General features: G+C 45.0%; 2 protein-coding genes and 1 pseudogene across 4 annotated transcripts; all 3 read left to right on the forward strand.

Annotated features, from left to right (window-relative positions):
- Nucleotides 1–2918: 2918 nt before the first annotated feature.
- Nucleotides 2919–28928, forward strand: LOC146349760 (uncharacterized; annotated as a pseudogene).
- A 3922-nt stretch (nt 28929–32850) lies between these two features.
- LOC146349761 (uncharacterized) lies at nt 32851–49963 on the forward strand. 3 transcript variants are annotated; one of them, XM_084843456.1, is made up of 7 exons: nt 32851–32920; nt 36210–36509; nt 40697–40942; nt 45542–45679; nt 46549–46668; nt 47163–49440; nt 49603–49963. In XM_084843456.1, exons 2-6 carry the CDS (start codon nt 36305–36307, stop codon nt 47339–47341), a joined length of 888 nt encoding a protein of 295 aa, XP_084699582.1. In that variant the 5' UTR covers nt 32851–32920; nt 36210–36304; the 3' UTR covers nt 47342–49440; nt 49603–49963. The 3 variants fall into 3 exon arrangements, with proteins under 3 accessions (XP_084699582.1, XP_084699583.1, XP_084699580.1); XM_084843457.1 differs by lacking the exon at nt 32851–32920 and adding an exon at nt 34591–34693 and having other exon boundaries at nt 45515–45679; XM_084843454.1 differs by lacking the exon at nt 32851–32920 and adding an exon at nt 34612–34693.
- Nucleotides 49964–81403: 31440 nt separating this feature from the next.
- CD2 (CD2 molecule) lies at nt 81404–110717 on the forward strand. Its single transcript, XM_084843458.1, has 5 exons — nt 81404–81592; nt 89027–89335; nt 96924–97172; nt 100264–100395; nt 104566–110717. The coding sequence occupies exons 1-5, from the start codon at nt 81544–81546 to the stop codon at nt 104775–104777; spliced, it is 951 nt and encodes a 316-aa protein (XP_084699584.1). The 5' UTR covers nt 81404–81543; the 3' UTR covers nt 104778–110717.
- The last annotated feature ends 33462 nt before the right edge of the window (nt 110718–144179 follow it).

The raw sequence follows: 144179 nt of genomic DNA on the forward strand, positions 1-144179 counted from the left end.
TAATGAATATTGTGTTGTTAAGACTTACATGTGGTGCTTTGTTTAATGAAATAACTCTTATCAGTTGTTCTACTTTTAAAGATTACTGTTTCTCTAAGGTGAGTTCAGGTGATGTAGCAAGTCGATACATAATGATGTAACCAGAATCGTTGATGGTGGCTTTATTTGAACTCTCCCTTGTAACTTTTGTAGATGAAGGCTGGCTGAATGAAAGGAGACTTGTTGATGGCTTTTGCAAGTTGTTGTGAGTTGGCTACTGATGGGGAGTTCTCCTTAATAGCCAGGAATAGGACTCCATTGCATTGAGACATAGAAATCTGGCAAATATTCAGATTCTTGTTGGTCTTCCTGCAATGCACCGGAACCTTATTAACACATATATTATGGAGCTGTATTATTGTAATACCATTTTGGCAAGATGTATTCAGATACTCCAACTTTCCCTTGAGTACCATATGGTCTTTTTATCTTTTGCTAGGCTTCTTTAGGTTTTCCCTATATGTTGGAAAGTATCATATGAATGCAATTATGGTTATACCAGCATTTCCTTTTGGTTAAGGAGCCCATTTTAAGAACTTGAAAAGCTAGAAACCCACCTTGTATTCATTACTGGATGACTAAAACATCAGCTCCAACCTCACAAGATAAATGTTTGTTATGTAAATGTGGCAGTTCAGAGTTAGTGTGTGTGTGTGTGTGTGTGTGTGTGAAAAGATCTGTGGAGCTTTAGGAAGCAATCCTATGGCTGCTAGACATTGTCTAGAGGGCCATAGGTTATGCTCTTTTCTGGGAACCGACCTTGGACTCCGAGATTGGGTCCCGGAAATCTGACCTCCGCCCTTGTCCATGCTGCCTCGGAGGCAGTGTGGAAAAGCCCTGTCCTCCGTGCTTGGAAGATGAGCACGGAGCGACTGAAAAGGGGCGTGGCTGGGGGGGTGTTCTGAGGCGGGGAGAGCGGAGCTGTGTGTACGACACATTTTATGTGTCCACGGCAGCTTCTCTCCCAGTCAGCCCCCCTGCTGCTAGACAGCTGAAAATGGCTGTCTAGCGAAAAAGAGCAAGGCAGGAGAGGCACCGAAGGAACGATCCTGCCATGCCTCTCCTGCCTTGCTTTGGATAGGCAGTCGCCTCCGAGGCCAGAGGCGGCCACCTGTCTACTTAGGATTGCGCCCTAAATACAGTATTTCTCAATGGGAGTACCAGACCTTCTTGTTAGTAATAATGTCTTAAGTATTAGCTGTTAGTATTTATAGAATTTCTTGAATATATATTTGTAACAGAGATGTAGTGTATGCATGTGAGGTAGGGGTGTGTGTATATATATTTCTAAATAATTCAGATTGAATTGATTATGATAAACCATTGGTAAAACCCAACATGTCTACTTAAAGTAGACCATTGAAATGAACCGGGCTTAAGTAAGTCCCATTCACTTCAGTCGGTCTGCTCTAAGTAGGAAACGTTGGATTTTATTCCATTATTGAACATATATAGATAAAATGGAATTAAAGAGAATAACAGTGCTTTAAATCTCTTCAGTTGACTTTAAAATGTTAAGGTTTGGCTGGATATAATATTAATATTGTATTATTAAGAATTATACCGCAAAACTGCATCTGCATTTGGACCTTGCCGCTGTATCATGAACTGGCTGCCCACATCCTCCTTTTAGCCCTTATCTATGAACTCTGTTTTTGCTCTAGCATACTTTTGCCTTAAAAGACCTTATTTCTATAACTTTCTTTTTGTCAAATTCAGTCACTATAACTGCAGGGGTGAGATGGACACATTTACCAACAGCTTGCTTCATGAGTCCTTGTTACAGTGATTAACAGCACAATCCTATAAAGGTTTACTCAGAATTAAGTCCCATTGAGTTCAATGGGGCTTACTCCCAGGTACGTATGTATAGGATTGCATACGGGATCTTATTTCAGTTGTGTCTATTCTCCCAGTCATCCTTATTTTGACAAATTATTCTGAATCTGGAAAGAAGAGTTTAAAATCAAAACAGAACAGTCTTTTATCAGTTCTAGGCAATGTAATGGAAGCTCTGTTAATGTAAGGGGGTCCTGAAGGATATTATGTTCTAGTGTAACTCTAACATCATAGCAAAATGAAGTCTGAAGCAATTTCTGATTTTACTATCCTGTCAGTGGTGTCTGTACTCATTCTTCAAGGTAAGTTTCTTTTTGGCTTGGATGTTAATGAATTTCATCCAGGTAAATATATCTCATGGAAATCAGTGGCAGTTATGCTATGTAAATCTGTAGGATTAGACTGATGGTGGCTGTCATACAAAAACCTGAAATACTAGGATTTAGGCCATAAGCGTTGCATCAAAATCAGCGTAGATCCAAACAAGCCACAGCTTTTTGGAAAATGGAAGTCCTATCATAGTAGGAAACTGAAGACATGATTTGTGTGAGATTGTAAATATTTATCCTACTATTCTTTTCACAAACCTTTTGTTAAATTATACATTGCATATTTTTGTCAGTTAAAGTTCATACGTTTGTAGATCCTAAAAGTATTTGCCCCAAAGATGGATGAAAATCTAGATTTGGTTGTAAGGTTGATTTGGTTGTAAGGAGTATCAACCTACATTTATGGCTTGGAAACTGATGAATTGATTAAAGGCCCAATCCTATGCATGTTTAGACAGACAGAAGTCCTATAACTTCCAGCATTCCCCAGCCAGCAAGTTGGAGGACTTTTTTCTGTGTAAACATGCATAGGATTGTGTCCTAAATTGTCCAAGGCCTTGTGGCAAGTCCAAAGCAGGGAGGCAATTAGAAAACATTCATACTGGCTTCCAGGTTCTTCTTCTAAAGTAAGTGCATTTCAGCCTTGGAATTTAGAAGGGTGGTTGTTGTTGTTGTTGTTGTTGTTGTTGTCTTTCCCCGTGTGGCGATGGCATGCTAACAAAAAAGACTCTGGGTGATTCTGTTGCTTTCCCCCACTAGAGTCAATATTCTGCTGATATTGCCTGGAAAAGGGAAAGCATTGTTACGGGTTTCTGGACAGACTAACTCATTTCATGGCACATTTGGATATTTATCTCTGTCCTACATGAGTCTGCTTTCTACTTTGGGCAGACTCGGATTTGGATTGATCTTCTGTGGGAGGCTAATATGTGGAGGAGACTCCTGACCTGTGGCAAGGAGTTTGACTCAATGGCATTTGGCCATTTCCATACCTTTGATTCTTTGAAACCTTTTCCATCATAGAATTTTGCAGTTTTACTTGGATGTAAAATGATAATTGAGTGCACTGCAGGAATAGTGGGTTGGCTATGGGCAACCATTTTATTTCCCACACTGCACATGTAATCATGTGAACAACTGGTCATCTGTAGTATCCAGCTATGCAGTGAAGAGAATTTGACCATGCTCTTGTTTCTACACATCTTTTATTGAGAAGAGGTGATTGTTGTCAGTTTTCTTCATGTGACCAAAATCATCAGAAAACCAGCTTCTCATTTGGTTTCATATTACCATGGTATGCAGCCACAGGCAAAGAGTTTTCTAACCATCCAGTATGAGGGTCTTTTCATGAGAACAATCAGTCTCATTTAGGGGCTGAGAGCGTAGATGTGTAGTGGTGCCTCACCCATGTCAGCTGCAGCCCACACAGGGCAGCACCAGGTGCCTGCCAGAAGGATTTCAGTATGTTCTAAGGGTGATGACATCATAAAGGAACATCCAAGGAGCTTGGAAGAACCTGAGAGCAGTTTCAGTATTCAACAGCATATACTGGCTATCTGGGGGCTAAACTACATACTACATTAAATACATAGTGTGCAGTGAATCCTCACCATTTTGTTTACTGTAGGGTAAGCGTGTGGGGATCTGGATCGGGTAGAAGTTAAAATTTTCCTCCCAAAATTCATCTTCCTCTTTTTTTAGTCCCCACAGTGTGTGTGTGTGTGTGGGGGGGGAAGTACCTAGGTGGAAAGATTTAAACCTCCCCTACCTGCGCATTGTGGTCCCAATCCAGATCGCCACATGCTTACACTAAGGTAAACAAAATGGTAAGGATCTTTTGTATGGTATGTATTTAATGTATTTACCAAAGCATGTAGTTTAGCCCTGGAAGAAGCAACCAGTGCACAGTTGCTGGACCCTTTGTATACCACCCTCTCAATTTCTTTGAATCCCCTTGGACACAACCTGGTAATGATGCAACCACCTATACTAAGGGGTGAAGATTTATTGTTTTGTTATTGTATAGCAAAATTGTTGTGAAACCTCCTGGAAATATTTCACTGAAGGCTGATATAAAATGATTTAAATATGCAAACAAATAAAAACCGTTATATTGATTTACTATTTGAGATGACAGTGCTGAAAAGAAGTATTCTACATTTGAAATAGACACATTGAGTTTCTGAAAAGCTTTGACTCAAGTTGATTTCAGAGGGGAAATAAATTTCATCGCTCAGGTTTGAATACTGTGACTTGAATTTGCTACCATGAGTTCAGTTTCATGGCTGAAACTTGAGAGGCACCCCTCACTCTTGAAACCCAAATATTTCAGTTTCATAAAATATCAATGTTTATGAATTGATATGCTTCAAACTCATTTCATACTTTTTGAGATTTAAATTAATTGTCCAATACATTTTTGAAAATATATTTAGAATCCATATTACAGGGTAGTCTCATCAGAGGAGCTCTTTGTGATTGTATGCTCCTTGATCTGGAGATCAGAACACCAGCAGTCCGAAATCATTATGTGATTTGGAAGAAAGGCAATCTTGTAATCCCCTTCATGGATCACTGCCTTGTTGTGGCGAAGGGGCTTGCGTAACTCAGTGAAGCCATAAGCTATGCCGTGCAGGGCTACCCAAGACGGACAGGTCATGGCAGAGAGTTCTGACAAAATGTGGTCCACTGGAGAAGGAAATGGCAACCCACTCCAGTATTCTTGCCAAGAAAACCCCATGGAACGTATCACAAGGCTAAAAGAGATGACGCCGGAAGATGAGCCCCTCAGGTCGGAAGGTGTCCAATATGCTACTGGGGAAGAGCAGAGGGTATTTCCAAGTAGCGCCAGAAAGAGTGAAGCGGCTGGGCCAAACCCGAAAGGACACTCAGCTGTGGATGTGTCTGGCGGTGAAAAGAAAATCCGATGCTGTAAAGAACAATATTGTTTAGGAACCTGGAATGTCAGATCAATGAATCAAGGTAAGCTGGAGGTGGTCAAACATGAGATGGCAAGATTGAACATCGACATCTTGGGAATCAGCGAACTAAAATGGACAGGCATGGGCGAATTTAATTCAGGTGACCATCATATCTACTATTGTGGGCAAGAATCCCTTAGAAGAAATGGAGTAGCACTCATAGTCAACAAAAGGGTGGGAAAAGCAGTACTGGGGTACAATCTTAAAAATGATAGAATGATCTCAGTACGAATCCAAGGCAAACCATTCAACATCACAGTAATTCAAGTCTATGCCCCAACCACTGAGGCCGAAGAAGCTGAGGTTGATCGGTTCTATGAAGACCTACAACACCTTCTAGAACTAACACCAAAAAAAGATGTCCTCTTCATCATAGGGGATTGGAATGCTAAAGTAGGAAGTCAAGAAATCACCGGGATAACAGGCAGGCATGGCCTTGGTGTACAAAATGAAGCAGGACAAAAGCTAATAGAGTTTTGCCAAGAGAACACGCTGATCATAGCAAACACTCTTTTCCAACAGCACAAGAGGCGACTCTACACATGGACGTCACCAGATGGTCAATATCGAAATCAGATTGATTATGTCCTTTGCAGCCAAAGATGGAGAAGCTCCATACAGTCAGTCAAAACAAGACCTGGAGCTGACTGTGGCTCAGATCATGAGCTGCTTCTTACAAAATTTCGGCTTAAATTGAAGAACGTAGGGAAAACCACTAAACCGTTCAGGTATGACCTAAATCATATCCCTGATGAATATACAGTGGAGGTGAGGAATAGATTTCAGGGATTAGACCTGATAGACAGAGTGCCTGAGGAACTATGGACGGAGGTCCGTAACATTGTTCAGGAGGCAGCAACGAAATCCGTCCCAAAGAAAAAGAAATGCAAGAAAGCCAAGTGGCTGTCTGATGAGGCTTTACAAGTAGCTCACGAAAGAAGGGAAGTGAAAAGCAAAGGAGAAAGGGGAAGATATACCCAACTGAATGCAGAGTTCCAGAGAATAGCAAGGAGAGACAAGAAGGCCTTCTTAAATGAACAATGCAAAGAAATCGAGGAAAACAACAGAATGGGAAAGACTAGAGATCTCTTCAAGAAAATTGGAGATCTCAAGGGAACGTTTTGTGCAAAGACGGGCATGATAAAGGACAAAGAAGGCAGGGACCTAACAGAAGCAGATGAGATTAAGAAGAGGTGGCAAGAATACACAGAAGAACTATACAGGAAAGATCTGAATGTCCCTGATAGCCATGATAGTGCGGTCACTGAACTTGAGCCAGACATCCTAGAGAGTGAAGTCAAGTGGGCCTTAGGAAGCATTAGTAACAACAAAGCTAGCGGAGATGACAGTATTCCAGCCGAGCTATTTAAAATCCTAAAAGATGATGCTGTTAAAGTGCTGCATTCAATATGCCAACAAATCTGGAACACTCAACAGTGGCCACAAGACTGGAAAAGGTCAGTTTACATTCCAATTCCAAAGAAGGGCAACACCAAAGAGTGTTCAAACTACCGCACAATTGCGCTCATTTCACATGCCAGCAAGGTTATGCTCAAAATCCTACAAGCTAGGCTTCAGCAGTATGCGAACCGAGAACTACCGGAAGTACAAGCTGGGTTTCGAAGAGGCAGAGGAACTAGAGATCAAATCGCCAACATTCGCTGCATCATGGAGAAAGCAAGAGAATTCCAGAAAAACGTCTATTTCTGCTTCATTGACTACGCTAAAGCCTTTGATTGTGTGGATCACAACAAACTGTGGCAAATTCTTAAAGTGATGGGAGTACCAGACCACCTTACCTGTCTCCTGAGAAACCTGTACGAGGGTCAAGAAGCAACAGTAAGAACCAGAGATGGAACAACCGATTGGTTCAAAATTGGGAAAGGAGTACGACAAGGCTGCATATTGTCACCCTGCTTATTTAACTTATATGCAGAGTACATCATGAGAAATGCCGGGTTGGATGAATCAGAGGTCGGAATTAAGATTGCCGGGAGAATTATCAACAACCTCCGATATGCAGACGATACCACCCTAATGGCAGAAAGCGAAGAGGATCTCAAGAGCCTCTTGTTGAGGGTGAAAGAGGAGAGTGCAAAAGCTGGTTTGAAACTCAACATTAAAAAAACTAAGATCATGTCATCTGGCCCTATCACTTCCTGGCATATAGAAGGGGAAGAAATGGAAGCAGTGACAGATTTTACTTTCTTGGGCTCCAAGATCACCGCAGACGGTGACTGTAGCCATGAAATTAAAAGACGCTTGCTCCTTGGGAGGAAAGCTATGGCCAACCTAGACAGCATAGTAAGAAGCAGAGACATCACCTTGCCGACAAAGGTCCGTCTAATCAAAGCTATGGTTTTCCCAGTAGTAATGTATGGCTGTGAGAGCTGGACTATAAGGAAGGCTGAGCGCCGAAGAATTGATGCTTTCGAACTGTGGTGCTGGAGAAGACTCTTACGAGTCCCCTGGACTGCAAGGAGGTCAAATCAGTCCATCCTAAAGGAAATCAACCCTGACTGCTCATTGGAAGGACAGATAATGAAGCTGAAGCTCCAATATTTTGGCCACCTAATGCGAAGAGAAAACTCCCTGGAAAAGACCCTGATGCTGGGAAAGACTGAAGGCAAAAGGAGAAGGGGACGGCAGAGGATGAGATGGCTAGATAGCATCACGGATGCAATGAATATGAACTTGAGCATGCTCCGGGAGAGAGCGCAGGACAGGAAGGCCTGGCGTGCTATGGTCCATGGGGTCACGAAGAGTCGGACACGACTGAACGACTGAACAACAACAACAACAATCTTGTAATGGGGAATATGAAAGGGCAGAACATAACCTGTAAAAACGACAGTAAAAGATGCCTTGTCTAACAATGGAAACTTGAGCGTGTGCCCCACAAGGGTGGAAGATACTGGGCAGTACACAGTAGAAACATTTTCTGAAGATGGGAAACATCTCCACAGTCACCAATTTCAGTTGGCACTGACTCGTAAGTATCATATTGTCCTTCTCTGTGGGTTATTCCCATAAGATAAGCATCAAGTATTTGCAGTGTTTATCTGTGTAAGAGGCAGAATGATGGCACTGGAACTTTTAGATTGCATGTTAATTTTAAAAAACATATCCCATTTGGGCTGGTGATGTGGGACCAATGTTTTATAAATAAATAAGTAAATAAATGCTTTTGTTACTGACAGTAACAAAGCTTTTACAAACATAGTACCTATGGAACGTTCAGCCTCCTTTCAATTTATTTGAAGCCCTTTGGGCAAAATCTAGTGATGATGTAGCTATCCATAGGAACGGAGGAGGGAACTATTCCTATGTTGAATAATTGCGTGTAAATACACTGGGGATTTACTAAGGCCTGGGATATGAGATCGCAAAGCTGAAATTGACTTCCTAACATCTGAATCTGTGGTATTCAGTTTCTAAAAAGCTTTGCAATTATGTTGCTTTTAAGAGGGTAAAATCAATTTGATCACTCAGGTTTGAATCCCGAGACTTGAGATTTGAATCCTGAGACTTGATCCTGAGACTTAAATGTGAGATGTACCCTTGGAACCCAAATATTTTAATTTCATAAAACATCAGGGTTTATGTATTAGCGCCTTTCAAAATCATTTCAAGTCTACTTAATACAAAGGATTGGATCCAGGCATAGTCATGACATAGAATAGACCCTTTGAAATCAATGGGACTGAAGTTAGTTATAATGACTAATTTATTCATTTCAATGGGTCTACTCTAACTAAGTATGGTCATTTCTACATGAGGAATTTATTGTGCACACTCATGGAAGTTCACATGTCCTATACACGATGTTGTCATCCTCCATGGCACTTCCCACTCTTTGCAACCTTTATAGCAGTGTTTTTCATGATGACGAAAGTCCAGCATTTTCCCTCCTCCTGCTATGAACTGCTGTAAATCTATGGTGTACTGATGAAATGGGCATGGCACTTTATCCAGCACTACCACAGCGCCCTCCAGTGGCTGTGTAATGAAACATATAGAACTTGTGGATAAAGGGGAAAAAAGGGGGGACGGCCACATGTAAAGGGCCAATCGTAATCCTGCAAAGAATCCGGAAGCAGAAGCCCCAGTAAAATTGCAGGATAAAAAGCCTCTGTGAAGAATCCTTATGACTAAGTCTGGATCCAACCCATACATTTTAGACTCTTGAATTAAATGTCTTCCCACCATTTTTATATGTTTAGAATTTGAACAAGAGGCCAGTCTTATCAGTGGAATTCCTGGTGACTGTATGCTGTTTAATCTGGAGATGGGAAAACCAGGAATCATCATTTGTTACGTGATTTGGAAGAAGGGTAATACCTTAATTGGGAAGCTAGAAGATCAGAATGTAACAGCCTGTAAACTCTACAGCCAAAGGTGCCTTATCTTTAAAAATGGCAGTTTGAGCCTGTGTCCCACAAGGCTGGAGGATACTGGGCAGTACACAGTGGAAGCATTCAGTGAGAATGGAATGTATTGATACAATCAAACAGTTCAACTGGTACTTAGTCGTAAGTATTGTAGGTCTTCTCAGGGATTGTGTGTTATTCCCATAAGATAAAGCATCAAGCATTTGCCACGTTCATCTGTGTAATAGCCAGTACCATTGCACTGGAACTTTTATATTGTGATTTTAGTCTACAAGGATGTTTTTTTATATTCCTATTTGGTCTGGTAATGTTGGATAATCATTTTAGAAATAAATAAATAATGTTATTGTTATTGGCAATAATATGTTTTTTACAAACATATTAAGGCTGCAATCCTGTCCTATACTCACTTATCTGGGAGTAAATCCCATTGAACTCGCATTGCACGGGATGATTCAGCTAGTCATAAAATAAAAAATAGCTTATTTATGGTCAGCAGTCATTATCCTCAGGTCTATTAGCAATGCAATCCTATGCATGTTTACTCAGAAGTAAGATCCACAGCATTCAATGGGGCTTATTCCCAGGTAAGGGTGCCTAGGACTGTGGTTTTAAAATTTTGGAGGAAATATAACAGAAATAAGTAGAAAACGTATAAGAGACCAAGTTGGGAGTTCTTGGACTGTTCTCATTGGGGAAGTTATGATGGTGGTGGCGGCCAGAAGTGCTTTTCACCAGTTTAGGCTGGTGCATCAGCTGTGGCCCTTTCTGGAGAGGTTTGCCTCAGTTAGCCATGCACTAGTGATGCCCAGGCTAGACTACTGTAATGAGCTCTATGGGGCTGCCTTTAATGATGGTTGAGAGGCCTCAGTTGGTGCCGAACTGTTGATGGGGGACAGGCAGATCATGTAATGCTTATACTGCACTAGCTGCACTGGTTGCCAATTTGTTTCCAACCCCAATGTAAAGTGCTGATTTTAACCTTTAAAGCAGGAGGTGGAGAACCTCTTTCAGCCTGTGGGCAAAATTCAGTTTCAGAGAAGCTGGGGGGTGGGGGTGATTTCAGTGGTGTGTGGGGCCAAAATGCAAAAAATACCAGCCTATTGTATTTTAAAGCACTGCCTGTAACTAAGCCTTAGGAGATACTTTTTAGCCTTTCAGAAGGAGACTGCAGAAATGCTAGGAAACAACCCAGCGATCAGGGGTTGGCAGAAGGGGGTTGGGGCCATTTGGATAATCCCCAAGGGCTGGATTGGGAACCCAGGAGGGCCGGATTTAGCCTCTGGACATGAGGTTCCCCATTCCTCCTCTAAAGCCTTAAATGATTTGGGACTAAGTTCCCTTAAGGACTGCCTTCACCCATATTAGTCTGCCTGAACTTTAAGATCAGCAACAGAGGCCTTTCTTGCTTGGCTGCTAGAAAGATCACTTAGGTTGGTAGACATGAGGGAGGGGCTTCCTCAGCAGTGGTCCTGTGCTTATGGAATGAATTATGAACTGCGGTTCACCAGACCTCATGATTCGAAGCTTTTAGAAAAGACTTAAAGATCTGCTTATTTTCTATGGCCTTTTCATAAGACAGGTTTTACTGTACTGCTGTTTATTGATTTTAGCTGCATTTGTTGATGTTTAGGATTTTTCTGGCTTGGGAGGTTTTTTTTAAACATTTTTTGTGATTATTATTAGTCACTTATTTGTTTTTATTAATGTGTGACACTTTTTATGGGTTGTTGTATCCAGTAAACCCCTTCTGCTGATGGAATGGCTTCTGTCAGCAAAGCAGAGAGGAGACTATTCCCTCTTCCCTCCTGCGAGAGGCTGCCCTCAAAATCTGCTCTGCAGGGTTGAAGGACCCTCTGGAACAGACTTTGGTGCAGGGGGAGGAGAGGGGGAAGTCCTGCTGTGTGAGTGGAAGTCAGGGCTGCCTGAGGCAGCAGAGCACATGTGTGGTGCCATGACATCTTCCCCACATTGTTGCGGCCGCCACCACTGCATCTCCCCAATTGCTGCCCCATGTCTTCCCCACTCCATTGCTGCCGTGTCTCCCCCACCCCGTGCACGCCCATTGCCACCACTGCCACCCGCCCTCTGGCTCACTTTGAGGATTCTCTCAGAGCAAGCTGGTAGGCATGCAGGCTCTCTGAAGAGCCAGGTTGGCTGGAAAAAGCACCCGATTCTCCAGAGAGACAGTCGGACTCAAATGCCTGAAGAGGTCCTTCCCAGGGGTGCAGAGAGACAATTTTCCTTGGGTGGGCAGAGGAATGGGGGGGGACAAAAGGGTTGGGGCAGCGGTCACTATAAAAGAGGTTTCTGGAGAAAAAAACGTTTCCCTAGGTAATGACAAAAATAAACCCCCATTTTATGCATTTTAATTAGGAACGATGGCTTGTGAAGTTTACAAAAAGGCAAATAATTTAAAATACAATACTTCCACGTCCAAAACAGTAGTGTAAAATAAATAACAGTGACTAGGAAGTAAATGTATATTGTGAAAGTCATCCTACCATAATGATCTGAACTGGTAATGAAGTCTAATGTGAGTGATTTCTCTGCAAACTTGCGGAGGAACTGTTCACTCGGAATTCCTTCAAAAATGTTACTTTCAAAAGCCAAGATTACGAAGTTGGCTTTTCTCTGATGAAGCACTGAATGCCTGTATGGTGTCAGCACACGTGTCAAAGTTGAGAATGAATTTTCACACACAGCTGTCGATGCACCAAAGGTGAGTTCTGCAGCATATAAAGTGTACATGCGTGGAAAGGCTTCCTTGTATAGGTACAATGTTTTAGTAAACTCGTGAAGAAGTGTTAGGGTTTTGCAGGATTCTGCCATATCCTTGTATTTCCTGAGTAGATATGTTTGAAGTTCCTCAGTTTCTGGAGTGCATCTGGAAAGTTTGTACAGTGGTGTAAGCTTGCTTGGGCCAGGAAAGTTATCTGTTTCTATATTCTTTAGAGTTTGTATGGCAGCTGAAATGTGCATATTCCTTTCACAAAATTGAGCTGCCATTTCATCTTTTACTGTATCAGTTTCACTGAAATATGTTCTCTTAAAAGTCTCATCATCTGTGGAACGGTTCTCGTTCACAGCCTGGACAATGTTGCCTTCGCACTTCAGCATATTTTGTAAGCAAGAGCTAGTTTTACAAATTCTCTTTGGCATTGGTCTTCTTTCATTTGCATGATCTGATTGGTCTCCATCTATAATCTTCAGTCTTGCCTCTTCAAGAATGCTTTGAAAACTGCCATCATTTTGCAGTGATGTAATTTCTTCTGAAACTACTGCTGTGATATCAAGGGCTTGGGAAATATCCACTGAAAATGGCTACAGAATAGCATTTGCTGGCTGAATCAATTTTAATAGTTTAACCATTGTAATTTAATTTAATGTTTAGTTTTAAAAAGGAACAGCCCGCAGGATCATTCCATATAGTCCTATATTCTTTTGCCACCAGTGCAAGAGCAACACATGCAGCAATCTGTCTCTGTGGAAAGACTCTGTAAGTTGGAATTTGTGAGCAATGCACGTTCTGGCTGTTTTCTGCTAGGCCTCAACTGCCCCACAGCTGTGCGTTCAGTTCTCCTGTGGCAGCTTCTTCCCAGAACTAACTACCCTGGTCTCCGTTGCCATGCCAGGAAAGCAGGTAAGAAGTTTCACTTTAAAAACTAATTTAATACCTATAAACATCAGTTTTCATAAGGAAATGCTTGACAGTATGTCACATAGGAACTATACATCTCTCTGAACTACAGGTGCTAGAATTAACTTTACAAGCACGCAATCTCTGTTCAACAGAAAGGCCTTGGGCCAGCTAGCTAACACTACTTCTGATGGCTCAACCAGCAAATCTCGCGCACCCTATTTTGGTAGTACATAAATAAGTTTGCATGAGAAAATTTAAATCTGGGGAATTATAATTACCATTTCCACAGTTAGGTGGAGGTCTAAAATTGTTGCAACTAAGGCTCTAGCCATGTTATACTCTTCAAAACCATTTTGAATTGGAACCAGCTTGAAAGGATATATTTTTTGACTTTTTTTTTTTAACAAACTAGGGAAGAAATGCCACACACACACACACACACACACTATTCCAGCTGCCCATTGCCTGGTCTTAAGTTAGTAAGGTTCCCATTAGGCTTCCTGGGCCTCGGAGAGCCAGCTTACGCACCTCTGTGCTTCTTCTCAGGTCCTGCCCTGGACTAGGCTAGGCTGCTGAACACTGTAGGCCAAAAGCCTCAGCTCACCCACCAGATGCACTAATAACACCCACCACCTACCGAGGCTGGCTGAGTACGACAGGGGAGGGGGAGATGCTTTGTAGTGCATAACAATACCATCCTTCCCACCTTTCCTTCCTTCAAATGCGAACTCCCATCCATCAGGACTTGTGTTCACTTTACATCTATTCATCTGAATGGGCCAAATTAATTCCAATCTCATCTCTTCATTTCCTGCTGTCTTTCTGTAGTAATGCTCCAGTTTGTTTTTCTGCTCCAAATTTGGGTGCATGGATTAATCTTATTTCTCTGAACACACATACCCGTACTTCATTTTACATTTACTTATATGTAATTCTCATTGTACTGTGCTGTAACTAAAGACCATCTGATACTGATAAGACATAAAATATTTGCTGTGTTTGCATTCCCTTGGTAACTTTGCCCTGCCACCTCTCTTTGGGCTCCTTCACACTGGGCTTTTATCCTTTGATTGAAATTGCTCCTTCACAGAAGTTTGCGGGCTCTTTACATGACATTGTGACCCTGCAGTGACCCTCTTGCACTAAATGCCCTTCTTCAGTTTTTAAATAGATCTGCAGATAATGAGCTATCAAATTACCCTGTTGTGTTCTGCTTCAGTTTCCTCGTGAAAAGACAAAGTGGCAAGAAGAAGAGTGAGATCAATGAAAGATAATGGAAGACTCAGCTACAGGGGAGAAGGAGGGGGGAAGGGGAGGGCGTGTAAACGAAGTCAGCTGTGATCCTGCATTTAAAACGGGGCTTTCTGCTTCTGTTTTAGGCTGATGTAGAAATGCCCTCTGGATGCCTAAACTGTAAAAGCCCTACTGAAGTTTTAAGTTACTATGATGCTAGAAATTTGGGAACTGAAGGAAATTTTTATTTGGGGGAGCAGAATTATCACTTTGTGGGGCAATGCCCTCATCCCCCCCCCCCAGTCACTACAGGTCCTTCCTCTGAGCCAGGCATTGTGGGAGAGGTGTCCCTAGAGATCACCAACTCTGTTGGGGCCCACCAGGCTCCCTGCCCCTCCTGATTTTTAATTTTATTTCTTAAGACTATTTTTTTTAAATTAAATCATTTTTTTTAACTTGGGAGGCTGGCATGTTGCAAAATGAAGGGCTGCCATCCAGCATCATCTTCATTTCAATTCATAACAGTGGTTTTGTGTTTGGCAGCTCAGACCAACCCTGTCTCTGCTTTGTACTTATATTCAGCAAATCTGAATCTATATGCTTAGGTAAGTTGCTTTTATTTTACTCTCAGTGGTTTGCCTTCTGGGAAATTAGTGTTTTGTGACTAGCTATGCCCAGTGTGGCAGCCATTTTATGAACATGCAAGCCCCACCCCATGGCAGCCATTTTATGAAAGTGCCCATGAGCCATTTTCAAAATTCCAAATCTGCTCACCAATCCCCAAAGGACAACTCAGTAGGCAGTGCTGAACAAGATGGGCTAATGGCCTGATTTGGCTTTATATGAATTATTCTCAGACTGACTATTATAGGCAATTCACTTTGTGGGTTTTAATGAGAGCTCTTCCTTATGAAAAGGTCTGTAGTACTGGTGGAATTCTTGCAGAAACCTCAGCACGTGTGTCTCCAGGTCAGGTATGTATTGAAGTTCATTTTTCAGGCAATATTCTGTGGGTTAAGATATCCTCACATTATCAGCTCTGTTGAGTTAATGTAACAGTCTTTTTATTTAGTTAATTGATGAAAATGTTAGAACCAAGGTAGTTAATTGAAATTGTTTAATCAGTTGACAGGTTTATATTAATATTTTATACAGTGCCGTGTGCCATTGAAAGCACAACCAGGGCTTTTTGTAAAACTATCTGTCAGGAGTTATTTTAAATAGGTAATTATTTTCACAATTGCATTCTAATTTTAGAGCCAGAGCCAGAACCAAAGTCAAAGAAGACAATAAATTGGCCCCATTTATACTTTTACATCTTAACAGGAGTTCATGTTGCACTGTTTCTCGTAATGGGCTCATCCATATATGAATTTGGAAAACGGAAAGGCAAGACAGGTAATTTTTCTTTTCTTTCTTAGCTATAATGGGGAAAACTTACTTAAAACACAAATGGTTGTTAACACAACTACTACAACTTCTTTTACCTTTGCAAAATAACTTTTTGCATTTATCTCATGGTGGAAATCCACATGCAACCTGATCTTGTTCAACACATGGGCAGATTGCAAGCCAATGCAATATGCTTGGCTGATTCGATTTCTTTAAAAATGCCAATCATATGTCAAACTCTGACCCTTACCTCTGTTGAATCTTTCACAAGACCTCAGGATGACATCAGATATTGACCTTGAAGACAGTGGACAAGAGACCTGTACAGCTGCATCCAAAAGCATTGTGTTTTCTGTACATTATTATTCTACATCTCAGTTCTGTTTTTCTTAATGATTATCAACCATTTACTGGTTATGAGCTTCCATGTGTAAAGCAAGGGTGGGGAACCTCTTTCCACCTGAGGACCGCAGTTGTGGAGAAGCTCTTGGGGGCTGCATTCCAGTGGTGGGTGGGGTTAAAGGCCAAAAGGGTGGGGTCAAAAATATTAACCAACAGCATATGGTAACTTAAAGCAATTGCTAACTCAGTCTTCGGAGAGGCATTTCAGCCTTTCAGAATGGGGACCGAACCGCACAAAAGCTGGGAAACCATCAAGCCATCCGTAGTTGGGGGAAAGGGATGTGGCTATCTGGAAACCCCTGGATTTGGCCCCTGAACTTGAGGTTCTCCATCCCTGGTGTAAGGAATGTTCTGTTTCTCTGTTTATCTATTAGGGTATTCTATCCCACTTCTCCCTCCAAGATGGAAGTGCCCATAGCAGCTAACAAAACGAGCATAAAAATAAGAAAAAAGCGAGCAGTAACCATTATTGCTGTTTTGCTTTCTAATTGTTTTATGTTTTTTCAATTTGCTTTATAAACAAGGTTTCCCTAGCATAAATAGCTCCTGAAAACAATAAGCTGAGAGAGTAGGGCCCTCTAGTAATTCCACTGCAGGCCAGATTGCTCTTTCCCCCCTGCTAATAGCTGCTAATACTTCTGGCACTGCTAATAGCATGGGGAAAACCAATCTTGATAAGGTAAAGAAGCTGTCTGTTGGTATGAATAGGTGTGCATGTGCAGTGTGTCTGTGTGTGTGTCTGTGGAAGTGTGTGTGTATGTAAGGTGTCTGTGAGTGTATGAGAGAGGGGGAAGGGTGTGTGTGTGTGTCCTTCCCTGTCCTGGTCTCACCCAGCACCAGCCCTGCCCACCCATGTGGCCTCTGAAGGATTCTCCAGCCCCCCATCTGAAAAAGGTTGCTCACCCCTGGTTTAAACAATGGTTTATTGAAACTATGTTTTCTGATCTTCGCTTTTTTTAATAAACCATCATTTAAACTAACCACAGTTCCTAGTTCAGTTGTAATGAAAAACTGCATATACTTTAAACCAGGAAGTGGATGCTTCTAGTCTCCTCCGGCACATGCTGGAGCAGGAGGAAAGGGCCACTGACTCAAGGCGGCTCGCTACCATAATAAACTATGGTTTAGCCTAGCTTTGCATCCAAACAGGGCCAAAGTAAGATAGCTTCATATGAGAACCCCTTTGGGAATTCTGGTAGCTAGATAGTAAGCTGCATGCTTGGCAGTGCAACACACAATATTATTCAAGTCACACAGCTCAGCTTTTAGTTAAAAATGCTGGGCTGGATTTTTAATTATTTATGCTCCTGCTGCCTCTGTTTTAAATTAAGAACATGAGAATAGCCCTGCTGGATCACACCAAAGCCTGTCTAGTCCAGCATTCTGTTCCCACAATGGTCAAAGAGATGACAGTGGGAAGCTGACAAGCAGGACATGAGTGCAACAGCACCCTCCCACTTGTGTTCCCCAGAAACTGGTACTAAGATGCCTATTGCCTCTGATACGGAGGGTGATACTCAGCCACGATGGCTAGTAGCCCTTTAAAAATGGTTTTAGTGGATTTGCTATACTGAATTGAAAAGTGTTTCAGTTTTGTAATCTTAACATTAATTTATTCATAATTGTATTTACTGTTTTGTTTTTTTGTGTGAGCTGCCTTAGGAGGGCTTTTTGTCCTGAAAAGTAGCACAGAAATACTGGAAATCAACCAACCAACCAACCAACCAATCCCTGTTAGTGAGAAAAGCAAAGCATCATTACTCTTACAGAAAGCGGGATATACTTTATCTTTGGACTAACCTGTAAATCATTTACCCATTGTTTTTGTTTCATTGGGCTTTTCTACATGAGGAATTCATTGTGCACTCATCATTCCCTACTCCACACCTACAAAAAGATATTGTAGAGCTGGAAAAATGCAGAAAAGGACAACTAAAATGATCAAGGGGCTGGAGCATCTCCCCTATGAGAGAAGGTTACAATAGCTGCATTGTTTACCTTGGGAAAAAAGAGGGGAAGGGGAGAAATGATAGAGGTGTACAAAATTATGCACTGTGTGGAGGATGTGGATAGGGAGACATTTTTCTCTCTCTTTCAAAATACTAGAACCCAGGGTCATCCATCCCATGAAGCTGATTGGTGGGAGATTCAGGACAGATAAAAGGAAGTGCTTCTTCACACAGTGCGTAGTTAAACTATGGAATTTGCTACCACAGGATATAGTGATGGCCACCAATTTGGATGGCTTTAAAAGGGGGTTGGACAAATTCCTGGAGGAAAAGGCTATCAATGGCTACTAGTCTTGATGGCTATGTGCTACGTCCAGTACCAGAGGCAGTGAGCCTGTGTACACCAGTCGCTGGGGAACATGGGTGGGAGGGTGCTGTTGCCCTCATGCCCTGCTTGTGGATTCCCGGTCGACAGCTGGTTGGCCACTGTGTGAACAGAATGGTGGACAAGATGGACCCTTGGTCTGATCCAGCATGGCTCTTCTTATATTTTTATGTTCTTATGGTTGTTTATGGGTCTTTTAGACAACGTTGTGACCCTTCAGTTTCATTTCCATGTCTAACCAGCACTTTTGGCGAGTTTTTTTAGAGCAGGGAAAATGCAGCATCTAATTGTGAAAATGAAAGAAAGCACAATTTCCTCTTGTATAATTATGCTATTCTGCTATACCCTAGTGCCATCTAGAGGTTATGTCGCAGAAAAACAGGAAAGGAAACACTCTTCGTGTAGTGCTCAGATCTCAGTTCTGCAATGAAACTGAAAGTAGATAAAGCGGATTAATAGCCAGTTAACAGCCTCATGTAGGAAACCTCTTAGTGGCTATGCCCACATATCTCCGAAAGAAGAATAACATGTGGTGGGCAGGCACAGATATCTTGATTATCCCCTTTGCTCCTGTCAGCAGAAATAGGCTCTGTGTGTGCTGGGATGTAGTCAGACAAACTCGTACCTTTCTTCCCACACACGTGGCTCTCATCCTCTTAGCTTTCATAGTGTCTCCAGTAGGAAGAAGCCATGGACGTTGCAGGCCATGAGTAAAATCCAACATGTCCTACCTAGAGTAGATCCACTGAAATGAATGCAACTTATTTATGGCAGCATTTCTCAAACTATGGGCCAGGGGCCACCAGTGGGCCTTAGACCACTTTCAATACCCACCCAATACCTCCACCAGGAGAGAAGGATGAAAGAATCTGGCTATATTTATATATATATATATATATATATATATATATATATATACACACACACACACATACACACACATATATATATATATATATATATATATATAGTGTGTGTGTGTGTGTGTACACGTGTGCGGGGGTGGGGACAAGTTACATGTTGAGGGTGAAAGGAGATGGAAGAAGAAATGGCAGGAGATGCATAGGAATATGTTGAGAGGTAGGGGGGAAACTATATAAAATAACAGTCTGGATCAGCAAATTCTCCCTGGAATGGGGAAATTTGAGTCATCATGATACTTCCAGATCCAATGTCTGTTTTTAACTTGAGGAAAGCTGAACTATGGAACTCCCTGCTGCAAGGAAATTGCTGTGGCAAAGCATTTAGCAATTTCTAAAGAAACATTAGATATCAATATAAAATGAGATCAGTAATTGGCAGCTGAGTATGCGCAACTTTCCTCCACCTGCTGCCATTTTGTGACTGGCTCCATCCCTGTATTACCACGTGGGGGATGGGCCTTAGTCATTTTCAGCTCTCTCAAGGAAGCCCTGAGGGACATACAATTTGTGAGCCCCTGTTTTATGGAATAATTTCTTTCTGCAATAAAAGTGGGAAGTACTGGGGAATATCAGAAGTGGCTAACTCAACAGTAAAGTGTACTCTCACCTCTCAATGAGAAGCTTTTGCATACTTTTTATTTTATATGGGTTATGCTCCCTGGGAAAAGTGAGACTGTGCCATGGAAATTTCAGATGGGACCGGGTGGAATATGCAACAGTAAATACAAGAAAACAAGACCAACATAAGTATTCCAACTGCAGCTATGTAAGTGGCTAGTTAGTTTGAATCATTATTTGAAATTTAGCTGCCCACTGTTTTCGGGTGTCATGTCATTGCCACCTTGGGGTTCTAGGACATAATGCTGCAGTGGCAGTAGGAAGTCTGACAAAATTCCCCTGTCTTCCTGGTCTAGATTCCAAATGTAACAATTCTGTGCCCACAGGTCCTGGCTTCCCTCCCATGCCCACATCTTTTATGCCAATAAGGCACAAAGCTGCCCTACTTCCAGCTTTTCTCTAGCGAGTCCTACTTCGTTCTTGGCGTCTCCTTCTTTAAACTTGTTTCTGCCACCTATTGTTTACTGGAGTTCCTGCTTTTTATCTCACTTCCTTTAGCTGCCCCATCTCTTGGCTAGCCTTCCTAGCCCTCCTCAATTTTGCCCCCATAATGCACATCCCTTTTTCACCTTTAGTGCTGTGAACTTTTCTTAGAATCCCTTCTTTTGTTTAGCCAGTTCTTGACGCAATTCGCTGCCTCTTCTGCCATTTTGCTTAAGCCTTAGTCTCTCCACCTATCCTTCCTTCAGATGCCTCTTTTTCAAACAATTCCCTACTGTGCACACTTTCTTGTCCTTCAGACTTCTTGCCTCAAGGCTCCCTGTCCCTTAGCGTCCCTACTTTTGGGGGAACCTCTTCTTAGAGAACTCCTTAGCATGCCTTCATGTGAAGTTTTAATCCTTGTCAAACTGACTACATTCTCTTCCCTCATAGAAGCAGGCCTGCGAACTGCTTTGTTCCCTAAGCACTAGAACATTCCATGCTACCATAACCAGCCCAGCCTATCAGTGCCAGAGGCTTCACTACCATAGGCACAATTTAGTAGAGATAATTTGATGCCTCTGTTCAAAGTCTAATGACCTGGGATCTTCCAATACTATTCTTTTACTGTTTGTTGGTGACTCCTTTTGCCTTTCAAGGGGACATTTGTTTTGCCTTATTCTGTTCCCTCTCATTCTTTGCCTGTTGTTGTTTATTCGGTCAGTTGCTTCCGACTCTAAATGACTTCATGGACCAGCCCATGCCAGAGCTTCCTGTCGGCCCTCGCTACCCCCAGCTCCCCCAAGGTCAAGTCTGTCACCTCCAAAATATCATCCATCATTCTTTGCCTAGGCCACCTTTTTCATCTCCTGTTTGCAAGGCCATGGCCTTTCTTTCCCACATTAGGAAAAAAAGTGTTTGGAAGGCCCTTTTGCTATTTTAATAATTCCTCTTCATGTTCAATCACAACTTTGTCTCTGCAGGATGCATAGCTATTATAATTAGCACTCGCGTCACCCATGCTCTGGCTCTTGCAGTTCTCACACTACAGTCAGCTGCAGGTCCCATTATACTGAAAGACGGTTGCAAAGAAACAGTTTGAAAAAAAAGTTGGTGAAACAACCACTGGATATTTTTAATAGTCAGTCCCCTCAGAGACATATATGCGGCTTCTGCTGCAGACATACAGCAGTTCTAGCAGCTGTAAGCTGAACAAAAGCACAGCTCCACCCTGCCCCAGGATACTTTTTATGTTGCTTTTGCTCACGTTCCTTTGCACGCATTTCTGTGCTCCTGGGTTTGGGGTGTCAGAATGGATGATGGGGGACAAAGCATAGTAGGCAAAAACTGTGCCAGTAAAAGACAAAAAGCTATCAGTTTTGTTTACTGTGCTTGCTTATCTGTATCTCTGCCAAGTTTAGTTTGTTTTTTCATTATGGGATGGTTCATATATTACCTTCCACTGCCACTAAATGTGCAATCCTATGCATATTTAGATAGAAAAAGGCCTACAACTCCTAGCATGCTCCAAACAGCTACGCTGGGAGTTGTCGAACTTTTTTCTGCCTAAATGGAGAGCCATTGTGGTGTAGTGGTTAGAGTGTTGAACTGGGACTCAGGAGATCCAGTTTCTAGTCCTCACTTGGTGATGAAGCTCACTGGGTGACTTTGGGCCAGTCACTGACTCTCAACCTAATCTACCTAATCTACCTAATCACAGGGTTGTTGTGAGGTTAAAATGGGGAGGAGGAGGAGGAGTATGTAAGCTGCCTTGGGCTCCTTGGAGGAAAGGTGGGATATAAATGTAATAATACACAATACATAAATAGACATGCATAGTGTTGCACCCGAAGTGGATTTAATATATCAGTGAGCCCTGCTGTAGGCAGACAACTCTTACAAGGTGTTAATTGTGCATATCAAGAGCAGAAGGTCATGTAATAATCTCTGAGAATTAAACTTAACAGTAAGCAAGATATCTACCATTTTCATGGGGCAGTACTATCACCTATCTGATCTATTACGACGTATTAGTAGTAGTATTGCAACTGGATTAATCGTTTGTCATTTAGACTGCAATCCTCTACACACTTTTGTGAGTGTAAGCCTTATTGACTGAATTTGCATATGGATAAGACAATATTGCTGAAGGAAGAGGTGTACTGTTTTATATTTAAATAATGCACCCACCTGTTATAGCAGGTGTCATTTTATAAAAAGGGGTATGAAAACTGGGAATGCCACTTCTAAGATGATGCTTGCCATCCACAGTTTTGTGCTTTAAAAATAATATTTTTAAAGAAATCCGCTTCCCAATTAATTGGAGATACCCTTTTAGTTGATGGAAACATTTCAAAATCTATTAATCTTACTGATCAATCGCTTAAACATGGCAATAGTTATATAATATAATATAATATAATATAATATAATCAAAGACAATATTTTAAACTCACCTTTCCTTCAAGGAGCTTGGGGCAGCTCCTGCCAGGCAGGTAAGGCTGGGCAGTAGCAACCAGCTGAAGGTGATCTTAGGGTGGAATCCTATGTATGTTTAGACAGGAAAAAGTCCTACAACTCCCAGCATTCCCCAGCCAGCCATTCTGGCTGGGGAATACTCAGAATTGTAGGCCTTTTTCTTGTCTAAACATACATAGGATTGTGCCTTAATGGCTGAGCAGAAACTGAGATCTCCCCAGTCCAAATCCAACGCTAGAAACCACACTGGCTCTCCAAATCCTTTGGACATCTGCTGCACACATTTAAGGAGTTTGAACTGTATTTAATGTTTCTCCCAAGAAATCATAATGGAAGATGATAGAATAGAGATTCCCACAAAGGCAATTTTTCGAAGAATGTATTTATCTCCAGAAAAGTTTAAAACTTAAAAACCAGTCAGAAAGAGAAAGAGATGTTAACAGGCACTAGATAGACAGTGAAAAGTGTTTCAGTGTTTCTTGACTGACAGTGACTATTATTTTAAATGACAGGTGCATGCAGTGATGCTTAACACTGGTATTGCTTGGGATGTGTGTGTGAATAGAATACACACAAAGAGAAAGAAATTAAGAGAGCATGTCTGTTATCTCTAGAGAATTAGACACAGTTGGTAGTGGTCTGGCATGCTTTCTAGACTAGTATGAGCATACACTTAGGGCCACACTAGACTTGAGCTGAAGACACATCAACTATCTCCCAATGTTTTCTTTTAGTGCAACCTTTTTGTCTTCAGATCTGTTTGAAGCAGTGGCAAGAGGAGAGGGTGCTTAACCTTTTCCCTGCAGGACATTTTTTCCAATCAAGAGCTGTCCCATGAAGGAAAAGATACTGGTCCACCTATATTTTTCCCTGTGGGGGAAAGAGCAGGTAGGAGAGTGTGATTTTTAGCAGATAAATGACCTGTGGGGAAAGAGCTTAATCACTCCCTCCCGCTGCTGCGGCTCTGATCAAATTTGGAACCCCCCTTGCATTAAACTAAAACAAGTGTGGGGAACACTTCTCATGTCTCTCAGGTCATATCTGTCTTGTCCCTCTTTTAGCCCTGGTTTAGACTGAGTTACAGCCTCACAAAAACTTGTTGCAGTGGTTCTGTACTTATCAGGAAGTCCCCTAAGTTACATTTCCTAAGCGTTGGGTTGTTTTTGCTGCTGTTGCAGTTGCTGTTGTTATTTCTAATCTGGCTTTCTCCAATAAGGACCCAAGGCAGGTCTTAGATCCACTAGCAAGTCTATTCATTCCTCAGAGCTCTTAACTCTCTTCCCCAACCCTCTGCTTCATGTTCTGGATATAATGGCTGTCAGTGGCTGCTAGTCAGTATGGCTCTATTCTCCTTCCAGAATCAGAAGCAGCATGACTCCGAATGCCAACTACTGGGGAATCATGGCTGGGAGAGAGCTCTTGCCCTTGTGTCCTCCTTGTCGTGTTTCCATAGGCATCTGCTTGGCTGCTGTGGGAAACAGGATGCTGGATTAGAAGGGCCTTTGGTCTGACCCAGCAGGGCTCTTCTTATGTTCTTAATTCTCTTATGTAGAAACAGACAAGTGTGGTGTTGCTGCTTAAGCCAAATTAGCTCTCCCAGCTCTTCTCAGGCTCTAGGGAAGGGTACTTACCTGGGAGTAAGCCCCACTGAACACAGTGGGACTTACTTTTGAGTAAACATGCCTAGGATTGTGCTGGCATAGTACTTTTGGAGCAATGGTTGCTTGTATCCACTGTTAGTCTAAGTCCCATTCATTTCAATGCATCTCCTCTACGTAGGACTAACATTGGATGCAAACCAACTCAGGCAACCAAGGCATTGGCAGGGCCAGATATTCATGGCTTCAAAAAATCTTGCACAGTCCTGTAAACATCTGTATACCTGGATCTATATTGTATAATTTCTTCAGTCTTTCCTAGAACATTCATGTGTAATGAGAATGTCATGAGCTGGCCCAGCATTTACTTTATGCGTATTTTGTTGGCTTGTTGCACAGAGAATAAAACTCCAACATCGCACAAACCTCAGGCTGTAGAAACCACTGAGGAAGGCCAGTGGTCTTTAATTAGGATTCAAGAAGACACCACAGCAGCAGCAGCTCCTTGTACTAACAACCCTGTACTGTTAAATATCTCCAGCTTTCAAGGTATGCAAAGAACCAAAATAAAGCTAAGAACAAAATTGAACCACACTGCAGACAGCAAAGACATATTTTGAATTTAACTTAGCTGTGACAAAAGCTGGTGAATACTGAGCTCTTTTCTATGCTTCTGGTTATGGCAATAGGCAGATGAGGTTGTGCTGCTAGGCTAATATTGTAAGAACCTATCCACATTTCAAACAAATTGGCTTTATATTGGTTTAACTGTCAAGGCTTCCCTCAGTTCATCCTCCTAAAGCATTATGGGAATTGTAGTTTGGTAAAAGTGCTAAGATGTCTCTGACAGAGATCCCTAGCCTACCTTCACAGAACTTGCAGGTCCCTGGGAATGGCTGTTAATCTACCCAGTTTAAGTATGAGGTATAAAAACACTACAAGTGCTGTTATGTGGCAAATGCTCATGAAGTTAGAGGAAAAGGTCCCTCCCAACCCAAAAATTCCTCTGGGGTTTGAGCCTCCTGGGATTTTGACACCTTTATTGCTGAGATCTGGCTTCCTGCAATAACTCCATCTTGTAGTGCTACAATACTTGTACAACTATAGCTACACCTTAAACTACAGAGCAAGACAGTGGCTAACAGCACCTTTCACCAACTCTGGTGCGAAGGCTGCAAATGTCTCTATAGAGCAGGGGTGCAGAGACTCAGACCCGGGGGCCAAATCTAATCCTCTGGAGTTCCCAAGCCAGTGCTCTGGGGTTCCCCAGGAGGCCACACACCTTTTCCTCCAACCACTGATCGTTTGGTGGTTTCCCAGCTGTTGTGAAGTTTTTCCCCGTTCTAAAAGTTTGAAACGCCTCTCATAATGCCTAGTTACTGACAGTAACAGCCTTAAGCTAAAATATGCGGGTATTTTTGGCCCCACCCTTTTTGCCAACCCACCACTGGAATGTGGACCCACAGAGCTCCAAAATGGAGTTTAGCCCTTGGGTGGAAAGAAAGAGGCTCTGCACCCTTTCTGTAGAGAATGGAGGGGGTAGACGTGGGATTCCCCCTTAGCTCTATGATGACTCTAGCTCCCATGTGGATTAATAATATGATCACTGTGCATGTGTAACTGCGGTGGTGGTGAGCTGGGAGAATAGGGAAGCCCTGTAATGGGAGGTAGGGAACTTATTCACTACTTTATTTATACATGGGGAGATGTGCACTTTAGTGTGTAAAGGGAAGAGTTATTACCTCTTTCTTATTAAGTATGTATGTATGCATGTATGTATTACATTTCTATACCTCCCAGTAGCCAAAGCTCTCTGGATGGTTCACAACAATTAAAACCGGGATATACAAGAAAATAAAACACAATATAAAAATTTAAAAGTTTAAAACGACTGTATAAAAAATAAAAATAATAACCAAACAGAGCCTAGCAGCGGTGAAAAGATTCACAGTGCAGTGCCAAGTTTAAAACAGAAACTGAAAAACTAAAATGTCTGGGAAAATAAAAAGGTCTTCACCTTGCACTAAAAAGAGCACAGTGTAGGTAGGTGCCAGGTGAACCTCTCTGGGAAGCTCATTCTCACATATATAAAGGGTGGTGCACTATAATTTTGTGCTGCCTTTTCTTCTGTTTGAACTATTTATTGTAAGATTTTCAAATGAATGAATTATATACAAACTTTCTGATACAGAAAGGTAGTGTCTAAATTAGGCATTATGGAGTGCTCAAGTCATCACTGAATGTGGTCCCTAATGTATAGTATATTAGTACTTCAGTTAAAATGTCCTTACAGGTTAGAGCTATCTTGTAGATGTAGTCATATTATTTTTCTATGCGGGGGGGGGGGGGAATACCTCAAGTATGGATGTCAGGAGTTGTAGTTCATCTGCTGTTCTACTGAAGAATGAGAACTGTGCCCCCTTCCCTTGGACGGTGGTGATGACTGTAGCCTTCTACCTCCAGCGTACGCTGTTCTGTGAGACCTTTTGACAGTGACATGGAATTAAGGGACTGATGCATTCCTGCTCTGTACCCAGCATATGTGCAAAAGGAGACGATGAACGTCTGAGATCATCTGAGACCAAATTACATTTATCATGCTACTTCAAGCCACAAATGGTGCGGTCTACTCAGCAGCTAGGCACAGGCTTTCTAAGTATGCTTGTATAAAAATCTTTTTCTTAAAGGCATACTTGATAAAGAAAGGGCATTTTACCTCTTCACCATGGTCATTACAGTGCTGATACATGGGCTGAAGACCAAGCTACACCTTACTTACTTACTTATTCTAAAGTAAGCTCGGCACACTCATGCGTGCACCCCCCCCCGATCTGGATCGGGACCCTAGTATGGGGGGAGGGGGATTTAACCCTTTGCCCTCGTCTGTGGTCCTGTTCCGGATTGAGCCCCCTACACTTGTAATTTTCACTGCCAAAAAACCATCTGTTGAAACAAATGGGACCTTTGGCAATGAAAGTTATAGGCAGGGTACCCCCGATCCAGCTCAGAACTACAGCGGGGACAAAAGGTTTGAAGTCCCCCTATCCCCTCTACTAGGGTCCTGATCTGGATTGGGCTGCCCTGTGCTTACTCTGGCTATTTGCTAGTAATGTAATGATAATTAGTTGAAATAACAGGGTCCTAATCCAGATCAAGGCCACTGCACTTACTTTAGAGCAAGTAAATAAGTAATGTGTAGTTTAGGTCTTGATTTTAAGAATAGATATAATGTGTCATAATTTGTTATGTTAAGATCCCAGTGTGCTATATTTCCCTGAATTTTCAAAGAACAACCAATGTGCTCTGTATTGCATATGCTCCAGCTGTCTGTATTTTCTGCTCCCTGTCCCTGATGATACATTTTGTCCCTATTTTGTTCTCTTGCAGATGCCTTATTAAAACTGTTGTTAGTGGGAGTTGTTGACTTGCCATTCTTTGGGTTTCAAGCCCCCTTAACCCAAGTCTACCGAAGTTAAATCTCTGCATTTGCCATGGGGACAAGCATATCTTGTCTTTAATGCACTACATATAAGGTCCCAAATAGTTCACTGCCTCCCACTTTACGTGCCGATAATGCTCATCTTTAATAGTCAATAACAGACTGTAGGCTGGTAACAGATTGTGTTTTTCTAGCACGCCTGTCAGCCAAAAGAACAAGCAGCTTCTTGGTCTTCAGAAGAGTTCAGGAAAGGCTACTCCAGAGTCAACACTTATAGCAGACAGCACTGAGTCTTCAGCAAGTGTGTTAAGTGCTCAGGCTCAGGCAATGTTCCTGGGCATGAGAAAAAGGAATGTTACATGCATGCCCCTGTTTTCTTCTGTGAAACATTGGAGGGTATGGCATTGTCTGAGGATTGTTTTATCTCTAGTGAGTTGTTAGGAAATGCCCTATTGAGTTGTGTGCTGAAATGACATGAACCTAGTTTTCTGCCCCCTAACTGGAACTAAAATTGGCACTGCATCTTGCATCCCCAAGCAGATGAGTTACTTTAGAACAGGGGTGCATGATGTTTTTGGCCCCAAGAGCCGCATTGGGTGGCACATGCACTTGTCTGCACACAGACACGCTCATACCCACAGACAAACAAGACTGGGGAGTCCCTTGCTAGCGCTAATGAGAGAATTCCTGGGTTTTCTCTTGCTAGCGCTAGTGCTAGTAAGGGAATCCCTTCAGAGATCGGAGATAAGGAAGGGATTCCCTCGCTAGTGCAGGAAATCCCAGGCAGTGCTGCCATGGTGGCAGATGCAGGGGGCCTGGCAGGCGTCCAGAAATGGCTTGGGCCACACTTTTTGCATCCACTGTCCTAGTCAATGCCAAATGAAAAGCAAGAAAACCATGCAATTTCACAATGATCACTTGAGATTCCTTTTAAAAGTGGGTGTGCCCCCCAAAAGGATCATGGCAACCAGAAACAATAGCTAGTCATCACTGGGAACAGTCCTCTTGTCCTATAGCAGCCTCCCCCAATGTGATGCCCCCCAGATGTTTTAGATGGCAACTCTCATAATCTCTGACCATTGGCCATGCTAGCTGGAGCTGATGGGAGCTGTGGTCCAAAACATCTCAGTGCAGCAAGTTTCAGGAAGTTGTTCTAAAGCAGGGGTGCAAAAGTGTAGCCTGCAGGCCACATACAGACCACCAAGCCATTTCTGGGCCTGCCAAACTCCCTTGTATCTGCCCCTGTGCTGGCACTTCCCACCCCTTGCTTATCGCCCATCTCTGATAAGTGTGCTTGTGTGTGGGGGAGTTTAGGGAGCTCAAGTAGTGGTGCCAAAGCAGCTATCTGGGCTGCTTCTGGATAGCTGAGAAGCCTTCTCGCTTCACCAGCAACCTGGAAGCAGCTCGGGTAGCTGCTTTAGCATCACTAATGGTTGCACCAAAGCAGTGATCTGGGCTGCTCACCCGAGGGTGTGTGTGTGTGTGTGTCCGTCCATCCGTGTCCAACCCACCTCAGTGTGTGTCCATGCACGTGTGTGTGTGTGCCTGTGTGCCCCCCAGGCATCCTGATAAAAACAGATTTGACCATCAGGGCCAAAAATGTTGTGCACCCCTGCCTTAGTGCCTTACAGAACCTCGGGAACATATTTATTTTTGTTTTAAACAAACAAATTGAGCAGTTACTACTTGTGATGTGTTCTTATCCTTTGTATTTCTCAGCTAACATGCACAAATCCTTATTTTAATCAACTGCTACCATTTAAGAAAGAGCAACCCACTGTCCATTCACCTCTTCTGCTATTTGCATATCTCCTAAGGATCCTTATGAAATTATCTCCCTCCACACTGATTTCCTGGATTCTGTGATCCTGAATTACATGTTAAGGTCACAGAGGGGCCTCCCCATCTGGCTCCATCCGATGTCACACTCAAATTAAGGGCACAATCCTATGCATGTTTAGACAGAGAAAAGGCCTACAACTCTCAGGTGGCAGTTTGTAGGCCTTTTCTCTGTCTAAACAGCTGTTTTGATATGCATGATTACTTGGAGAAATAATAATGTGAATGAATGTGGGCAAACTCTGCATGTGCTAATTTGAAAAAAATCAGAAATTTCCTGTACAAAATTAGAAAAAGGAGTGGGATGCAAGGCAGAGCCAATCGGCAAAAGAATTACAAAATGCAGCTGGGGAGATCTGCTCATCCCTCACTTCTCCCTTTCTCTGACTTTCAGTCTTGAAGGAAGTGACAGTATTGTCGCTTCACTTCTCTTGTTGGAATCCACCCAAATAAGACTTCTGTCATCTGGCTAGGCAAGGATGAAAAGTTAGGTAGATGCAGACTCATGCAGATTTTCAAGCACTCCACTAGCCAGATATTCCAGCTATCTGGGACAGAATCAGAAATAACATGAACAAGAGTTACAGAAAGGAATTTATGTCATAAATGTGAATTGCAGTTGCTGAGGCATATTTTCGCTGCTTGTCCTGACCTACATGCACATACAACTGATGTAAGCCTTGTGGGTCTATAGGGATCTTTAACCAATGGTGTGGTGCGCACAGAGTGGACCTATGTACTGCGTTCTTATTCAAATGGGGAATAGCTATTTCTGAGTTAGCTCAAATACATTTTAAAACTTAATTCTAATTTGAGGAAATTACCTCACACACTAGTTAGATTCAAAACAAAAGAGGATTGTTTTTACAAGGATAGTTCTCAAACACACACATGTGTAAACACTATAGTGGCTTGGTTAGTATAACCCCTAGCACATGGATGGTATACTGGCTATAACAGACCTAACTAGTAGATAGAAAAGATAAGGATTGGGGAAATTAGCATTGCCAGAGAAGCCAAAGCGGCCCAAAATTAGGGGTGAGGAGGGCAGTGACCCGCTTCCCCCAGTCTGCCCAGACTTAATCTGATTCATAAATTAGAATGTTTTAAGATGTGGTGGCAGAGCAGCGCACTACACTTTCTTCCTCCCCTTCCTCTCTTCTGTCTCATCCTCCATTGCCAGCTGGGGGAATACTGGAGATGTGTGGTGGCTGAACCTACTCAGAAGAAGGACTAGCTAGAAGACAGCAGAGCACCCAGGGCCAGAGGTCTGTGGTAAAGAAAGTTTGTGTGCTGCACTTACCTCCCATAAACAGATATGTTTGGGTCTCCTGTGCAGCACACAAAATTGCCTTTGAAAGGAGAGCGGTCGTTGAGGCACCCTTAGCCAGTCCAGAAGACTCATTCACCAGCAGTGCTCCTGTCAGTGCCTGTCGAGAGAGCAGCAGCAGAAGGCAGCACTGCAGCACAGAAAGGAGAAGGAGAGAAGAAAGGAGAAGGAAAGGAGAAGCTGCAGGGTGGGGAGCAATGAGGAAAATCATTTGGACCCCAGGTTTATTCTAAATGCTGGAACACCCCAGTGTGAGGTCTGCCCAAGAAAAACGAATGAACAGGGACTGCCCAAAATTCAAAATAGTTACAGGTTTTCAAGCAAGGGCTACAAAGGATTTGATTTCTCAGAGGCTGGATTTAGGATAGTCGAAACAAAGGGAACAAATGTTTGCTTGCAATTACTGAATAGAAGGTGCAGGGAGGTTTACTGGCTCTTGATTGCAGTTATATCCAGCTAGCTCTTCAAGGTATCATAGCACAATACCCTAGACAAAAGGAATAATCAAGGGCACTTCGAGTAGCTGCTCTCATGCTTTATTCATTCATTTATTTATTACATGTATATCCCACCTTTTCCATCAAGGAGCCCAAGGCGGCATACGTGACCCTCCTCCTCCTCCTTCCCCCACATTTTATTCTCACAGCAACCCTGTGAGGTAGGTTAGGCTGAGAGTCTGTGACTGGCCCAAAGTCATCCAGTGAGCTTCATGGCTGAGTGGGGACTTGAACCCAGATCTCCCCAGTCCCAGTCCGACACTCTAACTGCTACATCACGTGGGCTCACTCACTAGTAGGTAGGTGAGGATGCTTTGGGATGGGATTGTTTTGCCTACGAGGCCATTTAATTGGCCACTTCAAAGGTACCCTAGTGGGTTAGCTGGCTGCGTGGTGCCATGGCAATTAGATAGGCAGTTGCCTCTGTCCTTCAGTTTCTGGGAAACGCTGCTTTTAATTAAATCCAGGCAAGGTTTGTGCGCACTGCCTTGCTCCTAATTATGCAACTTTCTGAAGTCTTATTCTCATTCCTAGCAGCTATTCAAGCCATGCCTTCTGGAACAAAATGGGTTCCTGAGCCAAGGTGTCAGGGGAACGTTCAATAAACCTACAACCCATACTACGTGGGAACAGAGAGCCAGCATGACTGAAGCTCCTTTGGAGTGTTGTTAACATGCAGAGGGAAGGAAGAAGGGAAGAGGAAGGCTGTGGCTGATGGGGAGTGAACAGAACCACGATATAGAAAGGGAGAGTTTGGAAAGAGGAGGTACCTACTTCTGGAAGATCAGAAGGAAAACCGGTACAATTATAAGCTTGCAGCACAAATAAAAAGGGTACGTAACATACTGGTTGACCATCTGGAAATAGTAGCCTAAAAACTTGGTAGCCTAAAATTTGACATTTTGGAAAAAGAGAGAGTGCCTCTTCTTCTATTTTCTTCCAGGATAATTCTTGGATGCAGCATAGTCTCAGGTACCCTATGCTTTTGCTTAGGATGGGAGGAAATAGTCCATTAACATGTAGGCTTCAGTTGCTTGGTACTAGTCTAAAACATAAAGTACAAGTGCACCCATGGATGACTTTCTAATTGCAAATGTCTTTTTCTCTCTCCCCGCTGGCCTGCAGATGTCTGGAGATTCAGATCACTGACTTTCTCACAGAAGGCTATTTTTGTTACATCTTACATCAAAGTGAGGTGTGTGTTTTTTTACTCTCTCCCCCCCACCCCCGTGTGTGTGTGTGTGTATGTGTGTTAGAGACAAAATAGAGTTGTCCTGACCTTCAGCCAGTCCTATAAGTTTTAGAGACAGAGTCCGATAGCTTTTGAAGGATGGGGAAAATCCACTAGAATGCCGTTAGTGAAGCTGCCTCTGCAAATTCTTTCAGGGGAGGCTGCTGGCTCCGATATCAGTGGGACGATGGATCCACTTTGAGTTTCATTCAGAACCAGTCAGTCAGAACTCTAAACAAGCTATTCAAGGTGCGGAACACCTTGGATAGCTCCTTTACAGTTCTGACTGAAACCCAGAGCGGATTCACCGCCCCACTGACATTGCAGCCACCAGCTTCCACTGAACTCTTGTAAGATAGCATGTGCGTGCGTGCGTGTGTGTGTGTGTGAGCTGCTGTATTACAATTATACATTACCTAGACCCACTAAACTGAGGTTATGTGCCTTCTGTGACGCATCAGCAAAATATTTGCAGGGATAACTGCAACCAATATAAATGTTAATATTTCTTTTTATATTCATCTAAATTACATCCTAAATACGAAGAAGGAACAGACTTGTTTTTTCTAATGTTGGGATAATCATGCACAATGACATATATGCTACAACTACCTCAACTATATTAAATTTATTTACATAGTAGTAGAATAATAGCAGTGAGCCATATTTTCATTGACTGTAAATTGACCAAAGACTTGTTTCATTGGAATGTGAAAACATTACTGCTGCTGCTGCTAATTCACTAGTTTATTGGGCATACTATAAGTAACACCAAAGGAATACAAGCCCTGCTAAGAGGACCTGCAACATAAGTAGGAGAGGAGAAAATGTGACGAGAGAGAGAGAGAGAGAGAGAGAGAGAGAGTACACAAGGCTGGATAATGGAGCTGTAAGAACTGGAAAGGAAAGGATTGCTTGTAGCTAAAAGCATAAGAAAGATGAGATGCATGGAGGCTCAGGAAGAAGTAGCAAAGAGTTTTGAGGAAAGGACTGAAGGAGAAGAAGGGGTTGCAGATGAGGGAGCAGCATGGCAAAAGACAGAGATGGGTAGGGCTAACAAAAGAAAGAAATCAACAGCAGAGTACAGAGGATTCAGGAGCAAGAATAAAGAAAGCCCTTTGTAATAACATGCAGAGATGTTTTACAGATTTTGGTCCTAATCCACTTCACTTGCAACTAATTTGTTCCATTGTTTTCAGTGGTATTATGTTACAGCTATCTTTAGCTGGATCAGAGCTTTTGTATTTCTTTGTATTTTGCACTCCATGTCATATCAGCAAATGGCCCCCCAAAGAAGGGTTTAAAAGAATAAAGGAAACGGGCATAATATCAGGATTTGCTTTGGATTCTTCCTCGCTCTGACCTGTTGTCTAGAATGGCCTTGCTTGGACCAGTATTTCATCTCTCCTTCTGAATCTTATTTTTGCACACCCCAGTTCCTGCATACAGGGCCATAGAAATAGATCATCAAGGTGATGTGGCTACAGCATGAAGTCAGTCAACCAAACACCTTTCCACTCTATTTTAAATCTACATTAGTCTTGTATCCTTCCAGTATACGTTCTTCTTCTTTTCTTTTTTTGTTCCTGCTTCTGACATCATTTCCTGAGTAGTACATTGGTTTAACAGCAAAGCCACATCTTCTTCTCAGCACACAATGCAAGAAGATGTTTAAAATGGATATCAGTTTTTCTTTTCCCTTGCCATGCGTGCTGATGATTCTGACTGTTATTGATGGTAAGTGGGAATTTTCTTTATACAATTGGCACTGCTTTGCCTAGGTGAGCAGAAATGGTCCTTTCGTTCAGATTTTTTCTCCTCCTTTTTCAAGGAGTCTACAAAACTCAGGGGAATACTGGTGTCATAACCGCCAAAGCATGAAAAGGGACAGTCGGTCCAAAGTAAGACAGGTTTTCTCATAAACTAATTGTAACCATGTTCCCTTGATTTACTGCATCTGAAAATGCAAGAGAAATAAAAGAGGTTGAGAGGTTTTGCATGCAGTATAGCAGTCAGAAAGGGAGGCTGGACAACATAATTCTGGGGTTCTGTTCTTGTCTCTTGATGTGACCTTGAGCAAATCAGTTAGAGCGCTCGACAAAAACATCCCAAAATCATTTAGGTTCCTATGTCCCATGTACATAGGTTTCAAATGGTTCTCACGGTCCTATCCTATTTTAAGTTGTTTTGACTCATGGTCCTTTTGTATATCCAATCATGATTTTGGAGGCAGTGATCATGAATTATAGCAAGGGGATCTTACTAGTCTGAATTAATCCAGGTTTGCAAACACCACTCAGATGCCCCTTTTTATACTAAGTAGGTAAAAAATTGTTTCTATTATTGCTTTTATTATATGCAGTGTTATCAATACAAGTCTGTGAACCATATAAAGTAATCGAACAATTCTTGCCTCTTGAGACCAATGATTCAGCTAATCAACAAATTCAAATACATACATCAGTACTTCTGTATACAGGTGACAGTTTAAGGCTATTAAAAGTAATACTCATTTAACTTCACAAAATAACTGACACAACCTTTAAAAAAATTAAATGCTTTACCTGAGTTAAAAATTACATTTAGGTCATTTGACTTGCTTGCAACAATGTATTAGCAAGTAGCCTTTCAAAGGCATGGCTCTCTTGTATAAATCTGAGATCTATGAATTGATTAACTTCCCTAGTTCTTAAATTAAGGCTTTCAGCCTTGGTTCTGAGTACACATAGATTGCACTGTAAGTCTCATTGAGTTCAATGGAGCTTGTGCCCAGCTAAGCAGGCAAAGGGCTGCAGCCTTATGGTGCAATCCTATGCATGTCTACTACTCAGAAGGAAGCTCTCCTGAGTTTAATGGGACTTATGCCAAAGTAAATGTGTTTATAATTGCAGCTTTAATAATACATCAACTGGGTATTAATGGGTGTGTGTGTTTACCCAGACAGTTTTATTCCAGAACGTCTTTGGACTTCTACTCAGATGAAATATAGTTGTGAGCTAATAGGAGAAAGGGGAAGAAGACACTCAGATCTGTCGCACGAACAAGGGCCTCTCAACTTTTTATGTTAGGGATCACAACGTCACCACTTCTGTGAAACATAATGGCACCCCTTCTCGCATATCCAATAGTCTCTTGACATAGCTGTTGCTATGCTGAGACATTTTCCTTTTTCCAATATGAAGGTTAAGGTGTATAATGCCCACAGCACAAGAATACTCTGTACAATAATGACCATGCTTTATTATTTTTACAGGCCGGGTTTGTGCTAATATAATTCGAGTTGCTGGAAACATTGGCAGCAATATTTCCATCCCTTTGGAAATTCGCAATCAAAGCGATCTCTCAGTAATGAAAGAAACAAACTGTTCTCCCTCAATGAATGGAACTGCTGCAAGGGAACTTCCAACAGAATGGAACTGTTGCACTGATTGTGATAAACAGATGTGTCTGAGGAATGGAGTGTTGGAGATGAGGAATTTATCAGAAAATGATGAAGGGAAGTATACGATTGCAAGTGGAAATGACAGCAAAATGTTCTTACTCAGAGTGTGTGGTAAGTGTCCTAAATTTGGAATCAACAGTGGCAAACTCTGAGAGCTTAATAAGTTGTGGCAGATGCTTCATGCACACTGTCATGTTATGCATGTGTATTCAGAAGGAGAAACCATGGTGTTCCATGGGAGTTGCTTCCAAGTAAGCATCCAGCCTTAGGCTGGGATCTACAAAGTAGTGGATTTGAATTAAAGCTAAAACCCAGAAATCTTCAGTAGATCCTAAAGACTAAGGCAAATGGATGTCGCCTCTTGTACTGAGCTGGTATTCCGAACCACTACTGCATGTGGCAAACAGGTCTTCTGAATAGTTAGCTATGGCTGTGACAGGCTGTGATTTAACACAGTGGTGCAAATTTCCCTAATGTGGATTACATTAGTGGTGTGCCGGATCATGACCTGTGCTTGCTCCAAACTTCAGATGATTCATTTCACCACCTGCCCAGTACAAACTGGGCTGAAATAAAAAGTGTCTGACCCATGTGCACAGTAGTCATGTGAATTTGCTCCCAGTCTGCTTTAATCCAAGGTTCTCAATGGACAGAGGTTCATAGACAGAGGGGTTTTTTTGGGTTTAACAGCTGCAGAATGGGCAGAAATCAACAGGTAAAGCTTTTTCTGGCATGGTGCTATGGTGATCCAAAGGCCCTTTGCAACACTAAAATAACTCAGGCTCCTGTCATATACACTCTTACCTGGGAGTAAGTCCCCTTGAACACAGGGCTTTTCTACACAAGGCATTTCTCATACACTCATCATTTCCTACTCATGGTTGTTATGGGGTCTTTAATCGACATCGTGACCCTCCAGTCTCACTTCTGGGTCTAATGAGCACTTTTGGCAAGTTCTTTTAGAGCAGGGAAAATGTGGCATTTAATTGTGAAGGAGAAAGAAAGCAATTTCCTCTTGGTATTTGAGCTATTCTGCTATACCACAGTGACGCCTAGAGGTTATGTAGCAGAAAAGCAGGAAAGGAAATGCTCCTGTATGACAAAACCAAAGGTATATATAGTGGATTAACAGCCAATTAACGGGCTCATATAGAAATGCACTCAGTAGGACTTCTGAGTACACAGGCATGTGCTATCAGGCAGTGGATTTGTCAATTGGGCTAAATGGTCAATTGGCTTTTACACTAAAGAAAAACCCTGGAGTCCTCCCATTCTGGAGCCTTTCCGTGTTTATCGCAGGCTGCCAGACAGCCACCACATGATTGCTGAGAGGGGAAGCTTTTAATTTTCAAGGTTGCATAGAACTCAATGAAACAGCGCCATCTAGTGGCTATTTAAATCATGTAACATTCCAAGTTAAAAAGATGGTTCATTATTTTGGGATCTTTTTGAGATGAAATAACTAGGAAATACCTCTGGATATGCCCTGGAGGTTAACGACATTATGAAAAAGACCCGCAAACTTCCATGAGTGAGCGATCTCAATAGCAGGATAAAAGCTCTGTGTGAAGGAGCCCTAAAGCAGGGGTGCTGAACCTCTTTCAGCCTGAGGGCCAAATTCAGTTGTGGGGAAGCTCTCAGGCAGGGGCTGCATTCCAGTGGTGGGTGGGCCCAAAGGCAAAAGGGGATGGGCCCAAAATGCCAGCATATTTTTTATCTTAAAGCTCTTACTGGCAGTAACTAAGACTTAGGAGAGACATTTCAGCATCTATAATGGGCCAAAACCGCACAAACACTGGGAAAGCACAAAATTATCATAGTGTGTGTGTGGGGGGGACAACCTGGTGATGTGATGAAGTGAGCATGGCCACCTGGGAAACCCCAGAGAACTGGATTTGGTTTCTGGGAGTGCCGGATTTGACCCCCAGGCCTGAGGTTCAACACCTCTGATCCAAAATGATCTATGAAGAAGATGCTTCCATACTTAACTCAAGCTTGAAGTCATAGGCAAGAGAACATATTTGGGGAATAAACATTTTAAAGGTGTAATCTCACAGCTGAGGCTTTCCGACTTCGTTGCCTTAGGAACTGCCTAGGAGAAATATCACTCTTTCCAAATCCCTTTTCAATAGGAATTACATAGAATACGGGGAGCGGAAGCTTCCGTTCGAATATTAAAGTTGGCGGTGGGTTACTTCCGAGACAGCTCATTTATTCTTGCCACTGGAGTAAAACAAAACAGTGTCTCTACGTGCACTCAGTTCATTAAAACACAAGAAAGGGACTCAGGAGTGGATATAAAAGGAAGTGCTGAAGTACAGTACTCCTGAGTGCCACCTGAAGGCAAAAAGCTAGCACTGCACTTGCTGCCACAAATGAAATGGTGCTTTGAGTGCGCATCTGCCTGAGATTTAAATTATAAAGGGGCAACTTGAAAAAATTAAAAGCAACAACATTTCCACCCCTTTAACTCAAATATGTGAGTTATTATCACATTACATAAACACACGCCCCTCCCACCCTAGGAATATTCCCATAACAAACTAGGAAGAGAAACACTAGCAAAGTGCTCTCCATGTGTTCTGGAGACTGTCTTGTACAGAGTGCGCCTTTTTTTGTGCAAAATGCCCTTTCCCCATTTCCCCTCACCAGAATCCCCACCCCCACCCCGTGTGTTCTATGTGTTCATGACATGGGCCCAGAGAGATATAGCTCCATGCCATGTACCCTATCACCTGAGTTATGGTCTCCCTGGGGTATGTGTTGGAGGGTTATAATTACGGACTCGTGGTGGTGTGCTGTGATTGGGCATATCCTATGCTTCATCATAGCCTTTGCTCTGTCATAGTGCCAGCGTGGTGTAGTGGCTAGAGTGTTGAACTGGGACTCAGAAGAACCGGGTTCTAGTCCCCACTCAGCCAAGAAGCTCATTGGGTGACTTTGGGCCAGTCACTGACTCTCAGCCCAACCTACCTCACAGGGTTGTTGTTGTGTGGATAAAATGGAGAGGAGGAAGATTATATACACTGCCTTGGGTTCCGTAAGGAGGAAAAAAGGCGGGATATAAATGTGATAGATAGATAGATAGATAGATAGATAGATAGATAGATAGATAGATAGATACATTGTGGAAGCTGATGTGGGGGTGAATATTTTAAAATTTGTTCTCTCTCCCCCTTTGAAGTCAGTGGATTGCGGCTGGTGTAAAGTTGTGTCATCCATGTATTAAAGGGATATAGGATATGACATACGTGTGCTTCTCCCCTGGGCCACCCAAAACTCCGCCCCATTTTGACCATTCCACCAGCATATCTTGGCACTTTCGCCAGCATAACGGGGCTACCACTGAATCCTGTACAGGATATCTTCAGGCTAGGGCAATGGGAATTGGAGTCCAAAACAACTGTAGGGCACTGGGTGGCTTACCACTGGCGTAGGATTCACCCTTCATTACCCCCACCCCCCATCACCGGAAACAAAGGCAAATGAATCCATATGATTTGCTCTCCAAAGATTCCCAGTGTTCAAATTTAAGAAAAGGTGGTACAACTTCTGTATGGCAGCAAGTCTTTTTTGCAGGGACCTTGAAGAGTTTTCACTTTTTCAGGAAGCAAAGAGCAGGAAAAATCCATGAGGATCCACAGAGTGTTGTATGTAGTCAAAGTCCTTGCACCAGGAGGAGGTGATAGGAGAGACCCTCCTCTGGATGTCCAAAAGGAAGTTAGACAGGTGACTATAAGAGAGAGGGCATTCTGATTTAGGGAATCAGAAACCCCATTTAGGGAATGCCCTCCCCAAAGAGACTTGCTTGGTACCTACACTGTTATCAGCACCAGGCGAAGACCTTCCTTTTCTAGTTTAGGTTTTTTTTAAAAGATTTTTTTGGCTGTTTTTATATATTTTATTCCTGTCCTGATCATTGTTTAATAATGTGTTTCATTCTTTTAGCTTTTGGAATGTGCTCAGCGAACATTTGTTATCATTAAAAATATAATAAATAAATAAATGAGAAATATGAAGGACACAGGTGAGGGTAATTTGGTGAGTAAGTCTTAATTGTAAGACAGACTAAGGTCGCACACCACACACCAGAAAGAGATGAATAATTATATCAGTCCATGGTAGGGTTAGGGTTAGAACTGCCTAGTGAAAACTTTTCACCAGCAAAAGCCCGTCCAATATCTGTTTTGTATTGCTTGTTTTTTAGAATCAAGTGTCCTATATATCACTCAACAGCCAAACACCATTGTCCTATTAACATTTTCCCCCAATTTGTTTGTTGCCATCCCTCTGCCTAGAGCTGCCTCCAGCTGTTCATATTCATTGTCTAGCTGATGGAAGAGCCAACCTGTCCTGTGACGTAGGTGGTCAATATAATGACAGTGTTTACTGGACTCTGAATGGAAGCAGTCTGAATGATGCTAATGCTTGTCAAAAGGAAGGTGGCAAGAGGATTATTTTAGAAAAAGGAGTACGTGGAAAGCTGGTTTGCCATAGAAGAAACACCTGCAGCAGCTCTGCCATTGACTTGTTGTGCAATCATGGTAATCTATATTTTATCTTCTTTTTATGGGACTTGAAAGAAAGTGTTATATGGATGTACATCTGCAGATCTGTCTCTCTTTCTGTGTCCTCCACCTGAACCCGACAACACAACATCATTTCCCCCAATCCATGAAACCATCTTCCTTTCTCCTTTTATCTTTTCTAGTGCACCTTTGCTGATCTTTCATATTGTGTATTTCATCACCTGTGAGGTTGTACCTTTTGCTTTAGAACAATTAAAACAGTAACAAAGAGAGCCCCTATCCCTTGTTCTCATCCACATTCTCTTTTCTTCCTAACATTCCCAGCTGCTTTTCAGCATTGCAATGAATTACAGGCCCCGTAGACATTGCCCCATAGACATTGCCAAATAGTACAGAGATGTGGGGGGTGGGGATTCATTCTCTGTTTGCTTCCAGAGGAGGAGATGTAGTTAAACTGGTATGATCAATACTGGTGATGATCAGAAGCATGGGCTGTGGACATACCCCATTATATGAGATTATTCCAGAAATGGTGGTTTAACACCAATACGTCAGCCCTCCCTCTACATCTGTTTTGTCCAAGCTCAGAACATCCTAGTATGTACAGTCCACATGACTTTTGCCCTCGGTTCCTATGCTAAGACTAAACCTGGCTGCTCCAATCTCTGTCTCTGTAGTTGCTTCCTTCAGTCCTGGTTTGGATGTGAGAAAAGAGAGCTGAGAGAAATAGGTTGGATGCAATGGTTCTCTGGCTTGATGTGTTACCCATGTGCTCCTGAGTAGACCCATATAAATGAGCCATTCGCTGACCTATTCCAGCCCTCTCCAACAGCAGGATTCTCTAGACTTGAAACATGAAGAAGAGGGACCTGTCAGAGCACTTGTTTTGCATGGAGAAGGCCCCAAGCTGAATTCCTAACATCTTCAGGTAGGACTGGAAAAGACCCCCTCACTGAGATCTTGAGGAGTTGTGGCCAGTCAGTGCAGCAATACTAAGCTAGACAAACCAATGTTCGGACATGGTCCCGGGCAGCTCTATATGTTCTTCTTATACCTGAATACGTATTCCACAAACTGAAATCCATTTCCCTTGACAAGCTGATCAGTGGAGGCTGGTGGCTCTGATGTCAGTGGGGTGGTAAATCCACTCCAGGTTTCAGTCAGAACCAGTCAGAACTCTAAAGGAGCTATGCAAGGTGTGAGAATAGCTCCATTAGAGTTCTGGCTGGTTCTGACTGAAACCAGGAGCAGATTCACCGTCCCACTGACATTGGAACTACCAGCCTCCATGAAGCTGATATCTGCTACCTCCACATCTTTGAACCATGGCTTTTTCTCAATCTTAACATAATAATATTTCTAGCAGCAACATGGATGGAACAGCACTCAGTATTAGCAATGGAATGCTCCAGGGCTGAACTACTGCGTTGGTCCTAACCTGTAATTTTTGCCGAGGAGATGGATCCAAGATTATCGTTCCACCGGTGCAATGGATACCACTGGCAGAACAGGACTTTCTCATCCCATCCTCCCCCAGCAGTTCCCAGGCACACTCCAAATCTGCTCCAGAGTGTGTCCACCAACCCTCCGGAGCAGATTTGGAGGATACACAAGGGGGCTGCAGGGTAGACGAGATGATGGGGAAGTCCTACTCTGCCAGCGGTACCCATTCTGTGGATGGAACAACGATCTTGGATCCAACACCGGATATTATTTATAAAATAATCACCAATGTAAGCTGCTTACAGTAAAATCTTCTTTACCTGGCCTTGTACACAGTTGGAAACTGGGTAAATCATTCATAATTTGGACAATGTATTTTGCTTTTTAATACTGATGCATACTGATTAAACAACAACAAAGAATTTACTTTCTTTGTTATTCATTATTCTCCAAATATTTTGAATGAATTGCAGTCAGTAGGTTGCTCATAGGCTGCGAACTGCAAGCAGCCGTGCATGGCTTTGCTATTTATGGTTCAGTGAAGCTGCTGTGCAAAATCCTGGCGGTCACAGAGAACTATTTTTGCTCTTTCAGACCTCTGCAAACCTAGAGAGATGTAGCAGCAATTGTAAGGATTAAGCACTAATGATCTCGCCATGTGATAAGGGCTTAAAACATGTGGAGGCACCTTGGATAGTTCCTTTAGAGTTCTGACTGGTTCTGACTAAAACCTGGAGTGGATTCACTGCCTCACTGATATCGGAGCCACCAACCTAAATCAGGGGGGCGGGCCAACATTTTTACCCCTGAAGGCCACATGTGTCTGATATCCTCTACCTTCATCTTTGAACACACACACACACGCACACACACACACACACACACACACAGATTGCCAGAGGTGGAGAGGATGTTCAACCCTTCCTCCAAAATCCAGATGAAGATCACCCCCCTTGCTGATATTAACCTTTTCCCCTAAACTTAATAGCAACATGGGGGCAGGGGCAGGGATAATCTTCACCAGGATTGTGGGAAGAGGAGGGAAGAGTTACACTTCCCTGCCCTCTGCAATCCCTGCCCCCCAAATCCCTGAGTTTTTGAAGGGATCTTCCTCTTTGACTCCTCTGAGTTTTTCTTGATTTCTCCTACTGGTCTTAGTGTTGTTGAATGCTGCTGGATTTATTATTTAATCAGTTATTTGGTTTTTATATTATATTATATTATAATTATGTTTTAATATGTATTTGATTTGACTGTCAGCCACCTTGTAGAGTCTTTTTGATTCAAAAGGTAGAATAAAATATTTTATTAAATAAAAACGCAGTTTTTTTAAAAAAAGATATTAGAGATAGGGAATTACTTTAATTTTTAGGAACTAAAGTATAAAATCTAATGGTGAGCAACAAATTTTAGATGATAGGACAAACATTCTGGAGTCTAAGGAACATGTCCAGCCTTTACTGACATTTTCGCAAGTCTGATCTAGGTGAAGTGAGAAGTGGAGTGCTTTGGAAATCATGCTCTTTTGTAAGTAAGATATAAAGTAGAAAGGATCGAAGGGCAACTGCTTATTAGCTTACTATTCCTATCTAAACAACCAGCTGAGCTATATAGACAGGCCGGAAATGTTTATGGAGGTTGAAATCAGCTTAGGTGATGGGAATGTGTAAATTTTGCATTCTTTTTCTCAAACATAAGTTGATTTAGTTAGTAAAAGATATCACACTTCCCTTCAGCCCTTCTTGAACGTAAATAAACAATGCCAACAAACTTCTGAAAAGCTTAAATAGCTGCATTGCTCCACTAGAAAAAACAAATCCAAAATCCATAGTACAGCAATACCTTTATTAGGACCAGACACCACCCATCAAAATCTGCCTGAATGGCAAACCACCTTCAAACAATTGTTGAGTAACTAACCCTATAGATTCTCTTGCTTGACTGCCTCCAACAATTTTCTTCCTCATGATATTTACATTTCCTTCCATTGGTTTTATGGCAGGGAGAGGGAAACTTTTTCTGTTGAGGGCTACATTCCCTCAGGGGGTCTTTTGGAGTTTGCATGCCAGCAGTGGGTGAGGCTATCCCTTTCCTCTCTCTCTCTCTCTCTCTCCCCCCCCACCGCATTTTCTCTGTCTCTCTCTGTCTCTGTCTCTCTCCCTCTCCCTCCCTCCCCACCCGCTGGCAGGATGGATTCCTTTTGCCAGAGATTTGAACTGATCACTTGCAAAGGCCTTTTGAAATTAGACTGGGGGTCACAGGTTCCCTACCCCTGCTTTAGGTCCAAACTATTGTGTCCCACCACCTTCCTGCCAGGACAGCCCTGGAACCTGAGGAGACCTCGAAAGAGGAGGGGGATCCTGTCTCCAGTCCTAGTGCTTGTAAGAGTCAGGGGAAGTCGAAGGATGCCGATGACCTTTTTGAGACCACCATCAGGAGCAATGCCTCATTTGAGGAAGCTGTGGTACTGAAGGAACCTAAGCACCTGGTCCCACCACCCTGCTTCTGGTCCACCAGGACCCCATGAACAAAGGCAGCAGTGAGTCCAGACAGAAGCGCAGAGCTAGAGATGTAGTGCCCATCAGGCAGCATGGCCGATATCCTTGAGCCTCACTCATCAGAGGGAAGTATGCTCTGCATTGGGGCCCGCTGACAAACCAGGAAGGGCGGTGGGGGGGGGGGATCAGCATTCCTTATAAAGCTGCTCAGTTGGAGCCTAGCTCTTGCTGAAGCTACATCTTTCTCACTGTGCTCTCTGCTGGACAACTCCCCTGCTAGTCTGATCTTCCTGGTCCGTGAACCACAGAACTGTTCCTGACAAGGTTGGGAGCTGACTTTTCTAGCAGGGATGGGATGCAAACTAGATGTGATGTTGACTATGTCTCTGCATTGGCACCAGTGGGAGATACCAATACGAGGGGATATCCTACCAGTGTAAATAGCAGCTTTAGAGGAGACATTTTCCTCAGGACTGTGGCAGGGAAGGAAAGGGTTACATGCCCTCTACATGCCTGCTGGGATCCACATAATTAATAGTCCCTGGAGCTGATGAATTTCAAAAGAACTACTGCCCATTAAATGCAAAGACACATTTAACTTTTAGGAGAACAAGCATTGGCTTCTTCTGTTTATTTACTGCTTCAGATCAAGCCGTTTCTTCCTCCCTGCCAGGGGATCTGCTGCAGCACCCGCTCTTCCTCTACATTCTAGCAGCGTGCGGAGGGGGGGCTCTCCTTCTGGCCATCGTTGCCTCAGTGATCACATGCAGCTGCATGAAAAGCAAGCATCATTTCATTCCTGTGCCTGCAGGTGAGTAGCGATCTTTATGTTCTCCATGGTGCCTCACAGTGTAATCCAGTGCATGTTTACTCAAAGTAGGGATGTGAAGAACATTGGGAAATTTCAGGAGGATAGTTTTAGGAACACTGAAAAAAACACTTACCTCCTATGAAAAAAAAATCTCTTTGGAATGAAATGCTTTTCAGGACAAGGTTTTAGGGTGGTTTCAGACCAGGCTTTTACTGTACGATCAAACATGAGATTTTACAGGGTCCTGACAATGTTGCCTTCCATTTGTAACCACCCTGAGTTTTCCCACCACTTCTTCCATCTGGTTTCTTTCCACACAAAAATCCATTAAGGAGAAAAAGTTGGAAAAGCTGCACAGTGCCTTTTGATTGGTAGCACTAGGAGCCCCCTGTCTGAAAGCACACTCACTCAGAATGTGTAGTATGAAGATCTTTATGAAAGACAATCCAAGCTCCTCCTGTGCTTGCAGTTGCTTACACTCTGTAATAAAAGTGGAAATTCTGCAGCTCAGCCACCCAAAGGTTGCAATCAGCCAGAATAAATTTTTTATCTTTACTTTCCATGGTCTCTTTGGCCTCATTGCATCTTGCCTTTTCAGCTCTTCTTGCAGTTCTTCCTCTTCAAACCAGACGCTCCAATAGAAGACTGTCCTCTGTAGAGTAGAACTCATGGTTACCCTAAACTGGAGCTGATGGTGGTTGGCTTTAAACTGTTTCTGCTTATATCACATTATGCATTCTTGTATTTCTCTTCTTTGCTTCTTATTCTCTTTTCCCTGGTCTAATTTGGGAGTGTAAAGTTTTCAGAGAGGGAACATGTTTCATACACATGGTTTTCTCCTTTGAGGCTCTCATTATGCTTTCCTACAGAAGACGAGAAGGACGAGGGGATAACCCTGTCTGCCATTTCCAGTGAAGGACCAAAAAGTCCTCCAAATGGAGACCACTGTGAAACTACAGACGTCCTTGCTGACAGTAGCCCCAACACTGGTAGGTACAATGATGCAATTGCTGTTGTTATTAAACAGAAAATATGTGTAGAATAAGAAAATGTATTTAGTTCTTCACAAAGTAGTCTTTTGCACACTCTCCTCGGACATGGGGAAGAGGGTTGGCAGTCATAGAAATGTCCATCTCTTCTCCATATCATTTGAATAGGGACAATTCATGTGTTACACTGGCTGAAAGAAGCTGCTTGGAACAGTTTTTGTGAAATGGCTCATCCACACAAGACTAGAAAAATATGTAGGGCAGATCATCATGTGGACTGCTTGCATAGCACATAGATTCTCCATCATGGGTGATCCCTAACCAATGCCTGAGCAGCCACCCAAGCAGTTGACATGTTAAAAGTGTCTGGTGGCCTTGCTTGCAACAGTGAAAGGCAAGAGGAGATGAAGGCCTGGATGAAGATGTGAGCAAAGCTAGAGATATGAAGTGGTGCAATGTATTTTTATGCACTTTCCTAATTTATTCTGTTAAAGGTGAGAGTTTTAAACCAGAGCCCAAGATAGATCCAAATCCTGCAGCTGGACCTGAGGTGGTATCAGAGCCTAAAATGGAGGAAACAGCTGGAACAGAGGCAGAGTTTCAAGAGGTCATGGTTGACAGTGCAGCCCTGGAAGCTGTGGAAGACTGTTTCCCTGATCCAACTGATGCTTGATCAGATGTGCTCCCTGCTATGCCTTCCTGCAGCTTAGGGAACTGGTGCTTCTTCATTCCAAGCTAATTCAGAATAAAAATAGTATCCTTTATAAATCACCTGCCTACAGATAGCCGAGCCTGCACGCCCACCGAAGCGTAGTCTGCACAGGTCAATGTGCTCTTACTTCCAACAGCAGTTAGGGTTAGAATTAAGTATGAGAAAACTGGGTCTCAGAATTTTTATTCTCAAATGATATGAATGTTTTCTCCTTTGCTTTCATATCACTGTTTGGTCTTCTTGGACCTCTGAGATTCTTGCTTCTGCCCAGGCATGGACAGGAGGACACACAACTGATAAAATACCATAGAGGAATTCCAAAGCATTTTATGCTGAAGTCAGAATCTCCTAGAAAATCCCAAAGAGTGTTTGAATCACATCACTGCGATGTTTAACTCTTGCAGATTCTTGTGGTCAAAAGTAGTATTGCCCATTATGTTGGGTGCTTACATGAACCAATGTTGACCTCCCCCCCGGACGTTAGGAGTCTTTGGGTAAAGTATCTATTCTAGGTGTCCTAAACTGGGAAGAGGTGAGGGATGCAAACAGAGGATGTTCTCAAGGTGCCTCTGATCTTCTTGCTCACTCTGTGCAAACTGGGGATGGTGGGGATGTGGACCCTTTGCCAGTCTTGAGGCTCAGAGATATGTCCAACTTCATTGCCTTCTGGAGCCAGTACTGATACGAAACAACCTTCCAGCTCCAAAACCTTCATGGTTGTTATTTTTTTTTAATGAGTTTTTATTGATTTTTTCCAAAGCCATTATGTTTCACCAGTTCTTACTAAGTTGAGGGAAGGGAGCTCTGCCCTCACTGCTGTATGCTCTTTTGAAGGGAATGATGCAAAAATACTTCCTTGTACATGTTCACGCTCACAGTGTGTTACTAATGGATAGTATAGGACAAAGGTTTTTTTTTTTTTTTTTACTTTTGTAGATGGAGTTTTCATCAGAAATTGACGGCTGGGCTAAGCAACATAATAACTCTTAAGCATTCATCTCGTGCTTTTTGAAGTGTTCCAAGCAATTCACACATATCAGCAATGTAATTTACAACAGGTGTTTCATTATTTTGCTTCTTTATTATCCACATCTTTATTGTGGATGTGCTTGCAGCTGATTTCAGATGAAAGGCTTGAGAAATTCAGACATTTTTCAGGTTTCCTTTCTTGTGATAGGACTGCTGTAGCTGTTAGATATAATGGCTTGGCTGCTGCTGCCTAAAACGCTGCAAGCAAGTTCATGGAGGATAAGGCTATCAATGGCTACTGGTCAGGATGGCTATATGTTGTCCCCGGTATTGGAGGCAGTGTGCCTCTCAATACCAGTTGCTGGGGAACATGAGTGGGAAGATGCTGTTGCACTCATGTCCTACTTGTGAGATCCCCTTTGCCATCCGGCTGGTTACTATGGGAAACAGGATGCTGGACTAGGTAGGCCTTTGATCTGATGCAGGAAGGCTCTTTTTATGTTTTTAATTATCTTAAATAGAAACAGTGGGTTGCTCTTGTTGCGTTCTGTCAACTTTGCACTCAGATTAAGGGGGTAGCTTTTTAATTTTAATTTTTACTATGGTGGCTGAATTTCATGTGAGCGTGAACATCAGTATGATGTTTGGAATGGTGACGTGAAGCTCTTGGCACCAGGAAGGAAGGAGTATGGGATTTCGTCCTGCTTTTCATGCTATGGATATATAAATACAGGTTGTAGCAGCATATAGTATAATGTGAAGTTGCTTTGAGCTTGTCTGCTGAGCTTTTCAAAAACATACTGGTGATGGCAATCGCAACCTTGAAATTACATTAGAGCCCAGGGCTGGAAAAAAGGTGCTTGGAGAGATTCTAAGCAACAGGCAGACACAAGGCTAGTATTTCTTATATGCCCGTCACATTCTGAGCAGGAGCCAGAATTTATTGTAGATTCTCTAGTCATGGAACCTGATGATGTTCATGTTCCCCCCTCTTTCTGAGAATATTGCAGCGTATATGGATAGCTGCCTTGCCTGCCAGAGTTTAGTACCACCTGCACACTGGTGCAGGATCTTCTTACTCATCTTCCTGTGTCCATGATGACAACAGTCAGTGGAGGCTGGTGGCTCTGATATCAGTGGGGCAATGAATCCTGTCTGGATTTTGGCACCTTGGATAGCTCCTTTAGAGTTCTCACTGGTTCTGATCAAAACCCGGAGCAGATTCACTACCCCACTGACATTGGAGCCACCAGCCTCCACTGACAACAGTCCTATGATTTAGACACCTGTACTCGACATGCCTCTTGAACTCTACTGATCTGAAGTACAGGAACATCTAGAATCCTGCTTTGCTTTTTGAGTTGAAAGCTGCATATTTGCTGCCATAGAGAAGATGCATGGAAATCCAAGACCTAAAATAGCTTTAAGTACTCTGCGGAACAACTAGAGCATGCTATGTCACTTTATTTTCTCACTTGATACTGCAGCAATAGGAGGCCAGAAAATTCATTCTGCTGTGATGTTTTTATCTGTACTCATCTGCAGTGGTTTTTTTATGATGCTGTATCAAATTAATAAAGATATTGTTTTATACACCTAATGTGGGAAAACAGGACTATTTGTATCCTCTGATTATGTCTTACACTGGCAAAACTACCATCTGGGAAGCCTACAAGTGGGTGCTACAAGTGTCTGCCCTAGCAAACCTCCCCCGTCACAATTGGCTTGGCCCCACCTACCCAACGTCTCACCTATCTACTCCAGCTTTACCAATGGCCTTCATCAGCAATGATAGCTAATTGGAAATTCCATGTTGAGAAACCATAAATACCCAGCATTTAAATACCAGATGCCCTGCTTGTAAGCTTCTCAAATACATTTGGCTGTCCACTGTTGGAAAAAGAATACTGGGCCAGGTGGAGACTTCCCCAATGCCACAAACTGAATACAAAACAACAGTGGAGTTGAGCCCCAAACATCAATCCCTCCCTCACATGCAAATCATTTCCCCTTCTATTACTTTCTCTTCTTCAAAAATGTTTCTCCCATGTGGCCCTCCAGATGTTGTTAGACTGCAACAGCATTGGCCCTAGCCAGCATAGCCAATGGTGGGGGATGGTGGGAGGTGAACTCTAACGACATCTGGAGGGGCACAAGTTACCCACCCCTTCTCTAAAGCAATTCTCTAAAATGATGAATTTTTAAATTGTTTTATGAAAAAAAAAATGAATGTATCTACCACGCCAATCTCTAAAACAATGAATGTATCTACCACATCAATTTAGCCCCTCTTCCCCCAAAGACAAAAAATACCTCTCTGTTTACTCATGCTTACCCAGAGCTCTCCTTCAGTACAGGCTGTCCCTGTATAACAGCAGTCTGCTCCTATATTCCCCTGCTTCCATCTTTAAGAGCTGGGACTCAGAGAAAAAAGGTGGTGTAAAATTTAAAGCAGGCAGGTGCTATCCAATCAGCAGCTACCCAAACAGTCATCTAGCCCAGGAGTGGGCAGATGTCAAGATTCTGGGATCTGCTTAAGTTGTTTCAACCACAGCCTTGTGCAGAAGACACACGCTTAGAATTAACGTATGTTGAGCACAGGAATTGAATGGAGCTCAGTCTTTCCACAGAAAAACCCACTCATGTTTACCCCAAGCTCTCTTCGCTTCAGCAGTATAATTTAGGGCAAGGAGGGAGTCATTTTGTTGCTCCTGTTGTTAAACAATTGGGAATCAGGAATCCTTGCTAATCTACTGTAAATCATCCAGAGATCTACCTGTAGATCCAGATCTACCTTTGGCCCCTCCTGCTTCCACTACCCTCTGGCACCTCCATTCCAGTTCTGTTCTGGCTTTGCTGACCCAGTGATGTTTGGACATCAGATTTTCAGTCTGGCTTTGACTGGTGGCTTTAATCTACTGGCTCCTTAAGCATAAGCATAAAATAAAGGGGTTGGGAAAACAGAACAAAGGTTAATGGTGGACAAGCTATCACAAGTCCTAAGGACTGTATTACTTCAGTCTGTATGCATGTACTTTTCATGAATTATGTAGAGAGGTGGACTATAAATAATTTTGCATTTAATGCAGATACTCAGCCAGCAGCAATCAAGCACCGGACCATTATTTTACAAGCTGCAGTTTTACAAAGTTGCCACAGGGTGACAGCAAATCACTGAGGCAAAGCTAAAGCATCAGAAGTTTGAGCAAAGTTCGTTTTTCAGGTCTGATCCTTAGCCCTGCAACTTTCTGAAGCTGAGCTAGCTAGGTTATGCTGACTCTTTCTCTCTTTCTTTCTTTCTTTCTTTCTTTCTTTCTTTCTTTCTTTCTTTCTTTCTTATGCTGCTCCTATACTGCTTGAGATCCCAGAATTTCCAAATGGTTTACATAAAAACTCATACAATACAATATAAAAACTAATATAAACACAGTATAAAACAATAAACATCTTTAAAAAACATTACAGCAAAGCAGTAAAACGGAACAGTTTTACTACTGTTTCATGTGCCCTTTCTACAGAGTTTGCAGCATCTCTGGTTCAACGAGACAAACGCCTGCTGTGAACTAACTCCAAATATTTGGTGAACCCCTATTTTATAGGAGAAATTCTAGTCCCCTTGTTCTTCTGGGTAACCATGATGATTGCTGTTGCACCAGAGTGGACTGGGAGTCCAGAGGCAATGCCTGAATGAAAGGGCTACTCATTACTATTATCTACATTATCAACCAAAGAATCTAATGTCACATTAAAGAATAACAGATTTATTGTGACACAAGGCTTTTCTACACAAGGCACTCATTGTGCACTTGTCATTCCCTATTCATGGTTGTTTACAGGTTCTATAGATGACATCATGATCCTTCAGTTTCACTTGTTTTTTCAGAGCCCTTCCCCCTTTTTTAGGATGGGGAGAATGGGCTATTACTTCTGAAAGCACTGTTTCTACTGGTGTATTTGCGCTATTCTGCTATAGCACAGCTCCACCTGAGGTTATGTAGTGGAAAAGCAGTAGAGCTCGGCTCTCGGTTCTGCAATGAGACTGAAAGTAGATAAAGCAATTCACCCTCGCGAAGGAAAGCTCATAGGCTTTCATGGGACACAGTAAACGTGTTGATCTTTAATGTGCTGCTAGACTGGTGATGGCTTTTGCTGTGACAGCCTCACATGGCTACCCTCTGGAATTTGTCACTACTCCATCAAGTTACATCACAATGTCGTAAGAGAGATTGCACACTTGCAATGAGAAATGTGGTGAATATTTGAGGGTGGGGCTTAAAATCCGTAAGAATCTGCTCAAAATGTTTTGACCCATTTTGAGTCAGTCTAGACCAGGAATGGGCATCTTGTGCCCTCTACAAATTTTGGCCTACAATTCCCAGCATCCCTCACCCTTGTCTATGCTGCCTAAAGCTGATGGGAACTGTAGGCCAACACTTCTGGAGGGCCACAATTTGCCCACTAATGCAACTCTGGAGTAGGCCTCAAAAAGGAAGAGTGTTCATTGCTCCTGGCTCCTCCATCACAAGCAAAAACACCCCCTGACTTTTGCAAAGAGGGAGGGGTAACCAGCAGCAGGAAGGAGTTCCAGGTGACTACCCCAGCCAAAAGGCCATCTTGCTTGGCCCATTCCAGTCAAGCTGAAACGATGCTTCTGAGCAACCTCAGGAAATTCACTGATTTAGAGGAGGTCCTTTGGGGTCAATGTATGAATGCTATGTGTGTCAAGCAGCAAAATATTTAGGATTACATGCTCTTCAAAGTGGCTGGTACCTTGCATTTCTAACCAATGTTGCCCTTTCTGGCTGTGTTTATACCACTGCTTCAGTGTCATAGTAGGCTATCAGTTCATCATCCGTCACAAAAGAGGAACTGTGTGGGATGGGATGAGCCTGAAAGAATACGGCCGCAACCCTGGTGCAGGCAACTGTCATTTAGAAACTCCCACAACACCTGTGGCTCAGGGCCATGACAGAGTGATTTTAAAATTTTAATGACAGTTTACTTTTGGTAGTTCAAATATAAAAGTCAGAAATGATTGATTGAGATTTGGAAATCAAATGATACAATACAAGCTCAGAATTACTAATACTTAAAAGACTAAAAGCTGAAGGTCCAGTCCTGAAATGTTTATAAGCATAGATGTAGGGACACCTCCAGGTTTCATGGGCTGCCAGGCAAGAGACCCCTTTTGTTTTGATGCTGTCCCTTCCTTCTTTAATCACACTGATGTGAATGATATCAGTAATCATTACAACATTCCTGTAAGGTGGGTCAGCGTTTTATTGCAGGTAAGAGGCTGAGACAAACAGTGGCTTGCCCAGGGGTGGACCAAAGCAACTTTCCTCAGTTTGTCACTCTATTGAAGGTGACAAATGGGGGGATGTTTGTGTGTGTGGCTGTTTCAGCACCATTTCAGGGGTCACAATTTGACCCCCCCCCAAAAAAAACAACAACCCTGGAGGGAAGGGAAAAGGCTTACAATTGCAGCACAAGGGGGGGGCTTCTTACCTCCCCCCTTTTCTTATACATTTAGCTGGTGGCTTTGGTGGCACTGCAGCATCAATGGAGTTGTATGAAGTGCACTCAATTTTCTTCAGTCGTTCTTAACCTTTGAGAAAGAAAGCATGAACTGAAGTAAACTGGATAATAATGCTGAATGGTGCTGAATGGGGTACGGTTACTCTTGAAAGACCAGGTCTGCAGCTTGAGGGTCATCTTAGACTCCCAGCTGTCCATGGAGGCTCAGGTGTCAGCTGTGAGCCAGACAGCGCTGTACCAACTCCATCTGGTACGGAGGCTGTGCCCCTACCTTCCCGACCATCTGCTCCCATCAGTAGTACATGCCCTGGTCTCCTCTCGTTTAGACTACTGTAATGTGCTCTATGTGGGGTTACCCCTGAAGACGGTTTGGAAGTTGCAGCTGGTACAGAACGCAGCGCCTCGCCTGATTAAAGGCAGCCGCCGGCGAGATCACATCACTCCAGTGCTGAAGGAGCTGCACTGCCTACCAGTTGTTTTCCGGGCCAAATTCAAGGTGTTGGTTTTGACCTATAAAACCCTATATGGTTCCGGCCCAGCCTATCTCAAGCAGTGCCTCCAGCAACACCAGATAGGTCGCTCAAGAAGATCAGCCTTGGATGGCCTTCTCTCTGTCCCATCAGCCAGGACAGCTAGGCTGGTGACGACGAGGGAGAGGGCTTTTTCTGTGGTGGCCCCCACTCTGTGGAACTCCCTCCCTAGGGAACTCCGCCATGCCCACTCTTTAATGAGCTTCCGCCACGCATTAGAAATGTGGTTGTTCAGGCAGGCATTTGGGGTGGGCTAGGGTAATTTTAGAAATGTGATGTTTTTAATGTTGAATTTTATTGTATGAACTGTTTTTATTGTTGTACATTGCCCAGAGTGGCTGGGTGACCGGCGATTAATAAATAAATTAATTAAACAAATAAAGCCATGGCACCAACCCTTTAAAAAATCTGCTTAAGTCCTCTAAATAGACAATTTTAATATTAAATTATTATGCTAGCTCAATAGAGGTGAAATTCTGAAGATAATCTATGAAGGTAAGAACAGTGATAGGGGAGAATTCAATATTGGAGGAGTTCAGAAAATGAGCTCCATTATTTTGAAATCACTCACCCCATTACAAGCTGGGCCCCAGGCCACTCTAAATATGGATCTGGCTTGTAAGGAGGTTCCCCTTCACCCGCCTGTGTCATGCACTCCCCCTCAGTCCTTCAAGCCATTGGCAAACAAAAAAACCCTACCCTCGAAAAGCTGGGAAGAGGCAACAAGCAGTGAGGGGGGCTCAGCAGAGAAAGGGCCCATCCTTAATTGGAAAGGACCTGAGGGCCAGTGTGATGCTGTATTTGGAGTGACAGACTAGGGCTGGGGTTCCGCCATGCAGTTCACTCCCTGACCCGGCCACTGTCCCTCAGTGTAATCTCAAAAACATAATAGGTTGAAAAAATTATGTACATCCCCAAACAGAGCAACGTTTTAACGTAAATGCTAATATCTCACACAAAATTAAAACTGATTGGCAGTCAAAAATTGCCCATCAATACATCACATACATAGGCTATATATAGTCACAAAACTTATTTCCAAATCCAAGCCTGTACAAGTACACAGTACCAACATCCCAGATGCATTTTGACCAGTCTCAGCCTCTTCAGTGGGAGAAAACATAAACAGTCATTACAGCCCTCACTAAAACAAATTTAAAATGATGTTTGAATTCCCACGTGGAACCTGAAAATCAAAATACACAAGCTTAGAGATATCTGAGATAATGTGCCATACCAAAATAAATATAGACTGATAAAAGATCAATTTACCAGTAATTGTTATATATACAAAATCTGAGATCCACACCATGAGACTGGTAATGGCATCAGTGGAGGCTGGTGGCTCCGATGTTGGTGGGGTACTGAATCTGCTCCGCGTTTCACTCAGAACCAGTCAGAACTTTAAAGGAGCCGTGGATAGCTCCTTTAGACTTCTGACTGGAGTGAATTCACCATCATACTGACATCGGAACCACCAGCTTTCATGGAACAGCATACAGGAAAAGGGGGGAAAGGACACTTCCTCCTATGTTCTGAAACATGTAAAGAAAGAAAACAACCTTATGTTAATTTTCAGTCATCTCCCAGGTATATCTAACATATGACCAAACCACAATGCAGAAACTAGCACAAAGAACCCAGAGAGTAGCCCACATCATAAAAAAGACTAGAGCATTCTTACCCCAAATGACTAATTTCTTCGGCCTGATGCAGCCATCTAACAACCAAAATAAACAAACCCGCTGTTCTAAACAGTTTTTAAAAAGCTAACACACTGACTAACTCCTGGGGATGGCTTAGATGTTGTGTGTGACCATTTGATGTTGTAAACTGGGTTGCTATATACAGACCCTAATCAGAACTCAGTGCAATTGTGTTATCAAATCAACTTGGAAGGAATTACTGTAATTATCTATTACTGAGTAAGGGCGCAATCCTAGGCATGTTTAGACAGAAAATCCTAGGCATGTTTAGACAGCTAGTATAGCTGGCTGGGGCATGCTGGGAGCTGTAGGACTTTTTTCTGTCTAAACATAAATAGAATTGCACCCCAAGGTGTTCTTGAGGTCCTAAAAACAGAGCCTAAACTTTAAAGCCACATCCATCCCATTATTTATCGGGCATAAAGTAAACTGCTATTCATAACCAATACAAGTTTTTCTATTCTGAAACACACGTTTCTATTCTGAAACAATACAGCAACATTAACAAAAATACAAAATAAAACAATGGCAAGTTACAAGTACAACACAATACAGAACAAAACAAAAGGAGATTCCAAGACTGGCATCCGATTACACTCTTCATTGAGTCAATAGGGCAGCATTATCTTTAAAGTATAAACCCAGAAGATTTCTCTCCTCCTCAGTTGATGATGTAGCCTAGTCCCTTGTCCTTGGATCCTTTCAATTGTCCAGAACTTTTGATCATTGTCATCACACCCTGTGCCACTGAAGGATATCACCATGGGAGTCTGGAGCCTTCAGGAACAGATGCAGCTCTTGTGTTTGCAAATCCTAATCCTTATAGATCTGGTGGCCATTTTTACATATATCAGATTGTCCGGACATTTAACAGCATAGATGACTCCTTTAGTATTACAATGTTCCTTGATGTAATGATGCTGATTATCAGAAGGGTTTCTGAAATGCTTAATGCAATTCCCACACATACTACACTGGCCACGTGGGTAATTACTAGTGATCTTTCCATCACCTATACAATTAATTAATTAATTACATTTATATCCCGCCTTTTTTCCTCTTTAAGGAGCCCAAGGTGGCGTACATAATCCTCCTCCTCTCCATTTTGTCCTCACAACAACAACCCTGTGAGGTAGATTGGGCTGAGAGTCTGTGGCTGGCCCAAAGTCACCCAGTGAGCTTCCATGGCTGAGTGGGGACTAGGACCCGGATCTCCCAACTCCCAGTCCAACACTCTAGCCACTATACCACACTGGCTCTCTTTATTAGAAGATACCAAACGTGGAGGAGCCTTTAAAGTACTGTGAACCAATAACTCTCTCAAATTGCGTGCATGTTTATAAGCGAACACAGGATTGCCTCTGCACTGTGGGATTTCTGCCAGAAGATGCCAATGTTTGCAGACCACGGTTCTAATTTGTGTTGTATATCCATCATAGGTGTAGAGGAAATGCATCGGAAGACCACTGCATTTCTAGGAGATAAGAGAGTTGCATGCCACAGTTGTTTCTTGCATGCCTGAATCTCCCGGAGAACCTTAAAAACCTGCCCTCCATAAGAGCTCTCAAGCCTCTAGGCTGGAGGCTTTGCTTTCCAAGGTCAATTGTCTGGGAAACATACAACCTTGAATCAGTTAGGTTGGCCACTGTTCACTCACTTTAGCTTATCTTTTGGGTGGTACAAGAATGTATCAGCATCAGAGGGTTATCCCCACAGGAATTTTGCTGCAAGTTTGCTACATTTGGAGGTCATTTGGGGCACATGACATTATGGCCATCCCACAGCCACCCTGGAGTTCTGAACCAAAAAAACACAGTTTTTCTGCGACTACTTTTAGTCTGATTGTTTTCCTTATTTCGGCTTGTCGTCGATTCTGTTGCAGTGTGCACCAACCCTCCACATTTACTGGCATGATAGCTCTGCCCAGGGGTGTGTCTTTCACCTGGCCATGACCTTACTGACCTCAGTCAAGGGGTGTTTCCCCAATGTTTCACCTCCCTATATTTTTCCCAATGTTTCCGCCATTTCACGGCTGGCCATTCAGGAGTTCTGAGCTACCTTGTGGTATTTACTTCACCTTGCCTACCACTAAACTCTGGTGCAAAGTAAAGGTGTGCTCAGCCCAGCAGCCTCTAACTTTAATAAAGCCTCTTAAATCAATAAGGCATAAAAGTGCAGCATCAAAATAGCACATTAGCGCTAGATCGTGAACCCGAAGTAAGCACTCCTGTTTCGCCAACTGCAGCTGGCTGGGGGGAGTGGAGTTCTTTACAAGTGGGGTATGGGGTGGGTGGACATAGAATAATTTTCCCAGGGTGTGCAGATTTCTCTGAAGAAAGTAAAATACCCAGTCTTCCAGTGTAGCATCTGAAGGCTCCTGAGAGCTCCCTGCAAACACAATTTCACCACATCCCAGCTACCTGCTGCAGAGTTATTGCTCTCACCCCATTTTCCCCATGTGCATACTTTTGTCTATTGCTTCCACACACACACACACACACACACACCCTTTCTCCCTTTCTCCTTCCCCCTGCTCGCAATGAGAAGCTCCCTAAATTGATAAAGAGGAGAAGGGATTTTACATAAAAACAGAGAAACTACGGAACATCAAAGAAGCACAAATCACAATAGTGATTTAAGAGAGATCAGAGACATGAAAGAGCGCTTTAGGGTGAGTTACTAAAATTATTTTTTAACCCTTTCACTGCAGGGGAGTGAGATGTATTTCTTAATTCTGAGTGAACATGCACAGAAGGGGAGGATATGTTCAAGATTGAAAGCAGGCTACCTAAAGTGATTGAGTGCCCCCACTACTGTGGTAATGTGAGGGGTCACTGCTGTGCTCTTGGGGATTTTCTCAATGGGAATGGGAAAAACTACTTCCATTGGGGAAACAAGAGGGAATGGGGCATCCCAGGACACTGCCAGGTTAAAGAGGCATGCTCAGGATTTAATGTGGGTGGTGGGGACATGGCTAGCCCCTTCATTCTTTAATAGGGATGCACTATAGCGAATCTAGGGCACCCCAATAAGTCAAAATAGCGCATTTGAAGGAGAAGTCTTTACTTCGCTGCTAAGCAGAGGCAGGGCAACATCCCCCAGGAAAGAACTACTCCACCTGATGGTTCCAGCACCCTAAGTAAAAGGAAATCAATGGGTCTGTGCATTTACTCCTGTTGCTATTGTGCTATTGCAGTTTTAAAGGGAAAATAAATGTTAAAAATGGGTGAGGAGAGTTGGACATAGGATGGGGAGGGTGGAAGTGCTAACACACACACCAGCCAGAGAAAGCAGAAGGGGCTGACTAAGGTAAGAGTGGGAGGGAGGGGACAGGTTCTCTAAATGATGATGTGGACAAGACTCCACCCAGTAGACACCCAAACAATTTGCAGTAATTTGCAGTAAACTTCCATGTGACCTGCTGAGAGCCCTAGCAGCTCTGGGGTTGGGATAATCTGGGTTTTCAAGCCTCGTGTCCCCCCGGATGGAGCAGATTCGACTTCAGTAAAAAGCACCACAAAGTGGAGAGTGAGCTAAACCCATTGCTATGAGGATCCCCTGCCCCCCATGAGACCTGAGAATCTGACCATCACCCTAGGTGTGAGTAATTAGGGTGCTCTTCAAACCTGCATGTAGCTAAAGGAGAACTCGGGTATAAAAGTCACGAGAGACATGCCCACAGTGAGCTTCAACACAGACATGGACCGTGGAGATGCTGCATGCCGGCCATTTGAGCGGGGTCTCTCCGTTGTTGTTCACCTGGAACTCCCAAGAACTGAACGGGGAAGTAAGCTATCTTGCTCAATATCAGTATCTTGTGTTTCTCTGTATAATTTTGCCAGCTCTTTAATAAAATCCTTGACTTTTATCCACTTGTGTGTTTACTGCTTCTGAATCCTAAAAGAACCTTTGCCTCTTGGCAAAACAATAGGTTAGGGGTACTATAAACTTTTCCTGATTTTCTTGCTTTTGCTTGGGCTCTAATGTGATCCATGTTTTTAACTTTATAGAGTGCTTGGTTCAAAACTGTAGAAGCATAGCCCCTCCACTTAAGTTGTTCTATGAGAATTTTAGCTTGTCTAGAAAAATCCCTATTATTACTGCAATTCCTCTGCAGTCTCATCATCTGAAAGTACAGTCAATTATTTTTTAGATAACCATGGTGGAAGCTGTTCCTTGCCAGGGAAGAGTTGGTGTCAATGGGTTTCCTTTACACATCTGTGTGAATTCTGTAGTCTTATATTCTTACCTCTACATCCAAAAAGTTAATCTTATGATGGTCATAATTCACCTCAGGTTTAATCACATCCTGTAGACTGTTGGAATATTGTCAAAATTCCTTTAGTTTTTCTTCTGAACCTCTCCAAATAATGAATATACCACCCAGAAATCTCTTATACTTAAAAATGCATTTTAAAAATTAATTATTGGCAGATAGAATATGCTGCTGTTCTTACTGATCCATAAACAGATTTGCTAGTTCTGGGGCAAATCTACACCCAATGGCTGCACCCAATATTTGCCAATAGAATTTACCTTCATTTTTTTTCTTCAGAGACAATTCGGCTAGAGAGCAAATGAAACCCATGGAGGGGGAAGATCTAACTGTTCTCTTATTCAGTGTATGTTCAATAGCTTTCATTGGTTGTGTGACCAACCACACTGATTTCCCTTTAAATCAATATCATTAATAAACTGCAAAAATGCATTCTATCCTTGAAACAAACGGCTTCAAGAAATGGTTCACAAATGTAGAAAGAATTTTCAATGTAGAGGCATACAGGGTACAGGGGACATATTTTTGTGGATCTTGGGTGAGAGATAAAATGGGAGGGATCCTCACCTCTCTTTCTCAGTATAACCTATCTCCAGTGGAGGCTGGTGGCTCTGAATTCAGTGGGGCTTTGAATACATTCTGGGCTTCAGTCAGAACCAGCCAGAACTCTAAAGGAGATATCCAAGGTGCTGGACCCATTTTTGGGATAGGATTCAGGGCTTTGGATAGCTCCTTTAGAGTTCTGGCTGGTTCTGACTGAAACCAGCATGGATTCACTGCCCCACCAAAATCAGAGCCACCAGCCTCCACTGCCCACCTCATGGGACTGTTGTGACAATAACCAGGATGGGGGTGGGGGAAGAACCAGTGTACACCACCTTGAGCTCCTTGGAGGAACCGTGGGATATGAATTGATTGATTGACTAGATCCCAGAGTGTGATCAGGGAACATGGAATTTGTAACTCCTGAATTGTATCAGGAGGCTGAGCAAAGCACAAATCCCATGCTTCTGGGCAGGGCAGGGCAGGGCATGATCCTCCTGAGCATGCCCAGAAGCATCATTTCCAGCTAAGAAAGGGCCAGCAAGGCCTCTTCTGTCTAGTGAGCCCTCTCCAACACTGGTTCTTCCCACCCTCTGCTCAAACGTTTTTGTTATTGGTGATATTTTGTTTGGAGAGGAGATGGGAAAATTGGAACCAGAGGGAACACACTTCACCTATTCTTTCTCTGGAGCTTTCCCAATTTTTTAAAAAACACTTGATGTTATTTATTATTCTCCCTGCAAGTGTGGAAAAAGCAGATAGATTCCAGGGTTAGGCAAAGGGATTTCATCTATCACTACTTAACGGCTTTTCTTGACTGACAGTGCAATCCTGTATGTATGTATGATATTTTTAGTCTGCCCAATAACAGAAAGTTCTCTGGACAGAATATGTGATAAAATAAAAACAGTACACAACCATAATCAACACAAAAAATGCTATATAAAATATATTAAAGTAGCCGTTCCAGCACTCTATGGGGCAATCTAAACTGTAAATGCTGGAGTCTAGAATGCCTGGGAGAAAAGGAATATTTTGCTTGGCACCAAAGAGACTCCAGTATGGGCACCTGCGAAGCTCCTTTGTGGAGGGCATTCCATAAACCGGGTGTCACAACCAAGAAGGCCCTCTCTCTTGTAGCCACCCACCAAACTTCATTCAGTGGGGACACCCAGAGGAGGGCCTCTGAAGATGACATCAAAGTCCAGCCAGATACCTATGGGAGATGTTCTTTTTGATACTCTGGCCCCAAGCCAGTTTGGGGTTTAAAGATCAACATCAACCCTTTGAACTGGGCCCAGAAATGGACAGGAAGCCAGTGCAGCTGATGAAGCAGTGGCATCACATGATCATATCGGCCTGTCCCAGTTATTAGCCTAGCAGCAATATTTTGGACTAACTGAAGTTTCTGAACTATTTTCAAAGGTAGTCCAGCATACAATGCATTATGCATTGTATGCAACCAACCAGGAGGTTACCAGAGCATGGATAACTGTTGCCAGGCTGTCTCTGTCCAGATAGGGTTGTAGACAGCCTAATGCTGTCTTTACATGAGACATTTATCATGGGCTTGTGACTGGCCAGTCACGGAAGTTTGCTGGTCATGTACATGATGCCGTCAATCTCCAGGGCACATCCAGCTGTATTTGATCTTTATCCTGCTAAAAAAAAACACCCTGAGATAATCCACTATTTAAATATAAATCCATTTTAATGGCTTTATGTAAATGTATGGTTCAGCTATAACCACAGCCTGGGAAGAAGAAGCCACTGAGAAGAGCAGGAAAATCACAATTGCTCTCCCCTGTCCCCTCCTCCAGCATGTCTGCCTGTTGACCTGGGCTGGGAGGAGAGTTCTCTTGGCCAGGCCAGGAGAGGCTCAAATCGAGCATGCAGCTGGCCGGGGGAGGAAGAAGAAGTCAGTGACTCCCCAAGTACATAGCTGACAGCAGTGAAGCCACCCCCGCCACACACACATGCTGCTTTGCAGAGAGAGAGAGAGAGAGAGAGAGATGAATCCCTCTAGAGACCCATTAATTCGCCACTCACTCTTTGCCCCAAGGCTGTGGAGAACTTGTCTGTGTAAAGAGCAGATCTTTATCTCGCTTAGAATGCGGAAACAGAAGCCCTGGTAAATTGTGAAATAAACAGCCTTGTGTGATGAACCCCTAAGCTGATAAAACATGTTTCTAGCTACCAAGGGCACCTGTGCCTCAGTCCAGGAGAAACTCCAAACTGCATACCTGCTCCTTTAGGGGGAATGCAACCCCCTCTAGAACAAGTTAAACACCACTCAACTGGGCAGATGAACCACCCACTAGTATTGCCTCCATCTCATCTGGTTTGAGTTTCAGTTTATTGATGCTAATCAGTCAATACTCAGGCACTGATTCAAGACATCCAGTGCCTCACCTGGATTAGATGAGAAGGAGAGGTAAGGCTAGGTGTCATTTGCATATAGATGACGCCTCAGCCCATATCTCTGGATAACCTCCGCCAGTGGTTTCATGTAGATGTTAAATAGCATGGGGGATTAAATTGATCCCTGTGGAACCCAATGACGTAATTGCCATAGAGCAGAGCAATTGTCCCCAAGGACCACCTTCTGGAAATGACCCTCCAAGTAGGAATAGAACCACTGGAAACAGTGTCCCTGTTACATGCAACTTTTAGCTGATTTAAATGTTACTCGGTTGCACAGACCTTGTTAGGGAGAATAATGTACCGACAGTAGCATTTATAATTAAACACCTTGTATGTACAGTTTATTGAAAGAATCATACATATGCAATAAAAACAAGCAAAAGCAGTCCTAAATCCCTAGCGAATCCCTAAGCACAGCAGCCATATTTACATCCATGCCGCTTATGGTGGCCAACCTGTAAGTACATGAGTTGAAGGCTGGGACTGGAGAAGCAGGCTGCATGTCCCACTGGTAGCAGTTGGAGGCTTCTCAAATTCTTACTTATCTGTGGCCCTCTCTTCTATTCTCTTGCTTCTGCACCTACGCCCCTCTGGATGGTTGGCAGAAATGCTGACACCCTTCTGTGGTATTACGTTGACTGGTATCCTCATGGTATTTCTGCCTTGGTCTGCACCCACCAGCTCATTATCAGCTTGCTTCACCCAGGCACTGCTCATGCAGCTGTGATCAAGTAGTTTCAGTTCTTTGTTCCTGTCCTGATGTTTCTTCATGCTCTTGGGGGTGCCATTTGCCATTTTCCCTCCAAGGAACCCAAGGCAGCTGACATTATCCTCCTCCTCTCCAAGTGAAGGGAGAAAGAGCCAGTGTGGCGTAGTGGCTAGTCTGTTGGACTGGGAGTCGGGAGACCTGGGTTCTAGTCCCCACTCGGCCATGGAAGCTCACTGGGTGACTCTGGGCCAGTCACAGACTCTCAGCCCAACCCACCTCACAGGGTTGTTGTTGTGAGGTCAAAATGGAGAGGAGGAAGATTATGTATGCCGCCTTGGGCTCCTTAAATGAGGGGAAGAGGCAGGATATAAATGTAATAAACAAAAACAAATAAAGAGGATCACCCAAACTCCCTGCAGTATAGGCAGAGCACATCTAGTTAGTGGGCTGCCACCACCCCTTAACATTCACCTGAGCCAGGGGAGTCTCAGACCTTTCTGGACACACTTGGGGCACAGAAATAAGGGTTCAAGCCAACACCCTTAATTTTAAGCTCCCCATCCAGAAACATTATATGGTAACAAGAAACTCAGCCAAAGGTGCGTGGGACTGTGCTGCAAGTGATTCACAGAAATGTATTTGTTGTTTACAAAATCTTTTAAAAACTTTTGCCATAAGGATGGTCCACAATGACTTCGGAAACAGTGACTTTTTTTAATCAAGAAAATTTTTCATCAGGGATACCTGTGATTAAAATCTGTTTACAAACCCAGAATTTGAATGTGTGAATATAAATGATTTAGCAGGGATATTACTGAGTACCACTTTTAAAATATTGCTCCATCCATCCATCCTGCTAATTGACATGAATGGGGAAGCAAAATTCTGGCTAGTGATGATGGGAAATGTCTGAGGATGATGGGAGTTGTTCTCCAGTGCATCTAGAGGGTACCAGGTTGGGGATCACTAAGGGCATGCCAGCAAGATTAGACTTCAGAAACCTTAATGCCCTGCAATCTAGAACTGTTTATAAATAGCACAATGCAACGTATTTAAGACAATAAATTTTGTTTGCTTACATCACTGCTAGGAAATTATGAGAAAAAACATACAGCAGGTTTTGTTTCCGTTATGCATGAAATGGTTTTGTTCTTATCATACGGCATCAGTTTCCTGTTTCTCTAACTAAAAGATCACTTGAGATACAAAGAAATCACTCATCTTGAGAACCATTTGATGATTAGAATCTGAATAGTACTGAAAATGTGGACAACAGCTTTCTCCATTGTGAGCCCTGCACTCCTGCTCTAAGACACATTCAGGTTTTCAGTCTGTTTGGCAATCCCATGAAAAATAAATCTTTCCTGGTGGGTGGGTGTGTTCTGGGCCTATGCACTGGGCCGATGCATGTGATTGCCATGGCTGAAACAAGCCACCACATGTGCCACCATGATTTGCTTAAGGAAGCACGTTGGATAGCTCCTTTAGAGTTCTGATGGGCTCTGATTGAAACCCAGAGCGGATTTACCAACTCACTGACATTGGAGCCACCAGCCGCCACTGCAATTCTCCATCCTGTCAAGATAGACAATGTTTGGTTGATTGCTCCTTCCTGTCAGTTACTGCCAAGCAGACCACGTTTTCCCTCTCTTCCACCCTTCATTTGTTGTTCAGTCGTTCAGTCGTGTCCGACTCTTCGTGACCCCATGGACCATAGCACACCAGGCCTTCCTGTCCTGCGCTCTCTTCCCGAGTGTGCTCAAGTTCATATTCATTCCATTGGTGATGCTATCTAGCCATCTCATCCTCTGCCGTCCCCTTCTCCTTTTGCCTTCAGTCTTTCCCAGCATCAGGGTCTTTTCCAGAGAGTTTTCTCTTCGCATTAGGTGGCCAAAATATTTGAGCTTCAGCTTCAGTATCTGTCCTTCCAATGAGCACTCGGGGTTGATTTCCTTTAGTATGGACTGATTTGACCGCCTTGCAGTCCAGGGGACTCGTAAGAGTCTTCTCCAGCACCACAGTTCAAAAGCATCAATTCTTCGGTGCTCAGCCTTCCTTATAGTCCAGCTCTCACAGCCATACATTACTACTGGGAAAACCATAGCTTTGATTAGACGGACCTTTGTCAGCAAGGTGATGTCTCTGCTTCTTACTATGCTGTCTAGTTTGGCCATAGCTTTCCTCCCAAGGAGCAAGCGTCTTTTAATTTCATGGCTACAGTCACCGTCTGCAGTGATCTTGGAGCCCAAGAAAACAAAATCTGTCACTGCTTCCATTTCTTCCCCTTCTATATGCCAGGAAGTGATGGGGCCAGATGCAATGATCTTAGTTTTTTTAATGTTGAGTTTCAAACCAGCTTTTGCACTCTCCACTTTCACCCTCAACAAGAGGCTCTTGAGATCCTCTTCGCTTTTTGCCATTAGGGTGGTATCGTCTGCGTATCTGAGGTTGTTGATAATTCTCCCAGCAATCTTAATTCTGACCTCTGATTCATCCAACCCGGCATTTCTCATGATGTACTCTGCATATAAGTTAAATAAGCAGGGTGACAATATGCAGCCTTGTCGTACTCCTTTCCCAATTTTGAACCAATCGGTTGTTCCATGTCTGGTTCTTACTGTTGCTTCTTGACCCTCATACAGGTTTCTCAGGAGACAGGTAAGGTGGTCTGGTACTCCCATGACTTTAAGAATTTGCCACAGTTTGTTGTGATCCACACAATCAAAGGCTTTAGCATAGTCAATGAAGCAGAAATAGACGTTTTTCTGGAATTTTCTTGCTTTCTCCATGATCCAGCGAATGTTGGCGATTTGATCTCTAGTTCCTCTGCCTCTTCAAAACCCAGCTTGTACTTCCGGTAGTTCTCGGTTCGCATACTGCTGAAGCCTAGCTTGTAGGATTTTGAGCATCACCTTGCTGGCATGTGAAATGAGAGCAATTGTGCGGTAGTTTGAACACTCTTTGGCGTTGCCCTTCTTTGGAATTGGAATGTAAACTGGCCTTTTCCAGTCTTGTGGCCATTGTTGAGTGTTCCAAATATGTTGGCATATTGAATGCAGCACTTTAACAGCATCATCTTTTAGGATTTTAAACAGCTCAGCTGGAATACTGTCATCTCCGCTAGCTTTGTTGTTACTAATGCTTCCTAAGGCCCACTTGACTTCACTCTCGAGGATGTCCGGCTCAAGTTCAGTGACTGCACTATCATGGCTATCAGGGACATTCAGATCTTTCCTGTATAGTTCTTCTGTGTATTCTTGCCACCTCTTCTTAATCTCCTCTGCTTCTGTTAGGTCCCTGCCTCCTTTGTCCTTGATCATGCCCGTCTTTGCACAAAACGTTCCCTTGAGATCTCCGATTTTCTTGAAGAGATCTCTAGTCTTTCCCATTCTGTTGTTTTCCTTGATTTCTTTGCATTGTTCATTTAAGAAGGCCTTCTTGTCTCTCCTTGCTATTCTCTGGAACTCTGCATTCAGTTGGATATATCTTCCCCTTTCTCCCTTGCTTTTCACTTCCCTTCTTTCCTCAACTACTTGTAAAGCCTCATCAGACAGCCACTTGGCTTTCTTGCATTTCTTTTTCTTTGGGATGGATTTCGTTGCTGCCTCCTGAACAATGTTACGGACCTCCGTCCATAGTTCCTCAGGCACTCTGTCTATCAGGTCTAATCCCTGAAATCTATTCCTCACCTCCACTATGTATTCATAAGGGATATGATTTAGGTCATACCTGAATGGTTTAGTGGTTTTCCCTACGTTCTTCAATTTAAGCCGAAATTTTGCAAGAAGCAGCTCATGATCTGAGCCACAGTCAGCTCCAGGTCTTGTTTTTACTGACTGTATAGAGCTTCTCCATCTTTGGCTGCAAAGGACATAATCAATCTGATTTCGATATTGACCATCTGGTGATGTCCATGTGTAGAGTCGTCTCTTGTGCTGTTGGAAAAGAGTGTTTGCTATGATCAGCGTGTTCTCTTGGCAAAACTCTATTAGCCTTTGTCCTGCTTCATTTTGTACACCAAGGCCATGCTTGCCTGTTATCCCGGTGATTTCTTGACTTCCTACTTTAGCATTCCAATCCCCTATGATGAAGAGGACATCTTTTTTTGGTGTTAGTTCTAGAAGGTGTTGTAGGTCTTCATAGAACCGATCAACCTCAGCTTCTTCAGCATCAGTGGTTGGGGCATAGACTTGAATTACTATGATGTTGAATGGTTTGCCTTGGATTCGTACTGAGATCATTCTATCGTTTTTAAGATTGTACCCCAGTACTGCTTTTCCCACCCTTTTGTTGACTATGAGTGCTACTCCATTTCTTCTAAGGGATTCTTGCCCAGAGTAGTAGATATAATGGTCACCTGAATTAAATTCGCCCATGCCTGTCCATTTTAGTTCGCTCTTGCCATCTCATGTTTGACCACCTCCAGCTTACCTTGATTCATTGATCTTACATTCCAGGTTCCTAAACAATATTGTTCTTTACAGCATCGGATTTTCTTTTCACCACCAGACACATCCACAGCTGAGTGTCCTTTCGGCTTTGGCCCAGCCGCTTCACTCTTTCTGGCGCTACTTGGAGATACCCTCTGCTCTTCCCCAGTAGTATATTGGACACCTTCCGACCTGAGGGGCTCATCTTCCGGCGTCATCTCTTTTAGCCTTGTGATACGTTCCATGGGGTTTTCTTGGCAAGAATACTGGAGTGGGTTGCCATTTCCTCCTCCAGTGGACCACATTTTGTCAGAACTCTCTGCCATGACCTGTCCATCTTGGGTGGCCCTGCACGGCATAGCTTATGGCTTCACTGAGTTATGCAAGCCCCTTCGCCACAACAAGGCAGTGATCCATGAAGGGGCCACCCTTCATTACCTGCAGCTAAATTGCATAATTTATTACACCAGCAATAACTGAGGGGGGGGGGATTGAGAGCTATCAGCCTGCTCCCTTGACCCTTGCTGGTGTCCCTGAGCCCTGGTTTGGTGTGATAGTGGGGCATGGTGTTGGGAATTCCCTGAGCCCCACTTCCAGTCCCATGGAATAGGGGGAATGATCTCTATCAGCTAAAGCCCATTTACACCAAGAGAACAGCTGAAAGAATCCAAGCTGTTAATGAATAACATCAATGTTTAGGGCAGCTCTGAAAGCAAAATAGATGAAAATGGTTGCCAGCTTTTGTGTTCCAGCAGGGCTCTTGTGACTTCAAAAGCTGCATGACAGGTAGCTGAACAACAGATAAAGCCTTCCTCATCGGAGCAACCCCATCCTAGGTATAACTTCACCTATTCCATACCCCATTATTTGTCAAGCAGCTTGAAAAGTTACAGGAAACCTTCCTCAATAAGAAGACTCACAACCCCATATAGGTAAGAATGGCTGGATTCACGCTAGTCATAGCTGCTGTGGGCTGTGATGTAAACCTTGCTTGAAGTCTGCATTGGACTGCGGAACATCCTTGCCTTGGCATCAGCTGGAGGCTTGCCTGTGCAGAGGCAAGGGGGAGACTAAGGAGGAATGGCCAGCAGCTGTAACAGAGGGTGCCTGTGCTTAGATTCTCAGTAGGGGGAGGGGGACTGATGGAGAGTGCAGCAACCTGGGCGGAATCTTCATGGCAATGGGTTCAGTTCATTCTCCACTTTGTTGTGCTTTTTACTGAAGTCATATCTACTCCATCTGGGGACACATGGGGCTTGAAAATACGCATTATCCCAAAGCTAGCCTGGGACTCTTGGCAGGTCACACGACAGTTTACTACAAATTGTTTGGGTGGCTACTGGGCGGACTCTCATCCACGTCATCATTTAGAGAGCCTGTTCCTTCCCTCCCACTCTCGCCTTGTTCCACCCCTTCTGCTTTCTCCGGCCAGTGTGTGTGTTAGCACCCCCTCCTTCCCACTCCTATGCCCCCCCTTTTATTATTTTCCCTCTAAAACCACAGCAGTGTAATAGTGGCAGACTAAATGTGCAGAACCTTGATTTCATTTAACTCGGGGTGGTGGAACCAACAGGTGGAGTAGTTCCTTCCTGAGAGACTTTGCCCTGCCTCTGTGGTTATGTTTGTACCTTTCAAAGTACTTTAGAAGGTGCGCCTAAAGCACGATTTCACTTAGCCGTAACTGTGGTCAGCGTTATTCAGTGTCCCACTAGCAGCGTGGTGTAATTTTGCTATAGTGAGGACATATATTCTTGTACATATGCACTATTTTGAATTATTGCAATGCCGTAGATTTGCTATAGCACATCTCTACGAAAGAATGAAGGGGCTGGAAGTACATCACTGCTCTGACTGGAATCTCCACTCATTGCCTAGCCCAGTGGAACCACTCCCCCCCCCCCCACAGGTGGTTTCCACCCGGGCAGATGTGGGAAAACATCTTGGTCACATGTAGAGCAGCCGTTCCAACATGGATCCTTCCCGCGTGTGCGTGTGCATCTCCACGATCTGCATGTTGGTGTCCAGCATTTGGGCTATGCTCTCCCTTCTGCTGCTCTTACAGGATCAGGAGTTCCGCTTGAAGACGCTGAAGAGGGAACTGAGGTGAAGGCATAGGAGGAGAGCCACCTTATGGCTGTATGGGGAGAGGAAGCGTGCTGCATTCCGTATGACCAGACCCAAAACAGAACGGCATTGTTGGTGTTTCCCTACCTGCTGGGACTGGTGGGAGAACTTTGTTCTCAAAATTCAGGATGATGAGCAGTAGACTGCTAACTTCAGGATGACACAGAGGACCCTCTTTGAAATTGCAGAGGCTCCCCAGCCAGCACTGGAAAAGCAGACTAGGGAACCAATTCCAGTGGTTAAATGCGTGGCCATCTGTATATGGTGCCTGGCTAATGTGTGCATGTACAGGGAGGCTGTTCATCAGTTTGGTGTTGGAAGAACTACTGCAGCAAGCATCGTGGTTGAGGTGTGCCTAGCTATGGAACATCTCCTGCTGAGAAGGTCTGTGAAGCTCAGGAACAGAGCCCAGGAATGTCTGCTGTAACAATGCCCAGCAAGTGCGGGGAGGAAGCCTGCAGTTTCAGTGGGACCACGGGGTCCTTACTGTGGAGTAAGAAGGGTTGGTTACTTCTTCAGAACAGGCTAATTGGGAAAGGGGATAGGGGGATGCAAGTGGCAATGTGGGGAATTGCTCTTGTTGCATCGGAGAGCAACCACTCATTCACTTCCTCTCTTACAGATCATGAAGGGGTTCAGAAAATTGGGGTTCCCTAGCTGTATTGCAGCCGTGGAGGGTCCTCACATGCCGATCATTTGGCCAAATGGGAGGGGGATTATTTCATCAACCAGAAGTATTTATATTCCATCCTCCTTCAAAGAACGACTGACCACACAGGCAGGTTCATTGACACAGAGGTTGGATGGAGTGGGAAGATTCATGATACTTTTGTGTTCCAGAACTCATTCCTGTTTGAAATTATGGAGGCTGGCATCTTTGTTCCCGGGAACCCCAGCATCACTGTGAATGAGGTTCAGGTCCCACCCCTGATTGTGGCTGATAGTGCCTACCCCATCCAGAGATGGCTCATGAAATTGCATGGAGGCCACCTGAACTGACAGAAGGTTCATTTCATTTTGATCATCTTGCCCCAGCCAGGTCCCGACTCCCGAGTGCTTCCAGCACATGACCCCAGACCTTGGCTCTCTGCAGAGCTTAGGTTAGAGAAGGCATACGTTCACCACCTGGAGAGGCAGCATAGGAAAGGAGAGGAACGTGTTGTTACAGAGTACAATGCAGCCTTAAAGGTCATGTGGAGGCAGAGAAGCAATCATTCTATGAGGCCACCATCGCTGCTCAGGCTCATGCCCCTTGCCAGCTCTTTAGAACTTTTAGGGGGCTACTGTGCACAGTCTCTTCTTCTGATCCTCCTGGTTTTCCAGTGCTTTCAGCAGTGGAGCTGGGGGAGTTTTTTGTTAATAAGGTGGCAACGATACCTGCCACCTTTCCAGCTGACGCTTCCCCCACTTTCCTGTCTCTTAACCTCCAGGTGGCTTTGTGTTCACTGAGGTCACTGAGGATCAACTTTCCCATATCATTCTCTCCTCCCCACTTACTACCTGTTCCTTTGACCCCTTTCCTTCATCTCTTTACACTATTCTTTCTCCTCTTTTTCTGACTTTTTTTTACTAGTCTAGTGAATTGTTTTCTTTCCACTGGTAGCTACCCTGGTTCCCTTAAGCATGCTCGTCTTTGTCCCTTGTTGAAGAAACCTTCTTTGGACCCATCTGTTTGTGTGAGCTATCGTCCTCTCTCACTTCTACCTTTTGTATCTAAAATCCTGGAAAGAGTGGTTCTCTCTCAGTTGGCACCTTATCTAGCTCTTCATAATTTTATTGCCCCTTTTCAGTCAGTGTTTCGGGTTGGTCACTCAACAGAGACAGTGTCATCACATGTCTTGAATGATATCCTTACTGGCCAAGTCCCAGCACCATACATCTGTGCTGGTGCTGCTGGATCTTTCAGCAGCATTTGATACTTTGGACCATGGGATACTTTTGGCTCGATTGGCATCTTTGGGTATTGTGGGTGTTGCTCTTTCCTGATGTACTTCTTGTTTGTCAAACCATTTTTTTTCAGTTTCTCTTTCTAGCATTGTTTCAGACCCTTTTTTGTTCACAGTTGGGGTGCCTCAAGGGTCCGTCCTTGGACCTCTCCTTTTTTCTCTCTACACCCTTCCCTTAGGCTCCCTTATTTCTGATTGTGGTTTTCAGCATCATATGCATGCTGATGATACCCAGGTTTATCAGTCCTTTGACCAGCTTGGGGAGAGAGTGGGCATCAGTGGGAGATTGTTTGCTAGACATTTCCTCATGGACATCTGCCCACCGCCTCAAGTTGAACATGGACAAAACTGAAACCTTTATTTTTTTGCCTTGATTGTCCTTCTCCTTCTCCTTTCCTACCCCTCTTTGCCTTCAAGGTATTCAGCTTATCCTGGTCCCTGTTGCTGGGGTCTTGGGGGTTCTGGTGGATGATTGTCTCTCACTGTGCTCCTTTACTGAGAGCACAGTGAGGACTTGTAATTTCTATTTAATTAATACCTGCTGGATCCGCAGGTTCCTGGCTCAGGCAACTGCGGACATTCTGGTTTGGGCCTTAGTTGTTTCACATTTAGACTATTGTAATAGTCTTCTAGAGGGCCTCCCTCTTTCCTCTCTCCATCCTTTAATACTGGTTCAGAACAATGTTCTTAGAACTGTTCTGGACCTTCCCCATTTTGGTCGTATCACCTGTTATCATAGGGCCTTGCTGTGGCTTCCATTGAAGGCCAAGGCCCTTTACAAGATTTTGGTCCTGGCCTTTAAGGCCATAAGGTTGCATGATCCAGCCTATCTATCTTCTCTTCTGTCCTGGTATGTTCCAGGGTGGGCCACTAGATCTATGGGTCAAACTCTTCTGACCTGTTCTACTTCACAGGGTGTGGTGTCCAGTTATCATGCATTCCAGGACCTTGTTCTACAGCTGTGGAACTCCCTTCCCAGACCACTATGGTTAACAGAAAGTTTGGAGGTGTTTAAGAAAGGTTTGTAAACCTTTTCTTTTTGAGTAGTAGGTGAGCCATTGGTTGTTTCTGAGGTAAACTATGCTGATGGCTTTTATGTTATCTGGGTTATTAAGGGAGCAATCCTATGGCCGCTAGACAGTTCCTGGAAAACTGACCTCCTCCCACTTCCACGCTGCCTTGGAGGCAGCATGGAACAGCCCTGTCCTCTGTGCTCTCAAGAGGAGTGTGGAGGGGCAAAAAGGGGTGTGGCTGGGGGTGTTCCAGGATGGGGAGAGCGTAGCTGCATGTACAACACACCTGATGTCTTGTACAGCAGCCTCCTTCCCTGCTCTGTGCTCCTGCGGCTAGACAGCTGCAATTGGCTGTCTAGCCAAAAAAGTAGGGCAGGGGAAGCGTGGAGGACACGATCCCCCCCGTGCTTCTCCTGCCCTGCTTAGGATAGGTGGACGCCTCTGAGTTCGGAGGTGGTCACCTATCTCGATAGGATTGCACCTTAAAACTATTGTCATAATATTGTATTTTTGAGCTAAGTTGTACTAGAATCATTGTAATTATGAATTTTAAATTGTCAAGTTATTTATTTTATGTACAGCACTTTGCAACAAAGTGCTTTATAAATAACAACAACAACAACAGCAATAACAATGACAACAACAACAACTGCCTGCGGGGGGGCTCGCAATATGGTGGAGAGGGCCTTCAGAAGAATGAAGAGCCGATGGCGTTACCTGACAGCCTGACTAGAGATTGCAAAGGAGAATGGGACCTCTGTCAGTGCTGTCTGTGTTATTCTCCATAACATCTGTGAGAGTAAGGGTCATGCCATTTGGGAGGATGTGGAAGAGAGAGGACCAGTTCAGCAGGCCACTTTGGGTGCTGTGCTGGGAAATGGGGACAGGTGGCATACTGAAGAGGGTGAGCAGGTGTGGGAGGCAATTACAGACTTGCTCTCGAGTTCAGGTGCCAGCCATTAGCTGCTAAGGTGAGATGCTCCTGCAAGCCTCACTTACTATCTCTGGGAACTGTATTCAATATAAGATTTAATTGCAACCAGCCCTGTCTGATGTGCACTTTCCTGTGGGGAGTATGGGGGGGGGGGATTGGAGCAGGTGAGGTGGGTTCCCCCCCCCAATACATTATTATTTGCTCACACTGCAAATGGGGCTGTAATCTCCAGCTCTGCTGTGGCTTCCTCATATTGGGGTTATAGCCATCTAACAGCACCTTTACAATGCGGGAAAGGATTACAACTCTGCCAAAATATGACTTTAAAGAGATACATCACGACCGTGATTTCAGGTAACTTCGTAATTGCAAGAACACAGGCTTGCAAATGGGAAACAGGACCTTTTGGTGGCAATGCCGGCCTGACTTCACCAGTGCACACAGGGTTGCATTACACTAAACTGTTCTCTGTTCTCCCACCTCGGCCCCCACCTCCAATTTCTCTATGAAGTGGGAAATCAGTTGTTTGAGATCGTGAAAATGCGCAATAGCGAAATAGAGCCTTTATGATTGCACAGCTTGGAGCTTCCAATAACAAAAAAACTGCTTTCCCATGTTTAGGCTCATGGGAGGGAGGGAGTATAGGGCTTCCTATCTACCCCAGAAGATCAAGCTGTCTAGGAAGCAACTTTTCTTCTCAGTCCCAGGAAAACCGCTAAGTCGCTCTCTCTCACTCCTGCTCTTCCATGTGGGTCCAAACTGCAAACTGCAGCCTTTGCACTACCTTTTGAAGAGGTTTTCATGCTATGCAGAAATTCCCCCAGCCCAGCACAGGGGATACTTCCAGAGCCAGGTAAAAAGCACCCATGGGAAAAATAGTTTCCCTTTAATTCGCTGAACCATAGAAACGACATTGCAATTCAAAGTCCCTGCAGGGTCTTCCGCCTTAGCCTCACGGTAAGATGGTTCCCAGGCACAGGGGGGCATACTGGCTGGCACCAGAAGTACACATGCTCCTGAGACTGATCCAGGGAGAATGGATGGGTCCACAGACTAGTGCCTAGCTCCTGCCTGCAGACCACAGGATCACTCGGGAGATGTGTACTGCTGGCTGCCAGCGGAATGCCCTCCAGTGCCGGCCTAAATTCAGGGTGCTTAGGGGAGCCTTCTACCAGGCCCTGGAGATCCAGATAAAGTATCCACCCTGTGCTGTCCAGCCACCCTTCTTCAGGGAGCTGAGGAAGCTATGGTTGCTGGCTGGACTGCCCAGCCTGGAGCTCCACAAACCAGGTGATAAGCAGACACTACCTCTCCTTGTTAGGCCAGCCCATTCCTCCCATAGCTGTATGTAGATGCCGTGCATAGTCCTACTCCTCTGTGTGGGAATGGGTCTAGAAAATGGAATTGCTCTCTAGGGTACCCCGAAACTTCACCGCTTGCAGACATGCAGTCCCACAGAGCTGGACTGGGTGTCAGTGTTGTGTGCAATGTGACATTGCTGGCAGCTGTTCTTGCAATGCAGCCAGTGCAAGAGAAGTGAGGAGTGACGTCTGCCCCTTTTTCTTCTCCAGGTCACTGTGACCCTGAAAAACAGGAGGCAGGGGACAAGGAAAGGCCAGAGCCTGTGCTGCTGGGTGAGTGCCTTGGTGTATCAGCAAGGGGCTCTGTGTGCTGTGACATGTCTCTGTGGGTCACCCGCTTGGGGATCCAGGCAGTGCTGACGCCCTCCCTCAGGCAATGCTCAGCATTGGGAGCTTCAGAGAGCTTCGGCTATTGGGCGGTATAGAAATGAAATAAATAAAAATAAAAATAAATAAATAAAAATTGGGCGGACATGTCACTATGCCCTGTCCCCCACAGCCCCACCAGACTGCCATGACCAGCATGAGGGAGCAGCTGCACCACAGCCTGTGGTCCAGGTGGTGCCGCCGCTGCCTGACACACTGCCAGCACCACCACCACCCACCCAGGAGGGCAGGCAGCCGGGGGTGAGGCAGGAGAGTGCCATGCCTCGGCCCATGGGCGGGAAGCCTATCCTGTCGTGGTTGCCAGCACAGGGCTGCTGTGGCGGATCCTGCAGACGGTGCTTCAGATCAGGACTGGATATGAGTACAATGGCGGAGGCCACACCACCCTAAGAAAGGGCAGGGAAGCCGAGCACTAACCACCCTCCCCCCACTCCCTTTTCCCTAGTGACCACACAGGTGCAGACTGGGTAGCAGCCCTAGAAGGAGCAGGCCTGGGCAAGGCAGCACCAGGAACTGCCGGTGCCCAGACAACCGTGCCCTGTGGGACCCCCGCCCTGAGCTGTGTTCCACCCCACCTCCCGCCTATGTAAACACCCCCACCTTCCTCTCCTCCCCCGTCCTTCTACTCCTCCAATCTCCCCAACTGTTCTTACTCAATGTCCAGCAACCCCCTACCCTACTTGTAAATAACTTCATCCCCCCCTTTTAAATAAGTAGAAATATGTTTATTGGATAAGAAATCACAGCCTCTGAGTATTTCTTTATGTGCACTCAGGGAAGGGCTGGGTTCTAGAACTGCTGAGAGGGCTGCATTGATAGGGGATTATGGGGAGAACTTTGGGGGTTTCTTCGGTTTCACCAACGGTGTTCTCTCTGGTGGGGAAGAGGGGACATTTGGGGGCTGAAAGCATGCTGTGGCAGCTCAGTAGCAGCAGCAGCAGACAGCTGCATGCAGGGCTGGAGATCACCTGCTGTTTGTGTGAGAGGAAATGCTTCCTCCTCCTCCTCCTCCTCCTTCTTGATGCACAGGCCAGGAGTCACATAATCTGTGTGGGTGGGAGGCTCTCCCTGACCATGCTTTCCCCCTCCCTCCCCAACCTCCCCGACTAGTTCCCCCACTAGTTTCTCAAGCAGGTCTGACTGCCTGTCAGTTGCAACCAGGAGTGCACGTCTGTCCCTCCTGTACTCAGCCCCGACTGCTGCTGTGTGCTCAACACTTCATTCATACACCTGGGTGCTCCGCTCAAATGCACAACGCAACCTGTTGTTCTCAGAGGTGGTGTGTAGGGATGTCAGAGAATTCCGCCACCGACTCCAGTGAGGCCAGATTCTAAAGAATCTGGCCTCCTGGAATCCATGGCGGAACGGCCTCCCGCCCCCTGCCACCCCGTGGAATCCCCCCAGGATGGAGTTTACCTGGGGTGGATATGGCGGCGGCGGCAGCTCTGGTGGCGGCAGCGGTGGCTCCGGCAGCGGCTCTGGCTGGTCTCCCAGCTGGCCACTGCTGGGCTGCTGCGGCCGCAAATGACGGCTGTTGTAGCCGCCACCATTTGCGTGCTTGCAGGCAGCTGTGATAGGCTACGTAAGTATTTATGTAGCCTATCATGGCAAAGAGCAGCCATGCAAATGGTGGCCACTATGCCATTTGTGTGGCTGCCTTTACCGTGATAGGCTACGTAAATACTTATGTAGCCTATCACGGCAAAGAGCAGGGGTGCAAATGGCGTAGTGGCCACCATTTGCGTCCCTGCTTTAGCCGTGATAGGCTACGTAAATATTTACGTGGCCTATCACGGGATACCGTAGGGATGCAAATGGCGTCCCCTACGCAGGACGCCATTTGTATCCACACCAGCCTGGCAGCGGCTGGAGGTCCTGCTGCGGATCGGCCTGGCCGGCGGCTCCGCGGCATGGCCACAGAGAGGAGCCAGCTGGGCAGGATTCCGGGAGGGAGGACCGGATCGCCTCCCCCCACCCAGCAGATGCCCTGGCTGGAATCAGGTAAGGGATTTGTACATCCCTAGTGGTGTGTCACAGCAGCCGATCCAGGTCATTAGACGCAGAGCGACTTGTCCTCCGGTTACGGGCCATTGCCAGGCATGTGGCGGGGGACAGCATGGCTGTGTGGTTTGGGATGCCTGGGTCTACAAGAGGTGGAGAAACAAACAGTGTAAATGGTCTATGCAGAAGGGGAGCCTTGGGTTCATGGGCACTCACAGACACTCTCTCGGGATCAGCCCAGCCCACTGGCACCTCCCTGAGAGTGTCAGCTGGGCAGACGGAGAAGCAGATGGTTTCTAGATGAGGGTAGTATAGAACCAAGCACTTTCGCTTTGAGGAACTTTTTGCGTGGTGTACCTGGGAGACTACCTGGGCAGGGCTCTCTCTCCATGCTAGACCCCTCAGAAGTCCGTGGGCCAGCATCATCTGTGGTCTTACCCATATCCGTGGAGGCAAAAGAGGGCATACCAGCTGTGTGATATAAAGGCAGTTACAGTTAGGGTGTGTCATTGCCACAGAGGGATGTGTGCCTCAGGAAAAGCAGTGCCTTCCAGTACAGCAGATTGTGCAAGCTCAGGTACTGGACAGGATGGCAGCTATGGAGGCAATCCACTCACGTTGTGGTTGATCTAGGGGGATCTCCCCCACCGCAAAGTCTGCAGTTTCCTCACCTATGTGAAGAAATGAGTTGTTGTAGGCTGGGGCAGCACAGGGGAGAGGGGGACATGGAGAAAAGGTGGGGAGGAGGACTCACCCATAGTCTCATCTGCTGGTGACATGTATTCTGCCACATTAATAGTGTGAATGTTGTGGGTGAAGAGCTCCTCTGATCCTGCATGGACAGGCAGAGGTGCTGGAGGAGCAGCAGGCATTCTGTAAATGGTGATGCTCCTCTTTACCTGCTTCGGTTGGATGCTATGGAGCTCCTTGCAGAAGGGGCATGCTGCCGCATTATTCCTAGAGTGGGAGTTGTGAGTTACCACCCTTCGATATTCCAGCCACATCGCTGTGGTCTTTATCCTGCATTCCACTGCACTTTGGCTGTGCCCCTGGTGGTTATTTGGCAGCAAATCTGCACATACAATCTATGTTCCAGCAGCTGAAGCGAAGCTGCTCCTGGATCTTCTGCTCTCCCCATACGTTGAGGAGATCCATGATTTTCTCATGCTTCCAGGATACCCCACAGCCCTTGCTAGCAGACTCTGCTGTAGCCATTGCAAGTGGGTTCAGGAATAGTACCTCATCAGAAGCCCTGGGGAGAGAAAGGAAGGCTGATATTCTGAAAAGGGGGAAATACCCCCAAAGGACCTTGGCGGGAATTTCACTAGTGTGCAGTTACAATTTAATGGCTTAAAGTTTACATACCAGCACTCAACCCTACTGTATTTAACTGTAAATGGGCTTTCTCGGTGGTCTGCAGTAACTGCTTTCCAAAACTGGGCATGCAACCAAAGCCCTGCCAAGGTCCCCAAAGGGATTTAATGAGTTTGTAAAAACTGAAAGCCTGCTTAAATGCACAACTGTGGAGTCCTGCAGTAACTACTTCAGGAACTGTGATCTGGCCATAGCTCCCTTGCTTAGAGCAGCACGTGGGGCACCGTGAGTCTTGACTCCCTCAAGGTGCTTTTACGAGTGTAAGCCTTAGCCCCTGAAACCCTCTGTACTAGTTTGCTCAGTAAATACACTTTAGCGTGCTCCTGCAGTAACAACTTCAAATGTCCAAGAGCTGCCCATTAGTCACTTTTGATAAACTGGAAGTGCAGGCAGCAATGATCTGATACACTTTACAGTCCCAGGTGGCTGTGGTTGATAAAACTGGAGTGTTTACTTCAGGTTCACAATGTAGCACTAATGCACTATTTTGACATTGCGCTTTTGCGCCTTATCGATTTAAGAGATTTTTTTTTAAGTTAGAGGCTGCCTGGTGGAGCACACCTATACTTTGTGGGGATGGCCACCAGAGTTTAGTGGTAGGCAAAGTGAAGTAAATGCTATGAGGTAGCTCAGAACTCTTGAATGGCCAGCCGTGAAACGGCAAAAACATCGGGGAAACACAGGGAGGGGAAACACTGGGGAAACTTCCCTTGACCGGGGTCAGTGAGGTCATAGCCAGGTGAAAGACACACCCTTGGGCAGGGCTCTCATGCCAAGTAAATGCGGAGGATTGGTGCACACCACAACAGAAGCACAGAGAAGCTGAATTAAGGAAAAGAACTGGGCTAAAAGTAGTCTCAGAAAAAACGTTTTTTTCTGGTGCAAATCTCTGGGGTGACTTCGGGACGACCATAATGTCATGTGCCCTGAACGACCTCCAAACACAGCAAACTCACAGGAAAATCCTTGTGGGGACAACCCCTTGGGTACTTTTCTAATTTTCCTAACTCTGCTCCAGTGGTAGTGCCACTGATATCTGTAGCTGGAGATCTACTTGTTGGGGGACTTACCCAGGGATTGGACTAACAGTGGAACCCCAAAGTTACTCTTTGTTCTGCTTCCTGTGCCAAGGCTCTGATCCAAAGCTGATCGTTACGCATAAAGCCATATATGGTTTGGGACCTGAACCTTCTTTTTTCTACATGAGCCTGGTTTATAGGCTTGGCTCCTGTGATAAATTAGCTTAAGGAAGTTCACAGAAGGAAAATTTCTCATCTAGGAACTTTCAGCAGCCTCAAATGCCCCATTCCACATAGTCCAAGAGGGACCTTACCTGGCACTCCATAAAGGCTTTGGGAGGGTGCATGCAGGGAAGGAGGGGACAAGTAACTTTCCTCCCATGAACTTTCTTAAGTTAGCTTATTTTAGGATCCAAGCCACTGTAATTGTCAACTTGGACTGTATGCCGTCCTGGAGGATGGCCCATAGATGAAATAAAAATAATGAATAAATGAATAAAAGTGCCCAAAGCTATTGTTAAAAAGTTGGGGAGATTTGGGGGTTCTTCCCAAAATATCAAATAAGACATCTAACTTGAAATTGTGTTTTGTTTTGCATAAAAATAAGCCCATGAATCTGCAGATCTGGAGATTTTGAAACAAAGAGGGAAACGCACGTCTGCAACATTTGTGTACTTAAAATAGCCACAAAACCCAACTTTGACCTGCTCTTTTCTACTTGTTAGAGAATAGGAACCCCAGAAGGGGCTGGGAGGAGGAGCAAGAAGTATGGTATGCTGCCTGGGAACAGCCATCTAACTAGATCTGCATGCTAAGTGAGAAGAACACTCTTCTCTTGCCTGCAACATTTTTCTTCAGATAAAAAATACAGCCTTGAAAATGAATTTAGGCACCATTTTCCTAATGAAATTCACCTTTTGCCTGAAAGGTGAGTTTGCAACCACTTCCTTTCTTGCTCCTCTCTGAAAGCAGGAATGCATTACAAGCATTTACAATTGTGGCAAATCTTTTGTGCCTATGGAAGTTGAAAATGTGCCTTCGTGGTTTATAATTTAATCCAGCTAGGATTTGGTTGTGTTTGGCTTTAGGATTAAAATTAAACTTTTGCAATGTGGATGAGGTTAATTCATATACTGTAGTTTTGTGAATATTTTTCTACACTGCAAGTATGTATTCAGCAAATATTAGAGCTAAGTATATCGATTAAATTTAATTTAAAGATTGTCTCACCATGTTGGGGATGCTGGGCACAATTCACTGGGAGTACTGTTGTGCAAATCCTACTGATTTCAGCAGAAGAATTTCCAAGCAGATTGTACCATATTATATAGGAAGATGGAGCAAAATTTAAAGGATCTCATGTCCTTTATCAGATAAATCCTGCTATAGGCCAAGTAGGGGGTTTGAAGGAAACATTGCATTTTCAGTGGGAGAGTTTATAGCTCAGAACTTCTATTTATTAGAAATGAAATGAACTATCCTGAATCAAAATAAATATGGAGACAAGGTATAATCCTGTGCACACTTAGGCTGTTTAATAACACAGTCTCAAGGATGTCTACTGAGTAGAAAGAGTAGACATCTTTAGGATTGTGCTGTTAAGCAGCCTCATTTGAATTCATTGGGATTATTTACCCCCAGGTAAGTGTGTATAGGATTACAGTTTAAACTATACTGTAGTCAGTTAAGCAATGTTTCTCTGTGGGACTGCAACCTGTCTTTCTAAGGAAGGAGGCAAGAATGTGGAGCAGTGGCCCTCCTTCGAAGCACCTAAGCTGAATTGCCCGTAAGAATGGAATTGGAAGAACCCTGGGTTGTGATCGGCAACCTATATACATCTAACATTTAAACAACAACCAAAATTCAATACAGAGTTAAATAACCCCACTGATTTAAATAAGATACAATTAAACTCAGTAGGAATTACTTCTGAGTAAACATGTTAATCAGTTTAGCTGGTAGTTTAGCTAATTAATGCTTTAATTGATTAACTGAGGAGGGCTAGTTGTAATTGTTAAACAAGTGTGGTGTTAATCCTTAGTTTCTTTTTAGTCTGTTTTGATTCTATGCTAGTGTAACAGGGAATGAAAAAGAAAAAATTTTAAATAGTCATTCCTGTTATTACTGAATATAGCTTTTGTTTATTAAGCTTCCCTTAAGCTTGCCTCAATATCTTAAAGAGGCAGCTATACTGAGATTTTGCAATATCCAAAGGTCACTTAAAATGTCAATCAGTTAAAACGACAGGTGATCAGTTCAATTGATCAATTATGTAACTGGTTGACAGCCCTAATTTATATCCATTTGGCTTCTGATTACAACTTTAATAATAACTAAAATAATTTGCAAGCACCTCCCCCTATTAATAGACTTTCCATTGGCATGCTTATTAATATGAAGTTTTACTGCGTTATTTTCCAACCAAAAAACACGCTTTCCTATCCCTTTTAAAACTTTCTGCTGTATCTTATTCTTGAATATTAACATTGATGGCAGATGGTTTACTCTGGAGTAAGTCATTTCAGACTTGAAGCTGTTGTATAGGCTTATCAAATGTGTATTAAGTGGAAAATGTTTATGTTAGTAATACATTTTTCTAAAACGCTTATCAGAAGAAAATGATAGAGTAATGCAAGTGTTAAAAGGCAACAGACCTGAAGCAGTCTAGGTATCTGTGAATCATTTTTAACTTTAATTTTTATTATTTAAATGAATCTTCTTTTGCCTACCAAAAAAAATCTTATTTTTCCAGTGATTTCCTATATGCATTTTTTTAAAAAAATTACTTGATTGAAAAAGGCATATAGGAAATCACTATGAAAAAATAAGATTTGCGGGGGGATAGGCAAAAAAGGATCAATTAATTAGAGCATAACAGAAAACAAATGATATATGATTTTTATTTTAATCATGGGGAGAAGTGTTTGGACATGGTTTATCTACATATATGAGAAACAAGTACCAAGTAGCAAGGAAAGCATCTTGTCTGGCAAGACTTCTTGGAAACCTTAATTAGATGTGTCTATTTGTCCATAATAAGTGGATGATTTCATGTCCTTCTATACTAGGATTGGATATCGGGTCATGTTTGACCCTTTCTGTGTCCCACTATTTCTGGCCTACATTCTGTTAGACAATGAGTATAATCATGCCTTCATGCAGTCACTCTGGAATGATGCCCAGTAGTGCTATCGCAAGACCTATGTCTAATGGTTATCCTCTGATACTGTGGGACTCATAAACCACCCTTTCCAAATCTTCTCTTCATAAATAATTGCAGGGAGAGTTTTAATTAAATAATTAACCTTGGGAAGGAGAACCATTTTTGTGATGGTGAATCTGACAAATTAAAAGTTAAATGCTTTCCATTCCTGGATCTCCCTTTTTATGCTCATAAGGGGGATATAGTGGTGCTTAAAAAAAATCACATCCAAATGCTTCATCATTATTTAATTCCTAGATATCCACTCTTGTCTAATCTAATAGTAGAATTGTTTATAAATTGCATCATCTTAGTGTCTGTATTTAAAATCTTCAGTTCAGACGTTTCTGAGCTCACCAGAAATCCTGAGACGCTCTCTATATATGTCAAATTCTCTTTGTATCTTATTAAGGTATGTGTCAGGATTTGATGTGAAGACTATGTGTGTTCCTTGCTATTTATGGAATCAGTGCATTTTAATCTGGTTGAAGATTTAACTCAGACTAGAGGGGCTATGGTTGGAGTAGGATATGGGTAACTATTTCTGTTGGAGGGAAAACCCTTGTGCAGTGAAAAAGGTCTTCCATCTTGTTGATTTGCAACAATAAACCCCCTTGAGTTACAGGCCAATCCTGAATGCATTTGCCATCATCCTCAGGACCAGGTCAATATGAGTGAGAATACTTTGGTTTTGTACTCCATCGTTCTTCCCACAGCAGCCCAGCTAGCTGAGTTGCGTCAGTGGATAAGCAAATCTATTTAAATACACAGGTTGTAGCCACACAGAGTTTAAAATGCTTTTACATGTAGTGTTTTATACACAGTGTGTATAGTGTTTCTATACACAGTGGCCACAGTCCCAATAGATGCATGTTTCTAGTAGCAGAACTTTCTATTCAGTTTCCTAAACAGCAACCCCCAAGCTGGACCAAAAGGCGGGTGGTTGTTATAACTTCTCTGAGATTAAAAGCAAACAAAACTGCTGACGCTGTTACATGCCATGCCATGGAACGTGTGTATGCGTGTGCATGCACATGCAGGTGTATAAGTTAATTTGGTAAACTCAGTAAGACGTCCCATGGTGTATGTGCAAGCTAATGTACGCTCTTTGGTTTTAGGCCATCATGTGCAACAAAACTGGAAAACAGTGTAGGTTCAGAGTGTTAGTTTGTGACTCTTGAACCTAAGAACACTTGCTTAGAATACGGTTCACTTAAATTAATAAAATGTGTTCACAGTTATTCCCTCTACTGTTTTCTGAAGGGAAGTGGGTCAGATTAGGGAAGGTTGGTGGGTAGACAAAAGTCTAACCCATGAGGTCACAAAGGGCTATATTAGAGAGCCACGCCACACAGCCGGTTTCCTGGTGCTCCAGGCGATATTGGGTTGGCTGATTATTTGGAAGTCCATTTAATGCACAACACCTTTATATTAAAGTTTTTTAAAATGTCATCTATGCAAGTAGGATTCAACCCTTTGTAATTCATTTATTTACATCCCAATCCATAAACGTTCTGTGGAATTACGACTGCAGTCCTATGACTCTAAATGTGCCACGAAGACAAAGTGAGGACTAAGTGCATGACTCAAGGAGGTCAGCTCAGCAGCCTCAGTTAAGTCAAGGTGCATATGTTACAAAGATACATACAGCATGTTGTTGTTCAGTCGTTCAGTCGAGTCCGACTCTTCGTGACCCCATGGACCATAGCACGCCAGGCCTTCCTGTCCTGCGCTCTCTCCCCGAGTGTGCTCAAGTCCATATTCATTGCATCGGTGATGCTATCTAGCCATCTCATCCTCTGCCGTCCCCTTCTCCTTTTGCCTTCAATCCTTCCCAGCATTAGGGTCTTTTCCAGAGAGTTTTCTCTTCTCATTAGGTGGCCAAAATATTTGAGCTTCAGCTTCAGTATCTGTCCTTCCAATGAGCAGTCAGGGTTGATTTCCTTTAGGACGGACTGATTTGACCGCCTTGCAGTCCAGGGGACTCGTAAGAGTCTTCTCCAGCACCACAGTTCGAAAGCATCGATTCTTCGGCGCTCAGCCTTCCTTATAGTCCAGCTCTCACAGCCATATGTTGCTACTGGGAAAACCATAGCTTTGATTATACGAACCTTTGTCAGCAAGGTGATGTCTCTGCTTCTTACTATGCTGTCTAGGTTTGCCATAGCTTTCCTCCCAAGGAGCAAGCGTCTTTTAATTTCATGGCTACAGTCACCGTCTGCAGTGATCTTGGAGCCCAAGAAAACAAAATCTGTCACTGCTTCCATTTCTTCCCCTTCTATATGCCAGGAAGTGATGGGGCCAGATGCCATGATCTTAGTTTTTTTAATGTTGAGTTTCAAACCAGCTTTTGCACTCTCCACTTTCACCCTCAACAAGAGGCTCTTTAGATCCTCTTCACTTTCTGCCATTAGGGTGGTATCGTCTGCGTATCTGAGGTTGTTGATAATTCTCCTGGCAATCTTAATTCCGACCTGTGATTCATCCGACCCGGCGTTTCTCATGATGTACTCTGCATATAAGTTAAATAAGCAGGGCGACAATATACAGCCTTGTCGTACTCCTTTCCCAATTTTGAACCAATTGGTTGTTCCATGTCCAGTTCTTACTGTTGCTTCTTGACTCTCGTACAGGTTTCTCAGGAGACAGGTAAGGTTGTCTGGTACTCCCATCTCTTTAAGAATTTGCCACAGTTTGTTGTGATCCACGCAATCAAAGGCTTTAGCGTAGTCAATGAAGCAAAAATAGATGTTTTTCTGGAATTTTCTTGCTTTCTCCATGATCCAGCGAATGTTGGCAATTTGATCTCTAGTTCCTCTGCCTCTTCGAAACCCAGCTTGTACTTCCGGTAGTTCTCGGTTCACATACTGCTGAAGCCTAGCTTGTAGGATACATATAGCGTATTATGTATGTATGTACGTATGTATGACATTTCTGTCCCACCTTTCTTCCTTCCATTGTGGAACTGAAGGCGGCTGCATGCGCTTCCCAGGTGGTCCCCCCTCCATGCACTGAGCAGACGCAGACCTGCTTAGCTTCCGCAAAGTGGCTGCCTCATGTGCCTTCAGACCATGTCTTGGGACATTATTAAGGAACCAAACATTTAATCGAGATTATGAGAAACTATTCACTCACATTATAGATGGGAAATACTGAAGCTGAAAATTTATTTTGAATGTATGGCAGAGAACTCAAAACCCATGCAAAACAAAACATTCAAGAAAGTCAGCCAAGCCAAAGATCAAGTCAATCCATGGAAAGAATGCAATATTCATGCAAAGAAGGCAATTCTCCCATGCATATATACATACCTTTTCCATATATACATACACATGCACTCCACCTTCTCTTTCATTAAGCTATGAGCACCCCACCTTCTCCCTCACGGCCATTCATTCTCACACCCTCTCCATTCTCTCTTTCAGTCTTTCTCTCTCACACACAACACATCTGCCACCTGGTTGCAGCACCTGCTTCCTGTCCTCTCCTCTGGGGTTGGGGTTCTGCAATGCGTTGGGATCGCCTAGCTAGAGTGGAATGACCCTGTCATGCTGAGGCACAATGGATTTGAGACATGGGCGCTGTATGTGGCCAGCCACTGGAGTGTTCTGGTAGCCTGTCTGCGGCTCCAGTGGGTTCCGCTAATAAAAAAAAGCAGGTTGGGAGTGATCAAGCCTGCATTGGTAGCCACACAGGCATTGACTCAATCACTATGGCCAGAACAGTAGCAGCTCCAAAACAGGTCTGTAATGCCTGCTTCTTCATCATCTGCTTCCCATCCCACTTGACTGAAATTTTGCACAGAGGCTTGGGTAGAAACTCTTTCAGGCCACCCTGTCCCATTATAATGATAACTACCCAACAAAAACAAGCAAACAGGAGCAAAGCTGAGGCAAACAGGTAAAAAACCCGTCCTCCCTCCCCACTTGCTGCTTGAGTATAACATGGTCAAACCAAAATCTAATTGGTCAAATGGCCCCAAACAAAACAAAACCAGTCATAGATTTGGAAAACTGACTGACCGGTGACTCTTAGTGTGTGTGGGTTGTGTTGTGTAGGGAGCAGACTAGTTTGGTAAGTGTACTGTGCGTGTGTAAGTCAATGGATTAAAATAACAGGGCCCTCTGGATAACCATCATCATGATTTTATGGCCTATTTTGTATTGTGTGGGCGTAGCTGTTGCCTTCTTTAGATTAAAGCTGTATTTAGGTAGGGATGTACGAAAGTCTGTTACCTGTATCGAAATTTGATTTGCGGTGGGGGGGAGGCGCTCCGTCCCTCCCCCCCGAAATTCTGGCTGGGGGGGAGGCGCTCCGTCCCTCCCCCCCGAAATTCTGGCGGGGGGGGGAGGCGCTCCATCCCTCCCCCCCGAAATTCTGGCCGGAGGGGGAGGCGCTCCGTCCCTCCACCCCCGAATCCTGGCTGGCCGGGCCGCAAATGGCGGCGGCCGTAGCTGCTGCCGTTTGCGTCCCTGCAGTCAGCCGTGATAGGCTACGTAAATGTTTACGTAGCCTATCACGGCTGAGTGAAAAAAACAAAAAACAAAAACCACGCGTACGCAAATGGAGGCGCCCATGGGCACCACCATTTGCGTATACGCGGTTTTTTGTTTTTTTTCTCCACTCAGCCGTGATAGGCTACGTAAACATTTACGTAGCCTATCACGGTATTTTTTTAAAATCTAGCCATGATAGGCTACATAAATCTTTACGTAGCCTATCATGTTTTTTTGTTGTTGTTTTTTTACTGGAAATGGCGGTGGCGGCAGCTGGTCAGAAGACTGGCCGCCGCAGCTGCCGCCGCCGCACCGCCGCCGCACCACCGCTGCACCGCCGCCGAACCACCGCCGGAGCCACCGCCACCAGGAGGATTTGCCCAAGGTAAGTCCCGTCCCAGGGGGGGGGCGGGGGGGCAGACCGTTTCGCCACCAATTTCGGGGGGCCGAATGCACTGGCATTCGGCCTCCCCAAGATTCATGGCGAAATTCTCTGACATCCCTATATTTACTTTGAGAGCCAGTTACTTTGAGAGTGTCAGATGACAGGTCCCATAACATTGCACATATGAAGCAAATTAACCATCAAGTGAATCAAGTAGTTCTCCCAATCAGAGCCCAAGGAGCCATGTCTGATCAAGCCTGTGGCATTTTTCATTTGCAGGTGCTGCGTCTAGCAGTGAAACGATCCATGGTCTTTTGGGTCATTCAGTTCTTCTGCCTGCTCCCAAATACGACGACACACCATTCCGCATACGATGGGTTAAGGAGAGAAAGTTAATCAAACAGGTCACATGGGAATGGGATAACAAAACTGCAGAAGAAGGATGGGAGGACTGCAACATACTATCCAATGGAAGCCTGATAATTGATAAATTGATGAAGAACAATTCTGGAGATTACAAAGTGGATGGACATAATATAAAAAGAGAGCCATTATTTAACGAAACAACTGTTACTTTGATAGTTGATGGTGAGTCTCTGAATTTCACATTTCTCCCTTCCCCATCTGGTGAGTCTCTTTGTCTTCCTTTCCTGTTGCTGTGGCCTGGCTATACAGACAGTGGGGTTTGCTAGCAGGCTGGCTGATATTTCTCTTGTCTTCTCATCATGTTTGGCCTATGGCTGCATTTGCTATTTAATGCCAGGTTGGTCCGCAATAAAACTGCACTCATCCATGACCTAATTGTGGTTGAGATGGCTGATCTGGTATTACTGAGACTTGGGTGGGTGAGCTGGGTGGGGCTGACCTGACTCAGATCTGCCCACCTGGGTACTCAGTACAGAACCAACATAGGTTGGAGGGCTGGGGTGTGTGTGTGTGTGGGTCTCTTTGGTTCACAGAACCTCCATCTCTATCACCAGGAAACCACTCCTCCTTGGAGCAGGCCTTGAGGGGCTGCACCTGGTGTTGGGCCATAGAGACAGATTGGGGATGGTGCTGGTGTACTGCCCACTCTGCTGCCCAGCATCCTCCCTGACCGAGCTGGTGGAAGATGGTGTTGGAGGAATCCAGGATGGTAATTCTGGGTGACTTCAACTTCTATGCTGAGGCTGTCTCTGGAGCTTCAGCTTGGGACTTCATGGCCTCCATGACAACCACAGGGCTGTCTCAGTTTGTCATCGGCCCAACACATGAAGCAGGGCATACCCTTGATTTGGTTTTTGCTCCAAGCTATGAGATGAATAATCTGAAAATTGGAGGGGTCCAAGCAACCCCATTGTCATGGTCAGATCATTTCCTCGTGTGATTTGAACTCATGGTGATACTTCCCTCCTGCAGGGGTGGGGGACCCATTTGGATGGTCTGATGGAATCTGATGGAATCTGAAGGAATCTGATGGATTTCTGAATGCTCTTGGGGATTTTCCAGTGGAGAAAGCTGGTGATCCAGCCAAGGCCCTAGCCTCACTGTGGAACAGTGAGATGCAGAGGGCCTTCAACTTGATTGCACCTGAGTGCCCTCTCCAGTGCTGTGGAACCTGTTCTGTTCCCTGGTATACTGGGGAGCTCTGGGCAATGAAACAGGCTGGACATCAGTTAGACTGCAAATGGCACAAGTCACAAAGTGAAGATGATCGAGCACGCTCTAGAGCACATAATCATGCCTATTGTGTGGCAGTGCGGGCAGCAAAGAAGGTTTACTTTGCTGCTTCCACTGCATCCTCAGGTAGTCATCTCACAGACCTCTTTCAGGTGGTCTGGGGACTGTTAACACTCTCCCCAGCAAATGGGTCCCTGGTCCCCTCAAGGACCCGCTATGACCTTTTTGCATTGCACTTTGAGGACAAAATCGCTTGTCTCTGCAGCGAACTTAATGCTGTTGTTAGCTCAGTTTCAGTCAAGGTGTCTGATGCCACCATCTGCTTGATTTTGTGAGATCAGTTTCAGTTGTTGCAGCCTGATGACATAGACAAGGTACTTGCAGCAATGTGACCGACCACATGCCCTCTTGATCCTTGCCCCTCCTGGCTAATAAAAGCTAGCCGAGGGGGCATGACTGGGTGGGTCCAGGGTGTGATAAATGCTTCCCTTTGTGAGGGGGTGGTCCCTACTAAGGTGGCAGTAGTGTGACCACTCCTGAAGAAGCCCACTCTGGACCCAATGGTATTAGACAACTACCACCCAGCTGCAAATACCCCTTTCTCAGGGAAGGTTCTGGAGATAGTAGTGGCGGAACAGCTGCAGGCAGTCTTGGAGGGTACTGATTATCTAGACCCATTTCAGTCTGGGTTTTGTCTTGGTTACAGGACTGAATCAGCCTTGGTCACCCTGATGGATAGCCTTTATTGAGAGAGGGACAGGGGGAGTGCAACCCTGTTAATTCTGCTGGACCTCTCATCAGCTTTTGATACTATCGACCATGGTATGCTCCTGGATTGACTCCATGATGGGTATTGGAGGCACTGTGTTACAGTGGTTCTGGTCCTACCTGCAGGGCCAATTTCAGAGAGTAACATTGGGTGACTATTCCTCAGTCCCTTGGCAATTGAACTATGGGGTTCTGCAGGTACCATTTTGTCCTCAATGTTATTTAACATCTATATGAAGCTGCTGGGAGCAGTCATTAGGGGATTTGGAGCGAAGTGCCATCAGTATGCTGATGACACACAGCTCTGTCTCCCTGTGACATCTGAATCAGGAAAGGCTGTGCAAGTCCTGGACCAGTGCCTGAACTCAGTAATGGGCTGGATGAGGGCCAATAAATTGAAACTGAATCCTGGCAAGATGGAAGCCCTGTGGGTGAGGGGTTCCCGAGTCTGGGAGATAGGCTCATTGCCTGATCTGGATGGGGTTGCACTCTCTCTGAAAGATCAGGTCCGTAGTTTGGGGGTACTCTTAGATCCATCACTGTCACTGGAAGCCCCAGTGGCCATGACAGCTTGGAGTGCTTTTTACCAGCTTCAGCTGGTCCACCAACTACAGCCTCTCCTGGACAGGGATAGCCTGGCCACAGTGGTACAGGGGCTAGTAACCTCAAGACTGGATTGCTGCAATGCACTCTATGTGGGGCTGTCCTTAAGGCTGCTCCAGAAGCTCGAGCTAGTGGAGAACACAGCAGCTTGGCTCTGGCAGGAGCTGCCCCTTTTCAGCATGTAACTCCTTGGGAACTGCACTGGCTGCCTATTCGCTACCAGGCCAGCCAGGTTTAAGGTTTTAGTACTAGTGTACAAAGCCCTAAACAACTTGGGACCAGGATACCTGAGAAAGTGCGTTCTCCCTTACCAACCTGCCCTGTTCATCAGAGGGCTTGCTCCTCGTGGTTCCACATAGACCTATGGCCCGACTGGAATCCACCAGGAGAACAGCCTTCAGTGTGGTGGGCCCCTTTCTTTGGAATTCCCTGCCCCTGGAGGTCAGGCAGGCAGCAATGCTGTGCTGTTTCTGGCACCTCCTGAAAACAGCACTGTTCCAGTAGGCACTCCTTAATTGACCAGTCACGGTTTCTATTGTTATTCTGTTTTAAAAAATGCATAATTTTAATCTGGTGTTTTAAACTTTTTATCCTTTTACTGTTTTATCTCTTGTGTTCACCAGTCCGAAAGCAGCATAAAATACAAACACAAACACCGAACACCCCAAAATTAAACACACATTTTAAAACTGAGGGGCCCAGATGAATTAATGAAAGGACCAGGGGGAGAAGAAAAGGCTTACTCTGGCACTGAAAAGACCACAGAGATGGAGCGAAGCAAACCTCGCTGGGAAAGCTTTTCTTTTACTGGGGTGCCTCTATTGAAAAGGCCCTCTCCTTGATAGTCACCTGCTTCACTTCATTTGATGGGGGCACTCCGAATAGGGCCTGTGGAAAAGATCTTAAGGTTTGGGTAGGTACAGAGAAGGCAGGCCTTCTGGCTGGTTAGGGCTTTAAAGGTTAAGACTAGCCTTGAAACAAATGGGGAGCTAGTGCAGCTGAAAGACCTGGTTCACACAACACGGGGGCCATCTACATGACAACGGAAGGAGAAGCGCTTCCGGGTATTATCCGGATTTTCATGAAATCGGCTTTGGTCTGTCAGGGGCACACAGAGCAAAAAATGTGGAGTAAACACTACCTTAAAACCTGCTTTCACAAGTCACACAGAGCACTTTAAACCTCCTTACTTTGGGACTGGGCAGTGTCTTGCCAGTTGAAGTGAACATCATCAGCCACAGAGGTGCTGCTCAGCGAATGAGAGAGGCTTATTTATTTATTTATTTATTATTAAATTTATTACTCGCCCATCTGGCTGGTCACCCAGCCACTCTGGGCGATGTACAACATACAATAAAACAGTTTAAAACAATAAAATTCTACAATAAAAACATTTTCTAAAATACCCTAACCCTCCCCAAATGCCTGCCTGAACAACCACGTTTTTAATGCACGACGGAAGCTCATTAAAGAGGGGGCATGACGGAGTTCCCTAGGGAGGGAGTTCCACAGAGTGGGGGCCACCACAGAAAAGGCCCTCTCCCTCGTCCCCACCAGTCTAGCTGTCCTGGCTGATGGGACAGAGAGAAGGCCATCCGAGGCTGATCTTGTTAAGCGGCCTGTCTGGTGCTGCTGGAGGCGCTCCTTAAGATAGGCTGGGCCGGAACCATATAGGGTTTTAAAGGTCAAAACCAACACCTTGAATTTGGCCCGGAAAACAACTGGTAACCAGTGCAACTCCTTCAGCACTGAAGTGATGTGATCTCGCTGGCAGCTGCCTTTAATCAGATGAGCTGCCGCGTTCTGTACCAGCTGCAGTTTCCGAACCGTCTTCAAGGGTAACCCCACTTAGAGTGCATTACAGTAGTCTAAATGAGAGGAGACCAGGGCATGTACTACCGATGGGAGCAGATGGTCGGGAAGGAAGGGGCGCAGCCACCGTATCAGATGGAGTTGATACAGTGCTGTCCGGCTCACAGCTGACACCTGAGCCTCCATGGACAGCTGGGAGTCCAAAATGACCCCCAGGCTGCGGACCTGGTCTTTCAAGGGTAGCCATACCCCATTCAACACCAGGTCAACATCCCCCAGCCTCCTCTTGTCTCCCACCAAAAGTACCTCGGTCTTGTCAGGGTTCAGCTTCAGCTTATTCCTCCCCATCCAGCCACTCACCGTCTCCAGACATTTGGACAGGGATTCTACGGCCAACCTTGGTGAAGATTTGAATGAGAGGTAGAGCTGCGTGTCATCCGCATATTGATGACACTGCACCCCAAACCTCCTGATGATAGCCCCCAGCGGCTTCACTTAGATGTTAAATAGCATCGGGGAGAGGATGGAACCCTGTGGCACCCCACAAGTAAGTGGCCACGGGTCCAAAACCTCCTCTCCCAGTGCTACCCTCTGGTACCTGCCGGAGAGGAAGGACCGGAACCACCGCAATACGGTGTCTCCAATGCCCAACCCCTCCAGGCGGTCCATGAGGATACCGTGGTCAACGGTATCAAAAGCCGCTGAGAGGTCGAGGAGAACATAAGGGCCTGTCCCCTTATGTAGCCAATCACAAAAAGAGCAGGGACGCAGATGGCATCTGCTATGCCATTTGTGTCCCTGCTCTTTGCTGTGATAGGCTACGTAAATATTTACGTAGCCAATCACGGCCAAGGACAGGGACGCAAATGGCGTCCGCTACACTGGATGCCATTTGCATCCGCAGCCCAGCAGTGGATGGCTGCAGACAGCAGTGGATGGACCCAGACCGGCTGGCACCAGGTAGGTTCTGTCCCTACTGGACTTCACGGGGTGGTGGGAGCAGTCCGTCCTGCCACGGACTTCAGGGGGGCGGATTCTAAAGAATCCAGCCTCACCGGAGTCCATGGCAGATTTCTCCGCCATCCCTAGTTTAAGCCTCATAGTTATGTGTTGACGGTGTCATATTATAAAAGGCACTGGCACTATTGGCTGTATTTTAAGAGAAAAGAAAGGGAGGAGGGCCACGGAAAAAAGAAAAAAAATTCAGCAGAGCATATGAAAGAAAGGCAACTCTCTTGGTGTCAAGGGAAAGACAGGAAGGCTGCTTGCTAGACAGGATTGTCCTCAGAAGTGTGGTTATAGGGGGGATTGGGGAAAACTAAAGGCTCCATGATAGGATCCTGAGTTATTTCCGCCTGTTTTCCTTTCTGTGCTCAGTCAAGTGAAATGGATGAGAAGGAGGGGGGTTGGGGACAATCACTTTTTGCGCTCATAGAAATGCACAGTTGTGCACTCCCATATATGCGCACATTTGAACCATCAGCTTTTAAAATCAATAAAGCTCTGTGTACCTGCACAACTCCATTTTTTAGCCCTCTGCTCCCCCTGCAGCTTTGAATCAACAGGCTTTCTTCCTCTCCCTTGCCTTGCATGCAATGGAGGAGTTACTTCCAAACAGACATGCAAACATCCTCCCTTCAGTGGAGGCGGGTGAAGTAGTGCAAAGGTACACAACAACGCTCCTTTGGAAAAGTGATATTGTGAATGAACAAGGAGCAGCAGTGCTAATAATAATAATAATGGTCCTGGCACGATTAGGGGGAATTTGGGGGCCCATCAGCTCTTAATATCAATAAAGCTCTGTGTACCTGAGAATCAGGAAGGGGGGGAAGGGCATTGCAGGAATGAGTGTAAAACTATAATGTGGCATGGATTTTTTTTTTTGCAAAGGGAACCCAAAAGCACCTGCTGACTTTCTCAGGAGTAAACCTCATTGAAAAAAATGTGATGTACAAATGTGCTCATTAGCGTAGTTGAGGGATTTTTTTCGCTAAGCACAGTAGTTACTGTGAATTTGTGCAAAATTCTCCCAAAGATTCTTTTAATGTTAAATTTGTGCAAATCTCCCCAAAGGTGAAAAACAAATTCTACAAAAAATCCCTCAACTGCGCTAATGAGCAGCAGAGTAGTGGAGTAGGCTGTGAGGTTGTGCCACAAAGCCCCATGTGATATGTGCTGGGAGCAGGTGGGAGGACTATGGGGAAACAAGCCATGGCAAGCTGCAGAGCACCTGATGGTCTGTCGGGAGGAATGCGGGTTAGCAAGTGAAGAACCAAACCACTGTGGCTCATTTTCAGCATGCCTTATTGTGACATGCGCATCGGACCAGAGAGTCAAATGGCTCTTACATTCCAAGGGTGATTAATCCTCTAGTACAGGGGTGGGGAAATGCTGGCCTCCAGGCCAGGTGGGCACTAGATGAGGCCCAGAAAGCCTCGCAAACCAGCCTGTGGCTTCTTGTCCTAGGCCCTGCCCTGTCTCTTGAGCCTTGCCCCCTCCTTGGTGAGTTCACCCACATCTTCCTCTGTTGTGACGAACAACCTACCTCCCAGTCTCGCTAACTTTCATTGTCCTCAGCAAAAGTGGTTAGAGAGAATGGGAGTCTTTTCTCCAGTGCAAATTGCAGATGTGGGGATTGGGACTGCACTGTGTGTGTGTGTGTGTGTGTGTGTGTGTAAAGATTAATGTCCCCTGATCCTGACTGGGCCCTGCACCTGCAACTGGCTGTGTTTCTGTGCTGGCTGGGAGGAAGAGAAGCTCCTCTTTCTGCAGCCAGCATGGAAGCCAAGGAGCGGGTAGGCCTAAGGATGAGAAGCCCTGGAGGCCACTTGGGAATCATCCAAGGACCACATCTGGTCTATGGCTGGAGGTTCCCCATCCCTGGTCTTTTCCAAGGCAGGCAGAAAGTAGATCTCCAGATGTTTTGGACTTCAACTCCCAACATTCCTAACTATTGGCAATGTTGGTAGGGGCTTCTGGGAATTGAGGTACAAAACATCTGGAGATCCACCTTCTGTCAATCCCTGGTCTATATAATAATGTTTGCAGAATGTACTGAGTTGGAGTTTTGCTGTTAGATACCAAACTCAGTTTTTGTTTCCTTTCTGTGTATGTGTAGGTGTTTCCTGGGTTTTTCCCTTACATAGTGTTTGTTTCATTGTGTTCCATTGGTATTCATTAGCTTGTAGTCTGGTAAACTGAATCTCATTTTAAGATCTGAGTACATCAAGTTTCTTCATGCAAGTCTTGGAATAATCCCAGGTCTCTTTTAATGATGGCATATTTTAGCTGGAGTAACTCTGAGAACTTCTCCTCCTTTTCCCCTCTCTTTCAGAACCTCCACCACAAGTCAGTGAGAATTGCATTGAAAAAACAGTGAGCTGTGAGATCAAATCCAGTGAAACACAAAAACCCAGATTTAAGTTGTTTCGCAATACTCAAGAGATGAAAAATATTCCAGAACCAAGACATGTCAAAGGGGCATGGAAGGTGATATTGAAGGTGCAAGGTACCCTTTCTGGGAAATTCAAGTGTGAGGTTAGCAAGCAACATGCTGAGAAAGAAATCAACTGTCCAGGACAAGGTATGAATCCGTATTGTTAAAACAGCACTTAATTATAAAAACAGAGAGTGTAGTTTCTCCAAACCTCAATAGCTGTAATCATGCTGAGATGTCATTAGGACTCTGGCTTAGATCTGACAGTGCTGATTGAAATGGCCTATGATCTTTTCCTATGTCTTCTGTAGCAAAAGAAGCCACAGAACTGAAGGACACATTACCAAGCTGCTTCTTTAGCTGCAGGAACACACAAAGAAACGTGTTCAAGCAAGTGAGGCACAGCCATCCAGCTCCTCACGCTCACTGTAAAGAAAAAAGAGGAAAAAAAGAGCTACTAAGGGTGGAATCCTATGTATGTTTAGACAGAAAAAAAGTCCTACAACTGGCTGGGGCACGCTGGGAGTTGCAAGACTTTTTTCTGCTTAAACATGCATAGGAGTCCACCCTAAGCCTCTCTTTGAGTGCTTCCAGACAGAGGGCTTGTAGCATTGCGCAGCTCTTCTGTCTTTTCTTCCTTAACAGATTGCCTTCATTAAGGAAACAGATAGAAGAAGCGGTGGGGAAACATGGGAAGGTTACAAGTAGAAGACAACATCATCTGGACACCCCATGAATGTCTCTGATGAGGCAGGGTGATGGCGTCATAAAAGGGTGATGTCAGTGATGGCATCTGGAAGCACCATTGCACCGAACACTGTGAATAGATAGAAGCAGGCCTGGCTCCTGATTTTGGGGTGCCTTGGGCATGCAGCCTTTGGTGCCAATTGCCACCACCACCACCCCGAGCTCCAGGCTCCACTTTGGGCTTCCTGCAATGGCAGTGCTGCTGCAGCCACCAGCATCCTCTCTCCGTCAGGGGAGGTGGCAATGGAGGCTGCTGGCTCCGGTTGCTGAACCAATTCATCACCTTGGATAGCTCCTTTAGAGTTCTGGCTGGTTCTGATTGAAACCCAGAGTGGGTCCACAGCCCCACCGAAATCGCAGCCACCAGCCATCACTGAGAGGCGGCACTCTAGTGGCTGGGAGTCGAGTGGCTGCTTGGCTCCTGGCCTATTACAGTGACAACAGGCAAGCCTGAGCACAAGGGGGATGCGGGCAGCTCCTAGCTTCCCCTCATTCAGTCACTTGTTGTGGGCTTACCTGGTGGTGCTGCTGTCAGGGGCAGAGTGGCTGAAGCAGAGTGACCAAGTGGTGGTGGGCACTGGGGCAGGGCCAGCATGAAGGGCCAGCATGGTTGGGCACCTGCCAAGGGTCCATACCCCAACATTGGCAAGAGCCCCCTGGAGTTGCTCCTCCTCTTCCCCGTTGCAGCATGACGGTTCACCTGCCTCTCCCTCTGGATCAGCCAATGTAGGTGCTGAAGAGGAGGAGGAGGAGGTGCCACTGCCTACTTGCTCTCTGCCTGTCAAGCACGCAAGCATTTAGCAATGATGCGAAAGAGGATGAGGAGCAATAGCAGCTGGTGACCTGCTGGTGAGAAGGTAGGCTCACTGAGTCAGGGGCCCATTGAAGATGTCTTGCCCAAGGGTCCCCCAAACCTGGTTCTGGTACTGCACTGTGGGGGTGGGGGAGGTTCCCCGCAAAGCATTAGCCCTGTTGAATCCTGCTGGGGTACATGGGCCTCAGCTTGCCAGGTGCTGATGTAGTTGCTGGATATAAGGTTAAGTTCAAGAAGCTGGACATCCCTGATGATGACACTGCGGGGCTGTTCACAGAACGTGCTAACCCACAGTCAGTTGATGAGCATGGGCTGTTATTGAACCGTGGGTTGCTTGTTGAACAGTGGGTTAGTGTGTTGTCCGAACCCAGGGCTTTTTCCACAGGGTGGCTTGTTAACCACCCTGAACAATCCAACAACAAATCATGGGTTCTCAAGGTGAATTGTTTGAGAAAAACAAGCCACATTGCATGGTTAACAACCCACCCTGTGGAAAATATTCATTACTGTGCTTTATGTTGCCATATTTTTTATCCTAACAAGTAGGTCTGAGGATTTTTCTTGGATTAATGCTAATAATAATAACTGGAGTTGCAGTTAACCTCCTGAAAAGTATATCTTAATTTAGCAGACGGAAGATGTGAGCTCTTGAGAAAAGTTGTGGTTTGGTTTATTGGTTCTCCTAGTTTAATTTTGTTTTTCTTCATCATAAATGGTACAATTTAGCAGCCCTGGCTAGGAAATGCACAATATAAGTTCAAAGGAGTTGGTCGGGGGGGGGGGGGGGACAATGAGGAAGTAATAGAAGTAATACGGAAGTTCAAGAGAGGGAAGCAAGTAGATCTGTCATAGTCTGTTGCTCAAAGAAAAAGAGATGGCAGAGAAGTTCCATTATACAGACCAGCTCAGTTCTGTGCTGTGGATGTATGTGTTCCACTGAAGCTCTTCAGACTTGCACCAGGAGCTGCTTCTTGAACAACGAGCAAAAGTGAAACTCAAGTTATGAAATCTAATTATGTCCAAGAGATTATCTCCTCCCCCACTCCCTCCAGAACAAAAAAGCAAAGCAAAAGAAATTTTTGATTGTAACACTGTTGAACTGCAGGACGGTGAGATCCTAAGAAGTTTTTGAAACCTTGTCGCAAGTGCAACACACCTCCAACCTATCTATTAAGCTGGAGGATGCCCATAGTTGTGAAGTCAAAAGTGCTGCGAGTCCATGCACTCGTTTGTATGTATAATTGCATCGATTGCATTTAGGCGATTGCTGCAGAAATTCTTTAGGAGAACTGCAGTCACATGTAGCAGAGTACGCCTAATCCATACAAGGCTTGCCTCTGTGGGATAATCAGGTGATGACTGCAGCAGCAAGTGGATGACTTGCGTTTGAGAAATGTCTGCGTCACAATTCAAGCACGACACACACTGGGCTTGTCCCTGGACAAGCAGGCCACACATTCAGCTGTGAGTCATCAAGGAACTGGCATATCACGTGATATATGGCCATGTGTGAATCAGTTCTTACATAGGTTAGAAACACTACGACGTTTACCAGACATCCTCAATATGTTCATACTCGCTACAACAGATTAAGGCTATCCTTGTGGCAGTTACCTGTTTTGGATCATCTGTATATATCTATATGTATCTCATCACTTCTCCATGTAACTTGTCCAGATTTAGCCTCTCCTGTACTTCCGATGTATATATACCTGATCACTGCAGGAGGTGTAGTCACCCTCACCGTCTTTTTGGCTGTGATTTTTTACTGCATCAGAAAGAAGAGAGCAGAAAGACGTGAAAGGGAAGGTAAGCGCAGCTCACTTTGCTGTGTGAGCACCTAAAATCTAATAGCTGTTCTTTTCTTTCTTTTTTAAACAAGCAAATGTCTCAAAGCTGTCAAACTTTATGAAATTGTGCTCTCTTATAAATGTTCTAGATTGTTGGTACATGCAAATTTGTTGCATAGGCCTAACCAGCAGTTAGCCCCCTGCATATCTTCTCCATCTGCCCGGCTCCTATGTCAGGGTGCAGAAACTCAGGTCTGGGTGCCAAATCCAGCCCTCCTGGGATCCTAATTCAGCCCCCCAGGATTCCCCAGCTGGTCACCCCCCCACACATTTCTGTTCCCCTACCAATGATTGTTTGGTGGTTTTCCAACTTTTGTGTAGTTTTTTCCCCATTCTAAAAGGTTCAAGTGTGGATGAAGAGGGGTTCAGGAGTATGAGAGATAGAGGAGTGTGTGTGTGTGTGTGTGAACAAACAGCAGTTCTCAGATGCAAAGATTAGGGAGAAAGGGAAGAAGTGTTTTGGGAAGGGAAAAGGGACAGAGTTAGTCCTGAAGAAATATTGGTAGAAAGTTTCAGGGTATAAAGAACAGCAGGAAGTTTCATAAGTAAGGAGCCGAGTTGCTTAGGCTTTGGTGAGGGACAGGGGTGAATGGGTTGCAGGGACTGGAAAAGAGTTTAGAGTTAAGAACGTTTGTCCTATGTGTTCAGATGTTAATGAGAGCCTTAATGCAGCCAATATTTTTGGAAGCTAAGAAAAGAAGAAGAAAGCCTTGTGAAAGACAGAACAAAAATGAAAACCAACACATCCTAAGGATAGCAAGAGAAGGAAATTCTTGTAAGCTAACTGTCTGGCTCGAAAGAAGGATAGAGAATAGTTTAAGGGATATAACTTCCGTGGTGTGTGGAGCTGGGAAATGATGCACTGGAAGCCAGAGGGCTTGTGCAGAAATGAAAGTGCGTGTGTGTGTGAAAGAGACAACAAGATTGCTCTTGCAGCATGCCAAAAGGCAAGAGATTCCCAAAGATCCATGTTTCCTGGCTCTGCCTTATAATCTGGGCTCAAGCTACACATGGGAGATTTAGTGTGGAGCGACATCGCATCAGGGTCGTTCATGACAGATGCCACTATTGCCAGTCTGCAGCAACCCTGCAGCTTCCCTCTGGAAAAGGCTCATTTTTGGAAAGTCCTTTTAGTGCGTCTTTTTTTCTTAAACGCAGCTCCCACATGGTTCTGCTGCAGTGTGCCCCATCCCCCCGCATTAAATCCTGGGTGTGCCCATTTCGGTGACCTGACTGTGGCCTGGCAGTGACCTGGTCAAGGGGTGGGGCCACCCCTTCCCCCCCTTCCCTCTTTTTCACCATTCACAGTAGGGTTGCTTTCCCATTCACAATATCTGGCCTCTTTTCCCCATTCACAGTATCACAGTAGTGCTGTTTCAAGCACTCACAGTACCGGAGTAGCTGCTTTCCCGGTTCACAGTATGCAGCCTTGATTTCCCATTCAGAATAGTGTAGTAGTGCTCTTTCACAATAGCGGAGTAGCTGCTTTCCCCATTCACAGCGTGTAACCTGTATTTCCCATTCAGAATAGCACAGTTGCACAATTTCAGGCATTCACAATAGCAGAGTAGCTACTTTATCCATTCAGTTTGTAGCCTGTTTTTCCCATTCAGAATAGTGTAGTAGTGCTCTTTCACAATAGGGGAGTAGCTGCTTTCCCCATTCACAGCGTGTAACCTGTATTTCCCATTCAGAATAGCACAGTTGTGCAATTTCAGGCATTCACAATAGCAGAGTAGCTACTTTATCCATTCAGTTTGTAGCCTGTTTTTCCCATTCAGAATAGCGCAGTAGTGCTGCTTCAAGCATTCAGAATATCTCAGTGGTGGATGAGAGGGGAGAGGTGTGGGGTAAAAATACAGGGGCTTAATTCAGTGCTTCCATTAAACTTCCCTGAGCAGGGGAGCATCGACAAGGGCGGGGGGGGGGGGACACAAGCCTCTCTCATTCACTGAGCAGCACCTTTGGGGTTGATGACATTCAGTTCTACTCCCTGGACTCTGCCCACCCAACCCCAACATTTCAGGTGCTGTGTGACCCAGGAAAGTAGGTTTTTAGGTAGTGTATATGCTGCTTTTCTTGCTTCATGTGCTGCTGATGGACCAAAGCAATTTCATGAAAATCCATATATAACCAGAAAGCGCTTCTCATTCTATTTCCATATAGATTGGGCCCTGGTTTCTAGGTTCAAAAATTAAAATAAATACAAAAGCAATATTCCCACTTCCCTGATTGGGAATTGGATCTGGAACTCAAAATGTTTTAAAGGTGCTAGTTGGGGGGTGGGGGAGATGGCTCTGTGTCTGCTTGCCCCTCTGGATCTGGTGGGAGGGGGCAGGAAGTTTTAAACTAGCATATGACTGAAAGCATTCCTGGGGTGCTTCCAGACGGAGAAGTCCTAGTGCTACCAATCAACAGCTATTCCATCTTCTTCTCCTTAACGGATTTTCTGCAGTAACAGAAACGAAGGAAGAAGTGGTGGGGAAATATGGGAGCGTTAAAAGTAGAAGATGGCAACAAAGTCCCCCTGCTGCCCCATATAAAGGTCCACAGATGAGGCAGTGATGGTGCACTAAATGGATCCTTCCATGGCAGGATCCTGGGACAAGTTTAACTTTTTAGCACAGGAGTGCACAACCAAGGGCCTGAGGGCCACATCTGGCCCTCCAGGGTTCCCCAGATGGCCATGCCCCCTTATCTTGGCTCCACCTTCTTTTCCCCAACTGCCGGTCATTTGGTGGTCTCCTGTCTTTTGCACATTTCCTCCCATTCTAAAAAGATTGAAATGCCTCTCCTGAGTTACTGGCAGTATGAGCTTAAAGCTAAATATACTGGTATTTTTGTCCCTCTCCTTTTTGCCTTCGGCCCCGCCCACCACTGGAATGCAGCCCCTGAGAGCTTCTCAGAAATGGAATTCAGCCCTCAGTCTGAAAGAGGTTCTGCACTCTTATTTTAGCAAGTGATATGAGGGAGGGAGGGCTGGAGATTTAGGGAGAGAAAAGACTCAGGTGATACTCAGATCATGACACAGACCTTGAAAGGATACGTGGCTTTGAAACTCTGAAAGGGCAGGGTGCTTTTATGCTCTTTTATTCTGAGGGTAAAATGGAGCCTTTCCATCCCAGTCAAGTTCTGACACAATACTGGGTTTGAGTGCTTGACAACAATATCCTGTGCAACTCCACCTTTGCCTATCTCCTACTCAGCCCTGTGCCAGTTCTACATCTGGGCCACCATAACACACATTTTGGTAAACAGTGAACTTCAGTTTGTGGGCCTGTTATCAATGATATATGCAAAATGGTCTGTGCAACTCTTCTTTTAGAGTCCCATGGCTTCACAATGCCACATTAAAGGTATCTTTAGTTAAAAGTAGGGATGGCGGAGAATTCCGCCACAGACCCCAATGAGTCCGTGGCGGAATTCTCCGCCATCCCTAATTTTAACTAAAGATACCTTTAATGTATCTTAACTAAAGATACCACAAACTGGAGTCCATGATGGAACAGAGCACTTACCTCCGCCTCCTTCCAGAATCTTCAGGAGCTGGATCCTCCGCGTGGTGATCCTGCGGAGCCAGCCGCCATTGCCGTGCCGTATCGCTGGCTGACTGAGTGAGGGCTAACTCCGGATGCAAATGGCGTAGTGGACACCATTTGCAGCCGTAAAGCTGTTAGATTAACCTAAATGCAGCCATTTACAGCTGCATTTAGGTTAATCTAACAGCTTTATGGTCGCAAATGGTGTCCGCGACGCCATTTGCATCCCTGTTTTCTCACGCGATAGGCTAGCCAGCAATGCAGAGCTGGCAGCTGGCTCTGCGGGATCATTGCGGAGCGGAGCCAGCTCCTGAGGATTCTGGGGGGAGGAACGGATTGCCTCCCCCCGTGGGTGGATTCTCACCCGGACCAGCAGGTAGGGAATCCGCCCATCCCTAGTTAAAAGACAGATTGGGTACTCATATACCAAAGCGGTGATCATTCTTAAATGCTACATATTATTATGATAAGCACTGAAAACTACTCCTTCCTGTTTTTTGAAGTTCACCACCAGTCCTGGTGCTGTATTATGGCTCTTTAATACTGTGAGGTCAATCGCTAATGGCTCAGAGTTTTTCTCTGTATTGCAGCTCAGGAGAGAGAATTACAGGCCCGGAAGATGGATGAAGGGGTGAAATATCGCCAACTTCCCCAGCCTCCAGCTCATGGTGTCCCAAACCAGCCAAACCAGCGACAACGGGCACTGCCACCTCATGCTGAACTGCAGCCACAGGGTGGCCCTCCTCAGCCCAGACCCCGTCCTCACCAGAAACCACCACGACACATGAAAGAAAGACCATAAATATGGAAGTGTCGCACACCGTCCCATTGTCTATATTGGCAAACCTGATAGGCAGTTATAAACACTCCATCCTTGCGATATGATTGGTACAAAATCCCAGTGCTGAACATCTGTGTATATCCAATGGCTGAAGGAGATACCTGTCAAGGGCTCCTTGGAGGGCTCTCTCAGTCTCATCCAGTAGCCAAGTCCAGACACAGACAAAGGGATTCTTTTCAAAGCTTTATTCTTCTTTTACAACTTAACAACTCTACAGGTAGCAACTAGATCTGAGCAGCACAGTACCTATGCCCTAAGTTGGAACAGTTGGTCCCCGTTTGAAAGGGAATTACTGGAAGACCCCTAAACTTAAGGACTAGGGAGAGTGCCTCCCCTTTTCCCTTGGATCCTCTGGGCGCAGCCGTTGTTTGATCGCCAACCAGGCACTACGCCTCCTTTCCACGCCCTCCATCTGGCGCCGCTCTCTGCGTCTGCGTCGCGCGTCCACCAAGACTGCTTCCCGCGCTTGATCACTCCCTGGACTGCTTTCTAATCTAGGAATGCTGGTGGGAGGAATCTCTGTCAGCTCCGGGCCCTGGGAAAGAGGAGCGTGCTCCTCTCCCAGGAACGACTGCTCTTCCTCAGAATCAGAACTACTCTGGGATTCTATGGGCTCAGTGTCCACCCTGACAATACCCAAGCAGTAACATACATACATTCAAACTACAACAGCCATAGCCCATTCTTGTCCTGAGAGACATCAAGTACAACATAGATAGTGATCTCTGACTCTGACATTGGTTTCCTCTTCTTCTAACCTGGATTTTATCTTTCTTTGCCACCTCTTGCTCTGAAACATTATGTCTGGTCTGCCACCTTCCAAGCAGCCCCTTTGCCATACCGTGAGAACTTCTGAGACAGGAAGAGCCTGTCAGTTTTCCAGTTTTGAAACTGCTTCATTCAAGGTACCTGCCCCTCTCGCTGCCATGCAATGTTCCAGGTGTATCAGAGGAAGGGGGAATCTACACCTTGCATGCAAGCGCAGTGAAGGCAGCAGAAGATCACTTTCAAAACAATCGGATTATAACGTCCTAATTCACACCCACTCAGTTTCCACGTTCTCATACTTCCTGGAAAGCGTTACCTCGCCCCACACTTCCAACAGGGGAAAGTTTAATATGGTAAAAGAGGGAGGTTCAAGGAAGAGCAAGGGACTGGCCAGGCTATATCTCCAGAAATAACTAGGGATGCTGGAGAAATCCTAAACAGACTCAAATCTGGATTGCTCTGTGATTTCCTCAGCCTTTAAAATGTTATTTATGGAAGCAGTGACTTCCTTATAAATTTAATATGGGTGCGTGTGTGCAGTACTATGCTTACTGGTAATATAGTGAGCAGTATGGGTGTTCTTTTTTTCAGTCTAAATCGTGTCTGCTGTAATGTCATCTGTGTTGGTGAACTTCCTGGAATTCCATAAAAGGACTCCCTCTCATGAGTATTGCAGAGAGTTTCCTGAGAGATTGCCTGTAGGGAAAGGTTTCCTCCACAGAGGGAAAGTGCCCATTGATAGCATTCCTGCCTTCAATCTTGTACACATTTACCTGAAAGTAATTGTCACTGAAATCAGTAGGACTTACTTTTGAGTAGACATGCACAGACTTGAGCTGTAAATTAGTTAACTATCCCCAATGCTTCTCTGAGATCCCATTGCAATGCTTACTTATGAGTAAATACATTGGCTGTATGGCTACCTTTTTATTTTTTGGTAAGGGCACAGGGAGGTCTTGCCTTTCTCAGCAAACTTTGTGCTTTACTGCTCCGGTCCTCAGAGTGTTTAGAATCCAGTATCAGTTCTAACTGCAACAGGATGCCAATCAACATTAAAAGAGGGAGTTTGGCTGAACTTGACTTGTAGATCATGAAATGTGTGGCTTCATAAATATACCTGAGCCGTTTACATTCCTGCAACTAAGTGCCATGGAATTCAATGGGGCTTGCTTCCAAGTAGGCTTGCATAGGGGGACACTGTGCGTCTGCTTGGAGTAGCAGTCTTAAGATCCCGCATCCCCTTCAATGCATTTACTTGGAACCTCCCCCTCCCATTGACTTCAGTGTAGTTTTTATTTATGAGAGGAGGGTTGTCATCCTTAACCCTTGCCTGCTTCTTCTCCCTTTTGCTCACCAGTTTCATGGACGGGTGGTGGTGGTGGTATTTAAAGTGCCTTTTCCCCCTCCCTGAATACACTCATCATGCAGAGCTTGGCAGGGTCATTTTTAACAGTTTTTTTTAAGGAATTGCTTTAGATAAGGCATTCATGCTTGGGTGGGAAAGGCATTCTCTATTGCTGCCAAATCAGAAAGAAACCTTAAAGGCAATTTGCTTTCAATGAAATTTCCCTCCCTCCTTGAAAAGAGGCAGGCACAGGCAAACCTGGACCCCAGGGATTTGCCAATGGAAAGGGAAACCTGAAAACCCAGACTGGATTAAATACAATCCTAATATCCCTATGGAGAAGGAAGGGATTTAACAATATCCCTAGTGGAGAGTCCTTGACAGCAGTCACTCACGTGTTGAGAGCTGTGACTGGCCAGTGGGGAACTACAAACTCTCCCATATAAGGACCTGGATACGAGTAACCCACGCCGATATATGGTCACCAAAGTGGGAAGGTGGAACACATTGCTGGGAATCTGGGATTATGTTACGCTTTGTTTGGGTGATGAAACCGGTTAAATACCCACTGATAACATGGGCACCAAAACGACATAGGGGAAGTGTCATGTGAACTGAGGGCAGTGGAAACTCTATGGAAACTGAGTAAAGTGTAAGTGTAGATAGCCTTGAAGAATACACCTGGACAGCATTAGAGCAATGAGGGAGAACCCTAGCAAGTTGCTGCCAGATGTCATCAGTGGAACAAGGGAGCTACTTTCTCTCTTTGTCCATGTATTCTCACAATGTATCCGTAGGAATTTCCTACTTTCTTGCCTTATTCCCAGATCTATAGCCAGTGGTGCAGCTCGGTAATTTTAGAGCATAGACTTAATGGTCTTATGGTCTACAGGAATAAATTGTAGTATATGCTGCCCTGAAGCTAAACACACTTAGGAATAATAATAATCATTTTGCTGTAGAAAAGGACAATATATTCTGAAGTTAAAATGATAAAATAAGCCATTTGAATTGGGACCATCACACTCCAGGAAAGGAGGGTTGACCCTCCCACTCCCATGGATGGGGAAATTCAGGAGGAAAATGGGGGGGGGGGAGGATTACCCCTCTCCTGGAGCATAGTGGTTCTGATCAAAATTGGGGCCACACACTACAATTAATTGGTCAAAGTCGGAAATAATGCCAATTGGAGATAGGGTATACTCTAGTGTATTAGCCAATTGGCAATTTCGACGGTGCCCAGAGTTTATTACTTATTTGGGAATAATTATTCCTAGAAATATATCTCAAATGATTAGTTTAAATTTAAACAAGTTGATTAATGATATTTCACGAGATATAGATCGATGGGCATCTTTAAAGTTGAGTTTATGGGGTAAGGTCAATACACTTAAGACGAATACCATACCTCGAATTATTTATGTTATACGATGGATCCCTATACTTACACCTGGCAAATATTTCCAAAAACGCAATGTTTTGTTTCATAAATTCTTTTGGGGTTCCTCTCCACCAAGAATATCTTTAAAAAGGATGCAACTTCTAATTAATGAGGGCGGGTTCGGTTTTACAGATCTAGCTATGTACCATCGGGCTTATTTATTTATACTAAATTTTGGTCTTTCCCACTCAAATTAGATTTTCCTCCATGGTCAGTATTGGAATCTTCTTGTCTGGAGCCTCTCTTTAAATGGATGGCATTAGGTTCTCAGCATATTAAGGTAGACAGAGCTCCTCCCACAATTTTGGCAGTTAGGGAAATCTGGCGTATAATGTCACATCAATTACAGTTTGATCCATTTTCCCATGACAAATTGACTTTATGGGGAAATCCAGATTTAAGAATTGGCAAGAAAATGTTTTTATGGCGGACCTGGACAGATAAGATGATCTTTACTTTAGATCAGTTAGTGGGAGGTGAAGATGAGTTTTTGGTATTTTCAATTTTGCGAGACCAATTTGATCTGCCGGCTTCAGTGGAATGGCAGTATTTGCAATTGGAACATTTGTTGGTATCTAGATTCGGTCCTGTTGCTTTTACTGCCTCAGAGTCTCCTTCACTATTGGAAATACTTATTGAAGCTGATCAGATGTATCGATCTACGATTCATTTTTATAAACATTTATTATCAATGAATAAATATGACAGAAGTGGTTTACAGCAGGAATGGAAAAGGGAATTGGAACATCCTATTTTGCTTAATCAATGGACTGCTGTTTTGAGGTTTGTGTTGGACATTTCAATGGATCTTCGGTTACGCCTTATTCGGCAAAAGCTTTTGTTTCGGGTCTATTGGACGCCACAATGTCTTTTTAGAAAAGGCTTGTCAAATTTGGCTAATTGTTGGAGGTGTAATGCAGCCAATGCTTCTTTTATTCATATGTTTTGGAAATGCCCAATGGACGCCTCCTTTTGGGAGGAAGTCATTGTACGGATAAATTTTGTATTGGAAATCTCCTTAATATTTACTGATGTAAATGTTCTCTTAAATTACTTACCTGCTTCTTGGAACATAACACATGGTCAGTGCAAATGGATTTTTTGCACCCTTTTGGTTGCTAAAAGACTGTTACTACAATATTGGAAAGATAAAAGCTCACCACCTATAACGCAATGGACTGAAGATTTAACAACACTAGCAACAAATGAAAGAGTGTTATATAGGCGTAACTTGCAAATGGACTTATATGCGGATATTTGGTCTGCTTTCACTGAAGTTGATGTGTAAACTTTTTTCTTTTTTTCTTCCCTTTTTTCCCTCGAATATTGTAATGTTAGAAACTGAGGATTTTGAATATGTTGTTGGTATTTTTTATTTCACCTTTTTTCCTTTTTAGGTTTTGTAATGTTTTCAGTTTGTTTTGTTTTGTGAAAAATTCACAATGAAATGTTAAAAAAAGAAAGAAAAAGAACTTGGGACCACACACACTCACACTGAAGTAAAAGACCCAACAAGCCTTAGCTACACAGTACGCGATTAGTGTAACGTGTAGTTTCACTGAGTAACATGCAGATCAGCTGAGTGACAATAACTGAAAAACTTATCAACAGTTTCAAAGTAAGGCACTGACTTTGGCTGTTATCATATCCATTACTACTCTTGCTCAGTGCATAGCCAGTCCTAAGCACAGTCTTTGGCTCTCTTTATGATAGTATGGCCACCTTCTTTCCCAAAGTATAGCAATATTTTCCTTATACCTCATTGCTTTATATTTTATTTCTAATCATTTTTGTTAAGGGTTTGCACTATATCTGATTGGTATACCTGAGCATAACTGAGATACCACCTTCCCCCCTATCAGCCTGCCCAGTCACTGAGGTCATCAGAAGGCATGCTCCTGGTGGTTCCACATGGACCTATGGCCCGATTGGAGTCCACATGGAGAAGAGCCTTCAGTGTGGTGGCCCCTTTTCTATGGAACTCCCTGCTTCTTGGGGTCAACACTGTGTGTCAGGTGCTTCCTGAAAACAACTTTATTCCAGGAAGTCTTCCTTGACTGACCAGCCGTGGTTTTTATTAGGGCTGTGCATGGACCCCCCTGATCTGACTCGGAAGCCATTTCAGGGTTTCCAAGGTGAGTCTGATTTGGCTTGGGCTGATTTGGGGGTGCCCCGACCTGCCTTGGCTAGGGATGTATGAAATCCCTTACCTCCAGTCTGCCAGGGGTCCGCGGGGGGGGGGGGAATCCTTTCCTCCTCCCTGGAATCCGTCCAGGCCAGCTCCGCTTCGAAGCCCTGCAGTGCCTGCCACCAGCTCCGCAGGGCTGGAGAAAGTCAATAAGGCCGGCAGCCATTTCCGTGCTGTATCTCTGTGTAAGTCAGTCCCCTGGATGCAAATGGCGTAGTAGGCGCCATTTGTGTCCGTAAAGCTGGTTGATTAGCCTAAATGCAGCCGTAAATGGCTGCATTTAGGCTAATGGAGCAGCTTTACAGCCGCAAATGGTGCCCACTAAGCCATTTGCGTCCAGAGGACTGACTTACACTGAGATACGGCATGGCAATGGCAACCGGACGTATCGACTTTCTCCAGCCCTGCGGAGCTGGCAGCTGGCTCTGCAGGTTCGAAGGGGAAAGGGATCTGACCCAGACAGATCCCATGGGGAGGGGGAGGGGAGTGATCTGTTCCGCCACGGACTCTGGGGGGGGGATTCTTTAGAATCTGGCCTCATTAGAGTCTGTGGCGGAATTCCCCACCATCCCTAGCCTTGGCCTATGAAGCTGAAGCGGGATTTGGACATCCAAATCCTGCTCTCCCCCCCCCCCAACACTCCGCCCAGCCCCCAGATCCTTACCTGGGCCCTTGTTGCATGGGTGGGGGTTGCTGGGGAGCTGCCACTGCCACTGGTGCCACCGAAGAAGCCTCTGTTGGAGCTGCCAGGGAAGGCGCTCATACGCTGCCCATCACAGCCCGCCAACTGCCAACAGGCACGAGGGCAGAAGTCGCCCTCCAACTGCACTCTCCCCCTTGGAAGGAGGGGTGGGCGCCCAGTTGGATGCCAACGCCTGCCAATGAGGGTGGGCTGCCGCTGGTGCCATCGCCAGCTCCTAGGCCCTCTGGACACATGCTAGCAGCCCTCTTGTTCCTGGGAACAGGGGGAGCCATTTCCCCCTATTTTTGTGCCGTGGCTGTGCCCATGAGTGGCAGATCCATGATTTTTCTGGTTCAGTCTGTGGAGGCAGATGAGCTCTGTGATAGGTTGGTGGTTTGGGGGATTTGCTCTGCAGAAATCATATGAAATCAATAGGATCCATGTTTTTGTGCCTAGGCTGCGCCCATGTGTGGCGGATCCATGCTTTTTCTGGTTCAGCCCACGGAGGCAGATGTGCTCTGTGATTGGATTGTGCTTTTGTGGGTCTCCCCTTTAAAAATCATATGAGGTCACGAGGATCCCTTTTTGATTTTATGGGTACTTGTTGTACCCAGTCCCCATAGCATGCACTTTCTTCGCGGCTTCATTCTGCCAAAGGAGAGTGGGGAGGGTTAAGGCTTCCTCTGCCATGCCTAGCAGAGACTGGGGCAGTTGCTCCTAGTGACTAGGACTGGAGCGGAGAGAGGAATGACATGGAGCTTCCCTCTCATCTCCAGTCCCATCCTGCTGCTGCTGCCGCTGCTGCCACCACCATCACTGCACCCAATGGCAGCTTGTCAGGGCAGCGGGAGGCTGCTCAATTATCAGGCGGCTCGTGCACCCCAATGGATTGTCTTCCCTGCCCCCGGGGTGCATGCACCCCACTTTGGAGACCATTGCTCTAGCCAAATAATGTTCAGACAGTGCTCTCCTCTCCAATAACACCACCTCTCTCACAATGAGCAAACAGAGGCTGACTCACAGCAAAGCTCACTCCCTCCTGCTCCCTCTCCCCTTCTCCTGCCTCTCTCGGTGGCGCATCTGTCTCAAACTGATACATTTGGTGGCTCTGTGTCCTCTTGCCTTCCTCCTCCCTCCTCCTCCTCCTCCTGCCCCTCCATGTGATCTTTCAGAAGTTGATGGAGGCAGCCTGTCTAGGCTGCTCAGAAGGCATAAGAAGAGCTCGGAATATATGAGGTGGATGAGGTGCTTCGTGGGGGAGCCGCGTTGCTTCAGGGCACCTCAGTGCTGGTCTTATCTGCTTCATATCATGACAAGGCACCTCCGAATCAGCCCGCTTCACCTCGTTATTCGGGCTTCATACCAACAGCCCTAGTTTTTATTGGTACTCTGTTTTTAAAAATAACAATTTTTAATATGGTGTTTTATTTCTTTTATCTTTTATCTTTTATTGTTCACAACTCTAGAATTTGTTTAGATGTGGAGTGGTATTTAAATGCTATAAATAATAAATAATATTTTAACAAATAAAAATGAAAAGATGGATCGGGACTGGTACCTTGAACTCAACATATGTAATGAGGTAACATATTTTAAGTAGCACTCTGCCTTATTATTTATTTATTTATTTATTTATTTATTTATTTATTTTCAGCCATTTGTTGAGGGGTAGGGGTGAGAATTTCAGAGGAATTTGTCAATGTGCAGCACTTTCGTGCTTATGAGAACAATCCTATGCCTCCTAGACAGCATCTGCGGGGCCATAGTTTCTGGGCTCTGACCTTGGAGCCCAGAAACCATGCTCCCTGCCCCTCCCTCTCCCTTGTAGCCAGCATGGTTCTGGCTATGTTTCTGTGCTCGGAAAGGGAGTGTGAAGATGGGAAAAGGGGGTGTTTTGAGGGGCAGGGAGGGGAGGAGACTGGGGCATCGGCCATATGAGGAATTCTATGGCCACCCCAGCCTCCTTCCCTCCGAAGCACCGCCATTAGATAGGCGAAATCACCTGTCTAGCAGAAATGCAGGGTGGCTGGACAGAATCGCCTCCGCGTTCCAGCTGCCCTGCATTGGATACTCAGCAGCCTGTGTGTTTGGCGGCTGCCAGCTATCTTCATAGGATTGTGCCCTACCTTACTGTAAGGAGGTCGCTGAGGAGTGGTGGGGGTGGTGTGTGCACTCTTTCTTTTACCATTTGTATCCAGTCTGTCCTTGCAGCCTCTCCAGCTGCTTGAGCTTTCTGGAAAAAAAAACCCTAGAGGACTTCACTAGAGCTGATCCCCGCTATGTGCCTCAAAGGTGAGGGAGTTGGCTTTGTTAGATAAAAAGTCCTTGCTTTCGGTTTAGAAGAAAAGAATGCCAGGCAGGCAGCAGTGGATCCAACACTATTTTATTGAACGTTTTGCAAAACGGGTGCAGAGCAGTCTGGACCCCGAGACACGTGTGCAAAAGCCCTTTATATCATATCGCTTCTATTGTTCTTACCAGTAACCAATGAAACAGTTAGTACATCGGCTCACTAAGTTAATATCCAATAAACAGTCACTATCAGCTTACCAAGCCGTTAGTCATGAGTGCGTCAGTATGATTCCCTTTTTGCTCCGCCTATATTTTCCCGCCACTCGGGCTCTTACGTAACTTGAGACGCCAATGGTTATGGAGTCTCCTTTTTTTCTAACAATTCCCTCCTTTAAGTCTTTATTCACGTCTTAAAGCATTTAAAACGGAGTTTCTTTATCAGCACAATAAAGCAAGAGCATCTGTTTTGACAGAGCGGTTTCAATTAACCGCTGGGATAAGCCTCTAGCGCAGGGGATAATGCAACAACCAAATAACACTAAAACTCCTATCATCACTACAAGCGAAATAAGGATTGAGGCTGCTAGGTGTTTCCATTTTCCAAACCATCTCTCCAACCAGTCAGTCACGGGGTTGTTAATCCCTGAATTCTCGGCTAATTCTTCAGACAAGGCGGTGAGACCCTGCAAAGCCCTTGTTACCGTGCCATCTGGGGCAGTGTTGTTAGGGATGAAGGTGCAACACCGTCCACCTAGCATGACACAAACCCCTCCTTTTTCTGCTAACATCATATCAAGAACACGCCGATTTTCCCAAGCCATTTGGCTGGTGGCATCTAGCTGCTCAGCCAATCCTTTTACAGCATCTCGAGTATAGTTTATAAACCTCTGCTGATTATAATAAACGTAATTGATCCAATCTACATTTTTGTTAATGGTCACCCACCAAAACAGGGTAGATTCAAATCCTGCAGAAATTTGATTTCTTCCTTTGAACTCATCTGGCACTCCCCTTGGTACTCCTATGGAGTCAATATATATTTGATCATCAAAAGGGATTACTGATCGTTTCTGCCAGGGTTGGCCAGTCTTCTCTGCTGGATGGTATGCAATTGAAAAGGGGACTGCCAACTGAACTAACCCACAAGCTCTGGACCAATTGGAGGGCAATACCTCATACAACTCTAGGCCACCACAATACCACCAGAGATCAGCTCGTGGGATTGAAAGGGAATTATTCCTAAAGCGGGTAGAATTAACACATCTTACTTTACTCGTCAGGTTCCCTATACGCCCCTCTGTGTCTGCAAGGTTTCGGTGTATGCATCCGGTATGGTTTCTTCTTTGCAGGAAGACTGTGGAAGGTCTGACACGATCCTTTGATTTGAGTGGGGGGTATAATTTATTGACGGTTTGGCATTCCTCCTCTCCCCATGCATCAGGGTGTTGGAACAAACGGATCACGCAGGTGAGGAGGGAAGGAGTGTCCCATCCCAGTGGAAAGGGCAGCACCTTTGCTACAGATCTCCCTGTGGCACAAACAAAACAGTCAGACTTATTTAAAGACTTGGCTGTATACTTTATCCACTCTAACCACACATTATCAGTTTCCTCTGTTATTGGGATCCCTAACCTGGTTCTCCAGGGACGCCTCTCTTTCTCAGGGATCTGTACCAGAAGTGGTCTGAGGGGTGTTGGTGTGACATTTCGGGGTTTTATCTTAAAGCTGTCAAGCCCAAGTCCTTGAGGTATCACCATCCACGTTAATATTTCTTTAACCAACATTACCAACACCACCCACAATACTTGCTTCATATTACAAGTTTTTTGTAATTCTAACCTGAGCTTTTCCCAGATGTTGTGACTTGTATATTACAGGCGATTGTGGCTCCTGGATGGCTTCTTCGCCTGTGTCCTTGGCAGCGTCCAGAGGGGTGCCAGGGAGCAAAGGACCGTTGCCTGTGTCCTCCTGTTCTTTCCAAGTAACAGAAGGAAGCGAGGGTCGCTTAAATGGCTTTATCCGGCTGCAATGTGTACATTTACTAGAACCCACAAGCTTTACACACGAGTGGCTGGTTGGTCCCACCAAATAAGGCCCCTCCCACCCTTCCTTTAAAGCTTCTTTATTCCACTTTTTCAGCAACACCTTGTCTCCCGTCTGGAAGAGATGGATAGGTGCATCTAACGGCAGCCTCTGAAACGGAACGGAATAAGCTCGTAGCTGTGAAAGAACAGACTGTAGAGAAGTCAACTGATCCCTTAGCATCTGATCACCCACCTCCCACTTGACTTCCTCCCTCCTTCCGCAGTGTACCCGAGGCGGGAACCCAAACATCAGTTCAAAGGGGGACAATTTTATGTCCTTTCTTGGCATCCTTCGAAGCTTCGTTAAAGCTATTGGCAGAGCCTCAACCCAAGTGAGCTTCACCCCTCGTTGGAGTTTGGTTAAAGTCTCCTTGAGGCTCCGATTGATTCTTTCAACCTGTCCACTTGCCTGGGGCCTCCAGGGGCAATGTAAATGCCACTCTACTCCCAGAACTTGTGCCAGCCCCCGTGTAATAACTGAGGTGAAATGTGAGCCCTGATCGGACTCTATAACTTCGGGCAGGGAGAACCGGGGCACCACCTCCTGTAACAATTTAGCAACAACAGTTGTAGCTTGGCAGTTCCTACATGGAAACGCCTCTACCCACCCTGTCATTTGACATACTATTACAAGCAAATACCTGTAACCCCTACATGGTGGCATCTCAGCAAAATCAATCTGCGCCCTCTGGAAAGGATGTAGGCCCATGGTCGCCCTCCTTTTGGAGGAGGGGGTGCCCTGGGAGGGTTGGTTTTCTGGCAGACTTCACAGGTTGTGACTAATCGGTGGGCGCATACAGTTAAGCCAGGGGAGACAAACAGCCTCTTGCAATAGTCGATCATGGCTGATGCTCCAGGGTGTCCAAGAGAATGGTGAACTTGCTCTAGAACAACCCTCTGCAGGGTCTGTGGAAGAAGCAGTCTTCCATCTGTCATCTGGATCCATCCGTCATCGCAGGGACTTATTCCATGTTCTTGTGCCATCCGTAACTCAGCAGGGGAGTATGTGGGGTGCTCTTTTCTTTTGGGTAGAATGAGGAATGTTCCTTGGATTCCCTCTCTGGCTGCTCTTTTTGTGGCCTCATCTGCCTTCTGGTTTCCCTGTCTCCATTTTTCCTCTTTTTCTTTCCCATGGGCTCGGACGTGGACAACAGCTACTTGTGAGGGTAGCTGGAGGGCATCCAGAAGATCCACTATTAGGCCGCCATTAGCCACTGGAGATCCGTTTGCTGTAAGGAATCCCCTCTCTTTCCACAGTTGCCCATGAGCATGCACAACGGCGAAGGCATTTTTGCTATCAGTATAAATATTTACTCGCTTTCCCTTGCTGGCTTGCAGGGCTCTTGTCAGGGCTACCAGTTCAGCGGATTGGGCGGAGAAATGAGGAGGCAGCCTTTCCTCACGCACACTCTCCTCTAGAGTAACGACAGCCGCGCCTGTGTAGTGCCTTCCATCCAGCATATAGCTAGATCCATCTACAAACAGATCTCTGGCTCCCTCTATTGGTTCATCCTCAAGGTCCGGTCGGCCTTTGGTGTCTAGGTCTAATACTTCAAGGCAGTCATGATCTGGGAGTCCTGATCCGTTTGTGCCCAGTAATGTTGGCAGTAGTGTGGCGATATTAAAGCTGGAGCAAGCCTTAAAAGTGAGGTTTTCGTTTGTTAGTAAACCTATTTCATATCGGGAATGCTGGGCTGGGTTGAGAAATTTGCTTCCTCCTCCTGATCCCAAAATTTGTGGCACTCCATGCGGCACCCAAACTTCAATGGGTCCTCCCATTGTCATTTTCTCCGCTTCAGCGCAAACCAGAGCCGTTGCCGCTACTGCCCTCAGGCAACTTGGCCATCCTCGCGCTACGACATCTAGGACCTTGGAGTAATATCCCACTGGTCTCCAAGAGGGCCCTTTTCGCTGGCAAAGCACTCCCGAAGCTATGCCCTTATTTTCATGCACATAAAGTCTAAATGGCCGGCTGGGATTTGGTATGGCTAGAGCAGGTGGTGACACAAGAGCAGCTTTAAGACTGAGAAAAGACTTATTCATTTCCTTAGTCCATTTCCATTTATCCAGTCTATCTTTCTGCAGCGCCTTATACAGCGGCCGCGCTGTCTCCCCATAGTTTGCTATCCATAGTCGGCAGAATCCGGTCAACCCCAGGTAGGCCCTCAATTCGCGGGGGGACTTAGGGACAGGAGTGTCACGGATGACTTCAACTCTTTCTTGCCCTAGGCTCCGAGTCCCTTTAGTTATGTGGTAGCCTAGGAATTTTACAGTTGGTTGGGCCAACTGTACTTTTTCTTTTGACACTTTATACCCCCCCCCCCCGCTAGATAGTTGAGGAGGGAAACCGTCCCACTCAGGCACGCATTCTTGGCCTTGGCTGAAATCAGGAGGTCATCACAGTACTGCAGGAGATGCACCTCTGAGTGCTGCTGGACCCAGGGTTCGAGATCCTTTTGGAGCTGCTGGCCAAAGACCACCGGTGAGAGATTCAGCCCCTGAGGGATGACTGTCCATGCTAATTGAACTTTTGACCCCCCCCCGGGCTTTCCCATTCAAAGGCGAACAAAGGCCTTGAATCAGGGTGGAGGGGGATGCTGAAAAAGGCGTCTTTTAGGTCTATGACAGTGAACCAGGCGTGCTCTTCCGGAATTCCTACAAGGAGGGTGTGTGGGTTGGGGACCACAGGATGGGAGGCCTCGATCTGCTGATTAATGAGCCGGAGGTCTTGCACTAAGCGAAAGCCCTTGCCCCCCCCCCTTTTTGGCACAGCGATGATGGGCGTGTTATAGGGGGACATTATCTCAATGAGCCGGCCTTCTTCTCGGAGCTTTGTTATTACTGGTTGTAGGCCCTCCTTTCCTTGGCGGGAAAGGGGATACTGTTTCACATGAACAGGCCTTGCTCCCTCCTTGAGGGGAATGTTGTATGGTGCTGCCGACTTGGCACGAGAGGCCCCTCCAATCCCAGCCCAAGCTAGAGGGTTGACTCTGTTTTCTATTAAGCTCCAGTCCTCGGTGGCCTCTGGGGTGGATTCTTCTGCAACCTTCAAAAGGGCCATTTGGTAGTTACTACTCTGCTGTTTAGGGAGCCGTATCTCCATCCTTCCGTCAGGAGTAAAAGCAATCTCAATTTGGAGTTTAGTCAATAAGTCCCTCCCTAGCAATGCCACCGGACAGGAGGGGGTACAGACAAATGCATGTTCTAGGTGTGTTTTCCCAACCTTGGTGAACAGGGGATGAGAGAGGGGCACTTGGGTTGCCCTTCCCTCGACCCCCATTATGGTGGTGAACCCCCCACCTCCCGTTGGGGGCTCACTGAGGGGGAGGACGGACAGGGCGGCCCCTGTGTCCACAAGGGCTTTGTAGGAGCGGCCCCCAACCTTTATTTTGACCATGGGGTCCCGTCTTGCCTCAGAGACGGCTAAGAGGGGGCCGGGCCCCGGTCTGTCCTAATCTCTTTCCTGTTCATACAGAACTCTCTGCGCTTCTCCCGTATTTTCCCCTCTCTCTTTCTGCTTCAAAGCCTCACAGTCACGCTTCCAGTGCCCCATTTTCTTACAAAAGGCACATTGATCTTTCCCCAGGGGAGATCCTTTCCTTCCCCCTTTCCTCCCCTTTCTAGCTCCCTCCTTGTCAGGTTTAAGAACCTCAGCAAGGAGCTTGGCCTGCCTCTTGTCTTTTTCTTTTCCTTCTTCTTCTTCTCGCCTCTCATAAACCTTTTGAGCTACTTCAACTAAAACTCCTAAGTCATCTGCCAACCCTCCTTCAACTTTTTGCAACTTCTTTCTGATGTCCTGGCAGCTATTTCCCATGAACTGAGTCGTGAGGATCCTTAAATTATTTGGATCATTCAAGTCAATGTCAGTATATTTAGTGAAGGCTTCCCTCAGCCTTTGGAGGAACACAGCAGGAGGTTCGTTTTTGTCTTGCTTTAGAGTCAGGACTTTTTGCAAATTGGGGGCCCTTCTCGCGGCTTGCTTCATGCCTGCTAAAATGAGTCGAAAATAGTCAGCATGTAAGCGTCTATGTGCTGCTGTGGCCACCCCCCAATTGGGTCGCCCTGTGGGCAGAACCTCCACCGTCTCCTCCTCAGTTGCTTGGGGATTTTCCTCCCTATACTTGGCTCGTGCCCCCGCAAGGATGGTTGGCTTTTGGCTGAGAAAACAGGTGTTCAATAGCATTTGTGTATCGTCCCATGTGGGGTTGTGAGTAAGCCTCACATTCTCCATCAGAGACAGGAGTGGCCCGGGATCCTCTTCAAAGGAGGGGTTAAATTGTTTCCAATTATACAAATCAGATGTTGTGAATGGGACATAAACAAACATCGTCCCTTGAGGATGTTGGGCGGTAGGGTCGGGGACTTCTCTGATGGGGAAGGTGAACTTCACCGGTGGTTGGGGGTCCTTTCGCAGGTTGTAGTTAGGTCCCCCTTTTGCCTCTCTCTGTAGGACCTCCAATCTTTCCTCTAGGGAATATAGACGATCTTGGAGAGTGTCCTGGCGTTCAACTAGAGGGGTGGGGTCCTCTGGTACTATTTCATGAGAGGGGTCCTTCTCGGGGGCATCTAACTGCTGGGCGGGCCCCTCAGGAGAGGGTGGTGGTTGCAACGAGCGCCCTGCGACGGCTGTCCCGTAGGGAAGAGGAAGCAGTAGGTCCTCCGGTGCCGTGGCCACGACCCTGGGTGGTCCTTCTTTTGGTGGTTTCCTTTTGACCACCATGGGAAGGGCAAGGGACATGCATTTAACAACCCACGGAGCAGGCCTGCCGCCAAGGGGCACACAAGTTGCCCACGAATCAATATAAAGGAACTGGTCCCAACTTCCCCTCTGTGCTACTATTGTTCGCACATCAGATACCAAGGTTGGGTCAAAAGACCCCTCGGGTGGCCATTTGGGTTCTAATATTGGCCATTCCCGGGTGCAAAAAAAGACAAGACGATCCTTTGTCATCTTAGTTCCATAATCCTGCTTAAAATGTGACCAATTGCGCAAACAACACTCCAAGGGCGTATGGGACTTCTTCGCAGACTTAGATTGGGACCCGCCCATGATGGTGGGAATTTCAGTCAGCAATTCTTGCGCTTCGCCCTCCTCTGACCTAGCCCGTCTCCGGGGTAAGGAAATGCAGATCGGGGCTCCTCACTCGCTTCGCCCGTAGGCGTCTCACACAATCACAAACACACCACCGTCCCGCGTTTATCCCCTAATGTAAGCTGTTTCACTTACCCCAAAAGCCTCTTCTGTCCCGCCCGCAGCTGCGTCCAGCTGCTTATTGATCCACTGCCGGTGCCTAAAAGGAGTGATCACATCTCCCTCTTCCTCTGGCGTTGGTCCCCAGGCGCTTCTGCCGCCACCGTCGTGAGGAGAAGGCAGTATAAAACAACCGCCTGTGGCCACTTCTCCTCCGCGGCCCCTCGGCTCAGCGCGAAGGGGACGCGCCCCGAAGCAGGATCCGAGTCACGGCACCAAATTGTTAGATAAAAAGTCCTTGCTTTCGGTTTAGAAGAAAAGAATGCCAGGCAGGCAGCAGTGGATCCAACACTATTTTATTGAACGTTTTGCAAAACGGGTGCAGAGCAGTCTGGACCCCGAGACACGTGTGCAAAAGCCCTTTATATCATACCGCTTCTATTGTTCTTACCAGTAACCAATGAAACAGTTAGTACATCGGCTCACTAAGTTAATATCCAATAAACAGTCACTATCAGCTTACCAAGCCGTTAGTCATGAGTGCGTCAGTATGATTCCCTTTTTGCTCCGCCTATATTTTCCCGCCACTCGGGCTCTTACGTAACTTGAGACGCCAATGGTTATGGAGTCTCCTTTTTTTCTAACAGCTTCTAACAACACCAACGCCACCACCAACTTTTCACTCAGCTTTCAGGCATCCAGCAGGCAGCAGCACTGGAAAGTCCCAAGGCAGGAATTTCTGGTTAAGTTCTCTAGGGGGCTGCAAGGACAGAATAAGATAAAAATTGCAAAATAAAGAGCACAAACACACACACACCCCTCAGCCACCTCCTTACAGTAAGACAAGCACTTAAGCGGTGCATCCTAAGGAGTTTATCAGAAATTCTCAAAATCCCCAGGAAAGGGGCAGAAAAACAACTTCCTCTTTTACAGGGAAGCGAAGATGTTGCAAAAGGGCAGATGGGGTTTCAGCACAGCACTAATTTTAAGTGATGAGAGAAGCTAAGAATGCAAATCTACTTTCTTCAGCGTATTGCTAAAAGTCTAATTTGCCCATGTTTCTATTGAGTGTGTAGGTGTTGTTCTGTATGTACACCTGTGCAGCCTGGAAGAGATGAATATCAAGGTGTTTCCCAGGTTGAGGTTAGAAAAAATGGTAGTTGTTTCTCATTTAGATGTCCCAAAGTAGCTAGAAATTCAAAATACTGCCTTTATGATATGGCAGTGGTTGTCAGAGAATCCTGGGCTTCCTGAACGTATGAACACACACATACACATATGACCATATAAAGCTTTCATGTGCTATAGAGCCTTTCCACAAGAGGCTTCTACTGTGTGCTCATGATTCCTCCCTCATGGTAGTTTGTGGGTCCTTTACATGATGTCGTCGTCCTCTAGGGCCTTTCCCTTGCTTTGTAACCATCATCGCATTTTTTTTCTTAATGAGGAAAGTCTGGCAATATTTGTGAATGGCAGGATAAAACCTAGCATAATTATGCAATTCCATTATACCACAATGCCACCTAGTGGTTGTGTAATGGAACATAAGGGAAGGAAAAGAAAGAAACCCCACTGTGGAAAAAACACACGTTTAAAGGAACCGATCTTAATCCTACAGAGAATCCAGAAGCAGAAGCCTCGGTAAAGTGGCAGATTATGTCTGCAGCATAGATATGCCCACAGTGTGAGGCCATTGGTCCATCTAGGCCAGTACTATCTACTGTGACTGGTAGTGGCTCTCCAAGATCGCAGGCAGAGGAAGCTCTGGTACCTGACCCCCCACCCCCTGGAACTGAACCTTGGGCTTTGTGCGCTTGAGGCATATGCTCAGTGGAGGCTGGTGGCTCCGATGTCAGCTGGGAAGTGAATCCAGTCTGGGTTTCAGTCAGAACCAGTCAGAACTCTGAAGGAGCTATGCAAGGTGCTTTGCTCCACTGATGGCTCCCTTCCACTCTGTCACTCTGGTGGAAGCATCTTGGATAGCTCCTTTAGAGTTCTGACCAGTTCTGATTGAAACCCGGAGTGGATTCACCACCCCACTGATATCAGAGCCACCAGCCTCCGTTACATATGCTCTACCACTGAGCTGTGGGACATCCCTATTCTCCAGAAGATGACTAGAAATGTCAGACAAGCTTCCCTGAAATACAGTTTGGCCTCTGTTTCTGATCTTCCCTTGTAAGGTGCAGCCCTCAACTGGTGGGCACTGAATGCTTTCTAGGTTGCATTCTGAGTTCACTTTTTAACTTACATTATTTGCAATTATAACAAAACAAATGGGAAAAAGTATATCCAATTGCCATTACCGTTCACAACAGCATTCATTTTAAAACAACAACAACCAACCAACCAAAAGTTTTGACACTTCTGTTTCAAATATACTATTAATAATAAGCAGGCCATTTGTCTACACAAGGATCCAGATGAAATTGACAATGGTAAGATATATATTCAAATGTGGCAAGGACTTCAGTCCACTGAATAATAGGTGGTGGGTGTTTTATCCCTCCAAGCTTGGAGTATAAGTTTCCTTGCAAACTGTAAGGGCTCCAGAGCCCATTTTGCCTGTCCATCTGTTAACCCCCAAATCACAGCAATATAATTTAAAAGTGCATAAGCAATTATCACAGATTTTTCAGAAATAAAATGTATGTGGGCAGTAACTTCCAACCAAAAAGAAGTCACCACAGGGCATGCCCACATCATATGCCTCAACGACGCATTATCAACATTACATTGCCAGCATCTAGCAGAGCTTTTCCTTAACCAGCCTCTGTGGCATCCAATATACACAAATCATCATTTTTGTTGTTGATGAATCAGCCTCAGTTTTACATCTGCAGAAATAGTACATCTGGAAGCTAAGGCAACTTTCCATTGATTAGGCTGTATAGAGCATTCGAGTTCCCTATTCTATTCCTCTAACATACTGAACTTCCACTTGATTACATTCCAAAATATATTTATAAACAACTGTTGTAGGTATAGCTTTCGGAAACAGCCAGTTAATTCCTCCAACAGAATAGGAGGGGCCAAAGCCCTCATCGCTGATGCCCATATATAGGCACCAAAAGATTATGTAACTGGATATATTGCCACCTAGCAATAGTTGATAAGTGATGGCTACCCTGCAGTGTTGAAAATGGTAAAAACTCGTCATCTAATCCTTTTAGCTGATCTAAAGCACAAACTCCACTATCAACCCAGTTCCTCCACAAAAAAAGGCTGCTTCTCTATTTTCAAATCAGGATTCCCCCGTGAAGTTAATGTAGCATGAGAATAAGGGTCAAAACACGGCTGAAGAGGCATTATATGCCATGTTTTTCCAGCTGCCAAAATTGTGGGTGGAGCCATTCCATTATTTTTAATGTGCCTTGATCTTAGTGCCATCAAGCAGAAGTTCATGCAGGGCAATGGTAATGTCTAATGGGCTTAACCAAGGCCCAAAAGGTACCTCACCCCCATTACCTTCAGTGATGACTCATCGGAAGAGTTGGTGTGGAAAGGCTTCCCTGAAGATAGTTTGAAAATTGCTGCTTTAGGAGAAGAAAAGAATCTTCCTTCTGGCTTGACCTTAAGTAAAGGCAGCTTGGAGAGAATGCTAATGGTTTGCCCCAAGTTATGTTATGTCTGATCTAATGAAGTTTTCCTTCTGGATTAAGGCTGTAAACCTATGCATATTTATTTATGAATAGGTTTAAGTTTAAGTTAATGGGATTTACTTTTGAGTAAACATAGGGCAGCCCTGGGTCCGAATTCACAGAAGGCATTCCTCCATTCAAAGGTGTCTTCTCTTTGAAGGGCTGTCCAGTCCAAGTCCAGTTTAAAGATAAAGAATCCTAAGAGGGGAGCGTAGAGCAAGGGCCTTGACATTGTCCAACAGGAATTAGTACCTGGGTAATAGATGGAGCAACACACAGGTCACCCGGTCACAGTTTTCCCCACAATGGTAAGTTGCATTGTATTCTAGGCCTGTGCAGGGCCCACCTGACCCGCTTCAGAGCTTCCAAATTGGCCCCAACCCGCCTCAGCCCAATCCGGAGCTGGGCTGACCCACTTTGGCATCTGGAACCAAAGCAAGATCCAGACAGCCAAAATGGCCCCTCCCACCAGCCCCCCACCCACCCCCTGCCCAGCCGCACGTGCCCTCTGCTCCTTACCTGGACCTGTGGGGGCTGGGGAGTGCCCATAGCCATTGCCATCTCGGAGGGAGTCACCCTAAAGGGGCTATCTATGCAATACTGCAGGCGTAAATGTCTCATTTACACCTGTAATGTTGCATAGGTGGCCCCTTTATGGCTTCAATCTATACAACATTTACTTACCGGAAGAAGAATAATTGCCATTTCAAAAGAATATGGGGAGTTCCTCCAAGATGGCAATGGCTGTGGGTGCTCCCCAGTGGCCCAGGTAAGGAGCAGGGGGCTCACATAGCTGGGGGGAAAGCTGTCTGGATTGGGCCAAAGTGTGCCAAAGTGCTTCAGAGCGATCCAACTCACTTTGGAGTGCTTCGGCCCAATCCTGACCCGTTCTGGGAACGGACCGCTTTGGCTTGCATCACCCCGATCCACCTTGGGATTTTGGATTCGGACTGATGCGCTGCACAGCCCTATTGTATTCCTATGTCTATTTCTGCTTCATTGACTACGCGAAAACCTTTGGATCACAACAAACTGTGGCAAATTCTTAAAGAGATGGGAGTACCAGACTACCTTACCTATCTCCTGAGAAACCTGTACAAAGGCCAAGAAGCAACAGTAAGAACCAGACATGGAACAACCGATTGGTTCAAAATTGGGAAAGGAGTACGACAAGGCTGCATATTGTCGCCCTGCTTATTTAACTTATATGTAGAGTACATCATGAGGAACGCCAGGTTGGATGAATCACAGGTCGGAATTAAGATTAGGGATGTTAGAGAATTCCGCCACAGATCCCAGGGGGGCTGAATTCCAGTGAATTCGGTCCCTCGGAATCCGTAGCAGAATGGAGCAATCTGCCCCAACACCCTGCGAAAGCCCCGCAAAACGGAGCCTACCTGGCTACGGCTACGGCTGCAACTTCGGCGGCGGCTCCGGCGGTGGTGGCTCCAGCCGCTGCCGGGCTGCTGCGGACGCAAATGGCATCCTGAGTAGGGGACGCCATTTGCGTCCCTATGGTAGCCCGTGATAAGCTATGTAAATATTTACGTAGCCTATCACGGCTAAAGCAGGGTTGCAAATGGCATCCCCTATGCCATTTGTGTTCCCGCTTTAGCCGTCATAGGCTACGTAAATATTTACGTAGCCTATCATGAATAAAATGGGAACACAAATGGCGTAGAGCATGCCATTTGCGTCCCTGCTTTAGCCGTGATAGGCTACCTAAGTATTTATGTAGCCTATCACGGGCTACCATAGGGATGCAAATGGCGTCCCCTACTCAGGACGCCATTTGCATCTGCAGCAGCCTGGCAGTGGCTGGAGGCCCCGCTGTGGGTTGGCCCGGCCGGCAGCTCTGCAGCCTGGCTGCGGAGTGGAGCCAGCCGGGCAGGATTCCGGGGGGGAGGAACGGATCGCCTCCCCCCTCGTCGAGGATTTCGGGGGGAGGGACGGAGCACCTCCCCCCACTGCAGATGTCCCTGGATGAAACCAGGTAAGTGTTTCGTACATCCCTAATTAAGATTGCCGGGAGAATTATCAACAACCTCAGATACGCACACGATACCACCCTAATGGCAGAAAGCGAAGAGGATCTAAAGAGCCTCTTGTTGAGGGTGAAAACGGAGAGTGCAAAAGCTGGTTTGAAACTCAACATTAAAAAAACTAAGATCATGTCATCTGGCCCTATCACTTCCTGGCATATAGAAGGGGAAGAAATGGAAGCAGTGACAGATTTTACTTTCTTGGGCTCCAAGATCACCGCAGACGGTGACTGTAGCCATGAAATTAAAAGACGCTTGCTCCTTGGGAGGAAAGCTATGGCAAACCTAGACAGCATAGTAAGAAGCAGAGACATCACCTTGCCGACAAAGGTCTGTCTAATCAAAGCTATGGTTTTCCCAGTAGTAACATATGGGTATGAGAGCTGGACTATAAGGAAGGCTGAGTGCCGAAGAATCGATGCTTTCGAACTGTGGTGCTGTGGAAGACTCTTACGAGTCCCCTGGACTGCAAGGAGGTCACATCAGTCCATCCTAAAGGAAATCAACCCTGACTGCTCATTGGAAGGACAGATACTGAAGCTGAAGCTCAAATATTTTGGCCACCTAATACGAAGAGAAAACTCCCTGGAAAAGACCCTGATGCTGGGAAAGATTGAAGGCAAAAGGTGGAGGGGACGGCAGAGGATGAGATGGCTAGATAGCATCACCGATGCAATGAATATGAACTTGAGCACACTCCGGGAGAGAGCAGAGGACAGGAAGGCCTGGCGTGCTATGGTCCATGGGGTCACGAAGAGTCGGACACGACTGAACAACAACAAATATACATTATCAGATGTGAATTTTATGCAAATTGGTGTCCTCTTTTGTCCTTTTTTTTGATGATGCATTTCCTCTTCTTTGGCAATGCACAAGAGAACATGTATAGGATTGGGCTACGTGGTAAGCAGCTCTGTCAGCCCCTTGTCCGCTCCCCCCTCCACTGGCTCTTTGCTTTTAAAAGCTTTGTGACTTGCTGAAAATTTGACAAGAGCAGCTTTCACTCTCATTTAATCTCTGTGCTTGCAAAAGCTGCACATGTTGAATTTCAGCACACTATGCACGCTCTTAGAGGCAGGAACAGGGGAACAGGCAATTTTTACACTGGAACTCCTCTTCTCACCTCGCCTGGCTAGTAATGCCTTTCAAATGCAGAGGCTTCTGAAATAGGTCACATGTGGGTAGAAGCACTGAACCACAAGCTACAAGAAGGATAAATAGTTTCCTGTTAAAAAAAATTGCTGAGCATTTATAGCAAAACATAATCTGTTGCCTTGAAGAGGTCTGAAGAGTCTGTAAGACAGCAACTTGCCTGTAGATTCCTAAGACAGGATTTTGCTATTTTCTCACTTTTCTGCTTCAAACTGATGCATGCACTTGAGCATCTTCTGGTTGATATCGCAACTCACAAATAAGTAAATACACATACCAAGCAAGACTACAAATGAAAGAAAGTAGCAGATCATGATCTGCTTGGCAGGCCCAAGGCTAAACAGAGGCCACATTAGCACTGAGTGCATTCACACATAAAGCTAAACCATGGCTTAGTGCAGAGGTAGGCAGTGTGATGCCCAAGGGCACCAGCGAACCTCTGGACATCCTTCTGGGTGCTTGTCGAGGTGCCTTCCCCCTCCCCCCTCTGCTTTGAACTCAGCCTTTGTGGCAAGTTATTTGTCCTCTGTAACTAGACACATCTCCCATGGCAGCAATTTTGTGGTGGTGCCCAGGACAGTTTCTCAAGTAGCCAAATGTGCCCATGGACGCAAAAAGGCTGCTTACTCCTCGGTTGTTGTTGTTGTTGTTTATTCAGTCAGTCGCTTCTGACTCTTCGTGACTTCATGGACCAGCCCACACCAGAGCTTCCTGTCAGCCATCGCCACCCCCAGCTCCCCCAAGGTCGAGTCTGTCACCTCCAGCATTATAAAAATGAGCCTCAGGCTCTTGTGTCCCCCCTTCCCTCTCCTACTCCAGTTCAGCCATGAAGAGGAGATTGGAAGCTTCCACTTCCATTTTTTATTAATCATACTTTAGTGTTATGTCTGAACCTTAAACAGTGGTTAATTTTAACTATGGTTTATTGAATAAATTCATAATCCGTGGTTTGAAATTGACTTTTTTTAACAAACCATCATTAAGACTAACCATAGTTTGTCCATGTTTGGGTATAATGTTTGGGTATAATGCATAATAGGGAAGGGACTATATCTCAGTGGGAGATCACATGCTTTGCATACAGAAGTTCCCATCATCCCTGGCATCTCCATGAAGGACTAGAAAGGAATCTTGCCTGAAACCCTGGACTCCTGCTGCCAGTCAGTGTTGACAATACTGGGCTAGATGGACCAATATCTCACCCAGTATAAGGCAGCTTCCTATACAGTTAGTAAAAAATAGAAGTGAAAACTTTTGAATTCCCCCTCATGGCCATGCTAGTGGGGGCAGAGGGTATGCATGCATTCAGGCTTATTCTTGCAATGCTAGACCATGGTTTAGTGTTATGTGGAAATGCAGCCACTGTCCCTTAGCCTAACCTACCTCACAAGAACATTGTGAGGAGAAAAAGGATGGATCATGTATGTTGCCTTGAGTTCTTTGTGGGTGTGCAGGATAGGAATGTTTATAATGGTTAGGGATGGGGAAGAAATTAATTTGGTTTGCATTTCAATGGGAACTTATCGAATTTTGCACTTTTGAACCACTATGTGAACCAAAAGTCTGTTATCCTTTAAACTTCTCTCAATTTTGCAATGGAGTCCCCCCCCAATGCATACAAAATGCATATATTTGCAAAAATAAATTTAAAGTGCATTATTTTATGAAAATTGCTTGTAAAAATGTGTAAATTCGACAAAAATGCATACAGAATGTCATGTATTAAGAGAAATGTGAACAAAAGTGCTGATGAATCTTCATGCTTTTTTTTAAAGTCTCAAAGTTCAGGACAAGCTGAATTTAAGACTAGAGGAAATCTCAAAGTTTGGGATGAGCTGAATTTAAAATTAGATAAATGAGAAATGGAGAGAAACCAAAACTGACAGATTTATCCATCCCCAGTAATGGTTAATCATAATATTCCCTTACTATCCTTTGTAGACATTTAAGTTTTTGGAATGGGAATAGCGTGGCAAAACTACTACACTTTGCACTGTATTTCCACAAAATAATCCAATATTTGAGTTCTTTTATTTTTTAAAAGAAACACAGTGGACACAGCAAAGAGGAACTCTGAGAAACCCTAAACGACTATCCTGAATGTGATCTTCTTTCTGGAGAATGTCTTTCTTTACATCAGGGAAGGCCAGCTGGCGGTCTGTCGGAAGCATCTAGGCTCTGATTTTATTTGACCCCCCTGCCCACCCTACGCAAAGGGAAAGTGCTTTCATTTTGTGCATTGCCCCTGTCTCCACAAACCCACTTCCATGCACATGTGTTCATTCCCTGAGTGTAAGAAGCTGCCCCTATAAGGAAAAGGAAAACATCAATGCTGACATTCTATCAATAATGAGATGTAAAACCCGATGGATATTGAACATTTTGTAAACACGGTTTCGTTTTTACAAAATCTGCTTATGAGAGAAGTGCAATAATAACAAAAATGGGGGAGAAAGACACCAGCGTGTTCATTCGCCACCACCTGCGAGAGGCCCAGACCGCACTGATGCTTTTGTTTCTTTGGTTTGGGGTGCTGGTTTCAGCAGCCTTTATTGCTTTGTGACAGGAAGAGATTAAAATGCACTCCTGCAAAGGAAACTGTTTTTTGAAGTCATGTGTGTACCCTGTATACTTGTGCCACAGGCTTCATTATTTCTTCAGTGGAAAAGCATATCAAAAACCTATTTCCCACCCCACCCCCTTTGTGTTGTGCTGTCCTGTTGGCTTTAGGCTTCAACCAGCCTAACATTTGCAACAGCAGAATGACAGCATTATGCCGGCGTAACTTCACGATACTAATGTAACTTTCTGCTGGCACAGAGCTCTTTTGGTTGTGATCCTATCCCATTCACTGGGCATAACTCAGGGATAGTGTTGCTCTATCAATATAATAACAGAAAAGTTGGCTCCCACATAAAGACAAAATCTAAGTGAAATAGTCTTCGGTTTCCCCAAAGGCCATCCTTATAACTCAACTCAATGCACATTCATAGCATTCAGTTTTTAGTGCAGAATTAGATAAAGGATGCCATGAACCAATCTGGTAGAGGTTTGGAATATAAAGCAACTCGGCCAATTCAGAGGGTCTGGACTTCTAGTCCTTCTATGATGATTAGAATTTCTGAATATAACACATTCCAAGGGAAACCATCTCTCAGACGGAAAATAGTTTTATGCCAATAGCCAGGCATTTTTTATTGGTGAAATAGTAGGGGTGGGGGGGACTTTGCTACATAGTTAGCTAAGGAACATGGTCATCCTATGAAACATCTCACAGTATCAAGTATGTTGAGTTGCAAGTGGTCTGTCTAGCTTCAAGACCTGAAGCCTGACAGGTCAGCACATGTTGATTTGAACTGACAAGAAATGCACAAAGGCATATCTGAGCCATTGGTGGCATCTGCTTCCCCTGCCCCTTGGTGTTTTTACAAGGAGGCCCCCCAGCCTGCTTTGATGAATTGTCACTGCAGAGCATTTGAAACCTGCTCAGTTTATAAATGGACTGGTTGAACCAGTGGAAAATAGATGAAACTGAGTGGGTGTTGGATCACCAAGTATTCCATCAGCTAGAGAATGCCATTTGTAGATCTATTCACCACCAGGATAAATAGATCAGTGTGGCAATGTTTAGAAGCAGACTTTAGCAGATGGGAGTGATCCTGGTGAGTGTTCTGTGATAGCAGTGGCCACAAGGTCTTCTACATGCTTTTCCTTGCTTCCTCTGTTCTCCAGAAAGGTCAAAGGCATCAGTGACCAGGAGATGAACATAATACTAATAATGGCTGGGTGAGCCAGGCAACTCTGATTTTCAGATCTTGTGGCCCTCTCTTGGTTCTGGATCCATGGCCTCTCCCTTGAGATACAAGTCCTCCTTCACGGAGGCTCTCTCCTTTCACCTTCTACCACAATTATTTTGATTGTTTGCTTGGAGGTTGAAAGGCAAGCACTAACTTCCATAGCATGCCACCCCTGGGTGTTTATTTATTACATTTCTATACTGCCCAATAGCTGAAGCGCTCTGGGATTTACCATGGTTCTGGCCTCATGCAAGATTTCCACCATAATTTGGTCATAATACAATAACATGTGGAAAACCTTCCTAACCTAGTGTAACTATTGAGGGAAACCCACCCTCAGGACTACAGTATGACACCTCGCTGTTTGTACAGGATATTTTGTGCTTTACTCTATGACTTAACACTCTGAGTCGACAAATCATTGGGGACAGAGGAGGCCATGACTTTTGCTCAACTTCATCAGTTAAGAAATTCCTCACACCTACTGTCCTGGAGTCACCCCTGCAAGTTTGATGGATTCTATCATAGGGCCTCAACATCGTTTAGCAAGCACTCTCCCTTTGAGCCTCTAGGATGGATGCTACCTTGCTGAATGTTCTCACTCTTGAGGCCTAGGGGTCACAACATCAACCTGTAGAGTCTTTGAACTTTTGGCAGTCTCAGTGGGACGATAACTCTTCATTTTCCAGCATGTTAAAGTTACCTTCCAGCCAGATCCATAATTTATTCCCAAGATTAACTCTAATTTCCATATAGCCTCAGGAGTTTATTTTACCAGCCCTTAAGTCATGCCTGACTTTCCCCAAAGGGCAAAGTAGCATTACTTGTAGGACTGCTGTGTTCTTAAATTTAGCAATGACTGTACCATGTCCATTGGCAGCACAGAAGTCTTTCACTCCTTTTCACAAAGGAAGAAGTTGCCTGCGGTACCACCTGTTGTAGATGGCTGAGGGAATGCATAGCTTTGGCTTACGCTTCTTTAGAATCGCCTGTTTCTGAGGGTATCCTTGTGTCGGGAGCAACCCTGCTGCCTTCTGAAATCCCCAAGTAGCCAGAATCAACACGCAGACAAAAGGGCTGTTTTCCAAGGCTTAATTTCCATTCAACCTAATGATGCTTACAGATGCTAATTGCCTGAGCCTAAGAGGAAAACTTGAGGGAGCAGCCTACCAGGGGATTCTAGCTTTATATAGTCAGTTGGTCTCCGTTTGGAAGGAAAGAGTGGGAAGCCTCTGAACTTAAGGGCTAGGAGGAGAGAGTCCACCCCTTTCCCATGGGGCATCGGGGTGCAGCTGTTATCGTCACGCCAAGCGGGCTGAGCGCCTCCTCTCAGCGCCTGCAACCTCCCGCTTGTCTCTGCACTGGCGCCTCGCATCTAGAAGCTCCAGTTGTCCCTCTCCCTTTCCCTGCCAGGGTCACTGTCACTCTCAGGAAAGTGAGCAGGGAGGGCTCTCCCTCCAGCTGCGCCTCTGAAAAGTGAGTGGGTTCCTCTCCCATGGTTTCTATCTCTTCCTCAGAATCAGAACTGCTTTGGGACTCTATGGGCTCCGATCCAACCCTGACATCTTGTCCATCCCATTAGGGGCACAGTTATGTCCACTGCCTTTTGGGAAAGGGCTCCCCTTGATGAGAATTGTGGGGGTGCTGTATGGAGAATCAGTCCATGCCTTTAAAAGGAACTACAAGATGTATTCCTTTGCCTCAGCTAAGGCCACGCTTGGGGGGAGGGTTCGCTAGAGTGTCCTGAACCACTAGGACTCAGTAATTCCTAAGGTAGATGGATGGTGGGAATTTGTTCCCACCCTCAGATGTATTGCTTTTGAACATCCGGGGTCACATGACTTACTAGGGGAGAAAAGACCATTCTTACCTTGTTAATAACTGTTCTTACAGATAGCGATAGGAGGTCATTCTGCCTATGTTATAGAATCACATGGATCCAATGTAGCCAATGTTTTCCTTCCGGGCATCTGTTAATTTGTTCCACAGTTGGAAAGACCAAGTTCCTTTCTCTTGCTGCTGTTCTGGTAGGGACAAGATGCAGATCTTTATGTGGAACTTTGTCAGTCTGGAGTCACGGGGAGATCCCAGCTATCAGAACATGGCTTTCCTTCTGCCTTCCAGGTTCCAGAAATAGGACTTTAATCGATATTGAACCGCCTCCTATTAGGAGAAGAATAGAATTTCAGCAAGTGAGAATTTTATTTTTTGTACTTGAATATTAAATGTATATATTTGAAGTTGCCCTCCCTGGCAGAGGAGTAATAGGGTATCTGGAAATTGTAGGGTGTCTTACTGTATTTTATTTTGAAGTTTTGAGTTCAATGCCCTTCAACACTACTGCAATATTCCAATGTGTACATGTTTGAGAGTTTCTTTTTGTATTGTAACCCATCCTGAGCAGGGAAATATTTTTTGTTCACCTATTGTGAAGTCTTTAACAGTACAATTCTGCACATGCCTACTTAGAAGTAAGTCCCACCAAGTTCAATGGGGCTTACTCTGAGACAGGGAAGGGCCATAACTCAGTGTAGGGATGTCAGAGAATTCCACCACGGACTCCAGTGACGCCGGATCCTTTAGAATCCGCCCCGCCCCGGAATCCATGGCAGAATGGCCTCCCACTCCCTGCCCCCCCGCGGAATCCCCCTGGGATGGATCTTACCTGGGGCGGATGTGGCGGCGGCTCTGGCTGGTCTCCCGGCTGGGCCTGCTGGCCTGCTGCGACTGCAAATGGCGGCATAGCAGCCGCCATTTGCATGGCTGCCTTTACCGTGATAGGCTATGTAAATATTTACATAGCCTATCACGGCAAAGAGCAGGGGAGCAAATGGTGTAGCGGATGCCATTTGCGCCCCTGCTCTTTGCCGTGATAGGCTACATAAATAGTTACATAGCTTATCACGGCTGCCTGCAAGGATGCAAATGGCGGCTGCTATGATGGCCACCATTTGCAGCTGCAGCAGCCCGGTTGCGGCCGGAACTCTGGCTGCGGCAGCTCCACAGAGCTGCTGCGGAGCTGGCCAGGGAGGATTCCGGGGGGAGGGACGGAGCACCTCCCCCCACTGCGGATGCCCCGGCATGGAGCCAGGTAGGTGTTTTGTACATCCCTAGCTCAGTGTGATAGAGCACACGCTTGGCATGCAGAATGTCCCAGGTTCAATCCCTGGCTTCTCCAGGTAGGGCTGGGAAAGAATCCTGCCTGAAACCCTCAAGTGCAGCTGCCAGTCAGTGTCGACAATACTGGGCTAGATGTTCTGACTCATTATAAGGCAGCTTCCTATGTTCCTAAGACTTTAATGTTAGTTTTCTGTTTTTACTGTCTGTTTTTTATGTTATTTTTTTAAAAAACAACAACAACAACAAAACAATGATGGTAAGCCACCCTAGGGGGGTAGAATTATTGATATATTTTTTAAAAGTTAGCTATGACTCCTTCTTTGCACTCCACCTCAGGCAACAGCCTGGGATGGGGCTGGAAGGAAAAACTTTTGATCTCTGGTCCCTGAAAATTATAAACGCCATGTGCTATGGTCTCATTGCTGAGGATACTATGGTCCCCAGGGACCTTGACATAATAATCCCAGTTTACATGAATTAATCCATTCAATGCAGGACTGCAAACGACTGTATTTCACGTTAATGATTATTTATTTTATTTCTGGAATCAAGGGAATGCTAATGCTGCCATCTAGTGGATACAATGTTTCCTCGCAATCCTTAACTGTAATGATGCTTTTTTTTTGCGGTGGTTATTTTAATGCCGGGGTAGGCAACTCTTTTGGACCATGGGCACATTTGAAAATTTGAGAAACTGTCCTGGGCACCACCACAGAATGGCTGCCATGGGAAGTATGGTAAAGGACAAGTAGCCTGCCCAAAAGACTGAGCACAAGGAAGAGGTGGGTTCTGAGCCCCAACATGCCAAACAACTCCTTTGAACCCACAGTTTTCAACTTCAGCAGAAACCTATTTCACAACAAACTATGCTAAAAATTGAAAAAAGTATTTGAAATGAATAAAAGGCTAATGCTTCAATCCTAAGCACATCTACAAGTTGGTAAACCCAGTTGAACACAGTGGAATATACTTTCAAGTAAAAAGTAGGGTTGTGCTGTAAAATATAATGTGTAAATGATTGGGTCAAAGTGGGTATCATCTGAGCCTTTGCTTGAACCAGTGCAAGCTTCATTGGGCAGCAGATGACAGGGTTTGCCCAAGTTATTTTGCTGCCTGAGGCATAAAATTGAAATGGCGCACACAGGTTCAAACTACACATTACATTAATTATGAAGTGTGTAGCTGAATTCTATTTTTCTTTTCTAGAGTAAGTGAATGTGGCCCTAATTTGGATTGGGATCACCATGCATCAAGAGACAAAATTTAAACCTTCTCCCACAGCTATTTGCTTCCCAAAATCTCCTCCCACACAGACACACACACAGGGGTTAAAAATAAAATAAAATCCTCCATTGGCATTAATGGAGGCCTTTGTCTTTTTCTAACTTCCACGGAGGAGGAAGGGGGATTGGGGGAAGCAAATGACCGCTGGGGGAAAGTTTAATGGTGTGTGGTGGTCCTGATCCAAATCAGGGCCACACACACCTACTATGCGCTATGTAATTAATGTAATGAGTAGTTTGACCCAGAGACGTTGGAATATCCACGCTGTGGTGCATGCCCCTGGTCCTCCTCAGAACTGACAGTCCATCAGTTGTTGTGACAAAGCATATTTTAAAGATACATTTTCCTACCATTTGCACACTATAGAATAAGAAGCAGCCACCCAGACTAGGGAGCTTGTATTGTCAGCTCCTGAGGAGACAGACCATCAGTGGCCTGAGAGAACTGTTGAGGCAGGGCCTCCCCCAGCTTCCCAAGGAGCTCCTGAAAGACCTGTACTGTGTGTCCTGAGGGGAGGGGAGGCAGAAAAGAAGAAGCCCAGACTGAGGAATGCCTGCTATCAGCACTTGAAAAAGACCATCTATCCACCTGTGAGAAAATGACCCGGGCCCCTCATCATCTTCTCTGGGTCAAGAAAATGGCTGGGCCCCCTCCCCATCTTCCCTGGGGTGATTAGGACGTGTGCCAGAGGGAAGGCAGCAGCGAAGAAGCCCAGGGAAATCATGCTCTCTACTCCTGAAGGGACGGTTAAGGGCCTGAGAAATCTGCTGTTCTATATTTTATGTTCGCTCACTTTGAGTACTTCATTTGTAGTAGCTGATTTAATTATTTGCCTCAAATTTGAACATTTCTAAAACACCTCCCCCCCCCAAGCACCCAGAGTATATGGAGCACCAAAAGACTCAGATTTAGCTTGCAAACAAGCTAAAATCAGCCCTTTTAGCCAGCGGGGCTGGGAATCTGCTCTGGGTTTCAGTCAGAACCAGTCAGAACTCTACAGGAGCTATCCACAGTGCTGAACCCTATCTCCAAAATAGGCTCAGCACTCTGGATAGCTCCCTTAGAGTTCTGACTGGTTCTGACTGAAACCCAGAGCGGATTTACAGCCCCACTGACATTGAAGCCACCAGCCTCGATTGCCATTAGCGCTATGGAACACTATGAAACCGTGTGCCACTGATTATTTTCCCACAAGTGCAGCCTGCAAGGGGGGGGGGGTGTCTAGGGGGTGAAAATGGGGCCCAGAGCTCCCAGTCACCCACCCCTATTTTAAAGGATCATTTCAGAAATGCAGCATGATCTTAAGCATATTTACTTGGGAAGAAATTCCATTGAGTTCATGGGGGCTTACTCTTAAGTAAGCATGCACAGAATTACAGCCTTTGTTATACAGAAGCTGACTTTAGGTAAAGGCTTTTTAAAAATTCAGATTAAAAAAACAAAACATCACTAATTCATATTTTTCAACAAGTTGCTACAGAAAAGAACATAAAGCAAAATTATTTTTAATGAAAATGACAGAAGGACCTCTCACCCCCCCAGCCCACCTCAATACATGCATGTATAACAACTGAATCTGTTTTTCCTGTTGGGCTTGAGGCCTGAAATCTGCAAAGTAATACTAAAGAAAAGTGCCTCTGAACTTGTACAGAGTGCCTTTTTCAGTGACCAACCACTGTCCGTATCCAGGGCAGATAGCACGGCTTTCAGTGCTTTTCTGCCCAGGCAGCAAAAGGGGACAGGCTGAACACAAGCCAAGCTTCCCCTGTAACAATATTGTGAAGTTCATTTTTTTCTTCTTGAAGAATGCACACTCCCCATTTTGATCATTGGGGCCCACACCTCCCTTTTATTTTATTTTCAGATTTTTTTTAACGACACAGTTTTCCCCTTGACAGCAAGACTATACTGACCTCATGCTATGGGAGTAGGACAGGGAATCTAGGAAGCATTGCGCTAAAAGCGAAGGAGCCCCCATTGCTTAAGAAACAAAAATCCAGTTGTATTCCTTTCCCCCCATTGCTTCCTGCTACTATTATCAAGAAATTTGGCGGTAAATCCAGGAGTGAACAGTAGGGGGCGCACAAGAACAACAGTTTCTTTGAGGGACAGGAATTCCGGCCTGTTGTTCAGCTGCTTTCCCCAGCAAATGTATAAAGCGTTCGTCCTTATTTTCTGATATTAAAACATCTAGATCGTAGAAAATTAGGAACCTTTTTTAACTGCTGGAACTCTAGCTGCATATTTCATGATGATTAAAAAAAAGTGTACTTGGTTGTCTCTTTCACGTATTTCGATGTTGTCTTTGCACATATGGCAAAGAAAAATATAGATGCGAAACACACTGGAAACACCCCACTGTGCGTGCACAAACACACCTCTATACAGACTTAAAAAAAAAACCTGTGATGCACGTGGGACTATAAGAGTCCATATTAGTAATTATTACCACAGAGACAATATAGAACAGCTTTCCCCAACAGGGTCCTGCTGTCCAAATGTGTTGGAGTATAATTCCATCATCCCCAGCCAGCATACTGTGGATTATGGGAGTTGTACTCCAGCAGATTTGGACAGCACCAGATTGAGGGAGGTTGATATAGAATGAAAGGAGGACTAAAACACAATCTACGCAGGATGGAGACCCTGGACAGCACAGGCAAAGGCCCTTAAGGGCGCAGTCCTATGCATGTTTAGACAGAGAAAAAGCCTACATCTCCCAGCATGCCTCAGCCAGCAATGCTGGCTGGGATATGCTGGGAGTTGTAGGCTTTTTCTCTGTCTAAACATGCATAGGATTGTGCCCTAAAAGGAACTAGCGCTGCTAGATGCCGCCTCCCACTAATTCACCTGCCCCATAACCAACTTTCAACTCCTACCCAACCAAGTTGCTACCAGTTGTAAAAGAAGAAGCATGTTATCGTTGCCTGTGATCCATGAGTTGTTCTCCCAAAGCCGCCAATGTGGATTCAAGGACAGCATCATCCTGTTGCTAGATCACATCCATCGGATTCCTTTTCCCTCCTCCAAATTTTGTAAAAGGACCATCATCATTGGCGAGAGACATAGGTGAGGATTTTGTTTGGTTAATTTTTTATAGGAGCTTACCAAAATTCACAAATGTCTTCCTAAATGAGATGGAAAGAACTTGAGATATTAACAATTCCCATGTGGGAGAAAGAAAAACTGACAGATTTATCCATCCAGACAGAAGGCTTTGAGTGCTGAACTCTTACAAGCCTGGCTTTGATTCCCTGTATTTAACCATGTTTATAGTGCTGAATTCCCCTTCATGGATCACTGCCTTGTTGTGGCGAAGGGGCTTGCGTAACTCAGTGAAGCCATAAGCTATGCCGTGCAGGGCCACCCAAGACGGACAGGTCATGGCAGAGAGTTCTGACAAAATGTGGTCCACTGGAGAAGGAAATGGCAACCCACTCCAGTATTCTTGCCAAGAAAACCCCATGGAACGTATCACAAGGCTAAAAGAGATGACGCCGGAAGATGAGCCCCTCAGGTCGGAAGGTGTCCAATATGCTACTGGGGAAGAGCAGAGGGTATTTCCAAGTAGCACCAGAAAGAGTGAAGCGGCTGGGCCAAAGCCGAAAGGACACTCAGCTGTGGATGTGTCTGGCGGTGAAAAGAAAATCCGATGCTGTAAAGAACAATATTATTTAGGAACCTGGAATGTCAGATCAATGAATCAAGGTAAGCTGGAGGTGGTCAAACATGAGATGGCAAGATTGAACATCGACATTTTGGGAATCAGCGAACTAAAATGGACAGGCATGGGTGAATTTAATTCAGGTGACCATCATATCTACTATTGTGGCCAAGAATCCCTTAGAAGAAATGGAGTAGCACTCATAGTCAACAAAAGGGTGGGAAAAGCAGTACTGGGGTACAATCTTAAAAATGATAGAATGATCTCAGTACGAATCCAAGGCAAACCATTCAACATCACAGTAATTCAAGTCTATGCCCCAACCACTGAGGCCGAAGAAGCTGAGGTTGATCGGTTCTATGAAGACCTACAACACCTTCTAGAATGAACACCAAAAAAAGATGTCCTCTTCATCATAGGGGATTGGAATGCTAAAGTAGGAAGTCAAGAAATCACCGGGATAACAGGCAGGCATGGCCTTGGTGTACAAAATGAAGCAGGACAAAAGCTAATCGAGTTTTGCCAAGAGAACATGCTGATCATAGCAAACACTCTTTTCCAACAGCACAAGAGGCGACTCTACACATGGACGTCACCAGATGGTCAATATCGAAATCAGATTGATTATGTCCTTTGCAGCCAAAGATGGAGAAGCTCCATACAGTCAGTAAAAACAAGACCTGGAGCTGACTGTGGCTCAGATCATGAGCTGCTTCTTGCAAAATTTCGGCTTAAATTGAAGAACGTAGGGAAAACCACTAAACCTTTCAGGTATGACCTAAATCATATCCCTGATGAATATACAGTGGAGGTGAGGAATAGATTTCAGGGATTAGACCTGATAGACAGAGTGCCTGAGGAACTATGGACGGAGGTCCGTAACATTGTTCAGGAGGCAGCAACGAAATCCATCCCAAAGAAAAAGAAATGCAAGAAAGCCAAGTGGCTGTCTGATGAGGCTTTACAAGCAGCTGAGGAAAGAAGGGAAGTGAAACGCAAAGGAGAAAGGGGAAGATATATCCAACTGAATGCAGAGTTTCAGAGAATAGCAAGGAGAGACAAGAAGGCCTTCTTAAATGAACAATGCAAAGAAATCGAGGAAAACAACAGAATGGGAAAGACTAGAGATCTCTTCAAGAAAATTGGAGATCTCAAGGGAACGTTTTGTGCAAAGACGGGCATGATAAAGGACAAAGAAGGCAGGGACCTAACAGAAGCAGATGAGATTAAGAAGAGGTGGAAAGAATACACAGAAGAACTATACAGGAAAGATCTGAATGTCCCTGATAGCCATGATAGTGCGCTCACTTAACTTGAGCCAGACATCCTAGAGAGTGAAGTCAAGTGGGCCTTAGGAAGCATTAGTAACAACAAAGCTAGCGGAGATGACAGTATTCCAGCCGAGCTATTTAAAATCCTAAAAGATGATGCTGTTAAAGTGCTGCATTCAATATGCCAACAAATCTGGAACACTCAACAGTGGCCACAAGACTGGAAAAGGTCAGTTGACATTCCAATTCCAAAGAAGGGCAACGCCAAAGAGTGTTCAAACTACCGCCCAATTGCGCTCATTTCACATGCCAGCAAGGTGATGCTCAAAATCCTACAAGCTAGGCTTCAGCAGTATGCGAACCGAGAACTACCGGAAGTACAAGCTGGGTTTCGAAGAGGCAGAGGAACTAGAGATCAAATCGCCAACATTCGCTGGATCATGGAGAAAGCAAGAGAATTCCAGAAAAACGTCTATTTCTGCTTCATTGACTACGCTAAAGCCTTTGATTGTGTGGATCACAACAAACTGTGGCAAATTCTTAAAGTGATGGGAGTACCAGACCACCTTACCTGTCTCCTGAGAAACCTGTACGAGGGTCAAGAAGCAACAGTAAGAACCAGAGATGGAACAACCGATTGGTTCAAAATTGGGAAAGGAGTACGACAAGGCTGCATATTGTCACCCTGCTTATTTAACTTATATGCAGAGTACATCATGAGAAATGCCGGGTTGGATGAATCAGAGGTCGGAATTAAGATTGCCGGGAGAATTATCAACAACCTCCGATATGCAGACGATACCACCCTAATGGCAGAAAGCGAAGAGGATCTCAAGAGCCTCTTGTTGAGGGTGAAAGAGGAGAGTGCAAAAGCTGGTTTGAAACTCAACATTAAAAAAACTAAGATCATGGCATCTGGCCCCATCACTTCCTGGCATATAGAAGGGGAAGAAATGGAAGCAGTGACAGATCTTACTTTCTTGGGCACCAAGATCACTGCAGACGGTGACTGTAGCCATGAAATTAAAAGACGCTTGCTCTTTGGGAGGAAAGCTATGGCAAACCTAGACAGCATAGTAAGAAGTAGAGACATCACCTTGCCGACAAAGGTCCGTCTAATCAAAGCTATGGTTTTCCCAGTAGTAATGTATGGCTGTGAGAGCTGGACTATAAGGAAGGCTGAGCGCCGAAGAATTGATGCTTTCGAACTGTGGTGCTGGAGAAGACTCTTACGAGTCCCCTGGACTGCAAGGAGGTCAAATCAGTCCATCCTAAAGGAAATCAACCCTGACTGCTCATTGGAAGGACAGATAATGAAGCTGAAGCTCCAATATTTTGGCCACCTAATGCGAAGAGAAAACTCTCTGGAAAAGACCCTGATGCTGGGAAAGACTGAAGGCAAAAGGAGAAGGGGACAGCAGAGGATGAGATGGCTAGATAGCATCACGGATGCAATGAATATGAACTTGAGCATGCTCCGGGAGAGAGCGCAGGACAGGAAGGCCTGGCGTGCTATGGTCCATGGGGTCACGAAGAGTCGGACACGACTGAACGACTGAACAACAACAATAGTGCTGAATTAGAGTTACCACTTTTTTTTCTGACAGACTCCTCATCTGTAACAGCTACATGGCAGGCAGGTAGAACATGGTCATTTTCTCCCAACCTGTGCTCAGGAATTCTTCTCTGTAGATCCTAGGCAGGATTTATGGAGCAGCAGCCTCTATGTCATATATTGCACCACTCTTCTCTACATATTGGCCACATGGTTATGGCTTACCTGACCATGGTTATGGCTTACCTGACCATTGCTTACCATAGCAAAAGCTGAAACCTATAACAAGTGCAAACAGAGTGAAATATCCTCATCTAGTCTGGAGCAGGCCTTGGCACCATTCCTTTTCACCTGCAAGCTAGACATCTTAAGGTTCACACAGAGCAAGGGGAAAAAGAGTTCCATGTGCATCTTGGAAGGGTGGAAAGACCACGCTGCCGTAGTAATCTGGATGCTGGAAAAAGGGAAGCAAGCGGTGGGGTCAGGAAAGCTGCATCTGCTGAAATGCCCTTGTAGCAGTACACAAGCTCTCTCTCCTCCCTCTTTTGGGGAGGGACCATAGCTCCATGGTAGAGCACATGCTTTGCAGGCAGAAGGTTCCAGGTTCAATCTCTAGCATCTCCAGTTGAAAGGAGCAGGTAGCAGGGGAGAGGAGAAGCCTCTGCCTGAGACACTGGAGAGCTCCTGCCAGTAGAACATACTCAGCTAGATGGACAAATAGTCTGACCTAGTCTAAGGCAGCTTCTTGTGTTCTTATGCATCTGGTCATCCTGATTTGCAAGCTCATCCATCAGGCACAACGCAAATGAATACTGCTGTGTTGTCACGCCTCCACCTAGGGCTGCCCCCCTTTTCCTGACAGATGTTCTATACCTTTAACAATCGCATAATGGGCAGAAAGGTGATGTGTGCAGCTTTTCCAATGCCAGAAAACATTTTACCTGCTGAATTTCTGCCTGTCATGCAGCTATTCGAGGCACAGTGTCTATGTTGTATAAAACAGATGGTGATCTAACTCCTCCTTCTCACATATTTTTCAGCAGTGTGGTATCATTTTATCATTACATTAAAATGACAATACCCCTCCCCCCTTGCACCTGTATGCATGTGTCAGCAGGTGAAGCTGCATGCCTGCTGGATGAACTTCCAAGGCCACCCTAAGTATTTCTGTTTCTTTGTTCCTGTCTCACCCGCTCCATCAGGCATCTTTCCAGGATGCTCTTTTTGTTTTGTTTTTTTGCATAAGGTGCATAAGTTGTCTTCTTTGCTAATGCTGTCTGTGTCAGCAGGCTTGTTGAGGCTTGCCTGATTATGTTGGATCTACATTAAATGACATGGTATCAATAGCTCTTTTGATTCATGTAGCCTGAAGGATTAAACGTGATATAATCTGAATCTCTTTGACCCTGATATACACAACTAGCAAGGATGCAAGTTGGAAGGCAGTGTTTGCAGGCGACTGGGACTCACAATCAGGAAGAACTGTTGGACATAGGGCTGGGCAATGCAAAGCAAGATAGGGTTGGGCAGGGCAGGGCAGGATAAGGTAGGGCAAACTGTCACCTAGAAGGATTGGGAACATTCCCAGTTATAAATCTGCAACTTGTGCAATACACTTACAGCCTGCTTCAGTGATTCTTCCTGACCTTTAAGAACCGAAGGCAGTGTACTTGTGCCTCTGCTTATATAGAACCGTGTGTGTGTTTTGTAAGTGTTGCAAACCAGCATGGAATAGTGGATAACAGTGTTAGACTGGGACTGGGGAGATCTCAGTTCATATCCCAATTCAGCCATAAAGCTCACTGAGTGACCAATGACCGTAGCCTACATCTAGCCTAACCTGTCT

Source organism: Heloderma suspectum, chromosome 3, assembly GCF_057233095.1.
Source record: "Heloderma suspectum isolate Gila_16-S chromosome 3, 16-S_ref, whole genome shotgun sequence".
NCBI classification, from domain to species: domain Eukaryota; kingdom Metazoa; phylum Chordata; class Lepidosauria; order Squamata; family Helodermatidae; genus Heloderma; species Heloderma suspectum.

What these genes read in the sequence shown, in the direction of transcription:
- LOC146349761 (XM_084843457.1), top strand. Translation starts at nt 34,624, where the DNA reads ATGTTTAAAATGGATATCAGTTTTTCTTTTCCCTTGCCATGCGTGCTG. An exon ending in TGACTTGTTGTGCAATCATG is followed by an intron (nt 40,943 to 45,514) that starts GTAATCTATATT and finishes TTACTGCTTCAG; the next exon opens with ATCAAGCCGTTTCTTCCTCC. An exon ending in TGACAGTAGCCCCAACACTG is followed by an intron (nt 46,669 to 47,162) that starts GTAGGTACAATG and finishes ATTCTGTTAAAG; the next exon opens with GTGAGAGTTTTAAACCAGAG.
- CD2 (XM_084843458.1), top strand. Translation starts at nt 81,544, where the DNA reads ATGAATTTAGGCACCATTTTCCTAATGAAATTCACCTTTTGCCTGAAA. An exon ending in AATCAACTGTCCAGGACAAG is followed by an intron (nt 97,173 to 100,263) that starts GTATGAATCCGT and finishes TAACTTGTCCAG; the next exon opens with ATTTAGCCTCTCCTGTACTT. An exon ending in AGAAAGACGTGAAAGGGAAG is followed by an intron (nt 100,396 to 104,565) that starts GTAAGCGCAGCT and finishes TCTGTATTGCAG; the next exon opens with CTCAGGAGAGAGAATTACAG.